This window comes from Salvelinus namaycush, chromosome 27, assembly GCF_016432855.1.
Source record: "Salvelinus namaycush isolate Seneca chromosome 27, SaNama_1.0, whole genome shotgun sequence".
Classification (NCBI taxonomy): domain Eukaryota; kingdom Metazoa; phylum Chordata; class Actinopteri; order Salmoniformes; family Salmonidae; genus Salvelinus; species Salvelinus namaycush.
Window position 1 is genome coordinate 35,897,560 of NC_052333.1, and position 122,293 is coordinate 36,019,852.

General features: G+C 42.7%; 3 protein-coding genes across 3 annotated transcripts; 1 reads left to right on the forward strand and 2 right to left on the reverse strand.

Annotated features, from left to right (window-relative positions):
- The first annotated feature begins 10,212 nt into the window (after positions 1-10,212).
- On the forward strand, positions 10,213-71,235 carry LOC120022776 (nuclear factor of activated T-cells, cytoplasmic 1-like). Its single transcript, XM_038966771.1, has 9 exons — positions 10,213-10,231; positions 11,957-12,998; positions 13,181-13,340; positions 18,686-18,888; positions 20,841-21,013; positions 21,796-21,936; positions 41,802-41,857; positions 68,406-68,538; positions 70,589-71,235. Exons 1-9 carry the CDS (start codon positions 10,213-10,215, stop codon positions 71,233-71,235), a joined length of 2,574 nt encoding a protein of 857 aa, XP_038822699.1.
- Positions 71,236-110,469: 39,234 nt separating this feature from the next.
- On the reverse strand, positions 110,470-113,493 carry LOC120022225 (riboflavin transporter 2-like). The gene is made up of 3 exons (XM_038966107.1): positions 111,949-113,493; positions 111,654-111,777; positions 110,470-110,838 (listed from the first exon to the last, which is right to left on the reverse strand). Exons 1-3 carry the CDS (start codon positions 112,944-112,946, stop codon positions 110,629-110,631), a joined length of 1,332 nt encoding a protein of 443 aa, XP_038822035.1. The 5' UTR covers positions 112,947-113,493; the 3' UTR covers positions 110,470-110,628.
- Positions 113,494-114,116: 623 nt separating this feature from the next.
- slc52a2 (solute carrier family 52 member 2) lies at positions 114,117-121,329 on the reverse strand. The gene is made up of 4 exons (XM_038966108.1): positions 121,044-121,329; positions 119,968-120,823; positions 119,603-119,726; positions 114,117-118,882 (listed from the first exon to the last, which is right to left on the reverse strand). Exons 1-4 carry the CDS (start codon positions 121,171-121,173, stop codon positions 118,673-118,675), a joined length of 1,320 nt encoding a protein of 439 aa, XP_038822036.1. The 5' UTR covers positions 121,174-121,329; the 3' UTR covers positions 114,117-118,672.
- Positions 121,330-122,293: the final 964 nt, after the last annotated feature.

Here is a 122,293-nt window from a genome sequence, read left to right on the forward strand (position 1 = left end):
TCCTAACCCACACCCCCTCCCCATCCAGATGACAAAATAACATGTCGTTTTACGCTATTTTTAGGGTCATTGGGCTGTAGCCATTTGAACTTTCCTACAGTACTTATAAGTGGAAAGATCATTTAAAATGTTTATGATATTGAATCAAGAAACACATCATAAAATCCCAGTCATGATGAATTTATTGCTAGTTATGGAAAGAAAACCTCTCTGCACACAACCACAGAATCAGGGATATTCAATTTCCTACCAAATCATATTTCCAAAGCAAACAGGTGATTCAGCATCATGGCCAACATTTGTGTTGATCATAGCTCTGTTTGGAAATCTGTTCAATGTTGACATTTTCTACCATGTTTTTGTCCATAGACAAATAAAGCCATGCACTGGATTTAGGGCAAGCGTTATGGAAAGAAATGTGAGTCAAGGTCTTTTCCACTATGCGCCGGCCAACCCACGTCATACCAGGGATGTTAACCCACCAAACGGTTGAGGCCAGATATGGAACAGCAGGTAAGGTGATTAGGATTGTGACATCAGATACCTCCCTCAAAGGGCCCTACTCTGTCCAGGCTGAAGGGCTGTCAGGGAGAGAGGGGTGGGTAAGGGGAGGTTTTGGGGTTGTGAACATGGCACTGTTTATCTATAATAATCACTTGTAGGGTTCAGCCAAAATATTCTCCATAAACCATACTGAACTGTAGTGTGTAGTAGTTTTGGGGAAGAAACCTCTCAGATGTGAGGGTCCCAGTCCTTTTGAAGGAAGAAATCTCACAGATGTGAGGGTCCCAGTCCTTTTGAAGGAAGAAATCTCACAGATGTGAGGGTCCCGGTCCTTTTGAAGGAAGAAATCTCACAGATGTGAGGGTCCCAGTCCTTTTGAAGGAAGAAATCTCATAGATGTGAGGGTCCCGGTCCTTTTGAAGGAAGAAATCTCACAGATGTGAGGGTCCCAGTCCTTTTGAAGGAAGAAATCTCACAGATGTGAGGGTCCTGGTCCTTTTGAACTTTTGAGGAATGCACTTGACTTGATCTGCAAAATCCACATGAATTATTGAAATATAAGTAATGAATGTATCAAGCCCATAAGACACAGCTAATGAAAGTGAACTTTGATAATGTAGTGGTGGGTCTGCTGGGGTAGACCTACTACATCAGAATGTTTATAAAGTATTGGGTCTTGTCTTAGTGGCGTAGTCGGCACAAGACACTTGCGTTGTTACCCATTACTGCTGAACAATTAATCAAATGCCCACCCGGACTATTTGCATCCCCCCCATGCGTAGTCACTTTACCCCTACCTACATGTACAAATTACCTCGACTAACTTGTATCCCCGCACATTGACCTGGTACCGGTACCCCTGTTTATAGCTTTGTTATTTTTATTTTATTGTGTTACTTTTTTATTTTTTACTTTAGTTTATTTAGCAAATATTTTCTTAAAACTGCATTGTTGGTTAAGGGCTTGTAAGTAAGAATTTCACAGTAGGGTCTACACCTATTGTATTCGGCACATGTAACAAATAAAATGTGCTTTGATTTTGATGATCTGTTCTTAGTTACAGTATCCTGCTTTCAGGGATGGTCCTGACCAGAGTGCCTGCTAACCAGGAGCAGGCATGGGTGGGAAAATCACAGTGATCCGACGCTGCCCTGACGTAGTTGGAGCTGTGCGTCAATCAGAAACAGTGGTGCTATTTATTATCTGCAGATGGGGAAGTGTTTACTGCAGCACATGTTTCAGTGACACATAGCTTGAGAGCAGGGGGAGCAATGATACCCTCTGCCACAATTAGGCCCCATGCTTTGGGAGAGAGATTTCCATGAGGTCAAAGAAATAAGGGGGGGCTCTTTAAATGAATGGGGAAGTGCACTGAGCCAATGACCCCATGATGAAATAGACAGCTACCATTTCATGGCTGGCTGGGCTGGGCTGGCTGGCTGCAACCTGGTCTCAGAGCATTTTGTATTATTCTGTACATAAATCCATGCCAGTCCATTTAGTGTTACGTTTCATATGGTTTGTATTAATTTGTGTCCATCACCCATTTTGTATGATATGTTACAAATTACAATTTGATTTTTCAAAAAGTAATATATGTTACGAATTTGCAAAACGTAGGATATGTTACGAATTATAGTTATCTGGATAACGTTATCTAGGTTAGAGTTTAGGGTTAGCTTAAAGGGTTAAAGTTAGGGTTAGGGGAAGAGTTAGCTAACATGCTAAGTAGTTGCAAAGTAGCTAAAAAGTAGTAAGTAGTTGGAAAGTTGCTAATTAGCTAAAATGCTTAAATTGTCCATAATGAGATTCAAACTCGCAACCTTTGGGTTGCTAGATGTTCAACTTATACACCCACCCATTAAGTAACCATCTGTCTTATGTAACCATACCAAACATAACATATTATACTCATTTGAGATCCTGGATTTATATTTACTATGTTACGTCTACTCTATGAGACCAGGCTGCAACACAAGGGTTGTCGTTCATAAGGATACTCTAATATACTCAATTGAAATGGGATCCCCTCCCCATGGGTGAGAGGAAATATTACACTCAAAAAAAAAAGACTGGGTTGTTTGGATGACCCATTTTTTACACGAGTAGTTTTACTTTGAATAAACCATTTGCTTGGTTGCAGGCATTGGGTAACGCAGTTGGGTTGCTTTCTTTAAACAAGGTTGGGTGCTTGGGTTCATAGGAGGCTGGTGGGAGGAGCTATAGGAAAACAGGCACATTGTAATGGCTGGAATGGAATAAATGGAATGGTATCAAACATATTAAACATATGGAAACCACATTTGACACCTTCCATTGATTCCCTTCCAGCCATTACAATGAGCCCGTCCTCCGATAGCTCCTACCACCAGCCTCCTCTGGTTGGGTTGTTAATGCTGGGTTATTGATGGTGGGTTATTGAGATACGACCCAGTCAGTGGGTTAATTACATCCTGAAAATGTAATTTATCTGGCAAGCTCCTAAATGAGGATTGGTTGTAGCTGTAGCAAGTCTACCAGATAGTTCAGCAGTTGCTGACTGGGATTTATTTTCGACTGACAAATGGGCAAGGCATTGTGGCTGACCAAAAGGCTAACTATCATTACAAATGATCCATTCAGGTTTAATAAACCTAGTTATTAAATTACGTATTATCTCGGTCATTGACAATTTTAGATAATGTTAGCTAGCAAACGAACCCATGCATGATAGCTCAACATTTTTGCCAACTTTGCTAGCTAGCTATTTTCCTGTGTTGTGTGTGGTAGCAACATGTTTTGTTGAATTTTAGCTAGGTAGCTATTTCAGTGCCTGTAGAAAGCTTGTCTTCTGTTAGCCTAATGTTAACGTTACTGTGTGGTGCATTGTTTCACGTCAGGTAGCTAGCTAGATAATTGTTCATCAAAGTTTAGGCTATCAGTTTTTGACTCCTGCACTTGAACTATGTTAACTTTGTCTGCATAAAAGACCAAAATTGGTTAAAGAAAATTGTGATAAATAAAATATATACCAGTTTCATTTTTGAAAAACAGATGCCTCACAAGTCTTCAACTGGCAGCTTCATTAAATAGTACCCGCAAAACACTAGTCTCAAAGTCAACAGTGAAGCGGGCGACTCTGGGATACTTGCCTTCTAGGCAGAGCTGCAAAGAAAAAGCCATAGAACGCCAGCATCCCGGAGCCGTCTCTTCACTGTTGACGTTGAGACTGGTGTTTTGTGGGTAGTATTTAATGAAGCTGCCAGTTGAAGACCTTGACCTTACACAGCTAGTTAAAGGGCCCACCAGGGTGACTTGTTGCTGTAAAACACAGATTGATTTGGTGTTCAGTAATAAACCAGAGAGAGTGACTAAATCATTCAATATGGTTACTGGGCTATCTGATCATAATCTGACACTTTTAGCCAGAAAGCTGTCTAAGAGCAGGTTTAACCTCTTTACTGTTAGAAAGCCGGATCAACTAAGAATACCTAAGAGTGAAATAAACTATTTTGAAAACGCAATTAAGGGAATTAACTGGAATGATCTCTTGTCCTATACAGACGTGGAAGCTGATAGTCAGGTTTTTCTATCCACAATCCAGACTACAATAAATGGTTTCCTAAAGAAAATCAAATCCAAACCTGGCCAAAAGAGCACTCTTCCTTGGCTAAATGGAGAAATCTGGAAATTGATGAAAGAACGAGATTATGCTCTAAAAAATAGCCCTAAGATCCAAATTAGAGCATGACAGACGTAGGTTTACCATGTTGAGAAATAAGGTGATGAAAGAAATCAGACAGGCCAAGGCAAACTTTTTTATTAACATAATTGTTGACGCAAAGGGAAATTCTAAATTGATCTGGGAGAATCTAAAAAAGGGAAAGACCATAGTAACACTGCAAAAAGACTAGAAATCATGGGGAATAACAATCTAACACAGGATGCAGTCGAAATAGCAATAGCCTTCAATTCCTACTTTATTGACTCTGTCAGGGTACTGACATAGAACCCCTCCACTGGTTTCTTTGGCTCAGTGCTAGTAAATGACACTCAACCTGTCTTCATCATAAGGGAGGTTTCTGAGTCAAAGGTGAACAAGGTGATTAGCTCACTAAAGAACTCTAAAGGCAAAGATGTGTTTGGGCTGGACTCTACCTTCCTTTAAAAATACAAAGAGTCACTCATTGGCTCCATTACTAAGGTCACCAACACATCTATTGGTCTCAGGGGGGTTTCCAAGGGTATGGAAGTCGGCCATAATAACGGCCATCTTTAAATCGGGCAACCGTGCTGACGTGAGTAACTACAGGCCCATTAGTATACTACCTGTGGTGTCAAAGGTTGTTGAAAAGTGTGTAGCAGAACAACTGATTGCCCACCTGAACAACAGCCCCTTCACATTACACTCCATGCAGTTTGGCTTCAGAGCGAAACACTCCACAGAAACGGCCAACTGCTTTCTTCTGGAAAATGTGAAGTCCAAGATGGACAAAGGGGGCGTTGTTGGGGCTGTGTTTCTGGACCTAAGGAAGGCTTTTGATACTGTTAACCATGAGATTCTCATCACAAAATTGTCCAAGTTCAACTTTTCCCCCGATGCCTTGAGATGGATGAAATCATACCTTGAAGGCAGAACTCAGTGTGTCAGAGTGAGCAATGAGCTGTCTTAGCTATGATGTGGGCGTGCCCCAAGAGTCAATACTGGGGCCCCTCCTGTTCAGCCTGTACATTAATGATCTGCCTTCAGTCTGTACTGGGTCTGAAGTTCAAATGTATGCAGATGATACAGTGATATATGTGCATACAAAGAGCAAACAACAAGCTGCACAAGAACTCACTACTGTAATGGTCCAGGTTACAAAGTGGCTCAGTGACTCGTGTTTGCATCTCAATGTGAAAAAAAACTTTTGCATGTTCTTCACAAAGAGGGCAACAGATGCTACTGAGCCAGATGTCTATGTGTCAGGGGAGAAGCTCCAGGTGGTATCTGATTTTAAGTACATTGGCATCATACTTGATTCCAACCTCTCTTTTAAAAAGCATGTGAAAAAGGTAATTCAGATAACCAAATTCAACCTAGCTCATTTCCGATTTATATGAAATTGTTTGACTACAGAGGTAGCAAAACTACTTCAAATCTATGATACTCCCCCACTTAACATACTGCTTGACTAGTTGGGCCCAAGCCTGCTGTACAACATTAAAACCTATTCAGTCTGTCTACAAACAGGCTCTCAAAGTGCTTGATAGGAAGCACAATAGCCATCATCACTGTTACATCCTCAGAAAGCATGAGCTCCTGAGTTGGGAAAATCTTGTGCAATACACCGACGCATGTCTTGTATTCAAGATCCTAAATGGCTTGGCTCCCCCTCCACTCAGTATTTTTGTTAAACAGAAAACCCAAACATATGGCAGGAGTTCCACAAGGTCTGCCATGAGAGGTGACTGTATAGTTCCCTTAAGGAAAAGCACCTTTAGTAAATTCGCTATCTCTGTGAGAGCTTCCCATGTCTGGAATACACTGCCATCAGACACACATAACTGCACCACATATCACACTTTCACAAAATGCATGAAAACATGGCTAAAGGTTCATCAGATTTGTGAACATAATCCCTAGCTGTGTATTGCCGCTTTCCATGTTGTCTGTTGTCTGTAGCTTGTGAGGTGTGGAAACACTTTGTTGCTTTTATGAATTTTGTCTTGCTGCTTTTTGTTCTATGTTGCTCTGTCTGTATGCTATGTCTTGCTTGTCCTATGTTGCTCTGCGTGTGCTCACTGTTTAATTATTGTCTATATTGTAATTGTTTTTAATAACCTGCCCAGGGACTGCGGTTGAAAATTAGCCGGCTGGCTAAAACCGGTACTTTTACTGAAACGTTGATTGTGTGCACAGTGTGCACTGTCCCTGTAAAAATCAAATCAAATAAACTCAACTCAACTCAAGACTTGTGAGGCATCTGTTTCTCAATCTAGACACTCTAATGTACTTGTCCTCTTGCTCAGTTGTGCACCAGGGCCTCACACTCCTCTTTCTATTCTGGTTAGAGCCAGTTTGCACTGTTCTGTGAAGAGAGTAGCACACAGCGTTGTATGAGATCTTCAGTTTCTTGGCAATTTCTCGCATGAAATAGCCTTCATTTCTCAGAACAAGAATAGACTGATGAGCTACAAGAGAAAGTTATTTGTTTCTGGCCATTTTGAGCCTGTAATCGAACCCACAAATGCTGATGCTCCAGATACTCAACTAGTCTAAAGAAAGCCAGTTTTATTGCTTCTTTAATCAAAACAACAGTTTTCAGCTGTGCTAACATAATTGCAAAGGGTTTTCTAATTAATTAAAATGATCCAATTAATTAAAATGATGAACTTGGATTAGCTAACACAACGTGCCGTTGGAACACAGGAGTGATGGTTGCTGATAATGGGCCTCTGTACGCCTATGTAGATATTCCATATAAAATATGCCATTTCCAGCTACAATAGTCATTTACAACATTAACAATGTCTACACTGCATTTAAAATCAAATCAAATTTTATTGGTCACATACACATGGTTAACAGATGTTAATGCGAGTGTAGCAAAATGCTTGTGCTTCTAGTTCCGACTATGCAGTAAAATCTAACAAGTAATCTAACAAATTCACAACAACTACCTTATACACACAAATGCACCAAATGTGAAGGGATGAATAAGAATATGTACATATAAATATATGGATGAGTGATGGCATGCGGCATAGGCAAGATGCAGTAGATGGTGTAGAATACAGTAAGTACATATGAGATGAGTAATGTAGGATATGTAGACATTATTAAATTGCCGTTATTTAAAGTGACTAGTGATACCTTTATTAAGTCAGTTTATTTAAGTGGCCAGAGTCTGTATGTTGGCAGCAGCCTCTCTATGTTAAAGATGGGCTGTTTAACAGTCTAATGGCCTTGAGATAGAAGCAGTTTTTCAGCCTCTCGGCCCCATCTTTGATGCACCTGTACTGACCTCTCCTTCTGGATGATAGCGGGGTGAACAGACAGTGGCTCGGTTGGTTTTTGTCCTTGATGATCTTTTTGGCCTTCCTGTGACATTGGGTGCTGTAGGTGTCCTGGAGGGCAGGTAGTTTGCCCCCAGTGACGCGTTGTGCAGACCGCACTACCCTCTGGAGAGCCTTGCGGTTGAGGGCGGTACAATTGCCATACCAGGCGGTGATACAGCCCGACAGGATGCTCTCGATTGAGCGTCTAAAAGTTTGTGAGTGTTTTAGATGACAAGACAAATTTCTTCAGCCTCCTGAGGTTGAGGAGGCGCTGTTGCACCTTCTCCACCACGCTGTCTGTGTGGGTGGACCATTTCAGTTTGTCCGTGATGTGTATGCCTAGGAACTTAAAACTTTCCACCTTCTCCACTACTGTCCCGTCAATAGGAAGGGGGGGGGGTGGGGGGGCTCCCTCTGCTGTTTCATCTCCTTTGTTTTATTGACGTTGTGTGAGAGGTTGTTTTCCTGACACCACACTCCGAGGGCGCTCACCTCCTCCCTGTAGGCTGTGTCGTCGTTGTTGGTAAGCCTACCACTGTTGTGTCATCTGCAAACTTGATGATTGAGTTGGAAGAGTGCATGGCCACGCAGTCGTGGGTGAACAGGGAGTACAGGAGAGGGCTGAGAAAGCACCCTTGTGGAGCCCCAGTGTTGAGGATCAGCGAGGTGGAGATGTTGTTTCCTACCTTCACCACTTGTGGGCGGCCCGTCAGAGAGTCCAGGACCCAATTGCACAGGGCGGGGTCTCGAGCTTAATGGCAAGTTTGGAGGGTACTATGGTGTTAAATGCTGAGCTGTAGTCGATGAACAGCATTCTTACATAGGTATTCCTCTTGTCCGAAGGCCTACACATTGTACGCAGCAGCTGATTACATTCCACTGTTTTGCAGAGATTCCCACTGACAGAGATGGGCAGACTCTTTGAGAGTCACCATGTGATAGACATGTGACTCATGTTGTGTGTTGTCACAGAAGCAGTTCCCAAAGCCCTGAGATGTCCAGACCTGCCAACGATAGCTGACTGCATTATGAAGTTGCATTATGAGGTTGGATAAGTGTACAGTACACCACCATAGATAGTTCTCTATGGAAATAAGAAAAAAGGTTGAAGATTCCAAATGCCATATTACTGGGTATGGCACTAACTTTATACATCCCTTATACTGTTTGTAACTACAGATAATTATGGGTTTCTTGCCCAGCAGATATGCACTTAGTTGTTCAGTCAAAGGAAGTGGGAAAGTGATGATTTGGTCTTGCAAGTTCAGCAACATCCATAAGAAGATCAGAAGGAAGTCATCTCCTGTATGATGTTTGAAGATACAGCAGCAGCCATATTTATCTAGCTTCAGATCAGAGCCAAGCCAAGCTCATGCATGTTTGGTTCAGCTGGTCCTCACACTGCGCTGTATTCCTTCCTCTGGAGGAGGTAAGCAGACCGGGCTCTTTAATGCAGCTCTTTAACTGAACAGACGAGCATCTGCCTGCTGCCATGTGATGAATGTCTGTATCAGGGTGAACATGGCAATGGTTTAATGTAAAACATTCACCAAGATTAAGCTGCTTGTAAATCTTGATTAAGAACATTCCTTCTGTAGAATGTCACACTCCATCATACCATGAGGCATGAATGACTGCTCAGACGTTGTGTATGATGCCAGAAGGAAGAGATGGAACGCTGCTGGATGAATTATGACTAGGAGCAGGGAGGGTTTCGAATGACCCAGGTATCTGGGGGAGTGAAAATAATACAAGCATTGAAAATATTAGTTAACAAGGGTATCGCCATATTAAAGTTTAATGTTGGTCCTGCCCACTGTTTTTAGAGCACTCCCAAGAGACAAGCTTGTAAATAGGTATATGATATTCTCATGGACACAAAATCAAGTATATGGAAAGGACAGGGTCGATTTATTTGATGTAGATGTGTTTCCTGCAACTGCTTATTCATATATTAGAGAATAGATTAATGTCAACAAGATTTTTAAAGCTGATGCAGCTGTGGCACTGGACAATGGCATATCCATTATCTGATATTCTCATTATCTTTACATCTAAATATTGCATAACATTTTCCACTAGCCTGCATCTCTCTCTGAACTGCAACTGTACACTGCCAGCCCAACTAGTCAACCACGTCTGAAAGCAGCTGGAAACCCCAGAGAGTGGGGAGAATCTCAATTCAACGCGTCTGTTGGTTGGTCAGACGTGGAGATGCGTCACTGTTCGAGGGGCGGTGCGCTCCCGCCGGAGGTGATCCCCAGGTTTATAAGTGCTGAGGAGCTCTTTGCAACGAAGCAGTGCTTCACACAGACCAATACCAGCTAGGATTCCTTTTCACAAAATCAAGTCCGATATTTCAAATCAGGCACTAAAATAATTTTTACTTTCAATCATAAACTGAATTTCCGACTCAGCGTTTTGATTTCTTTGCGCTATTCAATTGTATCCAAAAGTTTTTCACTCTGCAGATACGATTTGTATTTTTCTTCGAGTCACTTTTTAATTAATCTACATGTATTTATTATATTTCATTAAGGACATTTTCTATAGTTTCGAGGTTTGTTAGAATATAGCGAGCGAGCATCGCCATCATCATTGGAGGGGTAAAGCGCCGTTTTATGGATATTGGATTACGCAGACAAAAGTTCGATTTCAGACATTCCGTTACCTTGTCTGAAAGAAAAAATGAAATCTGCTGAAGAGGGTGAGTAGGCTGTTACTGTTACGTCTGAATGTCAGACTGTGTGTAAGAGTAATATAGCATTCGTAAACGGTCATTCAATCGACATTTGAACAGATGCTTCTGCATATTGGATAGCTGCCTGTCTTGTCTAGTGGCGCACTTTCTCCTCAGGTGTCAGTCAATGGGTTTACTCTCTGTTTAGATAGCCTACTATTACACAGGTATGACAATGTAATGCAGCGTACTGAATAATGAGGTGATTCTAGGATAGGCTACGTCATTGTTATCTTATTCATGGTAGCTACTTCCATTTTGAAAGAAATATTTGGTTTCAGCAAAAGGTTTATTTAAAGTACCTACTAACATAGTATGTGTTGAAATAAGAAATATGTTGAGATCGCCATAAGGAACGATGAACCTGAAACACATCATTATGACGTCTACATGACATTATGAGGTGCCTCTCCTGTGAGTAGGGAGTGGCGGGAGTGGCAGTGGTGGCACCAAAACTCACATTCAGGAGGGTTTACTCAAATTGGTAATCCATGCCTCAATGGCTCTTCTTGCATGAGTAAACAGACCCCATTTGAAGATACCTTTGCACCAACTGTGCAGTGTTTCAGTGTGCACGTCTAGATTTACTACACTTGAATCAGAGAACATACACATGACAACCAGTGGTTCTCATCGGTAAAGTGGCATCTTCTGCAATCCATGGAGAAGTTGCATAGAGACATAGCAATGCTGTGACACCACTGTGATGTCAAGGCTATTACATTGTGATTATGTGGTGGGAGTCGTATACGGTGGTGCAGGGATGTCATGTCTTTATGGTGGTGATTATGTTTCTTAATTCACAGCAGACAGGAGCTCTGGCGACTGCGTACTGCCTGAGACTGGACTAGTCTTAAGAGCTGACTGTAGTAAGATTACTCAGGTCCCTGTACCCTTAACCACCCCTTCCCTATTCTCTTCTGTCTGTGCCACATGGGTAGTCAGTCTGTCTCTTATGCCCTAATACCTAGTGAGGGAGCTGGCATCTTGGCTGGCATCATGAGGCTCCCCTGTTGGGTTGAGCTCGCACCTTTAGTCATGCAAACAAATTAGCCATGTGGTACGCACAGGTGATACATTTTCCTATAGCTTTTGAAAATAAACTAGCCGGCAAAAAGTATAGTGTTTGGTTCAATGTTTAGATTGCTGTGGTATATAAAACCAGAGGCAATGTGAAATTGGAAAAAAGATCTAGTCTACATCTGCTTTCCTATTGGCTTATTCATCCCCCCTCTTCTCACCTGTAACTATTCCCCAGGTCACTGCTGTAAATGACAGTGCGTTCTCAGTCAACTTACCTAATAAAATAAGGGTTAAATAAATAAATAAATAAATTACAGCTTTGGTTATTTTTTGTGTAAATATTTTTGCCACTTACTTGTATACTTCTCACCTTAGTTATTTTGTGTAGGTTGTGTCTTTCAGGGATGGTGTGTTGGTGGTAGTTTTATTTCTGTGGTTGGGGAAACCCATTTAGTTTTGAGTTCTCTGGTTTTGCTCTTATTTGAATACAGGAACATGTTTACTTTCTGCGCCAGCGTGTCGATGCAGTTTACTCTCCGTCATGAGCAACACCATCGCAGCAGCTTTCTTTGTAATTAACTGGCAACTACAGTATGTGTTTCAGTGTGTGATCCAATGAGAGTGTGTATGGACCATAATTCTGACTCATTCCATGTATTTGCTTTTCAGATGCATACAGCCACACCCCCAACGTCAGTCTCTCCCAGGGCAACCCCTGCATGCCTTCCCAATACCACAGTCTCCAGTCTGGCCCCACCATCTCAGTGTCCATCAGCCAGCCTCCCAGCTACGGCGCCCACAACAACATGAGGACAGTGGGTTACTACTCCTCCCCTGGCATCCGTCCAAATGGGGCGCCAGCCCTCGAGAGCCCTCGTATTGAGATCACAGCCTACGGGCAGTTTCCTGAGGACAAGGTTGAAGAGAGCAACAACCTTACTGTGGCTAAACGGGTCAACTCCATCGTGACCCTGACGTTGCCCAATGCAGATGGCTACCGTGACCCCAGCTGCCTCAGCCCGGCCAGCAGTGTGTCGTCACGCAGCTGTCACTCCGAGGCCTCGTCCTATGAGTCGGGCTTCTCCTACAACTACGAAAACTCACCCCAGAACTCGCCCTGGCAGTCGCCCTGCGTCTCGCCCAGGGGCTCCTCCTCTCTCGCCCTTCCGGGTGATGCTTGCGCCAATGCGGGCTCCCCCCGGCACTCCCCCTCCACCTCCCCCGGCACCAGTGTCACGGACGACAGCTGGATGGGCCAGCAGGGCTCCAGGCCCAACTCCCCTTGTGGTGGAAAGAGGAAATACAGCTTCAACGGAACCACAACCTCCAAGTACCCCTACTCCCCTAACCACTCCCCCGGGCCGTCCCCTCACACCTCCCCACGCCTCAGCGTCACAGGTGAGTCCTGGATGCCTAACAACACCAACCAGTACACCAACTCAGCCATAGTTGCAGCCATCAACGCTCTGACCACAGACGGTGTGGCAGACCTGGGGGAGGGCATCCCTCTGAAGGCCCGGAAGACCAGCTTGGAGCCTGGGGCAGTCTGCCTGAAGGTAGAGCCTGGAGGAGAGGAGCTCAGCGCTGGGGAGCTCTGTCAGGATGAGTACCCCTTCTCCCGCCTGCCCTTTAAGAAGGAGAACTACTGTGGGGGATTCCTGGGTGTGCCACAGCACCCATACTCATGGTCTAAGCCAAAGCAATATGTCAGGTAAGCTGAAGCAAGACTTTGACTGACTGAAAGAATATTCCTTATAAGTTTGACAGCTCCTGACAACGGAAAGTTTTTGAGGTCAAAGTAAGGTCAACTCCGAAATATACAAGCAAAGCATTGACAATCTGCAGTTGTGTCTTGTTACACTGCAAACTTGACATATACTCTCTCCACCTTAGCCCATCTCTACCAGCCCTTGACTGGCAGCTGCCATCCAGCTCGGGGCCGTACAGCCTGCAGATCGAGGTGCAGCCCAAATCTCACCACCGTGCCCACTATGAGACCGAAGGGAGCAGAGGGGCAGTCAAGGCTCTGGCAGGAGGACACCCTGTGGTGCAGGTCTGCTATCCTCCTTATACTAACATACCGTACTCTAATATAGACTTGTCTGGATGTAATACTATTAGCCGCATCACTTCTCGGCTTACCACTTTCTCCGACCTGAGTGAGCTCCAAAAGTATTGGGAAAGTACATACGGTTTTGTGCATTTGCTGTTTGTTTTGGTTGTGTTTCAGATGATTTTGTGCCCAATAGAAATGAATGGTAAATAATGTATTGTGTCCCTTTGGAGTCACTTTTATTGTAAATAAGAATAGAATATGTTTCTTAACACTTCTACATTAATGTGGATGCTACCATGATTAGGGATAATCCTGAATGAATCGTGAATAATGATGAGTGAGAAAGTTACAGAAGCACAAATATCATACCCCCAAGACATGCTAACCTCTCACCATTACAATAACAGGGGTTAGCATTTTATATCATACCCCCAAGACATTCTAACCTCTCACCATTACAATAACAGGGGTTAGCATTTTATATCATACCCCCAAGACATGCTAACCTCTCACCATTACAATAACAGGGGTTAGCATTTTTTTGGGGGGGGGGTATGATATTTGTGCGTTTGTAACTTTAAAATCCAAAGTGCTGGAGTACAGAGCCAACTTAAATTGTCACTGTCCCAATACTTTTGGAGCTCACTGTATTTCTCCGATCACGTTCTTTCCAATCTATTTATATCACCAGCGCTTAAATAGATTAGTGGTTATGTGTTTTATCATTACACGTCCATGATGTTATTTGAAAGACGTAATAGTTCTGAATGAAATACCATAGGTATGCTATTAGGACAGACCAGTCCGCTCAGTCAGTTCCTGTCCAGACGAGGGTGACTCAAACTTTTCCATTACGTCTGAAGTGCAGACAGACAGTCGCAAAGCGAGGTAGTGTGGCCAGTAAAAGCTTCGTCATGAGCTTAAACCACAGTGGTCAACTCTGGTGGTCAACTCAGAAGAAGTATTGAGTAATTGTAATTCTTGGACTACAAGGCCGGTCTTCCCAATCATTGTACCACATCACTGACTAGACTTCAACCTCTGAATAAACCACAGTGTCTACGTTGAGAAGAGAAAGTGAGCCCTCCGAGGTTTCAACAGGCAACGTTTACATGTGTTGAATAGTACCTGGACGGTTGAACCTCTCACATATCCTCGTGTGGTAACACCACAAAGTTTGCGACCAACCTGGGATTCTAACCAGGAAGGCTACAGTGGGGCTGAATGGTAACCTGAGAACGTAGCTAGCTAAGCGTGTTGTATGGTCCAGTGTGTCTAAACGTCACAATTCACATCCGTACTGGGTAGCATGTTTTTCTCTGTGATTAGGTGCTAATGATTTAATGACATGGGCTCTGGGTTACTCTCATCATGAAATAGTGTGCTCTTTCAAAACCTCCACCTCCCTCCCCTCCTCTTCCTTCCCTCCCTCCACCAGCTTCCGACCAAACACACAGGCTTCCCTTTGTTTAGGAAAGTTCCCGTTTGTAATGCTGACATCATCAACAGTGGCGTCCTGTGGAGGCGTCCAGGCCGGGCTCAAACCACACACGTTTCTGGCAGCCTGATAGAGATGTTAGAGGGAGCCTAAGACCACTCAATCTCTCCCTAGCTTCCTGATTACATGGTACACTGTGGGCTGTGGAGCTGTGGACACTGGCTGACTGGCCCTTCTCTCTTGCTCTTCCTCTGAGTCAAACCTTGCCCAAACTGTACAGAGTTTGTTTTCGAAGTCACTGGTTCCCTCCATGTCGAGCACAGCTAAGCCTGGTGTTTTCTGTTCTTTTCTAATGCCACAGCTGCTGCTGCTGCAGACCACACGCGCCATTATACAGATGGCAGACTGAGTTATGCTCTCCTAAAGGACTGTATGTTCTAGGTTTTAGGCTTAGCTTTCATAGCTGGGTCCGAGGGAATACCCCATACTCAAGTCTGTGGGGTCTTTTAATGGCAAACATCATTAAGTGATGTCAAATAAAGTGAGTGAAAATATCTAAAACTGGCCAGAGATAATACTGTAAACCACTGATAGATTCATTTTTCATTAGCTAAATGTTGATTTTCTTAATCTTAACTATGAACGTCATGTAACCATGTTATTTTAAATTATAAGGATTTTTTTATGTGTTCAAGAAAACGAAATTTGAGGTCATGTGAACCATATTTTCAAAAGCACGATAGGACTGTGAAGTCAGCTGGAGGGGTGGAGAGAAAGAGAGAGAGAGGGTGCCCCTGTTGCCCTCGTCCCTCTCTCCCTTTTTAATCTCTTTCTGGTGCCATGAGCGGCCAGTCTTGACATTCCTCTAGTAGATGATAATACGATCTAGAGAGGGGAGTAGGGCGGCACTGCCTGTGCCGAAACAAGCGTCCTCCAGTGGTGATTGTTACAGGGAGCTCCATAGTTAGGGATGTGGTAGTCGCGGAAGCAAGGGACCACTGCTTCCCTGGAGCCCGTGCTCGTGACAGACATCCCCAGGTCCCCGCTGTGATGGAAAAGCACCCAAATGCTTACACAGTAGTCATTCATGTTGGTACAAACAACATCAATCTTCACAAAGGAATTCAAAGATGACTTTATAGGGCTTACAGATAGGCTAAAGGAGACAGAGAACTGTCTACCAACAATAGGTCACGGAATGGAACACTAGTCGTCTCCTCTGGCTACGGTACTGGCTTACATTCTACAGTTACCAATGGATTTGGAGTACATTGACAATTTTGACTACTTTTGGGAGAGGCTCCAGTTTAACAAGAGGGATGTCTAGCATCCAAATAGGAACGGGGGGAAAGTTATCTTGTCCAACATCGAGGAGGCTCTTATAAAACATTGAGTTAATGACAGCGCAACCCCTGCTCAGGTAATTCTTTCTATTCCCCACTATTTCACAGTGTTGTCATCGTACTGCTACCATATTCCCAGGGGTATTGTCAGTAGTAATCTTGTGTTAGCTCTGTTACTGTTCGCCCAATGGGAAGCCCACTGTGGTAAGCTCATCCAGTGCTAATACTTCAAATACCATAAATATGGATTTCAAATCACGAAGAGGGCTTGGGCTGTTACATATCAAGTTTGATGTCAAAGATGGACCTTCTTGATATTTCTTGGTGCGTGAACACGAGCCCAGATATTTTGGTTCTCACAGAGACTTGGATAATTGACTCGATCCGAAATAAGAACATTGACATTGCTGATTACAACATCTTCAGGTGTGACAGACTGAAAAAAGGGGGAGGGGTGACTATATACAGTTGAAGTCGGAAGTTTACATACACCTTAGCCAAATACATTTAACTCAGTTTTTCACAGTTCCTGACATTTAATCCTAGTAAAAATTCCCTGTCTTAGGTCAGTTAGGATCACCACTTTATTTTAAGAATGTGAAATGTCAGAATAATAGTAGAGAGAATTATTTATTTCAGCTTTTATTTCTTTCATCATGTTCCCAGTGGGTCAGAAGTTTACATATACACTCAATTAGTATTTGGTAGCATTGCCTTTAAATTGTTTAACTTGGGTCAAACATTTTGGGTAGCCTTCCACAAGCTTCCCACAATAAGTTGGGTGAATTTTGGCCCATTCCTCCTGACAGAGCTGGTGTAACTGAGTCAGGTTGGTAGGCCTCCTTGCTTGCACACGCTTGTTCAGTTATGCCCACACATTTTCTATAGGATTGAGGTCAGGGCTTTGTGATGGCCACTCCAATACATTGACTTTGTTGTCCTTAAGCCATTTTGCCACAACTTTGGAAGTATGCTTGGGGTCATTGTCCATTTGGAAGACCCATTTGCGACCAAGCTTTAACTTCCTGACTGATGTCTTGAGATGTTGCTTCAATATATCCACATAATTTTCCATCCTCATGACGCCATCTATTTTGTGAAGTGCACCAGTCCAGCCTGCAGCAAAGCACCCCCACAACATGATGCTGCCACCCCCGTGCTTGGGATGGTGTTCTTTGGCTTGCAAGCGTTTTTGGCTTGCAATCAACTCTTGTGGCATCATGTACTCTAAATATCACTATCCCCCAAACAATTGAGCTTTTGGTTGTAGATGTGGCCATAAGCCAAAATACACATTCATCTGTTGTGGGAATTTACCCCCCCCCCCCCCGCCACCCCCCTGCACTAGCGGAGCGTTGTTGGTCCTATTTCTGAGTGTTTTAAACCTGTTATGTCATCTGAATTAGTCGTTTTGGTTTTTTAAAATTTAGATTGGCCTACCCCTCTTAAATTGCTTGTAAATAGTGTATGCTTTTGTTGCGTTGTATGATTGTGTGCAGAGCGCCCTTGAAAAAGACGAATTGATCTCAATAGGATTCCCTGTTTAAATAAATGTAAATAAAATGTAAAAAATGGTATGGTAAACTCCTTTTTAAGTTAATGCATAAAGTAAACTATCGTAACTCAATGGCTTTGCTGCCTTTGCTTCTTCTTTTTTTTACTACGTCAGTCTGACCCCCCCACCCATGCTAAGTTTTCTCTGCTAATGCCTCCACTGTCATAGCGTACAGATAACATGCATAGCTCCACACTCTGTGTCGGTTGTAGTCTCTATTATCAGGTTTCAGAGTGGGTATCAGGCTCCGTGCCTTTGCTCGGCTTTCTGGGTGGCGGTCAAGCAACACCTCTGGAGGTCTGGGATTCTTTAAGAACCGTTTTGTACCACAGCCGTTCTGAATCCTGTCCAATTAAATAATGATGTGATTGTCTCGCTGATAAAAAAGTTAACTCCTTCCACCGCTACAAAAATCTATCCCTGACCTTGGTCAATGAGAGCATGTGTAAGTGACATGTGTTTCGTCCCAAATGGCCCCCTATTCCCTCTATAGTGCACTATTTTTTTACCAGGGCCCACTGCACTACTTTTGAAAAGAAGTGCACTAAATAGGGAATAGGATGCCATTTTGGAGACAACCCTAACCTTTAGTTCACTGTAACCCGGGCTTAGTTCTGTCAGCAGGGTAAACGACCCTGTGAAATCACAGGGACATTTGTCTCAGATGGGTAACTGGCTCTTGGGCAGCCAGCGGAACGCTGGGGACAGAGCTACTGTAATATCATGCTGTGTCGCAGCCTATCAGTACTGACACGGACTGACATTAATGGAGGAAATACGTGTATGGGTTGTTGGCCTTGGATATGTGTTTGAAAGGTATCCCTGTTTTTTTTAAACAAGTTGTCAAGAGTTGTGTGTGTGTGGGGGGATGCTAGATACCAGACATAAGTTGTTTCTTATCTATTAACATTGTAAAACAAATTCCTATTAACCATTGTTGATTGGCAATAAGTGATTCATTTAATACAATTTAATGGAATTGAATCTCTATGTCTTCTCCCTCCAGCTCCAAGGCTACATGGAGAGTGAGCCGCTGACCCTGCAGCTGTTCATTGGTACGGCAGACGACCGTCTCCTGCGGCCCCATGCCTTCTACCAGGTCCACCGCATCACCGGCAAGACCGTCTCCACTCCCAGCCACGAGGTCCTGCAGTCCAACACCAAGGTGCTGGAGATTCCACTCCTGCCCGAGAACAAAATGCGCGCCATGTGAGTAGTGTGTGAGTGTGCTTGTATTTATTCGCCTCTGTGTCTGTCTTTTTTGTTGTGCCTATCAGTCAGTCAGATGTTTATGCTCCTCCTCGAGCAACTCAAATGATGAGTGAACATCTGTAGAGTTATGTCCATGACGGCTGATCAGCACCAGCTTGAGTGTGTCTGTCTGAGTTTGTGTGGACTGGATCACCCCTCTGTACAGATGGATGGGTTTCCCATTACACGGTATAATAATCCCTGGAGTTCATATTACAGGGGGAACCTCAATGCTGCTAACTGGGGTCTGTCTAGGCAGTAGCAGTTCTACTGCATTTTAATGGATGTAACACTTAAACGTATAGAACCATTTTCACTTCAGTGTTTGGTTTCAGTAGTCTTTCTGGAGAACACACCTTAAAGTGATCTTATTTGATTTATTTAACTAGGCAAGTCAGTTAAGAACAAATTCTTATTTACAATGACGGCCTACCCCGGCCAAACCCTAACCCGGACGACGCTGGGCCAATTGTGCGCCGCCCTATGGGACTCCCAATCACGCCAGTTGTGATACAACCTGGAATCGAACCAGGTCTGTAGTGACGCCTCTAGCACTGAGATGCAGTGCCTTAGACCGCTGCGCCACTCGGGAGCCTGAAATGTGATGTTTGTGTAAGCAAGGGGTTTATACATTTTGAAGTATATTCCCATGTGACTTCCTATATTTTATACAAGTAAAATAATATATCACAAGGATTAATTCATTGTGATCTGGGAAGTTACCAGTAATAGCATGTCATCAATTATGGTAAAGTTTTAATCAACTTGAACACGTGACAAGTCTTTCAGTATTATTTGGGCACCAATGCTGACAACTTCATTTGACTCGATTAGCGATAAATTCAATGCTTTTGTTACCAATGACCGACTACACTCCAAAAGCCAAACACTCTTAACATGGGCTGCATGGGGTTCAATGGAGAAACATTTTTCCTCCTGAGATTGGCATTGAGTTGAACCCTTGGCACAGTTGACTGAGACTGCGTCTGTGTCCGAAATGGCACCCTATTCCCCATAGGCTCTGGTCAAAAGTAGTGCACTATATAGGGAATAGGTGCCATTTGGGATGCAACCCTTCTTTTCAGGCGTTTTATAGAGACTAGAGACACCTCAGTAGCCTCAGCCTGTGCTTTGTTCACTCATCACACCCCAAGCCGTCTGGCTGTAGGCGGAGGGAGAGCTGAACAGCTGGGGTCCTTAGCCTCAACACCTGATTGCCTCACCAGCGGAGCAGCCCCCAGTGATTGACAAAGAACTTTCGGGAGTGTTCAGTTAGTGTAAAAGTTGACATTAACTACATTATAAGGAATGTAGCACCGAGGAGTACTGCCATGGAAAAACGAACATTTGTTTGTAAAAGCTAACGCCAAAAAGTCTGAAATGTTAAAAGTGAGTGCAGGGCATAAACAGGAGAGAGGGGGGTGAGAAATTAGACATTTATAAAGTGTCTGATGAATGCTCGGAGACTGTGTAAAAAGCATAATTACAGCCAATGGGCTGGCTGGGAGAGCCATAGAGGGACCAACATTGGATCAACATCCCATGGGTGTTCTCTTTTGGTCCATTAAAAAGCTATTTATGAAACTATTAACATTCACAGCTGTTTGGGTTGCTGGAGGGGTTTGGAACAACCTGAAAGCAGTGGTCGCTGAGTAAACCGTCCATTGAGTATACGGATGATAATCCTCCGCTGAAATCCCGTTGTCTGATGAATCTATTGATCTACTCTACGGTGAAATCCCTTTGTGCGCTGGAGAGAAACTCTTAAACCATACCTTAATTAGCTGAGTGTTGATATTTACTGTATGTGGTAAGTGTCACAGGGATAATGATGGGATCTATCTGACGTGACGATAGCTACGAGCCTCTCTGAGGTCTAACTCGGTTTCTTCTCTATCTGTTTCATCTAGAATTGACTGCGCCGGCATCCTGAAACTTCGCAACTCGGACATCGAGCTGAGGAAGGGCGAGACGGACGTCGGGCGTAAGAACACACGTGTGAGGATGGTGTTCCGGGTTCACATCAACCAGCCCACAGGAAGGACATTGTCCCTGCAGGCTGCATCCAACCCCATAGAGTGCTGTGAGTACACCTTCACTATCAGGCCTGCTTTAAAATGTATGGATGCCTTTTTTGGGGCTGACATCCATGCTACGAAGAGTCTTTCACGTGAACAATTTTTCCAATTGTGCAATGTCTTATACAGGGAGGAAATGGTTTAACGTGGCAGATCATTTTGACTTTGGTGATAAGCACCATTGACCTTGAAAGAACTCAATATAAATCTGAGCAGATCGGGTAATCTCATGGGTTTATGGCTGAGAATCACACCACGAGTGCTATGATCAAGTGCTATGAGGTAAATGAGAAATGTGGTTAAACCATGATCTCAGCTCTTAAGAATAGACCATTGTCGGTCGCTGATACACTGCCACAAAACTGTTATTGACTGAGACTCTCTTTTTCTATTGTCGAGAATAATTGTCGGAAAGGTTCTTTGCCAGATTTTTTTTTCATTTGCCAACATTAGACTTTTATTAAGGAATATAACACACTTCAAGGCGGTTGAAGTTAACCAGGAGGTGATGGCCAAGTATGATCATGATGCCAAGAAATTATTTGCAAAAACAATAATTTGAGAAAACGATACAATAACAAATACGAAATGGATCCATGCCCTCACCCTCAGGTCAGAGGAACCCTATGTCTCGAGAGCTAATGGCTCATGGCATTGCTAGTTGTGATGATTCTTTTAAGAGTTGTCAAGCTTGTGAAAATGACTTGGTCTGGATGCTCGGGGCTGCATGGGGAATGGGTTTGTATTGACTCTTTCGTGAGGATAGTGTTTGTCCCCCCTCCTACAGCCCAGAGATCAGCCCAGGAGCTGCCCTTGGTGGATAAGCAGACCTTGGAGACGTGCCCTGCTGCTGGAGGAGAGAGGATGCTCCTCAGCGGACACAACTTCCAACACGACTCCAAGGTGGTGTTCATGGAGAAAGCCCAAGGTAGGAGCTGGAGATGGAGCAGGAGCTAACGCAGTGCAGATGTAGCTGTATGTGGGTTAGTGTGCATGGGTATGTGTGCATGTGTCTACACAAGTGTGTGTGTGTGTGTGCGCGCGCGTGTGTGCTTGCACGCTTGTGTGTGTGTCTACTCAAGTGTGTGTGTGTGCGTGCTCCAACTCCCTTCCTCTCTCTCTGGGTTGGAGAAACCTCAGGACTACTCCCTCCCTCCTTCCTCCCTGCTCTTCCCCCGCCGTCAAAATATCCCCCATCCTGCCAGAGTGCCACATGTGGTGCACATTAATGCGCTGTATTTTTAACACAGCAGATTTACATTTGCAGAAGTTTCCATTGCCTGTTCAGCACAGGAATGGATCACAAATGCACTATAGGCTGTGTGTGCTGCTTTGCTGTCCCTCACAGTTCTGTATTTGTTTCCTATCCTCTCTCTAAGCCCTCTCAGTTAGGAAGGAGGGAGCGAGGGACTGCTCCGAGATGTTGACGCTTAGGGTTTACTAACAGCAATGTCCTTGATTTGCTTTAGAAAAGTAACTTGAGGTACGGTTTGGGACAAGGTTGTGCAATGTGAACACATCTAATTGTATCGCTCGGTGAGTCACTCAGAACAGAGGGGAATCCGTTGCCATTGTTCCACCTGTGAGGAGAGGAATTCTAGGTGGGTTGGGTGGGGTCTTAAGCCCCACTGTTATACAATACAGCAGTGTGAGATTTTTTTTCAAAACAAGAAGTGATTGTGTGAGAGCTTTGCTATATCTCTTTCTACATCTCTTGATTTCTCCTAATCTCTTCTAGCTAGGAACTAGGGGATTGCTATTGATTTATGTATGTGAAATTCAAAATATTTACCTTGCCTAGAATTCTACATAACTCCCTTTTTGGTTTATATTTTTTTTGTCATTTTGAAGAAGATCAGTGGCTCCCTCAGATCTGTTGAGGTTGAGCAGACTGTCTTTAGGGCCTAGTGCAGCCTCTGGGCTGGCGTTGATGCTCCCTTGTATTTGATGAGGGTTTCCCTCCATCTGGCACTAGAATTAGGATTCCTGGGCAATCCTACCATGGAAACACCCTTAAGCCAGCCTTCCACCCCTTCTCACTCTCCTCTGCCTCCCTCCCTCCATTGAGTCTCCCTTTCAGCCTCAATATCCCAATTCATTAACACCGTGTGCTCCGGAATACCCTGTGAATCTTCAGTTCTGCTGTTGCCCTGTCTCCAGTGGTGTATAGTACTACTTAAGACGTTTTTGGCGTATCTGTACTTTACTATTTATATTTTTATAATTTTACTTTTACTTAACTACATTCCTAAAGAAAATATTGTACTTTTTACTCCATACATTTTCCGTGACAACCAAAAGATTATAATGGCGCCGGAGGAGATGGCTGCCGTTTTACAGTCTCCTAACCAATTGTGCTATTGTGTGTGTTTTTTCGCGTTATTTGTAACTTATTTTGTACACAATGTTTCTGCCACTGTCTCTTGGGACCGAAAAGAGCTTCTAGATATCAGGACAGTGATTACTCACCTCGTCCTGGACAAAGATTTTTTCTTTAACGAGTCGGACACAAAGGATTTACTTCAGACACCCGACAAGGCCCAAATCACTGTGATTTGCATGAGAAATAGATAGAGATATCGGGGACGTAGGTTGGGGTGCCTTGTAAGGATCCGACGGCGAGTGGGTAATCTGCCTCTGCGATCAGTCCTATTAGCCAACGTACAATCCAGTGGATAATCTCCGGTCTCCGGCGCCGACAGAGATGGCCGCCTCACTTCGCGTTCCTAGGAAACTATGCAGTATTTAGTTTTTTTACGTGTTATTTCTTACATTGTTACCCCAGGTAATCTTTGGTTTTATTACATACAGTCGGGAGGAACTATTGGATATAAGAGCAATGTCAACTCACCATCATTACGACCAGGAATACGACTTTCCCGAAGCGGTTCCTCTGTTTTGCGCACCACCCAGGACAATGGATCGGATCCCAGCCGGCGAACCAAAACAACGACGCGGTCGTTTGGGCAGCCGAGGGGCAGGTGAAGCGGTCTTCTGGTCAGGCTCCAGAGACGGGCACATCGTGCACCGCTCCCGAGCATACTACTCGCCAATGTCCAGTCTCTTGACAACAAGGTAGACGATATCCGAGCAAGGGTAGCATTCCAGAGAGACATAAGAGACTGTAACGTTCTTTGCTTCACGGAAACATGGCTCACTCGAGACACGCTATCGGAGTCGGTACAGCCAGCTGGTTTCTTCACGCATCGCGCCGACAGAAACAAGCATCTTTCTGGTAAGAAGAGGGGCGGGGGGTATGCCTTATGATTAACGAGACGTGGTGTAATCATAACAACATACAGGAACTCAAGTCCTTCTGTTCACCTGACTTAGAATTCCTCACAATCAAATGTCGACCTCATTATCTACCAAGAGAATTCTCCTCGATTATAATCACAGCCGCATATATTCCCCCCCAAGCAGACACATCGATGGCCCTGAACGAACTTCATTTGACTCTATGTAAACTGGAAACCACATATCCTGAGGCTGCATTCATTGTAGCTGGGGATTTTAACAAGGCTAATCTGAAAACAAGACTCCCTAAATTCTATCAGCATATCGATTGTGCTACCAGGGCTGGCAAATTGTGCTACCCTGGATCATTGTTATTCTAACTTCCGCGACACATATAAGGCCCTCCCCCGCCCTCCTTTCGGAAAAGCTGACCACGACTTAATTTTGTTGCTCCCCGCCTACAGACATAAACTAAAACAGGAAGCTCCCGCGCTCAGGTCTGTTCAACGCTGGTCCGACCAATCTGATTGCTTCGATCACGTGGACTGGGATACGTTCCGCATTGCGTCAAACAACAACATTGACGAATACGCTGATTCGGTGAGCGAGTTTATTAGCAAGTGCATCGGCGATGTCGTACCCACTGCGACTATTAAAACGTTCCCAAACCAGAAACCGTGGATTGATGGCAGCATCCGCGCGAAACTGAAAGCGCGAACCACTGCTTTTAATCAGGGCAAGGTGACCGGAAACATGACCGAATACAAACAGTGTAGCTATTCCCTCCGCAAGGCAATCAAACAAGCTAAGCGTCAGTATAGAGACAAAGTAGAGTCGCAATTCAACGGCTCAGACACGAGAGGTATGTGGCAGGGTCTACAGTCAATCACGAATTACAAAAAGAAAATCAGCCCCGTCGCGGACCAGGATGTCTTGCTCCCAGGCAGACTGAACCACTTTTTGCCCGCTTTGAGGACAATACAGTGCCACTGACACGGCCCGCTACCAAAACCTGCGGACTCTCCTTCACTGCAGCCGACGTGAGTAAAACATTTAAACGTGTTAACCCTCGCAAGACTGCAGGCCCAGATGGCATCCCCAGCCGCGTCCTCAGAGCATGCGCAGACCAGCTGGATGGTGTGTTTACGGACATATTCAATCAATCCTTATCCCAGTCTGCTGTTCCCACATGCTTCAAGAGGGCCACCATTGTTCCTGTTCCCAAGAAAGCTAAGGTAACTGAGCTAAATGACTACCGCCCCGTAGCACTCACTTCCGTCATCATGAAGTGCTTGGAGAGACGAGTCAAGGACCATATCACCTCCACCCTACCTGACACCCTAGACCCACTCCAATTTGCTTACCGCCCCAATAGGTCCACAGACGACGCAATCGCAACCACACTGCACACTGCCCTAACCCATCTGGACAAGAGGAATACCTATGTGAGAATACTGTTCATCGACTACAGCTCAGCAATTAACACCATAGTACCCTCCAAACTCGTCATCAAGCTGTGTGCAACTGGGTACTGGACTTCCTGACGGGCCGCCCCCAGGTGGTGAGGGTAGGTAACAATATCTCCGCCCCGCTGATCCTCAACACTGGGGCCCCACAAGGGTGCGTTCTGAGCCCTGTCCTGTACTCCCTGTTCACCCACGACTGGTGGCCATGCACGCCTCCAACTCAATCATCAAGTTTGTAGACGACACAACAGTGTTAGGCTTGATTACCAACAACGATGAGACGGCCTACAGGGAGGAGGTGAGGGCCCTCGGAGTGTGGTGGCAGGAAAATAACCTCACACTCAACGTCAACAAAACAAAGGAGATGATCGTGGACTTCAGGAAACAGCAGAGGGAGGACCCCCCTATCCACATCGACGGGACAGTAGTGGAGAGGGTAGTAAGTTTTAAGTTCCTCGGCGTACACATCATGGTACGCAACTGCTCCGCCCACAACCGTAAGGCTCTCCATAGGGTAGTGAGGTCTGCACAACGCATCACCATGGGCAAACTACCTGCCCTCCAGGACACCTACACCACCCGATGTCACAGGAAGGCCATAAAGATCATCAAGGACAACAACCAACCGAGCCACTGCCTGTTCACCCCGCTATCATCCAGAAGGCGAGGTCAGTACAGGTGCATCAAAGCAGGGACCGAGAGACTGAAAAACAGCTTCTTTCTCAAGGCCACCAGACTGTTAGAAATCTTGCTTGTTTGTAGGTGACCAAATACTTATTTTCCACCATAATTTGCAAATAAATTCATTAAAAATCCTACTATGTGATTTTCTGGATTTTTTTTTCTCATTTTGTCTGTCATAGTTGAAATGTACCTATGATGAAAATTACAGGCCTCTCTCATCTTTTTAAGTGGGAGACCTTGCACAATTGGTGGCTGACTAAATACTTTTTTGCCCCACTGTATGTATATACTGTACTCTATACCATCTACTGCATCTTGCCTATGCCGTTCGGCCATCACTCATTCATATATTTACATGTACATATTCTTCATCCCTTTACACTTTACACTGTATAAGGTAGTTTTACACTGTATAAGGTAGTTGTTGTGAATTGTTAGGTTAGATTACTCGTTGGTCATTACTGCATTGTCGGAACTAGAAGCACAAGCATTTCGCTACACTCGCATTAACATCTGCTAACCATGTGTATGTGACAATAAAATTTGATTTGAATTTAACAAAATAGACGAACTACGATCACGAATATTCCTACCAACTGGACATTCAAAACTGTAATATCTTATGTTTCACCGAGTTGTGGCTGAACGACGACATGAATAACATACAGCTCTCCGGTAAGATGAGAGGTGTCGGTCTGTGTATATTTGTAAACAACAGCTGGTGCACGAAATCTAATAGTAAGGAAGTCTCAAGGTTTTGCTCGCATGAGGTAGAGTATCTGGGCTCCCGAATGGAGCAGCGGTCTAAGGCACTGCATCTCAGTGCTAGAGGCGTCACTACAGACCCTGGTTCGATTCCAGGCTGTATCACAACCAGCCGTGACTGGGAGTCCATAGGGCAGTGCACAATTGGCCCAGAGTCGTCCGGGTTAGGGTTTGGCCGGGGTATGCCGTCATTGTAAATAAGAATTTGTTCTTAACTGACTTGCCTAGTTAAAAATAAAGGTTAAATAAAAAATAAATCTCATGATAAGCTGTAGACCACACTATGTACCAAGAGAGTTTTCATCTATATTCTTCGTAGCTGTCTATTTACCACCACAAACCAATGCTGGCACTAAGACCGCACACAATGAGCTGTATACGGCCATAAGCAAACACGAAAACACTCATCCAGAGGCGGTGCTCCTAGTGGCCGGGACTTTAATGCAGGGAAACTTAAATCCGTTTTACCTCATTTCTACCAGGATGTTAAATGTGCAACCAGAGGGGAAAAAACTCTAGACCACCTTTACTCCACACACAGAGACGCGTACAAAGCTGTCCCTCGCCCTCCATTTGGCAAATCTGACCGTAATTCTATCCTCCTGATTCCTGCTTACAAGCAAAAACTAAAGCAGGAAACACCAGTGACTCGATCAATAAAGAGGTGGTCAGATGATGCAGATGCTAAGCTACAGGACTGTTTTGCTAGCACAGACTGGAATATATTCCGGGATTCTTCCGATGGAATTGAGGAGTACACCACATCAGTCCCTGGCTTCATCAATAAGTGCATCGATGACCACATCCTTACAGTGACTGTACGTGCATACCCCAACCAGAAGCCATGGAACACAGGTAACATCCGCACCGAGCTAAAAGGTAGAGCTACCGCTTTCAAGGAGCGGGACTCTAACCCAGAAGCTTATAAGAGATCCCGCTATGCCCTCCGACGAACCATCAAACAGGCAAAGCATCAATACAGGACTAAGATTGAATCGTACTACACAGGCTCTGACGTTCGTCGGATGTGGCAGGGCTTGCAAACTATTACAGACTACAAAGGGAAGCACAGCCGCGAGTTGCCCAGTGACACAAGCCTACCAGACAAGCTCAATTTGTAAGGACAGACGCTGGAGATGAGAAGCAAGTACAGGGAGTGAACACTTAATGTAACAGACAGGAACAGAATACGGACAGCGTCTGGACAGGGGAAAACAAAACGACAATAATGCTGACACAAGGATCTAACCGAGGAACAGACAGATATAGGAGGGGCAATCAACAAGATAATGGAGTCCAGGTGAGTCCAATGCGCCCTTGAGTGCCAGAGAGGAGGAGCGGGAGTAGGCGTGACAAAATTACTTCTATGCTCGCTTCGAGACAAGCAACACTGAAGCTGAGAGTATCAGCTGTTCCGGACGACTGTGTGATCACGCTCTCCATAGTCGATGTGAGTAAGACCTTTAAATAGGTCAACATTCAAAAGGCTGCAGGGCCAGACGGATTACCAGGACATGTACTCCGAGCATGCGCTGACCAACTGGCAAGTGTCTTCACTGACATTTTCAACTTGTCCCTGACTGAGTCTGTAATACAAACAAGTTTCAAGCAGAGCACCATAGTCCCTGTGCCCGAGAACACTAAGGTAACCTGTCTAAATTACTACGGACCTGTAGCACTCACATTTGTAGCCATGAAGTGATTTGAAAGGCTGGTCATGGCTCACATCAACACCATTATCTCAGAAACCCTAGACCCACTCCAGTTTGCATATTGTCCCAACAGATCTTCAGATGATGGAATCTCTATTGCACTCCACACTGCCCTTTCCCACCTGGACAAAAGGAAAACCTATGTGAGAATGCTATTCATTGACTACAGCTCAGCGGTCAACACCATAGTGCCCTCAAAGCTCATCACTAAGTTAAGGACCCTGGTACTAAACACCTCCCTCTGCAACTGGATCCTGGGCCGCACCCATGTGGTAAGGGTAGGTAACAACACATCTGCCACGCTGATCTGCCAACACTGAGGCCCCTCAGGGGTGCATGCTCAGTCTCCTCCTGTACTCCGTGTTCACTCATGACTGCATGGCCAGGCATGACTCCAACACCATCATTAAGTTTGCAGACAACACAATAGTGGTAGGCCTGATCACCGACAACGATGAGACAGCCTATAGGGAGGTGGTCAGAGACCTGACCGTGTGGTGCCAGGATAACAACCTCTCCCTCAACGTGATCAAGTAAAAGGAGATGATTGTTGACTACAGGAAAAGGAGGACCGAGCACACCCCCATTCTCATTGACGTGGTTGTAGTGGAGCAGGTTGAGAGCTTCAAGTTCCTTGGTGTCCACATCACCAACAAACTATTATGGTCTAAACACACCAAGATCGTCGTGAAGAGGGCACGACAAAATCTATTCCCCCTGATGGGACTGAAAATATTTGGTATGGGTCCTCAGATCCTCAAAAAGTTATACAGCTTCACCATCAAGAGCATCCTGACTGGTTGCATCACTGCCTGGTAGAGCAACTGCTCGGCCTCCGACCGCAAGGCACTACAGAGGGTAGAGCGTACGGCCCAGTACATCACTGGAAGGGGCCAAGCTTCCTGCCATCCAGTTCCTCTATATCAGGCGATGTCAGAGGAAGGCCCTTAAAATTGTCAAAGACTCCAGCCACCCTAGTCACAGACTGTTCCCTCTGCTACCGCACGGCAAGCGGTACCGGAGCGTCAAGTCTAGGTCCAAAAGGCTTCTTAACAGTTTCTACCTCCAAGACATAAGACTCCTGAACAGCTAATCAAATGCCTACCCAGACTATTTGCATTTATTCCCCCCCCCCCCACCTCTTTTACGCTTTTGCTACTCGCTGTTTATTATCTATGCATAATCACTTTAACTCTACCTACATGTACATATTACTGAAATTACTTCGACTAACCTGTGCCCCCGCACATTGACTCTGTACCGGTACCCCGTGTATATAGCCTCGCTACTGTTATTTTACTGCTGCTCTTTAATTATCAGTTGTTTTTTTACTTAACACTTATTATCTATTTTTTACTTAACACTTATTTTTCTAAAAACTGCATTGTTGGTTATGGGCTTGTAAGTAAGCATTTCACTGTAAGGTTGTATTCAGCGCATGTGACAAATTACATTTGATTTGCTTAGATTTTTGGGTTGTGTGCCCCTGGCTATCCATACATTTTAAAAACAAGTAAATGGTGGGGTTTGCTTTGCTTAATATAAGGAATTTTAAATGATTTATACTTTTACTTTCACATTTTCATACTTAAGTATATTTGAGCAATTACATTTACTTTTGATACTTTAAAACCAAATACTTTTAGACTTATACTCAAGTAGTATTTTACTGGCTGACTTTCACTTTTACTTGAGTTTCTTTCTATTAAGGTATCAATACTTTTACTCAAGTATGACAATTGGGTACTTTTTCTACCGCTGCCTGTCTTCATACAATACAAATCAATGAAATTGTAGTGCTTGTTCTTTTATATTGTTTTAATTGTAATGTTTTTATTATTGTTTTGTCCATGCCAAGGCATAGGTCTAAAAACTGTTTAACGATCCTTCTCATAAATCCTGCCACAGAGGGTTTACCCATTTTACCAATATCATATGAATATTCCAATAAACAACACCCAGAATTTTGAGGCTCCTACTGTAGAGAATAACTAGCCAATATTGACTGAAACTCTTTTTTTATATTGTTGAGACTAATTGTCAGGAAAATTATTTGCCAAATTTATTTTTCCTTTGCAAACATTAGAGTTTTATTAAGGAATAATGTCCCTGTAGATAGGCCCACTGACATTTACCTGCTTCTCAGAACCACTCCAGCCCCATAATAAAAACAGCAGCTCATTATGCAGACACAGTCCTGCCTCGGAGCTCCTGCCCACTCTGTCTCAGCACAGTAAGAGGGACCAAAGATAACATCATTTTAACTGTGACCCGTGGTTACAGTGTAGATCAGTAGTATTCAAAGTCGGGGTGGCGATGTTTATTGTATGGTACAATATACAAACATCTTCAAGAAAGATCATTTGAAAAATACACTTTTATTGAGTAAATGTATTTATTGGTTTCTTTTCATTTTAATAAGAGATTAGTTAGTTGAAGGTTATTTGTTGATGTAAAAATGTCAATTTACCGATTTTAACATTGTGTCATTAGATTTGGGGTGGGGTCCCAAGAAATGGGGGTCCCCACTGAAAAAGTTTGAATAGCACTGGCGTAGAGCATGGAGAGCCTTATAGGAAATGACACTACAGCCCTCAGAGCTCCCAGAAGTCAGGCTATAATCTGAAACTGCCTCAATCTGACATTGCTTCTTTCCAACCTCAGCCTGCCCAGAGATGGGCTCTTTGATTAGCTTCAGTACCGCTTGGGGAAATTATTCATCGTTTAGTCACTTTCTGAAGGTTTTGCCCCTGAATTTGTTTTCAAATTGATTTTGGCGGCTGAAGTTTGTTGACTCAAAACACAACATTATGTAAATGTCTAAAAATAGAGATGGATTTTGTTTTGATTTGATTTGCATCTCCAGGCCAAGATTGATAGATTAAGGATAGTCACCAGAATCATTTGCACTTCTGACATTTTATTGAGGACCATAAATAATGCAGAATAATATGACCCTTTTCAAAATCATAAAAACTTTTTTTAAAGCATGTGGAGTTGTGTGTCAAGTTGCGTGCTTGTGTTCACACCACAGAGTATTTACATGGCGTGTGTCTATGTCTGCACAGCATTTCCTAGCAACCGCGAGTTATGGCTGAGAGCAAAGAAGCTGTGAGGGAATCCTCTTAACAGAAAAGTCAGACATGGTGAGAAAGTCACTCATAAAAAAAGAGTGCTTTCTCATCTGGGCCTGGCTGACTGGATGGCTGCCTGGTCCACTGCAGGCAGGCTGGAGCAACCATGGAGAAACACTCACTGTGTCAGTCAGAGACCCACTGGCCTTCAGTTTCACCAGTTTCCCCCTGCCTGAATCGACTGACTACTTTGTGACACGTGACCCAAAATTCACCGTCTCCCTGTGAGTCAGAGCCAATGAGGACAGTCAGTCTAACCAGGTACTTTACAGACCTGCCCTGGAACAGCAACAGACCCATACAGGCATGGTTGTTCTTGGCCAGAGGTGTCGTCTATGTCTACAGTATGATCAAGGACCTCCAAATAGAATTCTGTGAGGATTATCAAACTGCAAGAACCTTACCAGATGGTGTCTGGAATTACCTGAGGAAATTATAGCTAACCTGTAACGTGTACGCTAATAACCAGGAGTCGGAAAGCAAGTACAGGGGGTGCAAATGTAATAATAAATAGAACATAGTACAAAACAAGAAACACACAGACATGAAACAGAGTCAATAACGCCTGAGGAAAGAACCAAGGGGAGTGACAGATATAGGAGAGGTAATCAGGAAGGGGGTGGAGTCTAGGTGAGTGTCATGAGGTGCAGGTGTCTGTAACGATGGTGGCAGGTGTGCGTAATGATGAGACAACTGGAGACGTCGAGCTCTGGGGAGGGGGAGTGGGAGTAAACGTGACAGTACACCCTCCCTGACACGTGGCTCTAGCCGCCGGACGACGCCGACCAGAGGGATGGTCCCGAGGACCAGGAGCGGGCCGGTCGCTTCTGCTGAGGCACGAGAACCTGTAGAGCCAGGTGAAGCGATGAAACCTGACGAGCCTGACGAGCCGGCTGAGGCATGGGGAGCCTGACGAGCCAACCGAGGCTTGAGAACCTGTCGAGCCAGCTGAGGCATCCCTGGTTGCTTCTTCAGCGGCACTTGGACCAGCATCACCAGTAAAAAAATATATCCCGGTTGCTTCCCCTTGGTGGGGCGTTATTCTGTAACGTGTACGCTAATAATCGGGAGTCGGGGAGCAAGTACAGGGAGTGAAAATGTAATAATAAATAGAACATAGTGCAAAACAAGAAACACGAAAAACGTACAGACATGAAACAGAAACTGAGTCAATAACACCTGAGGAAAGAAACCAGGGGAGTGACAGATATAGGCTAGGTAATCAGGAAGGTGATGGAGTCTAGGTGAGTGTCATGAGGCGCAGGTGCACGTAATGATGGTGGCAGATGTGCGTAATGATGAGACAACTGGCGACGTCGAGCGCCGGAGAGGGGGAGCGGGAGTAAACGTGGCATAACCATCCGTCTTCCTCAGAGTAATGATTAGCCTATACTCAGTGGGAGGGGTGCTCTGTGTTACTTATCTGGTCTGTGCTTCTGGATTTAATTAATTGCATTCTCAGAACAATGCCTTCCACTTTGAAACCGTTCAGCGGTTTGGCCGGCCTCGACATTTCAGAGAACAATTGCTGTTTTCATAAACAAATCAATTATATGCACATAAACAGGGAGTTTATGTTTTTATAAATTACAGCGTACAGTTCATATTTGAGGAAAACAAGAGACATATTTTTTTATGAATTGATGGTGGCATAGAGTGTAAAGTGATTATATTGTAATGTAGAAGACAGACAGTGTGCTGTATTGAGTAGTGAACCTCACTACAGCAAATACAGTATCCCCTCCAGCTGCAATTGATTGAAGCAGTTTGAAGAGCTGGCTTGCCTCAATTAACGCCCTTCCCTGCGACAGCATGCTTGCATGCAATACCCACAATCCACGTGTTCTGGGGGTAGCACTGGAAGGAAGAAGTTACAGTCATCAGAACCAGGACAAGGGTTCTCTTTCACCATGCCACATGGGCCTGGGTAGCGCATGTGTTTATATTTACTGTACGTTATGAGGGTTTTGGGTATACGCCACCCTGCTGTTTGGCTTCGGGCACTAGGGTTTACTCCACCCCACTCCAATTAAAGAGCACAAGGAGCTGTTTGATTCCCTTTATAAACTCTGCATGACAAATAGCTGTATTGTATACTACTTCATTCAAATCCACGCTGGCTGCCATAAGAGTGTAGTACACCACCAGTGTTGTGTCTATTGGCTAACCTGTGTTATGTCTGCCTTATGAAAGGTCATTACTCCTGTAGGCCAGGGTTTGTTGAGGTGAGGGAGTGGTCTGGTTGGCACTGTTACCAAGGGTTTTGATGGTGAGAGGCATTGTGCAGATGTTGCTCAGGCCCAATGGAACATTCTGTGGTTATCAGTTCGGTAAAAGGTATTCCACGCATGACATGCCTATAGACACTTTTTCAGGTAGAGGGGCAACAACAAATTGCTCAATTAAAGGTTTTGCTTCTGCATTAAAAAAAGTATTATACAGTAGAGAGAGAGAGAGATAAGAAAAGGGGAGACGAGGGCATCCCGAGTGGTGCAGCGGTCCGGGAGACCCATGAGGTGGCGCACAATTGGCTCAGTGTCGTCCGGGTTAGGGGTGGGTTTGGCCGGCCGGGATTTCCTTGTCCCACCGCGCTCTAGCGACTCCTGTGGCGGGCCGGGCGCCTGCAAGCTGACTCCCAGTCGCCTGTAAGCTGACTTCGGTCGCCAGTTGGACGGTGTTTCCTCCGACACATTGGTGCGGCTGGCTTCCGGGCTAAGCGAGCAGTGTGTCAGAAGCAATGTGGCTTGGCAGGGTTGTGTTTTGGAGGATGCACGACTCTCGACCTTCACCTTGCCCGAGTCCGTAAGGGAGTTACAGCGATGGTACAAGACTAATTACTATTTGGGTATCACAAAATTGAAAAAAAGGGAGATAGGAAATGAGAGGGGAGATCAGAAAAACATGTTTACTTTTTGCGTAGCCATCTAAGGTTTCCCTTTTGGAGTGGTTCCCAGAGTGGGAGAGAGAGGGAGAGAGTGGAGGTGGACGTGGAGAGGGCCCCTCCTGCCTCTAGTCTCCAGACATAATGGGAGGCATTGGGAGCTATCAGTCAGTGCCAGCTTCAGTCTCTGCCACATCACAGCCTAAGCAGACCCAAACCAAGGATGCAATGGGCTGTCTGCTCCATTGCCTGTGTCTGTGTTTACCTCTGTCTCACTTTATAAGACCAGACAGCCTTCAAAATAACATCTGTCATAATATAGACATAATCAAGAGTGTTTCTATCTGTTGCGTTGTAATCCTTAATGGGAAAACCACGTGCGTTTACAACATTACAACAACAAAGTGTTACTGCAAACAACGAACACTGTCTTTCCCCTCTGACATTTTTTTTTAACCTTTATTTGAACAGGTAACGCGTATTGCGACCTACAGTAGGTCTCTTTTTCAAATGTGCACTGTATGATACAACATAAATATACACATTATAAACACAAAAAAATCAATTATATATATATCAATATTTACAGTATATTGGTCATATTGGTCATGGCTCCCGAGTGGCGCACAATGGGATTGCCTTGCAGTTCTCCAGTTGTATCCAGTGAAAGCAATTCAAGAGGTTCAAGGCACGAGGGCACGGGGGCATGGGATGGGACGCAGAGCCGCGCACAGAAGACGGACCTAGCCCATGGGGAAGGGAGGAGGACGAAGGGGGAGGGAGGTAGACCCCCACCCCGCCACACTGGGTAGCAGAGCAACACCTTAAGGGGCATTGCACTAATAATGGCGCTGACTAGGGAAACGTTCCCGCTGTTCTTAGTGCCAGTCTGCACGTTCAAACTAAAAACAATGTAACTAATAATGGCATCGTTATGCTTTCGTTAATAAAATGATGATAAAAATACTTTTTCAAAATGCCAATGTTTATTTAGTTATGGATCCATAGCGAATTAGTATAGGAATAAATATAATTGAATTACAGAAATATTGGAAAAAAGTTGTCTAATGAAGGTAAACAAATTGTTGCTTAACTGGAAAATACTCTTTCAAACACACACGGTCACGTTGTACAGCGCCATTATGGTTATTAGCAGGTAGTTGAACAATAGACTTGCCTAGAAGCAGGGAAGGGGGAGAATTCTATCGTCAAATGTATTTCTTAGTTAGGTTGGCTGTGTCACAACCGGCCGTGATTGGTTGCAGTTTCAGTTTAATCCACCAGAAAAGACAAAACAAATAATACAACAAAAAGTATTATTATTATGTATCACATCTGACCGTGATTGGGAGTCCCATAGGGCGGCGCACAATTGGCCCAGCGTTTCTCTCCCTCTAAAAACAGAAATAAATGTTTTGGACTTTACAAATATTATTTTGGCCTTCATTCAGATTACAATCGCTCACTTTTTTTAACGAAATAACCTCCAAAATATCGTTATATATTATCAAGTTGATGGCACAGTCATGGGACCTACATAAAGCTGAGTGACTCACTCATTCATGGCTTTGGATCAAAATAAATAAGTACCAACATTCTTTCTGATAGTCTTTTTAATAAAGAAATGTTTTGGTTATCCTGACCTGGACACCATGTACAGTATTATAATAGCCCGTTATGGGCTATTAGCAGGACAATATACCTTTACCAACACCTCTCTATATTTTGATACTTTGTGGATGGGGCTCCCACAGTGCAAAATGCCTTGCTACAGATGTAGGTTCGATACCCGTGCTGGCCGCCACCGGGAGACCCATAAAGGGGCTTTTGGTTTCTGAGACAAGCATGGGGACTGATCTTGATAAATCAATGAGATTTTTATTTTCACTGAATCTCCATTTGGGTATTGGTTAGACTACAATTATACAATTAGGGTGTAGAAATGTTATGCTCTTAGTGTAACCTTTATTTAACTAGGCAAGCCAGTTAAGAACAAATTCTTATTTACAAGGACAGCCTACTACTTCCTCCCCATCGGGGGATTGAATCCCGGTCTCCCGTCTGCACGACACAGGGATTCTTTAGCTAAATAGCCCAGTACTGTACTGCCGACCATCACGTTGTACAGCGCCATATTTTCTGTTCCATCCTAACAGAAACCCAGAGGGTTTTTAGTTTTTCATGGAATAGAAACAGCATAATATTATTCTAATTAATTAAGCAAGTACCAGTCAAAAGTTTGGACACACCTGCTCATTCCAGGATTTTTCTTTATTTTACTCTACATTGTAGAATAATAGTGAAGACATCACAACTATGAAATAACACACATGGAATCAGTTAAGAACAAATTATTATTTACAAGGACAGCCTACCCATTCCTCCCCATCGGGGAATTGACCCCCAGTCTTCCGCTTGCCCTCCCCGTCTCTGGTAATAACAATATGGAAGGTTATCAAATGCTTTTCAAATATTCCCTCTGGTGGTCAAACTAGCACTAACTTGCATTAACAGAAAAAATGGCTGACAATTAAATGACCTGCCACAGAATGCTGCTTGCAAGGTGTGCCGCAGTATGACGCAACTTTTAAAGGAGCAACCACTGTAGTTGGTTGTAATTTTGGGTAGAGCAGACATTTCCATATGATTTAGTTAGCTGCATGTGTGACATAACTCCACAAGTCCTGTTTATGATATAATTTGTGAAGATTATACCTTTAAAAAAAATGCAAATGATTGTTTTTTTAATCAATTCATATATTTGAGTTTAACCACTATTTGTTGTTATTTCTTTTTTTTTCTTTTTTCTTTTTTCTTATAAATTTTATCCCATTTTCTCCCCAATTTTCGTGGTATCCAATCGCTAGTAATTACTATCTTGTCTCATCGCTACAACTCCCGTACAGGCTCGGGAGAGACGAAGGTCGAAAGCCATGCGTCCTCCGAAGCACAACCCAACCAAGCCGCACTGCTTCTTAACACAGCGCGCCTCCAACCCGGAAGCCAGCCGCACCAATGTGTCGGAGGAAACACCGTGTACCTGGCCCCCTTGGTTAGCGCGCACTGCGCCCGGCCCGCCACAGGAGTCGCTGGAGCGCGATGAGACAAGGATATCCCTACCGGCCAAACCCTCCCTAACCCGGACGACGCTATGCCAATTGTGCGTCGCCCCACGGACCTCCCGGTCGCGGCCGGCTGCGACAGAGCCTGGGCGCGAACCCAGAGACTCTGGTGGCGCAGTTAGCACTGCGATGCAGTGCCCTAGACCACTGCGCCACCCGGGAGGCCCATTTGTTGTTATTTCTGGTGGATTAAATTGAAATTGCAACCAAATTATTATTGCTTGTTTTAAAATAGCGCTATTTGGGAGATTATTTCCTTTTCAAATAACTGAAAGTGAGAGGTTGTAATCTGAATAAAGGGAAAACTTGAACATTGGGTGAGACATTTTTACTAATTTGCTAGAGAACCAGTTTGGATGTAAGTATAACTTTTGTATGACTGAAGCCTTTAGTAAGAGGTCTAATGATGTAATATTTAACAATTTCTGCCCTCCGAATTCATATTCATTATATAAATAGGCCCGTTTAATTTTGTTTGGCTAGCTGTTCCAAATAAAATGTAACCTTTTTTTCTCATATCATTAAAAAAACGGTTTGCTAGGTGTAGGCAAGACCATAAGCAAATAGGTAAACTGGGATATGACTAAAGAGTTTATCAGTGTCACGCCCTGACCTTAGTATTCTTTGTTTTCTTTATTATTTTGGTTAGGTCAGGGTGTGACGAGGGTGGTATGTGTGTTTTTGTCTTGTCTAGGGTTTTGGTATGTCTAGGTGTGTGTGTGTGTAGTCTAGGCATTATGTAGGTCTATGGTGGCCTAGATTGGTTACCAATCAGAGGCAGCTGTTTATCGTTGTCTCTGATTGGGGATGCTATTTAGGTTGCCATTTTCCAGTTTGGTTTGTGGGTTATTGTCTATGTGAAGTTGCATGTATGCACGCACTCTTTGTTTATAGCAGTCACGTTCGTTTTGTTAGTTTGTTTAGTGTTCTTTGTGTTTAGTCATCTTGTATTAAAAATATGTCTTCACGCTGCGCTTTGGTCTCCTCACTACGACGAGGGAGATTTTTCCACAAATAAGCAGGTGTTTTCCTTTCCATGGTATCAAGATCTTATCTATTTTTGCTAACTTTCTATAAAAATGTATTGGAGTGAGATCATTTCTTTCTTTCTGGATATTTATACAGAGTATATCCACATCACCATCAGACCATTTTATTGGTACACTACACGGTAATGTAAAAGTTGTATTTTTTGTGATTTTATTATTTCACCTTTATTTAACCAGGTAGGCCAGTTGAGAACAAGTTCTCATTTACAACTGCGACCTTGCCAAGATAAAGCAAAGCAGTGCGACACAAACAACACAGGGTTACACATGGAATAAACAAACGTACAGTCAATAACACAATAGAAAAGGTCTATATACAGTGTGTGCAAATGAAGTAAGATTAGGGAGGTTAGGCAATAAATAGTGGCAAAGTAATTACAATTTAGCAATTAAACACTGGAGTGATAGATGTGCAGAAGATAAATGTGCAAGTAGAGATACTGGGGTGCAATGGAGCAAAATAAATAAATAACAATATGGGGATGAGGTAGATTGGGTGGGCTATTTACAGAATGGGCTATATACAGGTGCAATGATCTGTAAGCTGCTCTGACAGCTGATGCTTAAAGTTAGTGAGGGAGATATGAGTCTCCAGCTTCAGTGATTTTTGCAATTCGTTCCAGTCATTGGCAGAAGAGAACTGGAAGGAAAGGCGGCCAAAGGAGTAGTTGGCTTTGGGGGTGACCAGTGAAATATACCTGCTGGAGCGAGTCCTACGTGTGGGTGATCCAATACATTATATTGTACACTTATCATAATTTGCTTGTAATCCAGAGAGGTTAGAAAAATGATCTAGATACTCTATGAGGCTGTGGAGGGATCCAAGTTGTGGATTTAAAGAAACATGAATCATCAGCGTACAATGAAACCTTTGTTTGAAAGCCCTAGATTTCTAATCCCTTGATATTATTGTTGGATCTGATTTTAATAGCTAACATTTCGATGGCCATAATAAATAGATATGCCGATAGTGGACAACCTTGTTTTACGCCTCTTGACCGTTTAAAACTTTCTGAGAAGTAGCCATTCTTTACTATTATACATGATTTTAACCCATTTTATAAGAGATTCTCCAAAATTGAAATGTTCCAGGCATTTATATATAAACTCCAGTCGTATTTTATCAAAAGCCTTTTCAAAGTCAGCTATGAATAGCAGGCCTTGTTTCTCAGATTTTTCATAGTATTCTATTGTTTCCAGTACTTGCCTTATATTATCTCCAATGTATTATCCAAGTAAAAAACAAGTATTTTGTATCACAACACTGAAGTGTAAGGGGCCTCCAATTGTTTTTATGGACTAGATCTTTACATTTCCCACTTGTATCCTGTTTCAGTAATAATGAAATCAGACCTTCTTATTGAGTGTCGGATAATCTACCATTTACATAGGAGTGGTTAAAACATGCTAATAACGGTCCTCTGAGTATATCAAAACAAGTTTGGTATACCTCCACTGGTATGCCATCCAGCCCTGGAGTTTTCCTGGACTTAAAGGCTTTAATTGCATCAAGACGTTTCTCCTCTGTAATTTCACCTTCACATGAGTCTTTCTGTACGGCTGTTAATTTTACATTATTAATAGGAAAAAATCCATACAATTAGCTTCGGTTAGACTGAAGAGACTGAAACGGAAACATATGCTTAAAGTACTTTGCTTCCTCTTTCAAAATATAATTTGGTGAATCATGGGTGACTCCGCTCCGTCATTTGTAACAAGTTTCAGTAAATTATTTTTGGTAGCATTTCTATGTTGAAGATTAGAAAAGAATTTGGTGCGTTTTTCCCCATATTCCATCCAGTTTTCTTTATTTTTTAAAATATAGTACATGACCAGAATTGTTACAAAGGCACTTCTTAGAAAGTTTAAGGACATTTTTTATGTGATTTCATTTCTATTTCAGGCTTTGTTAACGAGTCATTGGCGTAAGAGAAAATAGTGCAGTGGTTACACTGTTTCTTATAAACTGTGTGAAAATGACTTTATGTTGATGTCTCATAGAAGAATAGCAAAATAGGACCTTTTTTAGGACCCATGTTTCCAACAGCTGTGATGCACTATTTTATTGCCTGATGGGAAAGACTATTTGTTTACGACAAGTTGAGTGTTAAAAGAAGTTTCATTAACAGAATATAAAACAAGTAAAACATTTAATAATACTTTAATGACCATGACTAAAGCACCGATATTTGAATATGAGCTATTTAAAACGGTGGGTTGGGGAGAGAAACTTAATGCCAAGGCTTCACTTTCCAGTCATTCACAGCCCATTGGTTATCGGAATCCCCATTTTATAACCTCATTAACAAGCCCACAAGTCACAATTGGTCATGCAGTTTGGGATTCCACAAAGGAATGAATTCAGGGTTTCTCTCATCGACCAAAGACGTCAGAGATCCCTTTGGTATGGACTATGACTCGGGTCTCAGAGGTGCATCAGAACGGCCCCCTTGGCCCAAGTGGTTTAGCCAAGACTGAGACTGAGGATATGAGTTCATCGGCAGACTCAACTGATGTTGGTGATAGCCTTGGTTCTGTTGGAGCTTTTTAATAGACCACTGATGTCAGACAGAGCTAATAATAAAATCATTCACAACATCATGGCTTATGATGTCAACATTTACATGAATTAGTCTAGCTGGTTTTGGTAGTTACAAATTTTTGCAAATCTGAATACTGGTACATTTGTCACATATCATTTTTCCAAATGCTTACCATCTCTGTTCTACTCTCCCTTCTGTAGATGGCCATCACCTATGGGAGACAGAGGCCAAGGTTGACAAGGACTCCTCCAAGTCTGTAAGTCCAATAAACAAGACATTCTGCATTTCTGATAGGTATTTCACAGCAATGTTTGTGTTAGTTGGAAGACACTCTGCTGAGTCTCTGTTACTCTCTCTGAAACACCCAGCATATGACCTGTGTCTGGAAAAGACAGTACAGTAGACACACTTTGAATTATTTTCATTTCTGAATTAAGGATACTCCTGGGGAAACGGTGTTGAGCAAAAATGTTTCAAAAGGTTCTAAGGAGTTCAGCGTTTCCTTGTTGGAGTGTATGTTTGACAGGGGCCGGGGGAGTCACCCAGAGCACTCTTTTCTTCTGGGAGACTGGGACTGAGACTAGGCGATTAGAGTGTGTATATAGTTGAAGTCGGAAGTTTAAATACACTTAGGTTTGAGTCATTAAAACTCGTTTTTCAACCACTCCACAAATGTCTTGTTAACAAACTATAGTTTTGGCAAGTCGGTTAGGACATCTACTTTGTGCATGACACAAGTCATTTTTCCAACAATTGTTTACAGACAGATTATTTCACTTCTAATTCACTGTATCACAATTCCAGTGGGTCAGAAGTTTAAATACACTAAGTTGACTGTGCCTTTAAACAGCTTGGAAAATTCCAGAAAATGATGTCATGGCTTCAGAAGCTTCTGATAGGCTAATTGACATCATTTGAGTCAATTGGGGGTGTACCTGTGGATGTATTTCAAGGCCTACCTTCAAACTCAGTGCCTCTTTGCTGGACATCATGGGAAAATCAAAAGAAATCAGCCAAGACCTCAGAAAAAAGATTGTAGACCTACACAAGTCTGGTTCATCCTTGGGAGCAATTTCCAAACGCCTGAAGGTACCACGTTCATCTGTACAAACAATAGTACGCAAGTATAAACACCATGGGACCACGCAGCCGTCATACCGCTCAGGAAGGAGACGTGTTCTGTCTCCTAGAGATGAACGTACTTTGGTGTGAAAAGTGCAAATCAATCCCAGAACAACAGCAAAGGACCTTGTGAAGATTCTGGAGGAAACAGGTACAAAAGTATCTATATCCACAGTTAAACGAGTCCTATATCGACATAATCTGAAAGGCCGCTCAGCAAGGAAGAAGCCACCTCTCCAAAACCACCATAAAAAAGACAGACTACGGATTGCAACTGCACATGGGGACAAAGATCATACTTTTTGGAGAAATGTCCTATGCTCTGATGAAACAAAAATAGAACTGTTTGGCCATAATGACCATCGTTATGTTTGGTGAAAAAAGGGGGAGGCTTGCAAGCCGAAGAACACCATCCAAACTGTGAAGCACAGGGGTGGCAGCATCATGTTGTGGGGGTGCTTTGCTCCAGGAGGGATTGGTGCATGTCACAAAATAGATGGCATCATGTGGTAGGAAAATTATGTGGATTTATTGAAGCAACATCTCAAGACATCAGTCAGGAAGTTAAAGCTTGGTCGCAAATGGGTCTTCCAAATGGACAATGACCCCAAGCATACTTCCAAAGTTGTGACAATAGCTTAAGGACAACAAAGTCAAGGTATTGGAGTGGCTATCACAAAGCCCTGACCTCAATCCCATAGAAAATGTGTGGGCAGAACTGAAAAAGCGTGTGCGAGCAGGGAGGCCTACAAACCTGACTCAGTTACACCAGCTCTGTCAGGAGGAATGGGCCAAAATTCACCCAACTTATTGTGGGAAGCTTGTGGAAGGCTACCCGAAGCGTTTGACCCAAGTTAAACAATTGAAAGGCAATACTACCAAAATAGTAATTGAGTGTATGTAAACTTCTGATTCACTGGTAATGTGATGAAAGAAATAAAAGCTGAAATAAATCATTCTCTCTACTATTATTCTGACATTTCACATTCTTAAAATAAAGTGGTGAACCTAACTGACCTAAGACAGGGAACTTTTACTAGGATTAAATGTCAGGAATTGTGAAAAACTGAGTTTAAATGTATTTGGCTAAGGTGTATGTAAACTTCCGACTTCAACTGTACGTTCGGAAAGTATTCAGACCCCTTGACTTTTGCCACATTTTGTTATATTACATCCTTATTCTGTAATTGATTTCACAATTTTTTTGCTCATAAATCTACACACAATATCCACTAATGACAATGTATAAAAATGAGAAACAGAAATACCTTATTTATGAAAGTATTTAGACCCTTTGCTATGAGACTCGAAATTGAGCTCAGATGCGTCCTGTTTCCATTGATCGTCCTTGAGATGTTTCTACAACTTGATTGGAGTCCACCTGTGGTAAATTTAATTGATTGAACATGATTTGGAAAGGCACACACTTGTCTATATAAGGTCCCACAGTTGACAGTGCATGTCAGAGCAAAAACCAGGCCATGAGGTCGAAAGAACTGCCCATAGAGCTCCGAGACAGGATTGTGTCGAGGCACAGATCTGGGGAAGGGTATCAAAACATTTCTGCAGCATTGAAGGTCCCCAAGAACACAGGGGCCTCCATTATTCTTAAATGGAAAAAGTTTGGAACCACCAAGACTCTTCCTAGAGCTGACCGCCCGGCCAAACTGAGTAAACGGGGAAGAAGGGCCTTGGTCAGGGGGGTGACCAAGAACCCGATGGTCACTCTGACAGAGCTCCAGAGTTCCTCAGTGGAGATGTGAGAACCTTCCAGAAGGACAACCATCTCTGCAGCACTTCACCAATCAGGCCTTTATTATAGAGTGGCCGGACGGAAGCCACTCTTCAGTAAAAGGCACATTACAGCCCTCTTGGAGTTTACCAAAAGGCACCTAAAGGACTCTCAGACCATGAGAGACAAGATTATCTGGTCTGATGAAACCAAGATTGAACTTTTTCGCCTGAATGCCAAGCGTCACGTCTGTAGGAAGCCTGGCACCATCCCTACGGTGAAGCATGGTGGTGGCAGCATCATGCTGTGGGGATGTTTTTCAGCTTCAGGGACTGGGAGACTAGTCAGGTTCAAGGGAAAGATGAACGGAGCAAAGTACAGAGAGATCTTTGATGAAAACCTGCTACAGAGCGCTCAGGACCTCAGACTGGGGCGAAGGTTCACCTTCCAACAGGACAACGACTCTACGCACACAGCCGAGACAACGCAGAAGTGGCTTCGGGTCAAGTCTTTGAATGTCCTTGAGAGGCCCAGCCATAGCCCGGACTTGAACCCGATCGAACATCTCTGGAGAGACCTGAAAAAAGCTGTGCAGCAACTCTCCCGATCCAACCTGACAGAGCTTGTGAGGATCTGCAGAGAAGAATGGGAGAAACTTCCCAAATACAGGTGTGCCAAGCTTGTAGTGTCATACCCAAGAAGACTCAAGGCTGTAATCGCTGCCAAAGGTGCTTCAGCAAAGTACTGAGTAAAGGGTCTGAATACTTATGTAAATGTGATATTTAAAAATGTTTAAAAAAACGTTTTTGCTTTGTCATTATGGTGTATTGTGTGTAGATTGATTAGGGGGAAAAACGATTTAATCAATTTTATAATAAGCCTGTAACGTAACAAAATGTTAAGGGGTCTGAATGCACTGTATGTGAGGTATTGCACTTGCTCCCTGTGTCCTCCCCTGCACACACACACAGTCATACACACACAATGGTTCTCTGTCTCTCTCACCTTTGGCAGAGATTACAGCCCAGAGTCTTGTTAGGTATGAAGCTACAAGCTTGGCACACCTGTATTTGGGGAGTTTCTCCCATTCTTCTCTGCAAATCCTCACAAGCTCTGTCAGGTTGGATGGGGAGCGTTGCTGCACAGCTATATTCAGGTCTCTCCAGAGATGTTCGATCGGGTTCAAGTCCGGGCTATGGCTGGGCCTCTCAAGGACATTCAAAGACTTGTCCCAAAGCCACTTCTGCGTTGTCTTGGCTGTATGCTTAGGGTCGTTGTCCTGTTGGAAGGTGAACCTTCGCCCCAGTCTGAGGTCCTGAGCGCTCTGAAGCAGGTTTTCATCAAGGATCTCTCTGTACTTTGCTCCGTTCATTTTTCCCTCGATGCTGACTAGTCTCCCAGTCCCTGACAGTGAAAAACATCCCCATAGCATGATGCTGCCACCACCATGCTTCACCGTAAGGATGGTGCCAGGTTTTCTACAGACGTGACGCTTGGCATTCAGGCCAAATAGTTCAATCTTGGTTTCATCAGACCAGAGAATCTTATTTCTTATGTTCTGAGAGTCCTTTAGGTGCCTTTTGGCAAACTCCAAACGGGATGTCATGTGCTTTTTACTTCCTTTTACTCTCTCTCTCTCTCTCTCTCGCTCTCTCTCTCTCTCTCTTTTCGCTCTCTCACACTCATATATACACAACATACTGTACATAATCATTAGTCCAATAATTGCAAACATCCCCGTTTCGTTTGCTTACATTTAAGAAACGTTTTTCAACAGAATTGGCGGAATGAATACACCCCCAATCACGCATAAAACAAGTTCACTTTCATAGCAGCCGCACTGTATTCCTTCTCGCCTCTATGCACTCTCCTCTCACCTTTCCCTTCGTTTGTGGACTTCAATGAACAACACATCAGCTATGTTACTTGCGAAAAAACCTTTCCAAGATAAACCATGTCATAACCGCTACACACAGCCTATATCGTTGTTCCCATATTAGCTAAAGTAACTTCCTTGTCAACATAGCTAATAGAACTAATGCGTTAGTTAACCCGCTACAATCATGCAGTAATGTTGCAGTGTAGAGTCAGTAAGCAGTTACACCGGCAATAAATTCATAAAATCAAAAGCTTACCTTGGACTTGGAAGAGTTCCAGTGTTGTGTTGGATAGTCATAGCCAGCTAACTAACATAGCATGCCTCTGTTTGAGCCGGGTGTTTGAGTAACTAAACTAGCCAGCTGAATTTGCTAGCTAAGTAAGTGAACTGAAAGTGAAAAAAATGACCATCTTTCTCTCTCTCTTTCTTCTCCTTCATTTTTTAAGAAATTAATTTGTTGAAAACTGTTCAACTATTGTCTTTCTCTCTCTTTGAGTCAACTACTCACCACATTTTATGCACTGCAGTGCTATCTAGCTGTAGCTCATGCTTTCAGTACTAGATTCATTCTCTGATCCTTTGATTGGGTAGACAACATGTCAGTTCATGCTGCACGAGCTCTGATAGGTTGGAGGATGTCCTCCAGAAGTTGTCACAATTACTGTGTAAGTCTATGGAAGGGAGTGAGAACCAAGAGCCTCCTACGTTTTGTATTGAAGTCAATTTACCAAGAGGAGGACGGAAGCTAGCTGTCCTCCGGTTACACCATGGTGCTACCCTACCCTGTAGACCTTCATTATGAAATTCACTGAGGAGGATGGTCCTCCCCTTTCTCCTCTGAGGAGCCTCCACTGATACATACACACAGATGCATACACACACACATGCAAGCATGTGAGCACAGACACGGTCATACACACACACACTCTCTCTCTCTCTCTCTCTCTCTCTCTCTGACACACGCTCGTACACCCTGCTGAAAAAAACAGCTTAGACCAGCATACATTTCAAGTGGGCCCATGCTGGTCTATCCTGGTCAATGCTGGTCAGATGCTGGTCAAGCTGGTCTGACCAGCATGGTCTAACTTGTTATGCTGGCAGACCAGCCATCATTGGGTTTTTGCTGGTGACCAGCCTTCATTGTGTTTTCGCTGGTGACCAGCCTTCATTGTGTTTTCGCTGGTGACCAGCATTCGTTGTCTTTTGGATACTGGTGACCATCATAAGCTAATGCAAAATGAGCATCAAATCAAATGATGCTGGCTTGCACAGTGATGTTTAATTCCTGTTGGAATCCAGTCAGAGTGGATTCCCACAATCTGCATTCAGAAAGACTGCCAGGGATAAAAAAAAGACTAATGAATGAGACTACCTAAATCAGGGGTGTCAAACTCATTCCACGGAGGGCCCAGTGTCTGCAGGTTTTTGGTTTTTCCTTTCAATTAAGAGCTAGACAACCAGGTGAGTTCCTTACTAATTAGTGACCTTAATTCATCAATCAAGTACCTAGGGTGGAGCTAAAATCCGCAGACACTCGGCCCTCCGTGGAATGAGTTTGACACGTCACCAAAACCATCTAATCTGGAACAACCATTTCAGTAACAGAATGGATTTGTTTAGAAAAATTCATGTTATTCATCTTCGTGTAGCATAAGATAAATTCATGTTTTAATTAATCAATCAATATACACTACCGTTCAAAAGTTTGGGGTCACTTAGAAATGTCCCTGTTTTTTGAAAGAAAAGCACATTTTCTATCCATTAAAATAACATCAAATTGATCAGAAATACAGTGTAGACATTGTTAATGTTGTAAATGACTATTGTAGCTGGAAATATCTACATAGGCGTACAGAGGCCCATTATCAGCAACCATCACTCCTGTGTGCCAATGGCACGTTGTGTTAGCTAATCCAAGTGTATCCTTTTAAAAGGCTAATTGATCATTAGAAAACCCTTTTACAATTATGTTAGCACAGCTGAAAACTGTTGATCTGATTAAATAAGCAATACAACTGGCCTTCTTTAGACTAGTTGAGTATCTTGGGCATCAGCATTTGTGGGTTCGATTACAGGCTCAAAGTGGCCAGAAACAAAGAACTTTCTCCTGAAACTCGTCAGTCTATTCTTGTTCTGAGAAATGAAGGCTATTCCATGCGAGAAATTGCTAAGAAACTGAAGATCTCGTACAATGATGTGTACTACTTCCTTCACAGAACAGTGCAAACTGGCTCTAACCAGAATAGAAAGAGGAGTGGGAGGCCCCGGTGCACAACTGAGCAAGAGGACAATTACATTAGACAGTCCAGTTTGATTAACAGACGCCTCACAAGTCCTCAACTGGCAGATTCATTAAATATCACCCGCAAAACACCAGTCTCAACATCAACAGTGAAGAGACAACTCCGAGATGCTGGCATTCTAGGCAGAGTTCCTCTGTCCAGTGTCTGTGTTCTTTTGCCCATCTTAATATTTTATTGGCCAGTCTGAGATATGGATTTTTCTTTGCAACTCTGCCTAGAAGGGCAGATGTTGTAGAGCTTGCTGCAAGTAGTTATTGTAAAATTCACAGTAATTTACTGTTGCTGATTTCTGCCACGCTCACTGACCTGATGGTTTGAAAGGAAGGTCAGTTTGCTACCAACCAAGAGGTTGAGGCCAAGTGAGGCTGGGTTCCAAGTTTGCTCACCACAAAGAATACTTAGTAGTTGTCACAAGATTTCATGCTTTCTTGTAATCAGAACAGTTCAGTGAAGGTACAGTGAGCTACTGGCAGCTAGTTGCAAGTAAGTTACAATGCATTTTACAATAGCTTACTGACATATGGTTGCCAGTTAGGTTGAAAGTTAAGCTACCAGTAAGTTACTGCCACCTAGTTGCAAGTGAGTTAGTAGCAGCTACTGGCTATTAAGATACTGTGAATTGTACAATAACTTACTGACAGCTGGTTGCAATTAGGTAACGCAAAATTCACAGCGACTTCCAGGCAATTAACTTCCATTAAGTTACTGTGAAATGCACACCAATCTCTTAACATTGCAGCTCTTTAATGTCACATTCTTTTACAAAGATTACAGAACTGAACCATCAACCACTTAAACTGGTACAACACTTCCACTGACGGTTGGCACAACTACACATATATTAGATCATCCCCCCCAAATATGCTAATAAGACCCACTGGTACATTGCCACCAACTACATTTCAAAGTGCAGTGATGATTGTACCTTATATTCAAAATAGTGGGCAGACAAATGTACCTTTATACTAGATTATCTCCACATGTACCCTAAAAGGAACCGACCAGTACCATGTGAAGGTACCTTATGTGTACCTTTAACCTTTTTGTACCCGTGAACAACACTGTACCTTAATTGTACCCTAATTCTGAGAGTGTGTGGATATATGTTCTTGGTAATAAATATGTACCTGGTGGCACTACTGAAACATTCATGCACTTCCACCCAAAAGCTTGCTAATTCAAATCCTCAAAGCATTTATCCCCACTTTACATCAAGTGTACCGGAGCACTGCTATTTTTTTTACGTTGGTGTTATCTGACAATTATTGACTTGATTCTGGGCAACCTTTAGCAAAGTGCAGAAATGTATTCCAATTCCAATCTCAGGTCATGAGCAACCAAGAGGTTGTGAGTTCAAATCCCAAGTGAGGTATAGTCTCAAGTAACCAGCATTCATCAGCATACTGTCCTTTTACTGCAATGACACCTTAATTCAGCTGTACAAATTCAGTAACTTGTTGATGTTTACCTTACTTTCACTGCAACCAGTAGCCTGTAATGTCTGATAAATTATAGGAACTTTTTAACAGTGTAGCATTTTATGACATAAAAGGAAAACATGGCGGAGAGGGAAAGCACAGGATGGTTCTTCACAACCATCTCAGCAGTAAAGAACCCTTACTAATATATTTTTATTTTTTACACATATATATACAGTGGGGAGAACAAGAATTTGATACACTGCCGATTTTGCAGGTTTTCCTACTTACAAAGCATGTAGAGGTCTGTAATTTTTTATCATAGGTACACTTCAACTGTGAGAGACGGAATCTAAAACAAAAATCCAGAAAATCACATTATATGATTTTTAAGTAATTAATTTGCATTTTATTGCATGACATAAGTATTTGATACATCAGAAAAGCAGAACTTAATATTTGGTACAGAAACTTTTGTTTGCAATTACAGAGATCATATGTTTCCTGTAGTTCTTGACCAGGTTTGCACACACGGCAGCAGGGATTTTGGCCCACTCCTCCATACAGACCTTCTCCAGATCCTTCAGGTTTCGGGGCTGTCGCTGGGCAATACGGACTTTCAGCTCCCTCCAAAGATTTTCTATTGGGTTCAGGTCTGGAGACTGGCTAGGCCACTCCAGGACCTTGAGATGCTTCTTACGGAGCCACTCCTTAGTTGCCCTGGCTGTGTGTTTCGGGTCGTTGTCATGCTGGAAGACCCAGCCACAACCTATCTTCAATGCTCTTACTGAGGGAAGGAGGTTGTTGGCCAAGATCTCGCGATACATGGCCCCATCCATCCTCCCCTCAATACGGTGCAGTCGTCCTGTCCCCTTTGCAGAAAAGCATCCTCAAAGAATGATGTTTCCACCTCCATGCTTCACGGTTGGGATGGTGTTCTTGAGGTTGTACTCATCCTTCTTCTTCCTCCAAACACGGCGAGTGGAGTTTAGACCAAAAAGCTCTATTTTTGTCTCATCAGACCACATGACCTTCTCCCATTCCTCCTCTGGATCATCCAGATGGTCATTGGCAAACTTCAGATGGGCCTTTACATGCGCTGGCTTGAGCAGGGGGACCTTGCGTGCGCTGCAGGATTTTAATCCATGACGGCGTAGTGTGTTACTAATGATTTTCTTTGAGACTGTGGTCCCAGCTCTCTTCAGGTCATTGACCAGGTCCTGCCGTGTAGTTCTGGGCTGATCCCTCACCTTCCTCATGATCATTGATGCCCCACGAGGTGAGATCTTGCATGGAGCCCCAGATCGAGGGTGATTGACCGTCATCTTGAACTTCTTCCATTTTCTAATAATTGCCTTCTCACCAAGCTGCTTGCCTATTGTCCTGTAGCCCATCCCAGCCTTGTGCAGGTCTACAATTTTAGCCCTGATGTCCTTACACAGCTCTCTGGTCTTGGCCATTGTGGAGAGGTTGGAGTCTGTTTGATTGAGTGTGTGGACAGGTGTCTTTTATACAGGTAACGAGTTCAAACAGGTGCAGTTAATACAGGTAATGAGTGGAGAACCGGAGGGCTTCTTAAAGAAAAACTAACAGGTCTGTGAGAGCCGGAATTCTTACTGGTTGGTAGGTGATCAAATACTTATGTCATGCAATAAAATGCAAATTAATTACTTAAAAATCATACAATGTGATTTTCTGGATTTTTTTTAAATTACAGACCTCTACATGCTTTGTAAGTAGGAAAACCTGCAAAATCGGCAGTGTATCAAATACTTGTTCTCCCCACTGTATATATATAAAACAGGTAGGCCAGTTGAGATCAAGTTCTCATTTACAACTGCGACCTGGCCAAGATAAAGCAAAGCAGTGCGACACAAACAACAACACAGAGTTACACATGGAATAAACGAGCGTACAGTCAATAACACAATAGAAAAAAAGAAAGTCTATATATAGTGTGTGCAAATGGCGTGAGGAGGTAATGCAATAAATAGGCCATAGTAGCGAAGTAATTATAATTTAGCAAATTAACACTGGAGTGATAGATGTACAGATGATGATGTGCAAGTAGAAATACTGGTGTGCAAAAGAGCAGAAAAGTAAATAAAAACAATATGGGGATGAGGTAGGTAGATTGGATGGGCTATTTACAGATGGGCTATGTACAGCTGCAGCGATCGGTTAGCTGCTCAGATAGCTCATGTTTAAAGTTAGTGAGGGAAATATAAGTCTCCAGCTTCAGCAATTTTTGCAATTCGCTCCAGTCATTGGCATCAGAGAACTGGAAGGAAAGGCAGCCAAAGGGGGTGTTGGCTTTGGGGATGACCAGTGAGATATACCTGCTGGAGCGCGTGTTACGGGTGGGTGTTGTTATCGTGACCTGAGTGTGCTGAGATAAGGCGGAGCTTTACCTAGCATAAGACTTATAGATAACCCGGAGCCAGTGGGTCTGGCGATGAATATGTAGCGAGGGCCAGCCGACTAGAGCATACAGGTCGCAGTGGTGGGTGGTATATGGGGCTTTGGTGACAAAACGGATGGCACTGTGATAAACTGCATCCAGTTTGCTGAGTAGAGTGTTGGAGGCTATTTTGTAAATGACATCGCCGAAGTCGAGGACCTGTAGGATAGTCAGTTTTACGAGGGTATGTTTGGCTGCGTGAGTGAAGGAGGCCTCACCCCTATTATCACCCTCACCCCTGACAAAGAACCTCTCAATAACTTTTTTCTTGAGTGTATGCTGGTCCAGCATGGTCTGTTGAAGCTGGTCTGCAAAACCATGACTATTATCATATTTCCCAGCATGCTCTATTGCAATTAGATTTTTAGAATTGTTTGTTTTAACATCTATGTTTTGGCATGTACAATGATTGACTAATTAATCAATTAATTTATCTTATGCTACACAAAGATAGATAACATACATTTTTCTAATCTAATCCAGTCTGTTAGTTGGAGCTGTTTGTTGCACCCATTACTGAAATGGTTGTTCCAGTTGAAATGGTTTAGATAGTCTCATCTATTAAAATTCTAAACCCTGGCAGTCATTATGAATGCAGATTGTGGGTGAATAAAAGTTCCAATTGTTGGAACGTCCCACTCAGGCTGGATTCCAATAGAAATTAGACATCACTTAGCCAACCAGTATAATGTGACTTGATGCTAGTTTTGTGGGTGACCACCATATGCCGGTACGCTGATCATCAGCTCATGTTGATCACCAGTGTCCAAAACACAGCAAAGGCTGGTCACCAGCAGCAACAAAACAAAGGCTGGTCACCAGCGAAAACACAATGAAGGCTGGTCACCAGCCTATGCTGGTCCACAGCCCAGATTGCTGCATCAGTCCCATTCTTAACACCGACAGAGCCTTGGCCAGGTTTAACCTTGCTTATTGTGCCACAAAGCTGCGAGACAACACATTCATCACTGAGGAATTTTAAACACCTCAAAAATGTTAAACAGACTCAAAGAGGAGATTAAATCATCATTTAGAGGTGTTACTCGTGAATGATGAGCTGATTAGACCTACTGTAACTTCTCAATGTCTGGTATGTCAGTCTTTGGTCTAGGGTTAGTCATATAGACAATTTTCTGTTGTGACGGGAGGTACTCAAATTAGGTATAAGGTGTGCAATTAAACATGTCATTGATATACCTGCTTTGTGGGTGACTCAAAAGTTAGTTTCTAACTCAAAAGTTAGTTTCTTGAGAAACTGACAAATAGTGGTTGTAGCGCAATTGCCATCTGGTAAGAATGAGGAAAAAATGTATAATGTGTTTTGATCCTCTCAAAAAGCTACCTCTCTGCTCACTTTCTTCTTGTTTTCCACCCTCTCGATAAAATAAATGCTGTCTACAGTCCCTAGCACCCCAGACACTGTTCATGGCTGAAAGTATGATGGATTAAAACAGTAAACTCTATATTGACCCTTTTTCATTAACTAATCCTCTGACGCATTATCAGGGCGGAGAATAGAGCGGAGTGAAGCCGCAATGTGCAACGCAACAGAAGTGCTTCATCTGGCTTCACTTTAGTTTACGGCTGTACTGATTTGATGTAAAGTGTGTCAGGCCTCACTTGCACCTGCCAGGGGCAGCCTTCCTCCAAAGACTAATGCCAAGATGAACGATTTCCAGTCTGGCTACTGCTCAGCACCTCCATAAGTCTGCAATAGATGGTGTTAACCTCAAAACGTCTTAGCCTTTGTGGGGGAGTTCTACTAACGAACATATGGAATTGTTTTAAGATTGTCATACCATGGATCATTTAGCTATTTGATTTGGAATTTTAGGACCCATGTAGGTATCAATTATTGTATTTTATAAATGTAATTGAATTTGGCCTTTTCTATCATAGCCCATAGAAATGCATTGAATAACACATTCATAAATGGCAAAATAGACACTCCAAAAATAAATCATAAGGAATGTGGTTTTGTAGTGTCTTTCCTATATCTAGGAGAAATATTTAGTTTTTGGATACAAATTGAACCAATTTTGTGTCACAGAACTGCCACCATACTTCCATTTAATAAAATTCCAAAAACAGTACTGGTTACCTTCACGAGTCCCGTGACACTTGTGGGGGTCGTAGAGCAAAACAGAGAACACCATCATTAAAGTCTCATCTTTTCATAGAGTGGTCATATTAGTTTGTGTTCCAAACCGTTCAGATGCTACAGCTGTTTTTGTGAGAAGACCTGACAAACACCGCTGTGGCTCGGCCACCTTCCACTGCAAATGCGAAAGGCCGACATAGGCGGACGCGGTTGATTGAGACGCAGCCCATGCAAAAAAAAACATATCTCTAGCTTAAACTGAGAGATTTTGATGGGGGATTTTTTCATTATGTTACTTGGGTTGACACGCACTGTTGCGTCAATAGACACTAAAGGACTAACCTCTAAACACGGGTAGAAATTCTATTCAAATTCATTTCAAATACTTGAGCTGGGCTTGATTAAGCTTGCCTGGTGCAATAAATCCAATAGAATAGTCTCAAAACTGCACCAACACCAGTCCCGCCCACATGGCACTCCAGGCAGACTAAAGCAAACATTAAAAAGTATTAGTATGTTTTCAAATAGTATTTGAACCCAGGTCTGTAAAACTCCATGCAGTGTAGTACTGTGGTATGCTCACAGACTGGGCTGAACCAAGTCGCACACGTTCAGTCCTGGCCTGCGTTCCCCCCACAGACAGCAGGGAGCAGTGCTGGGGGAAATGAAACGTCTGGAGACGCCCTGGATGAATTTAGAGTTAATCACAATGAAAACCACCATGGTTTACTGTATAACCTTACCTAATGTATGGGCTTTCACTGTATTCCCCATCTGGACTGGAGTATCACATACAGTGCAGTGACTTTTTCCACATTTTGTTATGTTACAGCCTTATTCTAAAATGGATTAAATAAAAAATGGCCTCATCAATCTACGCACAATAGCCCATAATGACCAAGCAAAAACAGTTTTTTATACATAAAAAAAAAAAATTGAAACAAAAAAAATACAGTTGAAGTCGGAAGTTTACATACACTTATGTTGGAGTCATTAAAACTTTTTTTTCAACCACTCCACAAGTGTATTGTTAACAAACTATTGTGTTGGCAAGTTGGTTAGTACATCTACTTTGTGCATGACACCAGTAATTTTTCCAACAATTGTTTACAGACAGATTATTTAACTTAAAATTCACTATATCACAATTCCAGTGGGTCAGAAGTTTACATACACTAAGTTGACTGTGCCTTTAAACAGCTTGGAAAATTCCAGAAAATGGTATCATGGCTTTAGAAGCTTCTGATAGGCTAATTGACATAATTTGAGTCAATTGGAGGTGTACCTGTGGATGTATTTCAAGGCCTACCTTCAAACTCAGTGCCTCTTTGCTTGACATCATGGGAAAATCAAAAGAAATCAGCCAAGACCTCAGGATTTCTTTTGTAGACCTACACAAGTCTGGTTCATCCTTGGGAGCAATTTCCAGACACCTGAAGGTACCACGTTCATCTGTACAAACAATAGTATGCAAGTATAAACACCATGGGACCACGCAGCCGTCATACCGCTCAGGAAGGAGACGTGTTCTGTCTCCTAGAGATGAACGTACTTTGGTGCAAAAAGTGCAAATCATTCCCAGAACAACAGCAAAGGACCTTGTGAAGATTCTGGAGGAACAGGTACAAAAGTATCTGTATCCACAGTAAAACGAGTCCTATATCGACATAACCTGAAAGGCCGCTCAGCAAGGAAGAAGCCACTGCTCTAAAACCACCATAAAAAGCCAGACTACGTTTTGCAACTGCACATGGGGACAAAGATCGTACTTTTTGGAGAAATTATGAAACAAAAATAGAACTGTTTGGCCATAATGACCATAGTTATGTTTAGAGGAAAAGGGGGGCGGCTTGCAAGCCGAAGAACACCATCCCAACCGTGAAGCACGGAAGTGGCAGCATCTTCACAAAATAGATGGCATCACGAGGGTGGAAAATTATGTGGATATATTGAAGCAACATCTCAAGACATCAGTCGGGAAGTTAAAGCTTGGTCGCAAATGGGTCTTCCAAATGGACAATGACCCCAAGCATACTTCCAAAGTTGTGACAAAATGGCTTAAGGACAACAAAGTCAAGGTATTGGAGTGCCCATCACAAAGCCCTGACCTCAATCTTATAGAAAATTAGTGGGCTAAACTGAAAAAGTGTGTGCGAGCAAGGAGGCCAACAAACCTGACTCAGTTACACCAGCTCTGTCAGGAAGAATGGGCCAAATTTCACCCAACTTATTGTGGAAAGCTTGTGGAAGGCAAAACGTTTGACCCTAGTTAAGCAATTTAAAGGCAATGCTACCAAATACTAATTGAGTGTATGTAAACTTCTGACCAACTGGGAATGTGATGAAAGATTAAATAAATCATTCTCTCTATTATTCTGACATTTCACATTCTTAAAATAAAGTAGTGATCCTAACTGACCTAAGACAGGGAATTTTTACTAGGATTAAATGTCAGGAATTGTGAAAAACTGAGTTTAAATATATTTTGGCTAAGGTGTATGTAAACTTCCGAATTCAACTGTAAGTGTTCAGACCCTTTGCGATGAGACTCGAAATTTGTATCAGATGCATCCTGTTTCCATTGACCATCCTTGAGATGTTTCTACAACTTGATTGGAGTCCACCTGTGTTCATTTCAATTGATTGGACATTATTTGGAAAGGCACACACCTGTCTTCATAAGGTACCACAGTTGAAAGGGCATGTCAGAGCAAAAACCAAGCTATACGGTCGAAGGAATTGCCCGTAGAGCTCCGCGTCAGGATTGTGATAAGGAACAGATCTGGAGAAGGGTAACAAAAAATCTCTGCAGCATTGAAGGTCCACAAGAAGACAGTGGCCTCCATCATTCTTAAATGGAAGAAGTTTGGAACCACCAAGACTCTTCGTAGAGCTGGCTGCCCGGCCAAACTGAGCAATTGGGGGAGAAGGGCCTTGGTCAGGGAGGTGACAAAGGATCCAATAGTCACTCTGACAGAGCTCCAGAGGTCCACTGTAGAGATGGGAGAACCTTCCAGAAGGTCAACCATCTCTGCAGCACTCCACCAATCAGGCCTTTATTGTAGAGTTGCCAAACGGAAGCCAAACTCCCACTTGGAGTTTGCCAAAAGGCACCTAAAAGAGAATGAGAAACAAGATTTTCTGGTCCTATGAAACCAAGATTGAACTATTTTGCACCATCCCTACGGTGAAGCATGATGGTGGCAGCAATAGTACCCGCAAACACCAGTCTCAACGACAACAGTGAAGAGGCGACTCCGGGATGCTGGCCTTCTAGGCAGAGTTCCTCTGTCTAGTGTCTGTGTTCTTTTGCCCATCTTAATCTTTTCTTTTTATTGGCCAGTCTGATATGGCTTTTACCTTGCAACTCTGCCTAGAAGGCCAGCATCCCGGAGTCACCTCTTCTTTTTTATACAGTATGTACAAGAACAATATCAATAACGATTTTAGTGATAGACGAGGTAGTTATATGCATACAATCAGGGGTAAAGTGGCTGAGCATCAGGATAAAAAAAATTGCAGCAACGTATGGTGTGTGTGTGTTAGGAGAGAGTCATGTGAATAGAGGCACTGCAGATAATGCTGATGACTGGTCCGTCCAAACCACGCATGAACAAGGGAATCTATATTCGGAGAGCCTGTTTCTGTCCTGCCCTTGACTTTGGTGCAGGGCATGTGATGTCCATAGCCTCTTCATCATAAAACTCCCTGATCTTGTCAAAAAGATAGCTAGACAAACTGTGTCCAGTCCAGGTGGTGCTTTTACATGCAGACCATCTATGGGAGGAAGGATGTCAGCGTTGTGCAGCAGCTGAAACCTGGTCCCGACAGCCCGAACGCTTCTTGGCGACAACACCAGGCTCCAGAGCATCGAAGCTGTAGAACAGGGAATAACAAAAAATCTGAAGATATTACAACCCTGCATAACATCAATTCACCTCCCAAGTTTTTTATTTTATTTTTTATTTTTATCCCATTTTCTCCCCAATTTTCGTGGTATCCAATCGCTAGTAATTACTATCTTGTCTCATCGCTACAACTCCCGTACGGGCTCGGGAGAGACGAAGGTCGAAAGCCATGCGTCCTCCGAAGCACAACCCAACCAAGCCGCACTGCTTCTTAACACAGCGCGCCTCCAACCCGGAAGCCAGCCGCACCAATGTGTCGGAGGAAACACCGTGTACCTGGCCCCCTTGGTTAGCGCGCACTGCGCCCGGCCCACCACAGGAGTCGCTGGAGCGCGATGAGAAAAGGATATCCCTACCGGCCAAACCCTCCCTAACCCGGACGACGCTATGCCAATTGTGCGTCTCACCTCCCAAGTTTAGATAAGAATAACCTCATACAAAGAACTTTTTTTTTTACCTGAAGTGCTGGTACTGCTTGATCTGTGGAAGCGGCCTGAAGTACGGAGTCAGGTGTTGTTGCCAGCCATAGCATGGCCCGATCGTCGTCCATCACAACCTTTTCCCACTGACCTTTGTCGAAAGCGCCTGATAAATTCAAGGCAGCAATGTTATTGAGAGCAGTAGCAACATATTTGCAGTTCTCCATGGGTAACATAATATCTTTAAAAAAAACTCATAATTTAACAATTTTATTCGTATCTACAGATGACATACACATTTGATATTAAGGCACATGAAAGTTCACATGTTCGAGAAAGCATTTCTGCCAAAAAACGCATTTTGATAAAAAATGTTGTTTTTTTTTACTTTCAAAAGGCTCTCCTGTGAAGTCGTGACTTGTGACATACACCTAGTTTCCTGAATCGGGTCACATTTTAGAACAAGACTGTAACGTAACAAAATGGGGAGTCTGAATACTTTCCGAATGCCCTGGACACTCCCTGAACTGGATATAAAATGACAGTGCAGGATAAAGTGGCTGATTTAAAGAAACATACCTGATGGCCATCTGTGACATATCTCAGGTGTGTCTTTACTTCGCAAAATAAATGTTTCACGATATTTTGGCCAGTTTTGTGTGTACACTGAGAATACAAAACATTAAGGATTATTTCCATGACATAGACTAACCAGGTGAATCCAAGTGAAGCTATGATCCCTTATTGATGTCACTTGTTAAATCCACTTCAGTCAGTGTAGATGAAGGGGAGGAGACAGGTTAAAGAAGGATTTTAAGGCTCGAGATAATTGAGACATGGATTGTGTATGTGTGCCATTCAGAGGGTGAATTGGCAAGACAAAATATTTAAGTGCGAGGCGCACCAGTTTATGTCAAGAACTGCAACGCTGCTGGGTTTTTCATGCTCAACATGTGTATCAAGAATGGTCCACCACCCAAAGGACATCCAGCCAACTTCACACAATTGTGGGAAGCATTGGAGTCAACATGAGCCAGCATCCCTGTGCAATGCTTTCGACACCTTGTAGAGTCCATGCCCCGACAAATTGAGGCTGTTCTGAGGGCAAAAGGAGGAGTGAAACTCAATATTAGGAAGGTGCCCTTAATGTTCTGTACACTCAGTGTATGTGTAACTATCAGTCTCTGTTTGCATCTGTGTGCATTGTGGCAGACGGCAGGGAGAGCTGAGGGGAGTGGTGATTGAAGGGAGATACCTTGCAGCCCGCTGGCTCCACCCCTGAGCTTTATATGGGCTTCCTGCCCCAACAAGGCGAGCCTGTGGACCATTAAGCCAGGGAGTGCTTGGGGATAAAAGAGGAAGCGGCCTGCACAAAGGGGCAGAGAATGGAGAGGGAAGAGTGTGTTGTGAAGAGTGTGTTGTGAAGAAATGTATGTGGAAACCTCACACCCTTAAACATGCTACATGTGGTGGAGAATGCGGGGACCCCAAACCAAGCTCAATAACGAAACAGACACAGAGCACCATGGAAGCATTGGTGAGACAGCCGGTGGAGGCGAACATAACCCAGCAGACTATGTATTTGGAGATGCTGGAGGAACAGTACCAGCAGACCGCTCCCCTGCGAGCTGAACTCAGCCAGCTGACAGCCGCCCAGGGCGGCAGGGCGGCAGGCGCAGCAGTCTCTCATCCCAAACCCTGTAGGTTTATACTGAAGCTGAGAGGCTGACGACATCGAGGCTTACCTCCAAGCCTTTGACAGGACGGCGGCTAGGGAGAAATGGTTCCATGAGCAATGGGCCAGCCTGTTAGCACCCTTCCTGTCAGGTGCGGCACAGAAGACCTATCAGGATCTGAAGGCTGACAATGCGACGCATTACGAGGGCTGAAAATGTAAATCCACAAAGATTCCATGATTAGGCGTATGATCGTACAGCATCCCCCCGATCGCAAATGCATGATGTAAGTAGGCTGGCCAAGAGCTGGCTAACTGCTGAACCACTGACGCTCACAACCACCGAGAAAGTGGTCATCGATACATTTCTACGCTCTCTCTCCCGCTCGCAGCCAAAAAGTTAGCAAGCAAGCTAACCCGCAGAGCGCAGATCAGCTGGCGGAACTGGTAGTAGGACAACAGGTGGCTTTGGAGGTTCTGAGTAGCGGAAAACCATGAAGTTGGAACCTGCCACTCGCCCGGAGGAGCGGAAAAAGAGCGGAGGACCATGCCGGGACCCCAGCCAAGGATGGGGGGACACCAACAGCCAGCTCCCCAAGACAACGCCCTTTCCTGAATATGGACAGCAGGAAATGCTACGAGTGTGGCGAGTCGGGACACATCGCCTGGAACTGTCCAAACCGCGATGTCCCGATGCCTTCAGCCTCAGCTAGTGAGATAGTCACTGGGCGGCCCTGCGGCTTGATGATGGCATGCTGGGCTAAGGAGAGTGATTCTTCCCCTGTCACCCCGGTAAGAGCCACACCACAGCGCTTGTGGACTCCGGGAGTAGGGTGACCCTGATTTGACCTGACGTCACCCAGTCCAGTTTCAGCAAGCTTGTAGAACTGCTTTCTTTGGTGAAAGAAAATGAGATTCCTATATACTGTATGAGAACATCATGTTCAAATGCAACATTATTTGAGTGACAGAGAGAATAAACATGAGGAGCCATGTTGAGAAGGCATCACTTACTATAGATTATAGCCCAAAGTCGACTGCCTATTTTACCAGGGGCCATCGCCACTCATAGATAGTGTCTTCAAAGTGAAACACAATGTAAAACAAAAAGCTCTAGGTCTTTTAATGAGGTGTTCATTTTGTGTCAGTTCCCAATGTCAACAAATGGTGCTGTTGGTAAAGGATGTCTTCATAGTGCCAGCGTGACCTATTGACATACAGTTGAAGTCTGAAGTTTACATACACCTTAGCCAAATACATTTAAACTCAGTTTTTCACATTTCCTGACATTTAATCCTAGTAAAAATTCCGTCAGTTAGGATCACCACTTTATTTTAATAGCAGAGAGAATAATTTAGTTCAGCTTTTATTTTTTTCATCACATTCCCTGTGGTTCAGAAGTTTACATACACTCAATTACTATTTGGTAGTATTGCCTTTAAATTGTTTAACTTGGGTCAAATGTTTTGGGTAGCCTTCCACAAGCTTCCCACAATAAGTTGGGTGAATTTTGGCGCATTCCTCCTTACAGAGCTGGTGTAACTGAGTCAGGTATGTAGGCCTCCTTGATCGCACACACTTTTTCAGTTCTGCCCACACATTTTCTATAGGATTGAGGTCAGGGCTTTGTGATGGCCACTCCAATACCTTGACTTTGTTGTCCTTAAGCCATTTTGCCACAACTTTGGAAGTATGCTTGGGGTCATTGTCCATTTGGAAGAACCATTTGCGACCAAGTTTTAACTTCCTGACTGATGTCTTGAGATGTTGCTTCAATATATCCACATAATTTCCCTCCCTTATGATGCCATCTATTTTGTGAAGTGCACCAATCCCTCCTGCAGCAAAGCACCCCCACAACATGATGCTGCCACCCCCGTGCTTCACAGTTGGGATGGTGTTCTTCGGCTTGCAAGCCTCCCCCTTTTTCCTCCAAACATGACGATGGGCATTATGGCCATGCAGTTCTATTTTTGTTTCATCAGACCACAGGACATTTCTCCAAAAAGTATGATCTTTGTCCCCATGTGCAGTTGCAAACCGTAGTCTGGCATTTTTATGGCGGTTTTGGAGCAATGGCTTCTTCCTTGCTGAGCGACCTTTCAGGTTATGTTGATATAGGACTCGTTTTACTGTGGATATAGATACTTTTGTACCTGTTTCCTCCAGCATCTTCACAAGGTCCTTTGCTGTTGTTCTGGGATTGATTTGCACCTTTCGCACCAAAGTACGTTCATCTCTAGGAGACAGAACGCGTCTCCTTCCTGAGCGGTATGTCGGCTGCGTGGTCCCAGGAAATTGGAAATTGCTCCCAAGGATGAACCAGAATTGTGGAGGTCTACAATTTTTTTTTCTGAGGTCTTGGTTGATTTCTTTTGATTTTCCCATGATGTCAAGAAAAGAGGCACTGAGTTTGAAGGTAGGCCTTGAAATACATCCACAGGTACACCCCCAATTGACTCAAATGATGTCAATTAGCCTATCAGAAGCTTCTAAAGTCATGACATAATTTTCTGGATTTCTCCAAGCTGTTTAAAGACACAGTCAACTTAGTGTATGTAAACTTCTGACCCACTGGAATTGTGATCCAGTGAATTATAAGTGAAATAATCTGTCTGTAAACAATTGTTGGAAAAATGACTTGTGTCATGCACAAACTAGATGTCCTAACCGACTGTCCAAAACTTTAACAAGAAATTTGTCGAGTGCTTGAAAAATGACTTTTAATGTCTCCAACATAAGTGTATGTAAACTTCCAACTTCAACTGTAGGTAGGGGTGAAGTGACTATGCATAGATAATAAACAGCGAGTAGCAGCAGTGTACAAAACAAATGGGGACGGGGTCAATGTAATAGTCCGGTGGCCATTTGATTAATTGTTCAGCAGTCTTATGGCTTGGGGGTAGAAGCTTTTAAGGAGCCTTTTGGTCCTAGACTTGTCGCTCCGGTACCGTTTGCCGTGCGGTAGCAGAGAAAACAGTCTATGACTTGAGTGACTGGAGTCTCTGACACTTTTATGGGTTTTCCTCTGACACCGCCTGGTATATAGGTCCTAGAATTGCAGGAAGCTTAGCCCCAGTGATTTACTGGGGCGTACGCATTACCCTCTGTAGCGCCTTATGCAGGGTAGTGTGCGTACATCCTAGTACATCACTGGGGCCAAGCTTCCTGCAATCGATGACCTATATAATAGGCGGTGTCAGAGGAAAGCCCATAAAATTGTCAGACTCCAGTCACCCAAGTCATAGACTGTTTTCTCCATCACTCTCCTCTTGGCATTCTCTCAACAAGCCTCACCTGGAATGCTTTGTTGGCTGCTTTTCCTTCACTCTGCGGTCCAACTCATCCCAAATCATCTCAATTGGGTTGAGGTCGGGTGATTGTGGGGGCCAGGTCATCTGATGCAGCACTCCATCACTCTCCTTCTTGGTCAAATAACACTTACACAGCCTGGAGGTGTGTTGGGTCGTTGTCCTGTTGAAAAACAAATGATAGTCCCACTAAGCGGCAGGTAGCCTAGTGGTTAGAGTGTTGGACTAGTATCAAAAGGTTGCAAGATCGAATCCCCGAGCTGACAAGGTAAAAATCTGTCGTTCTGCCCCTGAACAAGGCAGTTAACCCACTGTTCCTAGGCCGTCATTGAAAATAAGAATTTGATCATAACTGACTTGAGTGAAATAAAGGTAAAATTTAAAATTTAAAAATGCTAAATAAGTGCAAACCAGATGGAATGACATATCGCTGCAGAATGCTGTGGTACCTATGCTGGTTAAGTGTGCCTTGAATTCTAAATAAATCACAGACAGTGTCACCAGCAAAGTACCATCACACCTCCTCCACCACACTTGTGGAGATCTTCCGTTCACCTATTCTGCGTCTCACAAAGACACAGTGGTTGGAACCAAAAATCTTAAATTTGGACCAAAGGACAAATGTCCACCGGTCTAATGTCCATTGCTCGTGTTTATTGGCCCAAGCAAGTCTCTTCTTCTTATTGGTTTCCTTTAGTAGTGGTTTCTTTGCAGCAATTTGACATGAAGGCCTGATTCACACAGTCTCCTCTGAACAGTTGATGTTGAGATGTGTCTGTTACTTGAACTCTGTGAAGCATTTATTTGGGCTGCAATCTGAGGTGCAGTTAACTATAATGAACTTATCCTCTGCAGCAGAGGTAACTCTGGGTCTTCCTTCCCTGTGGCGGTCCTCATGAGAGCCAGGTTCATCATAGCACTTGATGGTTTTTGCGACTGCACTTGAAAAAACTTTCAAAGTTCTGGAAATTTTGGCATTGACTGACCTTCATGTCTTAAAGTAATGATAGACTGTCATTTCTCTTTGCTAATTTGAGCTGTTCTTGCCATAATATGGACTTGGTCTTTCTGTATACCACCCCTCCCTTGTCACAACACAACTGATTGGCTTAAAACGCATTAAGAAATAAATAAATTCCATAAATTAACTTTTAACAAGGCACACCTGTTAATTGAAATGCATTCCATGTGACTACCTCATGAAGCTGGTTGAGAGAATGCCAAGTGTGTGCAAAGCTGTCATCAAGGCAAAGGGTGGCTACTTTGAAGAATCTCAAATATAAAATATATTTTGATTTGTTTAACACTTTTTTGGGTTACTACGTGATTCCATGTGTTATTTCATAGTTTTGATGTCTTCACTATTATTCTTCAATGTATAAAATAGCAAAAATAAAGAAAAACCCTTGAATGAGTAGGTGTGTCAACTTTTGAATGGTACTGTAAGTATTCACACCCCTGACGCAATACTTTGTATAAGCACCTTTGGCTGCCATTACAGCTGTGAGTCTTTCTGGTTAAGTCTCTAAGAGCTTTCCATACCTGGATTGTGCAACATTTGCACATTACTATTTTCAAAATTCTTCAAGCTCTGTCAAATTGGATGTTGATCATTGCTAGACAATCATTTACAGATCTTGCTTTAGATTTTCAAGTAGATTTAAGTCAACTGTATCTTGGCCACTCAGGAACATTTACTGTCTTCTTGGTAAGCATCCCCAGTGTAGATTTGTCCTTGTTTTAGGTTATTGTCCTGCTGAACTGTGAATTAATCTCCCAGTGTCTGGTGGAAACCAGACTCAACCAGGTTTTCCTCTAGGATTTTGCTTGTGCTTAGCTCATTCCGTTTCTTTTTTTCTCTCCTGAAAAACTCCCCCGTCCTTAATGACTACAAACATACCCATAATATGATGCAGCCACCACTATGCTTCAAAATATGAAGAGTGGTACTCAGTAATGTGTTGTATTGGATTTGCCCCAAACATAACACTTTGTATTCAGGATAAAAACTTTTTGAAGTATTGTTTTGGAATATTTTTATTCCGTACAGTCTTCCTTCTTTTACTGTCATTTAGGTTAGTGTTGTGGAGTATCTACAATGTTGTTGATCCATCCTCAGTTTTCTCCTATCACAGCCACTCTGTAACTGTTTTAAAGTCACCATTGGCCTCAAATCCCTGAGTGGTTTCCTTCCTCTCCGGCAACTGATTCCAGACGCATGTATCTTTGTAGTGACTCGGTGTATTGATACACCATCCAAAGTGTAATGAATAACTTCACCATGCTCAAAGGGATATTCAATGTCTGATTATTAATTTTTTACCCATCCACAGGGCCTTGCAAAAGTATTCATCCCCCTTGGCGTTTTTCCTATTTTGTTGCATTACAACCTGTAATTTAAATGTATTTTTATTTGGATTTCATGTAATGGACATACACAAAATAGTCCAAATTGGTAAAGTGAAATGAAAAAAATTACTTGTTTCAAATTCTAAAAAATAAAAAAACTGAAAAGTGGTGCGTGCATATGTATTCACCCCCTTTGCTATGAAGCCCCTAAATAAGATCTGGTGCAACCAATTACCTTCAGAAGTGACATAATTAGTTAGATTGCACACAGGTGGAGTTTATTGAAGTGTCACATGATCTGTCACATGATCTCATATATACACCTGTTCTGAAAGGCCCCAGAGTCTGCAACACCACTAAGCAAGGGGCACCACCAAGCAAGCGGCACCATGCAGCCCAAGGAGCTCTCTAAACATGTCAGGGACAAAGTTGTGGAGAAGTACAGATCAGGGTTGGGTTATAAAAAAATATCTGAAACTTTGAACATCCCACAGAGCACCATTAAATCCATTAATACATTTTTTAAAGAATATGGCACCACAACAAATCTGCCAAGAGAGGGCCGCCCACCAAAACTCACAGACCAGGCATGGAGGGCATTCATCAGAGAGGCAACAAAGAGACCAAAGATAACCCTGAAGGAGCTGCAAAGCTCCACAGCGTAGATTGGAGTATCTGGCATAGGACCACTTTAAGCTGTACACTCCACAGAGCAGTGGCCAGAAAAAAAGCCATTGCTTAAAGAAAAAAATAAGGAAACATGTTTGGTGTTCATCAAAAGGCATGTGGGAGACTCCCCAAACATATGGAAGAAGGTACTCTGGTCAGATGAGACTAAAATTGAGCTTTTTGGCCATCAAAGAAAACACTATGTCTGGCGCAAACCCAACACCTCTCATCACCCCGAGAACAGCATCCCCACATTGAAGCATGGTGGTGGCATCATCATGCTGTGGAGATGTTTTTAATCGGCAGGGACTGGGAAATTGGTCAGAATTGAAGGAATGATGGATGGCGCTAAATACAGGGAAATTCTTGAGGGAAACCTGTTTCAGTCTTCCAGAGATTTGAGACTGGGACGGAAGTTCACCTTCCAGCAGGACAATGAAACTAAGCATACTGCTAAAGCCACACTCGAGTGGTTTAAGGGGAGACATTTAAATGTCTTGGAATGGCCTAGTCAAAGCCAAGACCTCAGTCCATTTGAGAATCTGTGGTATGACTTAAAGATTGCTGTACAGCAGTGGAACCCATCCAATTTATAGGAGCTGGAGCAGTTTTGCCTTGAAGAATGGGCAAAGATCCCAGTGGCTAGATGTGCCAAGCTCATAGAGACATACCCCAAGAGACTTGCAGCTGTAATTTCTGCAAAAGGGGGCTCTACAAAGTATTGACTTTGGGGGGGGGTGAATAGTTATGCACACTCAAGTTTAGTTTTTTTGTCTTATTTCTTGTTAATTTCACAATAAAACATATTTTGCATCTTCAAAGTGGTAGGCATGTTGTGTAAATCAAATGATACAAACCCCCCAAAAATATATTTTAATTCCAGGTTGTTTGGCAACAAAATAGGAATAATGCCAAGGGGGGTGAATACTTTCGCAAGCACTGTACCAATAGATGCCCTTCTTTGTGAGGCATTGGAAAACCTCCATAAACTTTGTGGTTGAATATGTATTTGAAATTCACTGCTCGACTGAGGGACCTTACAGATAATTGTATGTGTTGGGTACAGAGATGAGGTAGTCATTCAAAAATCATGTTAAACAATATTATTGCACACAAAGTGAGTCCATGCAACCTATCATATGACTTGTTAAGCACATTTTTACTCCTGGACTTATTTAGGCTTGCCATAACAAAAGGGTTGAATACTTATTGACTCAAGACATTTCAGCTTTTAATTTTTTATTGATTTTTTAAAAACAAATGAGAAATATAATTCCACTTTGACATTATGGGGTATTGTGTGTAGACCAGTGACCAAACAATCTAAATGTAATCCTATTTTAAATTCAGGCTTTAACGCAACAACATTTGGAAAAAGTCAAGGGGTGTGAATACTTTCTGAAGGCACTCGGTTGCGTCTCACTATGGATGGCATTGCCTTTGCCTTTATATTGCAGACATCTCTTCTCATTGAAATCCCTCCTTATCGGAACCAGAGGATATCCAATCCTGTTCAGGTGAACTTCTATGTGTGCAATGGCAAGAGGAAAAGGAGCCAGTACCAGCACTTCACCTACATGTCTGCCAATGGTAAACTCTCTTTCGTTCTGTCTGTCTCCATCTCTCTCTTTCTCTCTCTCTTTTTCTACCCACCACCCTATCCCTTACTCCTCTTTTGTCTATCCTTGTCCTTTCATATCCCAGACCAATAAGAAAACTTTAAGCACAATTTTTACATCTGAAGAAAAGAACACAAACATTCTGTGTTCCGTCTTTGGTGGTTTTCAAGTGAGGAGCAAAGCGATGGTTTGAGTTATTCCCAATGTAAAAATGGATCTCCATAAAATATATTATTTTCCATACCTGCAGCTATAAGAACACTTGGAGTGGACTGTACCAGAGTGGAAAAGGGGAGGGGAACACTGTTTTTTGAATAGCCAAACTGTTGCCAGACTAAATGAAAAACGCCACACCAGATCAAATGTAAAAAAAATAAACACTTCTAATTGCAGCCGGCTTGGAGAAAGCTAGTATCCAGTGGGTGGTTCAAAGCTCTAATTCAACTGCGGTCCCAGTCCTGTATGTGGGCACTGACGTGCCTCAGTTGCTTTCCCCTCTGAAAGTGAAGCATTGTCCTCAGCCTCTGGTGAGAGTCAGAGAGGGGGGAGAGAGGGGACACTGGGCCTGGTCAGTGTCTCTTAAAGGGTTAGACTCAAGTCTCTTCATTAAACAAGCTGTCTGGACAGTGTGGTATGTGAAGTCATGCCACACACTCTAGTAGTCTACACATTAGGTCCAGACAGCTAAACCTACAGTAAAAGAAGATTTGATATCCCTCCAAAAAATGGGTGGATTAAGCCTACACCTAATGAGATGGAAATGATTGTCGCTTAGAATTTTTTTTAAACTTTCATATATCAATAAAATATGCAGAAGTACAAACATTTCTATTACAGTCCACTTACTCAGGCATTTCTAACAGTAAGCTTACAGTATTGTTATTTCAGCAACATCACAGATTTTTATTGCGGAGGTGCTAAGGCACACTCTCAGATTTTGTGGTAACACAAACATTGCACTCATCCTACTCATCTGTGTGTTGTGTCTGCGCATTAGTCTACCCTGTCGCTTGCAGACACACTGCGTCCTACTGGGTCTAAAATAGAAGCGGTTCGCTATTGTAAACCTGCTGTTGGCATGACTCGTCTCATCAGAATTCACCTTGTTCACTTGACAGCGGGCTCAGCAAGGCTGGGTACTGCAGGATGTAGCTTGGTTTCACTCGTTTTAGGTGTGCAAATCGAGTTTCTTTTTTGAGGCACGATAAATCTCAGGTTCAAAACCGCTGCTAACGGTCGGTTGTCAGTGGACTGCGGCGTCAGCCGTTAAACGAGATTGACCGAGAATCATACAGGAGGAGATGTAATGTTCAACACGTGTGGATCTTGTTGAAATGTAATGTTCAACACGATCCACACAGGAATTTCGTATCGGTAGCCAAGGGCTGGGAACTGAGAACAAGACAGTGGAGAAAGGGCCCTTCTGAACTCAACCATGGTCACCACAAGCATAATCATTGCAATCTTCAAAGCATTTTGCAGGCACCATTTTGTTTCAATACTGAGCCACGTCTTGAAATATTGGGGTTTGAAGGAGCAATACATAGCATATTTGGTAAAACTGTTTTTTGTGTGTGGTTTTTTGAGAGAGCAGTAATCTATTTCATGTTTGGGTACAGTATGAAGCTTCTACAGCAGCAACATATTTCATAATGCACGTTTATAGGATATTATTGCCCGGGTCTGATCCAAAGAAAATAGGCATTTTTATTGTAGAACCAGCTGAAGTCTCTTGTGGTGATGATTCATCCCTTTTGTCTCTCCCTTTTTTCATTTTTGAATATTTTCAGCAGGGTGGAAAAGTCTCATTGATGAGAGTGTTTGTTTGGCTGTGGGTATCCTAGCCACAAACCCACCCACTCACTCACTTATTCACTCACTCATTCACTCACTCACTCACTCGCTCACTCACTTATTCACTGACACTTGCTCACTCTCTCACAGGCTTACACTCGACAGGAGATCGAACTGTATGTTTATTCATTTTACTCTTTTTCCTCTCCTTTTTCTCCTTCTTTCAGTTCCAATGATAAAAACGGAGCCGAATGACGACTACGACCCCCCTCAGGTGTGTCCCCAGCGTGGCCCTGGCCTGGCGCTTCAGCCCAAGCCCTACTACACCCCACAGGTCATGACCTCCATTATACCCACAGAACTCCGGCCGTGTGTGGGGGGCACCTACTCCGCCTGCCAACGGAGACTGGGAGGGAAGCCTTCCTCACTGTCCTCCTCATCCTCCCCCAGCACCAGTCCCAAACTGCATGACCTGTCACCCACCACGCCCTTCTCCAAGTGCCTGTCAGCAGGCCCATCCCAGTCTCCGATCGCACATGTCTCCATCATCCAGGAGAGTCCTGGATGCTACCAGCCACAATCTGTCCTCTACCCACCCAGTAGTGCCTCATCCTCACCAGGCTCACAAACCTCCACCCCTGACACCAGCGGCCCGGAAGCCCCGTTCTCCCCCACCCACTGCCTAATGCCGCCCCAGCCCATCAGTGGCAGCTCCAGCCCAGTGACCCAACAGTTCTCCAAAGTGCCAGAGAGAGGCAGCCGCTCCTCGAGCCCCACGTTGGCCATTAACATCAAACAGGAGCCAGAGGAACTGGACCAGATGTACCTAGATGATGGTGAGTTATTAATCATAAACCTCTCCACATTATCCTAATGCACTGTGACAATTAAAGCCACCATTGAAACATATAGTAAATCATATAATTGGCATATTGTAAATCATTTTTTGTATAGCCAGCTGCTTAGAAGCTATGTAAATGCACACTTGATGTAATACAATACTATGCTATGCTACTATCAGTCACTATTTACAGTAATTGCCTTCTCATGAACTTAGTGAGAAAGGCTTTTATGATTAACACCCTCTGGTCCTAATTCCTCCCACTGCTATCAGCCGACTAGAACAGGGATTTACCGTTAGATCATAGAACCCTGGTAGGTACTTTGAAGCCCCTGAATAATGGCCAGGCCTTTTAAAAGTCCACTGATAAAATAAACAACTCTCCTCGACCTCTTTTATTCCTCCCAAGCAGAGTGCAAGCTGGGGGATTTTAGAAACCCAGTTTTATGATCTCACTGGTCTGGGATTCCAGCATTCACCACCACTAAGGGTTCTGGGCTGTGTGCTGATTTGCAATAAATGGGATAAATGATCTTCCCTGGGGTTAGCTAGACAACAGTGCTGCCTGGCCCCATATCAATCACTGGGAGGAAACCATCCTTCAGACCTGGAGCTGGGAGAGTCGCTAACCAGCAGCTATCAGCAGCAGTAAAAGTAGAGCTCTTTGATGTGATCTGCACCAGAACCCAGCTGAACTGAACTGAGCTCAAATGTCTGGCTGGGTTGGTCTGGGCCTTCCTAGCCCTGGTGGATTGGTTGTTATGCTGGAGCTACGCTCCAACCATTCTAATTGCCCCCTTCCTGCTAGCAGTCTGGTTAAATAACACACTGACTGAAGTTCTGTTAGGCTGCTCTGTCTGTCTGGGGACGGTTTTGGCACGGTTACATGTGGATTTGGACCAGGAGAGTTATAATTACAGGAGAGGTATAATTACAGTAATGTGTACAGGAGGTTTGGCACAGTTACATGTGGATTTGGACCAGGAGAGGTATAATTATAGTAATGTGGACAGGAGTTTTGGCAAGGGTACATGTGGATTTGGACCAGGAGAGGTATAATTACAGTAATGTGGACATTAGTTTTGGCACGGTTACATGTGGATTTGGACCAGGAGAGGTATAATTACAGTAATGTGGACCGGCGTTTTTGGCACGGTTACATGTGGATTTGGACCAGGAGAGGTATAATTACAGTAATGTGGACAGGAGGTTTGGCACAGTTACATGTGGATTTGGACCAGGAGAGTTATAATTACAGTAATGTGGACAGGAGTTTTGGCACGGTTACATGTGGATTTGGACCAGGAGAGTTATAATTACAGTAATGTGGACAGGAGTTTTGGCACGGTTACATGTGGATTTGGACCAGGAGAGGTATAATTACAGGAGAGGTATAATTACAGTAATATGGACAGGCGATTTGGCACGGTTACATGTGGATTTAGACCAGGAGAGGTATAATTACAGTAATGTGGACAGGAGTTTTGGCACGGTTACATGTGGATTTGGACCAGGAGACGTATAATTACAGTAATGTGGACAGGAGTTTTGGCACGGTTACATGTGGATTTGGACCAGGAGAGTTATAATTACAGTAATGTGGACAGGAGTTTTGGCACGGTTACATGTGGATTTGGACCAGGAGAGTTATAATTACAGTAATGTGGACAGGAGTTTTGGCACGGTTACATGTGGATTTGGACCAGGAGAGTTATAATTACAGGAGAGGTATAATTACAGTAATGTGGACAGGCGATTTGGCACGGTTACATGTGGATTTAGACCAGGAGAGGTATAATTACAGTAATGTGGACAGGAGTTTTGGCTTGGTTACATGTGGATTTGGACCAGGAGAGGTATAATTACAGGAGAGGTATAATTACAGTAATATGGACAGGCGATTTGGCACGGTTACATGTGGATTTAGACCAGGAGAGGTATAATTACAGTGATGTGGACAGGAGTTTTGGCACGGTTACATGTGGATTTGGACCAGGAGAGGTATATTTACAGTAATGTGGACAGGAGTTTTGGCACGGTTACATGTGGATTTGGACCAGGAGACGTATAATTACAGTAATGTGGACAGGAGTTTTGGCACGGTTACATGTGGATTTGGACCAGGAGAGTTATAATTACAGTAATGTGGACAGGAGTTTTGGCACGGTTACATGTGGATTTGGACCAGGAGAGTTATAATTACAGTAATGTGGACAGGAGTTTTGGCACGGTTACATGTGGATTTGGACCAGGAGAGTTATAATTACAGGAGAGGTATAATTACAGTAATGTGTACAGGAGGTTTGGCACAGTTAGATGTGGATTTGGACCAGGAGAGGTATAATTACAGTAATGTGGACAGGAGTTTTGGCACGGTTATATGTGGATTTGGACCAGGAGAAGTATAATTACAGTAATGTGGACAGGAGTTTTGGCAAGGGTACATGTGGATTTGGACCAGGAGAGGTATAATTACAGTAATGTGGACATTTGTTTTGGCACGGTTACATGTGGATTTGGACCAGGAGAGGTATAATTACAGTAATGTGGACAGGAGTTTTGGCACGGTTACATGTGGATTTGGACCAGGAGAGGTATAATTACAGTAATGTGGACAGGAGTTTTGGCACGGTTATATGTGGATTTGGACCAGGAGAGGTATAATTACAGTAATGTTGGACCGGCGTTTTTGGCACGGTTACATGTGGATTTGGACCAGGAGAGGTATAATTACAGTAATGTGGACCGGCGTTTTTGGCACGGTTACATGTGGTTTTGGACCAGGAGAGGTATAATTACAGTAATGTGGACCGGCGTTTTTGGCACGGTTACATGTGGTTTTGGACCAGGAGAGGTATAATTACAGTAATGTGGACCGGCGTTTTTGGCACGGTTACATGTGGATTTGGACCAGGAGAGGTATAATTACAGTAATGTGGACAGGAGTTTTGGCACGGTTACATGTAGATTTAGACCAGGAGAGGTATAATTACAGTAATGTGGACAGGAGTTTTGGCTTGGTTACATGTGGATTTGGACCAGGAGAGGTATAATTACAGGAGAGGTATAATTACAGTAATATGGACAGGCGATTTGGCATGGTTACATGTGGATTTAGACCAGGAGAGGTATAATTACAGTAATGTGGACAGGAGTTTTGGCACGGTTACATGTGGATTTGGACCAGGAGAGGTATAATTACAGTAATGTGGACAGGAGTTTTGGCACGGTTACATGTGGATTTGGACCAGGAGAGGTATATTTACAGTAATGTGGACAGGAGTTTTGGCACGGTTACATATGGATTTGGACCAGGAGAGTTTTAATTACAGGAGAGGTATAATTACAGTAATGTGGACCGGAGTTTTGGCACGGTTACATGTGGATTTGGACCAGGAGAGTTATAATTACAGGAGAGGTATAATTACAGTAATGTGTACAGGAGGTTTGGCACAGTTAGATGTGGATTTGGACCAGGAGAGGTATAATTACAGTAATGTGGACAGGAGTTTTGGCACGGTTATATGTGGATTTGGACCAGGAGAGGTATAATTACAGTAATGTGGACAGGAGTTTTGGCACGATTACATGTGGATTTGGACCAGGAGAGGTATAATTACAGTAATGTGGACAGGAGTTTTGGCACGGTTACATGTGGATTTGGACCAGGAGAGGTATAATTACAGTAATGTGGACAGGAGTTTTGGCACGGTTATATGTGGATTTGGACCAGGAGAGGTATAATTACAGTAATGTTGGACCGGCGTTTTTGGCACGGTTACATGTGGATTTGGACCAGGAGAGGTATAATTACAGTAATGTGGACCGGCGTTTTTGGCACGGTTACATGTGGTTTTGGACCAGGAGAGGTATAATTACAGTAATGTGGACCGGCGTTTTTGGCACGGTTACATGTGGATTTGGACCAGGAGAGGTATAATTACAGTAATGTGGACAGGAGTTTTGGCACGGTTACATGTAGATTTAGACCAGGAGAGGTATAATTACAGTAATGTGGACAGGAGTTTTGGCACGGTTACATGTGGATTTGGACCAGGAGAGGTATATTTACAGTAATGTGGACAGGAGTTTTGGCACGGTTACATGTGGATTTGGACCAGGAGAGTTTTAATTACAGGAGAGGTATAATTACAGTAATGTGGACCGGAGTTTTGGCACGGTTACATGTGGATTTGGACCAGGAGAGTTATAATTACAGGAGAGGTATAATTACAGTAATGTGTACAGGAGGTTTGGCACAGTTAGATGTGGATTTGGACCAGGAGAGGTATAATTACAGTAATGTGGACAGGAGTTTTGGCACGGTTATATGTGGATTTGGACCAGGAGAGGTATAATTACAGTAATGTGGACAGGAGTTTTGGCACAATTACATGTGGATTTGGACCAGGAGAGGTATAATTACAGTAATGTGGACAGGAGTTTTGGCACGGTTACATGTGGATTTGGACCAGGAGAGGTATAATTACAGTAATGTGAACAGGAGTTTTGGCACGGTTATATGTGGATTTGGACCAGGAGAGGTATAATTACAGTAATGTTGGACCGGCGTTTTTGGCACGGTTACATGTGGATTTGGACCAGGAGAGGTATAATTACAGTAATGTGGACAGGAGTTTTGGCACGGTTACATGTGGATTTGGACCAGGAGACGTATAATTACAGTAATGTGGACAGGAGTTTTGGCACGGTTACATGTGGATTTGGACCAGGAGAGTTATAATTACAGTAATGTGGACAGGAGTTTTGGCACGGTTACATGTGGATTTGGACCAGGAGAGTTATAATTACAGTAATGTGGACAGGAGTTTTGGCACGGTTACATGTGGATTTGGACCAGGAGAGTTATAATTACAGGAGAGGTATAATTACAGTAATGTGTACAGGAGGTTTGGCACAGTTAGATGTGGATTTGGACCAGGAGAGGTATAATTACAGTAATGTGGACAGGAGTTTTGGCACGGTTATATGTGGATTTGGACCAGGAGAAGTATAATTACAGTAATGTGGACAGGAGTTTTGGCAAGGGTACATGTGGATTTGGACCAGGAGAGGTATAATTACAGTAATGTGGACATTAGTTTTGGCACGGTTACATGTGGATTTGGACCAGGAGAGGTATAATTACAGTAATGTGGACAGGAGTTTTGGCACGGTTACATGTGCATTTGGACCAGGAGAGGTATAATTACAGTAATGTGGACAGGAGTTTTGGCACGGTTATATGTGGATTTGGACCAGGAGAGGTATAATTACAGTAATGTTGGACCGGCGTTTTTGGCACGGTTACATGTGGATTTGGACCAGGAGAGGTATAATTACAGTAATGTGGACCGGCGTTTTTGGCACGGTTACATGTGGTTTTGGACCAGGAGAGGTATAATTACAGTAATGTGGACCGGCGTTTTTGGCACGGTTACATGTGGTTTTGGACCAGGAGAGGTATAATTACAGTAATGTGGACCGGCGTTTTTGGCACGGTTACATGTGGATTTGGACCAGGAGAGGTATAATTACAGTAATGTGGACAGGAGTTTTGGCACGGTTACATGTAGATTTAGACCAGGAGAGGTATAATTACAGTAATGTGGACAGGAGTTTTGGCTTGGTTACATGTGGATTTGGACCAGGAGAGGTATAATTACAGGAGAGGTATAATTACAGTAATATGGACAGGCGATTTGGCATGGTTACATGTGGATTTAGACCAGGAGAGGTATAATTACAGTAATGTGGACAGGAGTTTTGGCACGGTTACATGTGGATTTGGACCAGGAGAGGTATAATTACAGTAATGTGGACAGGAGTTTTGGCACGGTTACATGTGGATTTGGACCAGGAGAGGTATATTTACAGTAATGTGGACAGGAGTTTTGGCACGGTTACATGTGGATTTGGACCAGGAGAGTTTTAATTACAGGAGAGGTATAATTACAGTAATGTGGACCGGAGTTTTGGCACGGTTACATGTGGATTTGGATCAGGAGAGTTATAATTACAGGAGAGGTGTAATTACAGTAATGTGTACAGGAGGTTTGGCACAGTTAGATGTGGATTTGGACCAGGAGAGGTATAATTACAGTAATGTGGACAGGAGTTTTGGCACGGTTATATGTGGATTTGGACCAGGAGAGGTATAATTACAGTAATGTGGACAGGAGTTTTGGCACGATTACATGTGGATTTGGACCAGGAGAGGTATAATTACAGTAATGTGGACAGGAGTTTTGGCACGGTTACATGTGGATTTGGACCAGGAGAGGTATAATTACAGTAATGTGGACAGGAGTTTTGGCACGGTTATATGTGGATTTGGACCAGGAGAGGTATAATTACAGTAATGTTGGACCGGCGTTTTTGGCACGGTTACATGTGGATTTGGACCAGGAGAGGTATAATTACAGTAATGTGGACCGGCGTTTTTGGCACGGTTACATGTGGTTTTGGACCAGGAGAGGTATAATTACAGTAATGTGGACCGGCGTTTTTGGCACGGTTACATGTGGATTTGGACCAGGAGAGGTATAATTACAGTAATGTGGACAGGAGTTTTGGCACGGTTACATGTAGATTTAGACCAGGAGAGGTATAATTACAGTAATGTGGACAGGAGTTTTGGCACGGTTACATGTGGATTTGGACCAGGAGAGGTATATTTACAGTAATGTGGACAGGAGTTTTGGCACGGTTACATGTGGATTTGGACCAGGAGAGTTTTAATTACAGGAGAGGTATAATTACAGTAATGTGGACCGGAGTTTTGGCACGGTTACATGTGGATTTGGACCAGGAGAGTTATAATTACAGGAGAGGTATAATTACAGTAATGTGTACAGGAGGTTTGGCACAGTTAGATGTGGATTTGGACCAGGAGAGGTATAATTACAGTAATGTGGACAGGAGTTTTGGCACGGTTATATGTGGATTTGGACCAGGAGAGGTATAATTACAGTAATGTGGACAGGAGTTTTGGCACAATTACATGTGGATTTGGACCAGGAGAGGTATAATTACAGTAATGTGGACAGGAGTTTTGGCACGGTTACATGTGGATTTGGACCAGGAGAGGTATAATTACAGTAATGTGGACAGGAGTTTTGGCACGGTTATATGTGGATTTGGACCAGGAGAGGTATAATTACAGTAATGTTGGACCGGCGTTTTTGGCACGGTTACATGTGGATTTGGACCAGGAGAGGTATAATTACAGTAATGTGGACCGGCGTTTTTGGCACGGTTACATGTGGTTTTGGACCAGGAGAGGTATAATTACAGTAATGTGGACCGGCGTTTTTGGCACGGTTACATGTGGATTTGGACCAGGAGAGGTATAATTACAGTAATGTGGACAGGAGTTTTGGCACGGTTACATGTAGATTTAGACCAGGAGAGGTATAATTACAGTAATGTGGACAGGAGTTTTGGCACGGTTACATGTGGATTTGGACCAGGAGACGTATAATTACAGTAATGTGGACAGGAGTTTTGGCACGGTTACATGTAGATTTAGACCAGGAGAGGTATAATTACAGTAATGTGGACAGGAGTTTTGGCACGGTTACATGTGGATTTGGACCAGGAGACGTATAATTACAGTAATGTGGACAGGAGTTTTGGCACGGTTACATGTGGATTTGGACCAGGAGAGTTATAATTACAGTAATGTGGACAGGAGTTTTGGCACGGTTACATGTGGATTTGGACCAGGAGAGTTATAATTACAGTAATGTGGACAGGAGTTTTGGCACGGTTACATGTGGATTTGGACCAGGAGAGTTATAATTACAGTAATGTGGACAGGAGTTTTGGCACGGTTACATGTGGATTTGGACCAGGAGAGTTATAATTACAGTAATGTGGACAGGAGTTTTGGCACGGTTACATGTGGATTTGGACCAGGAGAGGTATAATTACAGGAGAGGTATAATTACAGTAATATGGACAGGCGATTTGGCACGGTTACATGTGGATTTAGACCAGGAGAGGTATAATTACAGTAATGTGGACAGGAGTTTTGGCACGGTTACATGTGGATTTGGACCAGGAGACGTATAATTACAGTAATGTGGACAGGAGTTTTGGCACGGTTACATGTGGATTTGGACCAGGAGAGTTATAATTACAGTAATGTGGACAGGAGTTTTGGCACGGTTACATGTGGATTTGGACCAGGAGAGTTATAATTACAGTAATGTGGACAGGAGTTTTGGCACGGTTACATGTGGATTTGGACCAGGAGAGTTATAATTACAGGAGAGGTATAATTACAGTAATGTGGACAGGCGATTTGGCACGGTTACATGTGGATTTAGACCAGGAGAGGTATAATTACAGTAATGTGGACAGGAGTTTTGGCTTGGTTACATGTGGATTTGGACCAGGAGAGGTATAATTACAGGAGAGGTATAATTACAGTAATATGGACAGGCGATTTGGCACGGTTACATGTGGATTTAGACCAGGAGAGGTATAATTACAGTAATGTGGACAGGAGTTTTGGCACGGTTACATGTGGATTTGGACCAGGAGACGTATAATTACAGTAATGTGGACAGGAGTTTTGGCACGGTTACATGTGGATTTGGACCAGGAGAGTTATAATTACAGTAATGTGGACAGGAGTTTTGGCACGGTTACATGTGGATTTGGACCAGGAGAGTTATAATTACAGTAATGTGGACAGGAGTTTTGGCACGGTTACATGTGGATTTGGACCAGGAGAGTTATAATTACAGGAGATGTATAATTACAGTAATGTGGACAGGCGATTTGGCACGGTTACATGTGGATTTAGACCAGGAGAGGTATAATTACAGTAATGTGGACAGGAGTTTTGGCTTGGTTACATGTGGATTTGGACCAGGAGAGGTATAATTACAGGAGAGGTATAATTACAGTAATGTGGACAGGCGATTTGGCACGGTTACATGTGGATTTGGACCAGGAGAGGTATAATTACAGTAATGTGGACAGGAGTTTTGGCACGGTTACATGTGGATTTGGACCAGGAGAGGTATATTTACAGTAATGTGGACAGGAGTTTTTGCACGGTTACATGTGCATTTGGACCAGGAGAGTTATAATTACAGGAGAGGTATAATTACAGTAATGTGGACCGGAGTTTTGGCACGGTTACATGTGGATTTGGACCAGGAGAGGTATAATTACAGGAGAGGTATAATTACAGTAATGTCGACAGGCGATTTGGCACGGTTACATGTGGATTTGGACCAGGAGAGGTATAATTACAGTAATGTGGACAGGAGTTTTGGCTTGGTTACATGTGGATTTGGACCAGGAGAGGTATAATTACAGTAATGTGGACAGGAGTTTTGGCACGGTTACATGTGGATTTGGACCAGGAGAGTTATAATTACAGGAGAGGTATAATTACAGTAATGTGGACAGGCGATTTGGCACGGTTACATGTGGATTTAGACCAGGAGAGGTATAATTACAGTAATGTGGACAGGAGTTTTGGCTTGGTTACATGTGGATTTGGACCAGGAGAGGTATAATTACAGGAGAGGTATAATTACAGTAATGTCGACAGGCGATTTGGCACGGTTACATGTGGATTTAGACCAGGAGAGGTATAATTACAGTAATGTGGACAGGAGTTTTGGCACGGTTACATGTGGATTTGGACCAGGAGAGGTATAATTACAGTAATGTGGACAGGAGTTTTGGCACGGTTACATGTGGATTTGGACCAGGAGAGGTATATTTACAGTAATGTGGACAGGAGTTTTGGCACGGTTACATGTGGATTTGGACCAGGAGAGTTATAATTACAGGAGAGGTATAATTACAGTAATGTGGACCGGAGTTTTGGCACGGTTACATGTGGATTTGGACCAGGAGAGGTATAATTACAGGAGAGGTATAATTACAGTAATGTGGACAGGCGATTTGGCACGTTTACATGTGGATTTAGACCAGAAGAGGTATAATTACAGTAATGTGGACAGGAGTTTTGGCACGGTTACATGTGGATTTGGACCAGGAGAGGTATAATTACAGTAATGTGGACAGGAGTTTTGGCACGGTTACATGTGGATTTGGACCAGGAGAGGTATATTTACAGTAATGTGGACAGGAGTTTTAGCACGGTTACATTTGGATTTGGACCAGGAGATGTATAATTACAGGAGAGGTATAATTACAGTAATGTGGACAGGAATTTTGGCACTGTTACATGTGGATTTGGACCAGGAGAGGTATATTTACAGTAATGTGGACAGGAGTTTTGGCACGGTTATATGTGGATTTAGACCAGGATAGGTATAATTACAGTAATGTGGACATGAGTTTTGGCACGGTTACATGTGGATTTAGACCAGGAGAGGTATAATTACAGTGATGTGGACAGGAGTTTTGGCACGGTTACATGTGGATTTGGACCAGGAGAGGTATATTTACAGTAATGTGGACAGGAGTTTTGGCACGGTTACATGTGGATTTGGACCAGGAGACGTATAATTACAGTAATGTGGACAGGAGTTTTGGCACGGTTACATGTGGATTTGGACCAGGAGAGTTGTAATTACAGTAATGTGGACAGGAGTTTTGGCACGGTTACATGTGGATTTGGACCAGGAGAGTTATAATTACAGTAATGTGGACAGGAGTTTTGGCACGGTTACATGTGGATTTGGACCAGGAGAGTTATAATTACAGGAGAGGTATAATTACAGTAATGTGTACAGGAGGTTTGGCACAGTTAGATGTGGATTTGGACCAGGAGAGGTATAATTACAGTAATGTGGACAGGAGTTTTGGCAAGGGTACATGTGGATTTGGACCAGGAGAGGTATAATTACAGTAATGTGGACATTAGTTTTGGCACGGTTACATGTGGATTTGGACCAGGAGAGGTATAATTACAGGAGAGGTATAATTACAGTAATATGGACAGGCGATTTGGCACGGTTACATGTGGATTTAGACCAGGAGAGGTATAATTACAGTAATGTGGACAGGAGTTTTGGCACGGTTACATGTGGTTTTGGACCAGGAGAGGTATAATTACAGTAATGTGGACCGGCGTTTTTGGCACGGTTACATGTGGTTTTGGACCAGGAGAGGTATAATTACAGTAATGTGGACCGGCGTTTTTGGCACGGTTACATGTGGATTTGGACCAGGAGAGGTATAATTACAGTAATGTGGACAGGAGTTTTGGCACGGTTACATGTAGATTTAGACCAGGAGACGTATAATTACAGTAATGTGGACAGGAGTTTTGGCACGGTTACATGTGGATTTGGACCAGGAGAGTTATAATTACAGTAATGTGGACAGGAGTTTTGGCACGGTTACATGTGGATTTGGACCAGGAGAGTTATAATTACAGTAATGTGGACAGGAGTTTTGGCACGGTTACATGTGGATTTGGACCAGGAGAGTTATAATTACAGGAGAGGTATAATTACAGTAATGTGGACAGGCGATTTGGCACGGTTACATGTGGATTTAGACCAGGAGAGGTATAATTACAGTAATGTGGACAGGAGTTTTGGCTTGGTTACATGTGGATTTGGACCAGGAGAGGTATAATTACAGGAGAGGTATAATTACAGTAATATGGACAGGCGATTTGGCACGGTTACATGTGGATTTAGACCAGGAGAGGTATAATTACAGTAATGTGGACAGGAGTTTTGGCACGGTTACATGTGGATTTGGACCAGGAGAGGTATAATTACAGTAATGTGGACAGGAGTTTTGGCACGGTTACATGTGGATTTAGACCAGGAGAGGTATAATTACAGTAATGTGGACAGGAGTTTTGGCACGGTTACATGTGGATTTGGACCAGGAGACGTATAATTACAGTAATGTGGACAGGAGTTTTGGCACGGTTACATGTGGATTTGGACCAGGAGAGTTATAATTACAGTAATGTGGACAGGAGTTTTGGCACGGTTACATGTGGATTTGGACCAGGAGAGTTATAATTACAGTAATGTGGACAGGAGTTTTGGCACGGTTACATGTGGATTTGGACCAGGAGAGTTATAATTACAGGAGAGGTATAATTACAGTAATGTGGACAGGCGATTTGGCACGGTTACATGTGGATTTAGACCAGGAGAGGTATAATTACAGTAATGTGGACAGGAGTTTTGGCTTGGTTACATGTGGATTTGGACCAGGAGAGGTATAATTACAGGAGAGGTATAATTACAGTAATATGGACAGGCGATTTGGCACGGTTACATGTGGATTTAGACCAGGAGAGGTATAATTACAGTAATGTGGACAGGAGTTTTGGCACGGTTACATGTGGATTTGGACCAGGAGACGTATAATTACAGTAATGTGGACAGGAGTTTTGGCACGGTTACATGTGGATTTGGACCAGGAGAGTTATAATTACAGTAATGTGGACAGGAGTTTTGGCACGGTTACATGTGGATTTGGACCAGGAGAGTTATAATTACAGTAATGTGGACAGGAGTTTTGGCACGGTTACATGTGGATTTGGACCAGGAGAGTTATAATTACAGGAGATGTATAATTACAGTAATGTGGACAGGCGATTTGGCACGGTTACATGTGGATTTAGACCAGGAGAGGTATAATTACAGTAATGTGGACAGGAGTTTTGGCTTGGTTACATGTGGATTTGGACCAGGAGAGGTATAATTACAGGAGAGGTATAATTACAGTAATGTGGACAGGCGATTTGGCACGGTTACATGTGGATTTGGACCAGGAGAGGTATAATTACAGTAATGTGGACAGGAGTTTTGGCACGGTTACATGTGGATTTGGACCAGGAGAGGTATATTTACAGTAATGTGGACAGGAGTTTTTGCACGGTTACATGTGCATTTGGACCAGGAGAGTTATAATTACAGGAGAGGTATAATTACAGTAATGTGGACCGGAGTTTTGGCACGGTTACATGTGGATTTGGACCAGGAGAGGTATAATTACAGGAGAGGTATAATTACAGTAATGTCGACAGGCGATTTGGCACGGTTACATGTGGATTTGGACCAGGAGAGGTATAATTACAGTAATGTGGACAGGAGTTTTGGCTTGGTTACATGTGGATTTGGACCAGGAGAGGTATAATTACAGTAATGTGGACAGGAGTTTTGGCACGGTTACATGTGGATTTGGACCAGGAGAGTTATAATTACAGGAGAGGTATAATTACAGTAATGTGGACAGGCGATTTGGCACGGTTACATGTGGATTTAGACCAGGAGAGGTATAATTACAGTAATGTGGACAGGAGTTTTGGCTTGGTTACATGTGGATTTGGACCAGGAGAGGTATAATTACAGGAGAGGTATAATTACAGTAATGTCGACAGGCGATTTGGCACGGTTACATGTGGATTTAGACCAGGAGAGGTATAATTACAGTAATGTGGACAGGAGTTTTGGCACGGTTACATGTGGATTTGGACCAGGAGAGGTATAATTACAGTAATGTGGACAGGAGTTTTGGCACGGTTACATGTGGATTTGGACCAGGAGAGGTATATTTACAGTAATGTGGACAGGAGTTTTGGCACGGTTACATGTGGATTTGGACCAGGAGAGTTATAATTACAGGAGAGGTATAATTACAGTAATGTGGACCGGAGTTTTGGCACGGTTACATGTGGATTTGGACCAGGAGAGGTATAATTACAGGAGAGGTATAATTACAGTAATGTGGACAGGCGATTTGGCACGTTTACATGTGGATTTAGACCAGAAGAGGTATAATTACAGTAATGTGGACAGGAGTTTTGGCACGGTTACATGTGGATTTGGACCAGGAGAGGTATAATTACAGTAATGTGGACAGGAGTTTTGGCACGGTTACATGTGGATTTGGACCAGGAGAGGTATATTTACAGTAATGTGGACAGGAGTTTTAGCACGGTTACATTTGGATTTGGACCAGGAGATGTATAATTACAGGAGAGGTATAATTACAGTAATGTGGACAGGAATTTTGGCACTGTTACATGTGGATTTGGACCAGGAGAGGTATATTTACAGTAATGTGGACAGGAGTTTTGGCACGGTTATATGTGGATTTAGACCAGGATAGGTATAATTACAGTAATGTGGACATGAGTTTTGGCACGGTTACATGTGGATTTAGACCAGGAGAGGTATAATTACAGTGATGTGGACAGGAGTTTTGGCACGGTTACATGTGGATTTGGACCAGGAGAGGTATATTTACAGTAATGTGGACAGGAGTTTTGGCACGGTTACATGTGGATTTGGACCAGGAGACGTATAATTACAGTAATGTGGACAGGAGTTTTGGCACGGTTACATGTGGATTTGGACCAGGAGAGTTGTAATTACAGTAATGTGGACAGGAGTTTTGGCACGGTTACATGTGGATTTGGACCAGGAGAGTTATAATTACAGTAATGTGGACAGGAGTTTTGGCACGGTTACATGTGGATTTGGACCAGGAGAGTTATAATTACAGGAGAGGTATAATTACAGTAATGTGTACAGGAGGTTTGGCACAGTTAGATGTGGATTTGGACCAGGAGAGGTATAATTACAGTAATGTGGACAGGAGTTTTGGCAAGGGTACATGTGGATTTGGACCAGGAGAGGTATAATTACAGTAATGTGGACATTAGTTTTGGCACGGTTACATGTGGATTTGGACCAGGAGAGGTATAATTACAGGAGAGGTATAATTACAGTAATATGGACAGGCGATTTGGCACGGTTACATGTGGATTTAGACCAGGAGAGGTATAATTACAGTAATGTGGACAGGAGTTTTGGCACGGTTACATGTGGTTTTGGACCAGGAGAGGTATAATTACAGTAATGTGGACCGGCGTTTTTGGCACGGTTACATGTGGTTTTGGACCAGGAGAGGTATAATTACAGTAATGTGGACCGGCGTTTTTGGCACGGTTACATGTGGATTTGGACCAGGAGAGGTATAATTACAGTAATGTGGACAGGAGTTTTGGCACGGTTACATGTAGATTTAGACCAGGAGACGTATAATTACAGTAATGTGGACAGGAGTTTTGGCACGGTTACATGTGGATTTGGACCAGGAGAGTTATAATTACAGTAATGTGGACAGGAGTTTTGGCACGGTTACATGTGGATTTGGACCAGGAGAGTTATAATTACAGTAATGTGGACAGGAGTTTTGGCACGGTTACATGTGGATTTGGACCAGGAGAGTTATAATTACAGGAGAGGTATAATTACAGTAATGTGGACAGGCGATTTGGCACGGTTACATGTGGATTTAGACCAGGAGAGGTATAATTACAGTAATGTGGACAGGAGTTTTGGCTTGGTTACATGTGGATTTGGACCAGGAGAGGTATAATTACAGGAGAGGTATAATTACAGTAATATGGACAGGCGATTTGGCACGGTTACATGTGGATTTAGACCAGGAGAGGTATAATTACAGTAATGTGGACAGGAGTTTTGGCACGGTTACATGTGGATTTGGACCAGGAGAGGTATAATTACAGTAATGTGGACAGGAGTTTTGGCACGGTTACATGTGGATTTGGACCAGGAGAGGTATATTTACAGGAATGTGGACAGGAGTTTTGGCACGGTTACATGTGGATTTGGACCAGGAGAGTTTTAATTACAGGAGAGGTATAATTACAGTAATGTGGACCGGAGTTTTGGCACGGTTACATGTGGATTTGGACCAGGAGAGTTATAATTACAGGAGAGGTATAATTACAGTAATGTGTACAGGAGGTTTGGCACAGTTAGATGTGGATTTGGACCAGGAGAGGTATAATTACAGTAATGTGGACAGGAGTTTTGGCACGGTTATATGTGGATTTGGACCAGGAGAGGTATAATTACAGTAATGTGGACAGGAGTTTTGGCACGATTACATGTGGATTTGGACCAGGAGAGTTATAATTACAGTAATGTGGACATTAGTTTTGGCACGGTTACATGTGGATTTGGACCAGGAGAGGTATAATTACAGTAATGTGGACCGGCGTTTTGGCACGGTTATTTGTGGATTTGGACCAGGAGAGGTATAATTACAGTAATGTGGACAGGAGTTTTGGCACGGTTACATGTGGATTTAGACCAGGAGAGGTATAATTACAGTAATGTGGACAGGAGTTTTGGCACGGTTACATTTGGATTTAGACCAGGAGAGGTATAATTACAGTAATGTGGACAGGAGTTTTGGCACGGTTACATGTGGATTTGGACCAGGAGAGGTATAATTACAGGAGAGGTATAATTACAGTAATGTGGACAGGCGATATGGCACGGTTACATGTGGATTTAGACCAGGAGAGGTATAGTTACAGTAATGTGGACAGGATTCTTGGCACGGTTACATGTGGATTTGGACCAGGAGAGGTATAATTACAGTAATGTGGACAGGAGTTTTGGCACGATTACATGTGGATTTGGACCAGGAGAGGTATATTTACAGTATTGTGGACAGGAGTTTTGGCACGGTTACATGTGGATTTGGACCAGGAGAGTTATAATTACAGGAGAGGTATAATTACAGTAATGTGGACAGGAGTTTTGGCACGGTTACATGTGGATTTGGACCAGGAGAGGTATAATTACAGTAATGTGGACAGGAGTTTTGGCACGATTACATGTGGATTTGGACCAGGAGAGGTATATTTACAGTAATGTGGACAGGAGTTTTGGCACGGTTACATGTGGATTTGGACCAGGAGAGTTATAATTACAGGAGAGGTATAATTACAGTAATGTGGACAGGAGTTTTGGCACGGTTACATGTGGATTTGGACCAGGAGAGGTATAATTACAGGAGAGGTATAATTACAGTAATGTGGACAGGCGATTTGGCACGTTTACATGTGGATTTAGACCAGGAGAGGTATAATTACATTAATGTGGACAGGAGTTTTGGCACGGTTACATGTGGATTTGGACCAGGAGAGGTATAATTACATTAATGTGGACAGGAGTTTTGGCACGGTTACATGTGGATTTGGACCAGGAGAGGTATATTTACAGTAATGTGGACAGGAGTTTTGGCACGGTTACATGTGGATTTGGACCAGGAGAGGTATAATTACAGGAGAGGTATAATTACAGTAATGTGGACAGGAGTTTTGGCACGGTTACATGTGGATTTGGACCAGGAGAGGTATATTTACAGTAATGTGGACAGGAGTTTTGGCACGGTTACATGTGGATTTGGACCAGGAGAGGTATATTTACAGTAATGTGGACAGGAGTTTTGGCACGGTTACATGTGGATTTGGACCAGGAGAGGTATATTTACAGTAATGTGGACAGGAGTTTTGGCACGGTTACATGTGGATTTGGACCAGGAGAGGTATATTTACAGTAATGTGGACAGGAGTTTTGGCACGGTTACATGTGGATTTGGACCAGGAGAGGTATTGAATAGAGCCCTGAGTGAAATGATATGTCAGATTTCTCCATTTGTCAACACATATACATATTAAAAAATGTCTAGCAATTCAAATTTTACCTACCGCACGTTCTGTTGATTTATCTTTTTCCATGTCAGGCTGAATGACCTGTTATGAATGAGGATTAAATTACAGTAATATGGACAGGAGTTTTGGCACGGTTATATGTGGATTTGTATTTTATTGACTCACTCAGGTGTGGTGGTACACTAATTCATTGTCGACCATGCTCGTTAAAGTTCACATAGACAAATATAATATTTTTCTTTTGTGCAGAGACATCTACTGTCCATGGACTAGTAACTTATTCTGTTCAATTAGTTTCAGCACTAACAGGAAATTTGATTTGTGAAAATTATCATTAGATTTGGCCGCTGAAGTCATACTTCCTAGCTTTTTATTAGTTTAAAATGGTGAGATACGGTATATATATTTTTTAATTTAACTAGGCAAGTCAGTTATGAACAAATTCGTATTTACAATGACAGCCTAGGAGCAGTTAACTGCCTTGTTCAGGGGCAGAAGGACAGATTTTTATCTTGTCAGCTCGGGGATTCGATCTAGCGACCTTTCGGTTACTGGCCCAACGCTCTAACCACTAGGCTACCTGCCACTCCATGTTAATGTCTTAATGGAATGTCCATACATTCAATTTTAGTGTGAAACAAAGCTGTATACAACAGACCTCTAATATTTTGACCCCCATGCTTAATAACTGTCCTACCACACCACCAAAAGGTATCCCTATCTTCCATCATCCCAGTATCTCCCTCACCGTGCTATCTTTTAACCTACAGTCTAAGGATCCCCCCTGTCTGTCTACCATTTCCCAGATTCTCCTGTAGGACGTTCCAAACCTCTTTCCTCATGGAAACTCTGACTAGGCCACGTGGCTATAAAAGCTACTGACTGGAGCTTGTGCATTCTGGATGCTGCCTGAGCCTGCTGCCACTGTGGCCTGAGGCAGTGGAGGAGTAGAGGACCAGGGCACATAGTGTAATGTTACTGTAAAGTCACAGCTGAGAGCCAGGGGTAGTAGAGGAGAGAGACCCGAGGGAGAGGAGGGGAGGGAGGTTAAGGTTATAGCTTGAGATTGTGATTCCCTCAACATTTTGGTAAATATTCTCAACCTAAGGAAGGAAACAAAACCACTTTTACAGTTTTGGTTAGGAGATATGATGTGGCTTTTGGATTACCATGATCCAATATTGAATACCAACTGGTTTTATACTGTTCACAGAGAAGTCGCCAGTCAATGCTGCATTTCCAGATATTGATATGGAATGTTATCCGCACGGTAACATTTTTGCTCTCTCTCTCTCTCTCTTTCTCTCTCTCTCTCTCACTTGCCCTCCTTTTTCATATATATATTTTTAAGCCTTTTCCCGTATTTCAGTATTTCTCCATTGTTCAGGCAATTTGCATGTATAAAATACCTGGTTGGAAAAGTGTTTTCATTGGCGTAATACAGGGTGACTTGCTGAACTAGCCGACTGCACTCAGGAACTGACTAACAGTAATACAGCAGGAGCCCCAGCCCGCACGGGCCAAGAACATCTTGTGGCTTGTGGCCTGGCCCAGCCATGTGGCCATATTCTGGAGGACGTGCATGTCCACCACCCTTCCTCACTGTTTCAGGGCTTGTCTTTTTCTGTGAATATTAATAGGTTTTAAAGGTGGTAGTTAAGCATCTTAGTGGACCGGTTGTCCTGTAGTACAGATTTATTGTGTTGACAGAAACACTCGTTATTGGCACGGTTGTTGATGCTCTGGAACCCTTTAATGGGGCTAACAGCGCTGTTCTGCTAATTGTTTTGTGAATGGTGTGACTGACTTTGTTTCTCTAGCTGTTCAGAGTCATTGTTTTCGTCCGTTCCTTCATTGGCGGTCCTTGCCATTCACACAAGAAATTCCCATCTGGGTTGTTTGCTTTGAACAACACAGAGTTTTTCAGTATGTCTCTATCGCAAGACTCTGTATTGAACATCGTCATAGTAACCAGTTCCACATGCTACTGTCACTTTCATATGGGAGGCTATTTTTAGTGTTGTGTTGAGGGCGGGGAGCCTGAATCATCCGTAAACATACACAGATCAACGGTTAGATTTTTTCAATTAGATCCCTCACATGAAATGTGGCAACAGAATGAAATGTAGTCCATGGCAACAGACGTAAACAGACAACGGTGTGGGCTTGGTGGGGGTAAGCCATCGTGTTTTCTGCTTGTAGTCAGTGGGTCAGCTTGCTTTTGCAGTGTCAAAATGAGCAGCACTGATTCAGAAAGGGGGACATTGTTCTTGTTACAGCGCTGTAGGATCTACCACCAACATAGTTGGTGTTAAACTCAACACTTACATTTAATAATCAATCCCAGATTTAGATTCATGTAAACTGCTGTCAATCTTTTTAAAATACAATGTTTTTACAGATGTATATTTTCTTTATTCAGCAGATCTCTAGAACCTATTGAACCATTTGTGGCATATTTCTGCAAATCTATTCAACCTCCGTAATCCATCCACCATGTTGGTCATTAAATGGGCAGGTGATGATATGGTATGGATGTTTCTGTTGTATTAATGTCTCAGATTTATGTCTGACATCATGACTTGATGTATGTACTGTATGTATCGAGACGTTGGAGCACAACTCGTCCCTGGTTGTTTGAGTTTGGAAAAGGATATCCCATAACCTCCAGATGCAGAGAAGGTTAATGCCAGATCAAATAGACGACTGACGGCCGGGCCAGTGGACTGAGTTCTGGGAAGGACACATGTGGCAGGGGTTGGGGAGAATAAAGTGAAGGGGTTGGGGAGAATAAAGTGAAGGGGTTGGGGAGAATAAAGTGAAGGGGTTGGGGAGAATAAAGTGAAGGGGTTGGGGAGAATAAAGTGAAGGGGTTGGGGAGAATAAAGTGAAGGGGTTGGGGAGAATAAAGTGAAGGGGTTGGGGAGAATAAAGTGAAGGGGTTGGGGAGAATAAAGTGAAGGGATTGGGGAGAATAAAGTGAAGGGGTTGGGGAGAATAAAGTGAAGGGGTTGGGGAGAATAAAGTGAAGGGGTTGGGGAGAATAAGGTTAAGGGGTTGGGGAGAATAAAGTGGAGAGGTTGGGGAGAATAAAGTGAAGCGGTTGGGGAGAATAAAGTGAAGGGGTTGGGGAGAATAAAGTGAAGGGGTTGGGGAGAATAAAGTGAAGGGGTTGGGGAGAATAAAGTGAAGGGGTTGGGGAGAATAAAGTGAAGGGATTGGGGAGAATAAAGTGAAGGGGTTGGGGAGAATAAAGTGAAGGGATTGGGGAGAATAAAGTGAAGGGGTTGGGGAGAATAAAGTGAAGGGGTTGGGGAGAATAAAGTGAAGTGGTTGGGAAGAATAAAGTGAAGGGGTTGGGGAGAATAAAGTGAAGGGGTTGGGGAGAATAAAGTGAAGGGGTTGGGGAGAATAATGTGAAGGGGTTGGGGAGAATAAAGTGAAGGGGTTGGGGAGAATAAAGTGAAGGGGTTGGGGAGAATAAAGTGAAGGGATTGGGGAGAATAAAGTGAAGTGGTTGGGAAGAATAAAGTGAAGGGGTTGGGGAGAATAAAGTGAAGGGGTTGGGGAGAATAAAGTGAAGGGGTTGGGGAGAATAAAGTGAAGCGGTTGGGGAGAATAAAGTGAAGGGGTTGGGGAGAATAAAGTGAAGGGGTTGGGAAGAATAAAGTGAAGGGGTGGGGGAGAATAAAGTGAAGGGGTTGGGGAGAATAAAGTGAAGCGGTTGGGGAGAATAAAGTGAAGGGGTTGGGGAGAATAAAGTGAAGTGGTTGGGAAGAATAAAGTGAAGGGGTTGGGGAGAATAAAGTGAAGGGGTTGGGGAGAATAAAGTGAAGGGGTTGGGGAGAATAAAGTGAAGGGGTTGGGGAGAATAAAGTGAAGGGGTTGGGGAGAATAAAGTGAAGGGGTTGGGGAGAATAAAGTGAAGGGGTGGGGAGAATAAAGTGAAGGGGTGGGGGAGAATAAAGTGAAGGGGTGGGGGAGAATAAAGTGAAGCGGTTGGGGAGAATAAAGTGAAGGGGTTGGGGAGAATAAAGTGAAGTGGTTGGGAAGAATAAAGTGAAGGGGTTGGGGAGAATAAAGTGAAGGGGTTGGGGAGAATAAAGTGAAGGGGTTGGGGAGAATAAAGTGAAGGGGTTGGGGAGAATAAAGTGAAGGGGTTGGGGAGAATAAAGTGAAGGGGTTGGGGAGAATAAAGTGAAGGGGTGGGGAGAATAAAGTGAAGGGGTGGGGGAGAATAAAGTGAAGGGGTGGGGGAGAATAAAGGGAAGGGGTTGGGGAGAATAAAGTGAAGGGGTTGGGGAGAATAAAGTGAAGGGGTGGGGGTCCATTTCAGGATGTGGTTATTTCTTCACTTTGTGGTTAATGGCTATTCTTTTTGAAAGGCCAAGCTATACACCTTGCTGCTGACAAAGACTAAGAAGTAGTGTGGGGCTCTGAAGATCATGTTGAATGAAGCAATGCACCTTGTGTATGCATTAGAAAATGTAATGATGTAAATATGACTTGCACTGAACCTAAATAGAGTTGTTAAAGATTTCAATCAAATTCAAGCTGAGGCCTAGTATGGTACATTATCCCCACAGAAGCACAGATCTTCCATATTACTGAATGGGAATACTCCAAGGTCTCCCTTGAAAGATGGCTAGCCTGCTCTCCTAGCACATGCTTTGCTAATATCTGAAAGATGGGCTTGGAAATCATCTGCTGGTGATGTAGTACAAAGATAAAACTTTAGCACAGAAGTGAACCGTTGGAAACTGAATAGCCATTTTTTTCTAGATCCACTATTATGGCAGATCAAGAGGTGATTTAATGTACCTGAATAAAAAATGCCATAATTCCACTAACAAGTATCTGCTCTTGCCAAGTTCCTCATGAAGTCATATCACATTGAAATACACCCCTGTCCTCAAAGACACATAATAGTGTGTGTCTGTGTGTTTCTATGACACACACGTATGAGAGCTCTACTCCGTCATTTAGCCAACACAGATCGTTTTCCTATTTCTTTATTAATAGCAGTCAATCAGCTGGCCAAACATATTAACTTTATGTCTAGACAACTTGACGGCCCAGATTCAGGGAAGTTTGTACTGTACTCTGTAGCCATAATAAAAGAGCTTCCCTATTATCAAAATTCAAGTGATTTGTCTTCGAAATCCCTGAACATGTTATGGAATGCCTCTTTAGTTTAATTTATTGGTTGCTTATGTGGGTCTCGGTTTCTCACATTCAGCTCTGTCCCTTGTACATTTATACCACCGGTTGTGATCATGTCAAATTAGTTTGACCTGCACATTGTTTGGACCCCAAAGACTTCTCTCTACCATGTAAACACCTCCGGGACCAGCCAAACACTGCTAGGCACACCCTGTCACTCTTATTGTGCAGGGAAGTAAGGGAGAAGGCTGAGAGGAAGTGGCTGTGTCAGGGCTGGGCCACACAGGGAAGAGCTGCACCGCACCACAATAGATGAAAAAGCACCACCCCATTTTGGGGGGGAGGGAATCTTACAATTCCAGACTGCTTTTCCAGGCCCCAGCTCCTGGCTGTAATGGGAGCGAGCTAATGGTGCAGGGCCAGTGTCCGGTCAAAGGGAATTCCTCTGTATGCTCGTGGGCTTGGCTTCCACCACCAGGCTCCAGGGGTGTTCCCCTCACTCATTTCCTATCTGGCTGCTACCAGGTGGAGCTGTGAGACACATCCTTGGCCTGTGGCTAGATCTGAGTCCAGGAGGAGCTGCTGCCGAGGTGGTTAGAGACTCAGTCCCAAATACCACCTTATTCTCTATAAGGTGCACTACTTTTGACCAGGGCCCATAGCGCTCTGGTCAAAAATAGTGCACTATTTAGGGATTATGGTGCCATTTGGGATTCAGACAGAGGCTGTTAAATGATCGTGGTGCTGGTTCATTCAGTACTATTAAATGATATATCCTCTGAATTAAAAAACAAAACTATCAAGTAAGGAATTTTCCTCCAAGCTCCTCAATCAGGTGTCTGTGATGAAATGAAAAGAAGTGCCTTGTACTATTGACCCTTTATCCTCTCATCGTCATAGGAAAATAATGTTTATTTATATACAGATACTGAAGCAACTATAACACAGATGGTGATTCAGTCTCACAAGTAATGAAGGGGCATAGCTTGTTCTAATATGAAGGAGACCGTTTCTTGCTAAAAGCTTTAGGTTATGCAGATGTTACCAGATTGTGAAATATTTCCAGACTCCAGATCTGATAAGGCTTGCCAGAAAAAGCACTGTAAAGGGAGTCAGGTCCTCTTGGTGAGTCTGACAGGGCTGGTTCATGGTGGACTCCTCATTCAAGATGGCTGCCTTTTCCATCCTCTTTTTCAGAAGGTTTGTTTAGTTCCAATTGGTCCCTTCGGTGTTTGGTCACTTCCCTCCCATCAGCCAAAGAACACAGCTGATAAAAGGGGACAGGCTCTCCGACTGTGGGAACACTGAAAGAGTGGCAGTAGGCAGGAAAGGGGGAGAGACAAGTGCATGACAAGTGCATTTGGATCCTTTGTAGAGGGCAAGAAGCTGCATCCTCTCCAAACCAAACAGTCTGAGACTTCTATTCATCGGTGTTAACAAGACTCCATTTATTTTCCTGTTTCAACAAATGACTATATTTTGCACACTGAACGCATCATGACATATTACCTGCTAAAACACCTAGCTATATCTCTCAAATACTATGAACTATACACTTAAAAAAAGAAGTGCTATCTAGAACCTGAAAGGGTTATTTGGCTGTCCCCATAGGAGAACCCTTTGAAGAACCCTTTTTGGTTCCAGGTAGAACATTTTTGGGATCCATGTAGAACCCTTTCCACAGAGGGTTTAACATGGAACCCAAAAGGGTACTCCTATGGGCACAGCCGAATATCCCTTTTGGAACCCTTTTTTCTAAGAATGTACCGGAGATGCTTTGATGTAGATTGGGAGATATTGACATCTTTCTCCTTTCTTCACAGTTAATGAGATCATCAGGAATGACCTCTCAAGCATCTCTGTCCACAGTCATGCGTAGCACCACTTTCATCATGGACACAGGAGGACTGAAGCGGAAGAAAGGGAAATACCATACTGTACCAATAATTTGTTACAACGTCTGCATGCTTGGACTACAGTATGCAGGAAGCCAAAAAACAACCAAGGGGAACAGAGATTGAGCATCTTGAAGATTAGAATCTAATGTGTGCCTTTCAGAAGATGCCGTTTCAGAAGATTCGCCATTGTATAAAGATTGAAGATGAGAAGAAATGGCTGATCTCTCAGAAAATAAAAACAGGCGTACTATGCAGCACCGCACCTTCCAGCCTCAACCCAAATAAGTATACTTTTTAGTGGACCAAGAATTTTGTTTTTTTACTTCTGTCTGCAGATAATTGTAAATGATTCAGTGCCTAAGTGTACGTTTTGTGTACAGTGCTTCAGATTGTTTTGTGTATCTGGCATTTCAATGAGATGATTTCATCCAAAATAAGTGCCTTCGACTGGAAATAGGAAATGATGAGAATTAAAGGGCGACTGCACTTCCTGATTTGGCCTTGTTTTTCATCAATGCTCATAAAGAAATGCTAGCGGAATCACAACAAACAAGCTAGCTTTGCTATGGAGCGAACAAACGTTTGAAGTTGAGGACTTCTCCCCTCCTGGCTGACTCGCCTTCTCAAGATGGTCAGCTAATTCACTTCTACAGTTTGTGTGAGCTTGTGTTTAGTCAAGCTGACAGCAGGTAGCTAGCGTAGCTTGGTGATAGGATAGCCGGCTGCAGCTATCTAGCTAATACTTCTCTGTCAAATCAGTTATGGCAAGATAGCAAGTGCCAGTGTCTGGAATGTGTTTCATAAGACACTTGTTCTACAACACCTTGCTATGAAAGTAGCTTGCAACTTAGTTTCAGTGTTTCGTCAAGTCATGTAATGCATGTTACCGTGGAAATGGTTTAACCTGAGAGTTGAACGCCTGGTCTTAAGTCAGCTCAGCTGTCCACCAACACAATATTCTATAACTGGCTAGTTTTGTCTCATCTCTCCTTATGTCCACTGTTACATCTTTCCCAGGGGGACAAATCCCAAAACTACTAATATCCCTACAACAGGTGTCACCTAGCCTACATCTTGACATTGCACAGACATAGACCAGCTTGACATTTACCCCCCCCCCCCCCCCAAAAGGGATGAGTTTGTGTTACAGAGACAAAGTATTGTATAATGTAAATATCATATTGATGTGGCTACACTTAGCTAGCAGTTAAAAACAAGTTGTGTAGAGTACAACTTCAGCTGTCTAACCAGAACGGCATTCTATTTGGCCAAATCTAAGGATTTGGCTGTCTAACCACACACTGACATGCAAATCTCTGGGTGAGGAGGTCCCTTTAATCTATGTAATGTATTACAGGTTATGGACAAGTGCAGTCAGGGGGCAGGAGGGGTGGAGTGCATGACAGCCCATCCTCGATATGACAGAGTTTGCCTCAACCCATGGGTCCTGCAGGCAGAGTTCAATAACTACAGGCAGATGTGAGATGCAGGAGAATGGCACTCTTCTCATACCACTTTGTAGGCTAACTGACCAATTCAAAGCTCCATCCAGGAGCCTACAGAGTAATATGAGAAGAGTGCAATTGTTAAACGTATGTAGATATTCGAAACAAAGTGTTTTGATAACTTTCAAGTGTAACAGTTCTATGTATAATAAACCATACTTCACATAATACTATAGAAGTGTTCTGATAATGTGCAAATATTTTACCTTCCTGTATGGTGTCCCGTATAAGACAAGAGTTCCCTGACATGTTTCAAGAATACACAGTGTCCCTCCCCCCTATTGATAGTACCATTCAATTCAATAGTAACAAAAGATGACACAAAATAATAGATGTGTCTTGTATAATTTTAATGCTGAGTGCAACGTCTCTCCCAATTCAGACATCAGTATCAACTTGTCTTTCAGTCAGAGGACTCCATTTCAAAAGCGTCTCTTCTGCCCAGCTGTAGAAAAATGAGGAAGAGTTAGAGTGACATGTATCGAAAGGGTGATATTACTAAACACTTGCGATGTACTGTCTTATTAGTAATCACCTTTTGTCCCTTCTGAGGTGTTTGCCGATGCCTGATGGGCATGGCAGTGTAGATCAGCTCCAGGCCCCTCTCGTCACAGATACTGGTCATGAAGGAGCCCGACTTCGGCTCCGATATGGGACCCAGCTTCTATATCACAAAGGGAGGGAGAAAGACTGTCACTATATAGTCATGGAAGCCAACAGTTATTTCACGGTTGAACATAGCCATAGCCAATCCTGATTCACAGCTAATTCCCAAGGGACACGTGCCAGCATGGCACTGACTGGTTGGCATTACTCACTGGGGCCCAGGAGTAGTCCATTGGCACAGTGGAAGGGGCCACCTCCTTACAACATACAATACATGCATATATACACGGCACTCAATATATTATGAATGGTGATTAGGTGAATTTCAGGACAGATAGTAATTTTGACCATTGACCAGACCAAATGTGACCTCCATTACTCTGAAGCAGGACTGGTGCCTCACCACTGCCTCAGCCTTCTGTAACAGCTCCTAATATGGTATGGGGTTACTCACGAAGCTGCTGAACAACAAATCCACCAGGTTTTGTGTGTAGCCTGTGAATGGAATAACATATCATCACTGAATAATATAGCGAGAAGAATAATTTTCTCTAGTTTGTAAGTAATTTATATGCTAATAGAGGGACTGTAACTACGGAATAGATTCAGGCCGGTGACGCTGATGCCGTTGCTATGCAACCAGCTGTCTACATTGCTGAATGTTTACTGATATGTTTTGCTATTTGCTGCCAGAGCCAAAGCTATATTTACAGTAGACAAGTGCCATCCTACATTTATTTTTGCTCTAGAGAATACATGATAAACTTTTATGATAACAGGCATGTTGTTTTGGGTTAGCAGACAAAGCCCCCGAATGCTAGCTAGAGACCTAACTTGCAAATCCGGGTTAGTTATCATATCTTTGTACGAGTTGCAATGAATTGGCTAGCTAGCTAACGTAACATTAGCTATCCAGTGCGAGTTAAAACATTATTGAAAACAAGCTGGCTACATCCTATGGTTAACTAACAAGCCAGTATCCAAGTGCTTGCCCTGTTATTGACCCTAATGCCAATGGGCTACAGTTATCTGTTTTTACCAAGGTAGCTAGCTAACGTGAGCTATGCACATCTTCCTCTGATATGCTACATTACATTACACGTTAGAGTAATGTATTTATCTAGTTACAGTATCATTCCCCTTTCATCTGTGGTATCACAGCTAGCCTGGCTCGCTAGCATTATCAAATAATGTTTTATAATAAGGTGTCCTGCCCAGAGTGGGTGAAAACGTGCTTTGGTGATGAAATTTCACTTCCTTATGTTATAAAATAAATTTTACCAAGACAAATGTGATTACTTATGTTCTGAATCGTTCCGTTGGGTCTTTCTCTAACATGAGTAACCTAATACATCCAATAATAAGCACCGAGCTCTGTTGACATAGCGGTGAATTAAATATAAAAGGCTTTGAAAATAAAACGCTTGGTATATGCTCAGTGACATTTCAAAGAGATAAGTTTGTTTTTGTCAGAAATGTTATTTTAAAATAGGAATTTAGAATTAATATGAAAAGCGTACACTAAAATATGAAAATACTACATGCCATGTCTCAAAATCAATATCCATCTTACCTCTATATTGTTTTATGTCCTGCGGATTCGAGAAAAGATATGATTTCAACAGGAAAGTGAGGTAGCCAGTAGCCTTAATTCTTGCACAGAATCCAGCCTAGATGACAATGCAATTTTCCAAATTTTTGACCAATTTTTTTCTCTGGGCTCCATTGATTTAGTCATCCTAATTTTGGCCATCCTACAAGGGTAAAAACACCAATAACTTTTGAACAGATTATGATAGAGACATGCGGTTTGGACCATTGGTTTTCTTAAAAGGATTAGCTACACAAATACAACATTAGTCAAAATATGGCATTTTTCACACCCTATGTATAACCAAAAGTAGATACTAGATAGCTAGTACCTCTTATCTAATGTAACAGTATAACTTTAAGGCGTCCCCTCGCCCCGACACGGGCGCGAACCAGGGACCCTCTGCACACATCAACAACAGTCACCCACGAAGCGTCGTTACCCATCGCTCCACAAAAGCCGCGGCCCTTGCAGAGGAAGGGGCAACACTACTAATAGGTTTCAGAGCAAGTGACGTAACTGATTGAAACGCTACTAGCGCGTACCCGCTAACTAGCTAGCCATTTCACATTCGTTACACTAACATACTCACCAACACCAGTCGTTTGACGGTTGACAGGCGGCAGAATTGACTGTCGGGTACAATCTATTCCTGGCCATCTGGCAATATTGTTGAAATGCATTGGGAGTTTGCGGCAACTTTATGGAAGCCTATTTTCACTCCTGTTTGCTGAGCGAAACGTGCGTGTGTTGTATCCATATGTAACGGATGTGAAATGGCTAGCTAGTTAGCGGGTACGCGCTAGTAGCGTTTCAATCAGTTACGTCACTTACTCTGAAACCTATTAGTAGTGTTGCCCCTTGCTCTGCAAGGGCCGCCGTGGCCTTTGTGGAGCGATGGGCAACGATGCTTCGTGGGCGACCGTTGTTGATGTGTGCAGAAGGTCCCTGGTTCGCGCCCGGGTCGGGGCGAGGGGACGGACGTAAAGTTATACTGTTACATTGATGCTGTTGACCCGGATCACTGGTTGCTGCGGAAAAGGAGGAGGTTGAAAGGGGGGTGAGTGTAACGGATGTGAAATGGCTAGCTAGTTAGCGGGTACGCGCTAGTAGCGTTTCAATCAGTTACGTCACTTACTCTGAAACCTATTAGTAGTGTTGCCCCTTGCTCTGCAAGGGCCGCGGCTTTTGTGGAGCGATGGGTAACGACGCTTCGTGGGTGTCAGTTGTTGATGTGTGCAGAGGGTCCCTGGTTCGCGCCCGGGTCGGGGCGGGGGAACGGTTTAAAGTTATACTGTTACACATATGCAGACTTGACATCAAAATGTCCACATGGTACGACAACGTGTTGTCTCTAGGCAATTGGGCATCATCTGCAAAAGTGGCCATGTAATCCATACCCAACCCCCTAGTAAGTCGTGACGAACGCACTTACAAAACTCTGTTTTGGACGAGACTGACTTTATAATAAAAATTATTCTATTTACACTTTGCAGTCAATTTTGACACTAGAATGAATTTGACTCATATCGATGCCACATAGGCCGTTTAAAACCAGTGAAGTTGGTTCCAAGGGGCAGTTGACCTTTAAGCACTTGTTCACACTCACCAATGATAGCATTACCTGCATGTTCAATTTTACTTTTGATCTATTGTTTAGTACAGCTTTGTATGTTTGTGACTTGAGCCATCTCTTCAAGTCACCCAAGGACTGAGAAATGGCATCAACATTGAGTCCTTGAGTACAGGGAGTTAATAAAAGCACATGCCTTATAAAAGACAAAGACCTCAATCTGTTCAGGTGTATATTTATTTTAAGGAAATACAACTAGGGCAATGTATTGGCTATGTTGTCAAGAGGATTTTGAAGATATTCAAGGCTAGTGCCTTTTGGAAAGCCAAAATGTCATCTCAAGTACCAGTGCTGCCTCTGTCCTGTTGGGACAATGCAATGTTTGCATTTCATATGCTTGATTAGCCAATAGGCAGCTTGTGATAATAACTCTGTTGCTTACTGGCCAATGCTTGATTTGCTTTTGCTTCATATGGTTGCCATATGCTAACAAAAATGAATTTCCTTTACATAGTTATTACATAGTTGTGTAGTTCTTATCTACAAGATACTGAGGGAAAGAATGATGCCTGAAAAAATATGTGAATGGGATAGAGCATATATAGCAGGTTTTCGCCACACTAATCATGCCATCCCTGAAATTCAGTTTTTTGTTTGTTTCGCTTGTACAAACAGTGGGGAAATCTGGTAAAACGTACATTAGCAATCATTCTTTCATTCATATGAAAAGAAGAAATCATCTCACTTTGGTTAAATTGTCAATTAGAAAATAATTCCTGGATACCTATGCAATATGCTGGTATAGCGTTTGTTTCTCAAATAATGTATGCATTTTAAGACTGTAATAGAAAAAGGTGTCTCTTATGTACATTTATTATTTCCTTTAATCCAAAGAATTGGTAACAATGGTGAAAAGCAATATTCTCACGTAGGAGATCAAAAACTTTTACATTTTTCTACAAGTATGTATTTATTTTTACAGCATGTACTTTGTTTATTCCAGTGTTTCATGTAGCTCCTCATATTACTAAATGGTTAACTATATAATACACTATAATATATAGTATTCTAAGATTCAGTTTGTAGAATGCACAATAGCTAGACTGAATACACGCTAAATAATCCGATTTTTGCTTCATTGTATCATTAGCTCGCACAAGTTCCCTTATTACAACTGCATTTTTTCCTGCTCTTTTATATTAAGTCTTAATCCATGAATTTAAAGGAAATTAACGAAGCCATGTTTACTGAAAAGTTGACTATTATATTGTTCAGATATGCAGATTAATTGTTCAAAGTTTTTTTTTGTGGGCTCCAATTCTGCTTCATGTACTGTATGTATTGTCAATTATAAAACACCTTCTTTTGAATGCTACAGTTGTCTCAATTATTTATATTGAATATTACATTCATGTAGTTTAGATTTTAGAGAGTTATATTCAGTTAATTAATAATACACTCAGTTAAATTTAATAATACATTATATAGATATACACACAGACAGACATATACACCACCATTCAAAAGTTTGGGGTCACTTAGAAATGTTCTTGTTTTTGAAAGAAAAGCAAATTTTTTGGCCCATAAAAATAACATAAAATGTATCAGAAATACAGTGTAGACATTGTTCATGTTATGAATGACTATTGTAGCTGGAAACGGCAGATTTGTTTATGGAATATCAACATAGGCATAAAGAGGACCATTATCAGCAACCATCACTCTTGTGTTCCATTATCAGCAACCATCACTCCTGTGTTCCAATGGCACGTTGTGTTAGCTAATCCAAGTTTATAATTTTAAAAGGCTAATTGATCATCAGAAAACCCTTTTGCAATTATGTTATCACAGCTGAAAACTGTTGTCCTGATTAAAAAAGCAATAAAACTGGCCTTCTTTAGACTAGTTGAGTATCTGGAGCATCAGCATTTGTGGGTTCGATTACAGGCTCAAAATGGCCAGAAACAAAGACCTTTCTACTGAAACGTGTCAGTCTGTTCTTGTTCTGAGAAATGAAGGCTATTCCAGTCGAGAGATTGCCAAGAAACTGAAGATCTCGTACAACGCTGTGTACTACTCCCTTCACAGAACAGCGTAAACAGGCTCTAACCAGAATAGAAAGAGTGGGAGGCCCGGTGCACAACTGAGCAAGAGAACAAGTACATTACAGTGTCCAGTTTGAGAAACAGACGCCTCACAAGTCCTCAACTGGCAGCTATTGTATTATCTCCGGCTACTGTAAGATGTTAGGAAATAAACAGAAGAATAAACAGATGTTGAATGAGACTGAAAGTCCAATGTCTCCTATGTGAAAAGGTGTTAGTATGGTGTATACTGACATCCAGTGGCCAGCTTCTCTCAGGCATGACTCGTTACTGGTGCAGACCTGGGTTCAAATACCTCAATTACTTTCAAATACATTCAAAGTAAGTATTCAGAATTATTTCATTTGAAAAGACAAGTAGTTGAATATTTGTATGTATTTTGAAATACAATCAGGAAGTATTTGAAAAACTCAGGTACACCGACTCAAATACACCCCAATGCATTTTGACACCGGTATTTGAACATACTGTCAAATATAATTTGTCAGTCTACTTAGTTTTTACAAATAGCCATTCAAATAAAAGTAGTTGTTTTGGGCTGTGTGTTTGAAAATACTCAAAGTATTTTAAGTATGAGATACTCAAATACACAGATATTTGAACCCAGGCCTTGTCTGGTGTATTAGGGAACGTTGACTTTACATTTCAATCGAGCTATACTGCTGATCTTCTAAGACTGCCTTTCCTCTCAGTATTTGGTATTCAGACTTATCTTTTTCAGACATGTAAGGCACTCTGCAGGTGTAGCTATCATGCGTGCTCTGAATAAACTGAATGCAACCGCTGACAACCCTCCCACTTGCTGGCCAGCAGATGTAGAATTTTGATTGAATAGCGTTTGTAATTTCAAATTAAGCCATCCCTTTAAATATGCTGTACCTTTTAGTTATAATTTTATCAACAGACTCACTAGATATAGAGAGAACGGGTCCAATATAGGCTATGCACAGCCTACTCGTCTCTGTTTCAGCACCAATTGGTAGATTTAAAAATACTCTGATCTTGTAGATTTAGGTTTAGGAAAGTATTGATGAATCATAAAAAACAGGTTTGGAGGGCCTTTATGCACGAAAGAAAGAAAACAGTGGTTTGATTCATTCAGAAAATTGACACGTTTTTCAACCCATGGCAATGAAGGAAGATTAGTGTACATAGAATTCAGTGGTGGTCAGTGCTGTTTTAGATCAAATCAAATCAAATGTTATTAGTCACATGCGCCGAATACAACAGGTGTAGACCTTACAATGAAATGCTTACTTACGAGACCCTAACCAACAATGCAGTTAAAAAAAATAAAAAATACAGATAAGAATAAGAAATAAAATTAACAAGTAATTAAAGAGCAGCAGTAAAATAACAATAGTCAATGTACTGGGGCACCGGTTAGTTGAGGTAATATGTACATGTGGGTAGAGTTATTAAAGTGACTATGCATAGATAACAGAGTAGCAGCGGTGTAAAAGAGGGGGAGGGGCAATGCAAATAGTCTGGGTAGCCATTTGATTAGATGTTAAGGAGTCTTATGGCTTGGGGGTAGAAGCTGTTTAGAAGCGTCTTGGACCTAGACTTGGCGCTCCGGTACAGTCTATGATTTTTAGGGCCTTCCTCTGACACCGCCTGGTATAGAGATCCTAGATGGCATGGAGCTTGGCCCCAGTGATGTACTGATGTAGTGCCTTGCAGTCGGAGGCCGAGCAGTTGCCATACCAGGCAGTGATGCAACCAGTCAGGATGCTCTCGATGGTGCCGCTGTAGAACCTTTTGAGGATCTGGGGACCCATGACAAATCTTTTCAGTCTCCTGAGGAGGAATAGGTTTTGTTGTGCCCTCTTCACGACTGTCTTGGTGTGATTGGACCATGTTAATTTGTTGGTCATTTAACTTGAAATTCACGACCTGCTCCACCACAGCCCCGTCGATGAGAATAGGGGGGTGCTCGGTCCTCTTTTTCCTGAAGTCCACAATGATCTCCTTTGTCTTGATCACGTTGAGGGAGAGGTTGTTGTCCTGGCACCACATGGTCAGGTCTCTGACCTCCTCCCTATAGGCTGTCTCATCGTTGTCAGTGATCAGGCCTACCACTGTGTCATCGGCAAACTTAATGATGGTGTTGGAGTCATGCCTGGCCGTGCAGTCATGAGTGAACAGGGAGTACAGGAGGGGACTGAGCACGCACCCCTAAGGGGCCCCTGTGTTGAGGATCAGCGTGGCGGATGTTTTGTTACCTACCCTTACCACCTGGGGGCGGCCAGTCAAGAAATCCAGGATCCAGTTGCAGAGAGGTGTTTAGTCCCAGAGTCCTTAGCTTAGTGATGAGCTTCGTGGGCACTATGGTGTTGAATGATGAGCTGTAGTCAATGAATAGCATTCTCACATAGGTGTTCCTTTTGTCCAGGTGGGAAAGGGCAGTGTGGAGTGCAATCGAGATTGCATCATCTGTGGATCTGTTGGGGCGGTATGCATATTGGAGTGGGTCTAGGGTTTCTGGGATAATGGTGTAGATGTGAGCCATGACCAGCCTTTCAAAGCACTTCATGTCTGACTACGGGTCGGTAATCATTTAGGCAGGTTACCTTAATGTTCTTGGGCACAGGCACTATGGTGGTCTGCTTAACACATGTAGGTATTACAGACTCGGACAGGGAGAGGCTGAAAATGCCAGTGAAGACACTTGTCAGTTGGTCAGCGCATGCTCGCAGTACACATCCTAGTAATCCGTCTGGCCCTGCAGCCTTGTGAATGTTGACATGTTTAAAGGTTTTACATCGGCTGCGGAGAGCGTGATCACACAGTCTTCCAGAACAGCTGGTGCTCTCATGCATGTTTCAGTGCCAATTGCCTCAAAGTGGGCATATAAGTAGTTTAGCTCATTTGGTAGGCTTGTGTCACTTGGCAGCTCTCGGCTGTGCTTCCCTTTGTAGTCTGTAATGGTTTGCAAGCCCTGCCACATCCGACGAGCGTCAGAGGCGGTGTAGTACGATTCAATCTTAGTTCTGTATTGACGCTTTGCCTGTTTGATGGTTCGTCGGAGGGCATAGCGGGATTTCTTATAAGTTTCCGGGTTAGAGTCCCGCTCCTTGAAAGCGGCAGCTCTAGCCTTTAGCTCAGTGAGGATCTTGCCTGTAATCCATGGCCTCTGGTTGGGGTACGTACGTATGCTCACTGTGGGGACGACATCATCGATGCACTTATTGATGAAGCCAGTGACTGATGTGGTGTACTCCTCAATGCCATCGGAGGAATCCCGGAACATATTCCAGTCTGTGCTAGCAAAACAGTCCTATAGCTTAGCATCTGCTTCATCTGACCACTTTTTCACTGGTGCTTCCTGCTTTAATTTTTGCTTGTAAGCAGGAATCAGGAGGGTGAGGGAGAGCTTTGTTTGCGTCTCTGTGTGTTGTAAAGGTGGTCCAGAGTTTTCTGGCCGCCTCCGGGTGGGCGTTTTCTTGTTTGCTTATGGCGGAATACAGCTCATTCAATGCTGTCTTAGTGCCAGCCTGACTGTGGTTGAACGTAAACAGCTACAAAGAATACAGATGAAAACTCTCCAGGTAGATAGTGTGGTCTGCAGCTTATCATGAGAAACTCTACCTCAGGTGAGCAATAGCTTGAGACTTCCTTAGATATTGTGCACCAGCTGTTATTTACAAAAATACATAACCCGCCGCCCCTTGTCTTACCAGACGCTGCTGTTCTATCCTGCCGGTACAGCGTATAACCAGCGACGTTGTTGCCGGTGATATCTGGCGAGGACCCGCCTTACAACAGGCCTACAAGCCCTCAGTCCAGCCTCTCTCAGCCTATTGCGGACACTCTGAGCACTGATGGAGGGATTGTGCATTCCTGGTGTAACTCGGGCAGTTGTTGTTGCCATCCTTTACCTGTTCTGCAAGTGGGATGTTCGGATGTACCGATCCTGTGCAGGTGTTGTTACATGTGGTCTACCACTCACATATTGTACTGTAAATTGTGTGTACAAGGAAAATCCACAGCAACAATGTGATGCATAAATCATTATACATTTATAATTGGAATGAAATGTTGGGATTAACACAACTTTATTAATTTGTGTAGACCAGCAGTTACCAACCTTCTCTGTTCCGAGGACCACCAAATCACAGTCAAAAGCTTGAGGACCACATCTTCGTAGTCAAATTTAGTCCATTTTAGCAGTGAATGTAACAAATTAAAAAACTAGTATTTTTATTATACAAAGTAATGTACAATTGCTTATAATACCTTTATTTTTGGAAGCTAAAACTTTTTTTCTTAAACACACTGGTGTGTAAATCACATTTTCTGATATTTTAAGAAATGAGCGTATGCAGAAAAATCCGTGATTGGTACATACATTTTTGGACTTTAAAATATGTTATATACCCATTGATTCTTAAAGAATATAACTCAAACTCTCGTTCCCTATCAGAACCCAAAATATAAGCTTAATTATCCCTGTAGCTCTGACTATACATTTGAGAGTGGTTACATTTCTCCAACTCCATCCCTCAGCTATTTACCAAAACAGTGGTGGGTTGAACCTCTCAGTTGAACTGCAGATTGCCCCTTTAATGTTATCGGGGTATTTTATTCATCTGAACAGAAAGTCTGTTAAGCTACAGAATGAAAGTGACAGATGACTGACCTATTCTGTCAAGACTTCTAACATAACCTGAAGACATGGAGTTCGTAGCCCAGCAATTTGATAATCTGACAAATGACAATAATTTGACAATTATCAGCACAGGAAAAAGCCACACCCAGGTTGCCTATGGAGCCCTTTTCCAACCGTTGATATTGTTGGAGTTCCAGTGATCACAAAACGTCTGTGGATCTCCAATACAGCAAAGAGAACATTGGACATCCTCAATTTAAATCTCGCCATCTTCCTCGCGATGCAACACTGTCTTTCATAGACTTCCTCTTCCACTCATTTAGAACTAGGGCATTTATGTTTTTACCTATTTGCTTATAGGGGGACCAATGAATTTGTGTTTTATCTGCATGGAGCGCTGTGGCAGTGACATGCCCCACAACCTACCCATCGCTGAAAATGTACAGGTTTACAGAGGTGTGCAATGTGGCAGTGTGGGTTATAGTATAGCCAACTGCTCTGGCAAAGAGTTTCTTAGAAATTGATGAGAATGGATGGACTGTATGTGGGATTGTGAATTTCCTTGTTATAGTGATGTGGTAGTGCAACATGAGTATTATATTTGCTGTAAAGAAATCAGGGCCAGGGAAAGATGAGATGCTCCCAACCAAAAAGTGTGCCCATAGAACTGTCCACATAACTAATATGGTTGTACATGTGTTACAACCCTACAACTATTTTACTGGCCTTAAAGTAAAATTATACAGAAAACCTTTTAAAACAGTTTAGTTGTTCCTACGCGTGTGCTCATGCTATCTGCTGCCAGGCTAGTACATCCAATACGGTACCTGTGTACTCAAGGAATACGGTATGCCTGTTTCAAAGTAAAACGTTTAATAGTATAGGTGGCAATAGCCTTTTGATGTTAACTAGAAAATGTCAAGAACCGAGATGGTTTTTCTTTTAGAATATTGGACTTCGTGACATTTTATGGCACCGTAACAGTTTAGTTGACTACACTTGAATATGTTTAGTATCTTGCTATAACGTGTAAAATTCATTGTATTGCATATAATATTTGACCTGTTTACTCAAGCAAAACTGTTTGCCTGTTCAAAACAAGTTGAATAGAGAAAAGGCGGTATTCGGGGTACTTTTGATTGCGATCTAGAATATAGCTAGAATGTTGTTCTCTTTCTGAATAATGAACTTTGTGGCCTTTTATGGTTCTGCATAGCCTACACATTTTAGTTGACTGTTCTTGAATATGTACAGCTTGTTGCTACCACCTGTCAAAGCCGTTCTGAACACTGCAATATATGAATTAACTGTAATAGGTTTACAGTATACTACAATACAGGGCGGTAGGTGGTTAGAGCATTGCGCCAATAACCAAAAGGTCGCTGGTTCGAATACTCAAGCTAACAATGTGAGAAATCTGTTGATGTGCCCTTGGCTAAGGCACTTAACTCTAATTTGCTCAATGGTTGCCGACCCTGTAAAACACCACATTACACTGCACCTATCAGGTGTATGTGACAATACATTTTTTTTGTTTTTGTTTTGTCAATATACTTAAATGACTTGTACAGTATAAGAATAAACATGTGATTTCTAAATGAATCAGGTTGAAAATCATTATCTGAATCATACAACCAGGCCTGATGTTTAGTCAGAAAAACTAAACTAACACCCGTGTCTTTCTAACTAGCACTGATGGCTGCTTTATTTAGGAAAGTTTTTCTTACAACGACTGTGATGTGTCTTACCGAACTACCTTAAAGTTAAATGCACTGACTAAGTCGCTCTGGATAAGAGCGTCTGCTAAATCAGCAGTTCGGGTGCCCCCCCCCAAACATTTTTTTGTCAGCTAACTTTTATTTTTTCAGTGTTTTTTTTAGCCAATGGATAGTAATTTTTGAGTCACTCAAATATCACATGAATACACTTTAGACATGGCAAAATGTAAAGAATTGCAAGAAAATTTGCTAAAATGTGTGGAATAGCAGGAATAAGCTGCGCCAGGGGGGGACGTGGGATATTCCCCGATGCGGGGGGCCCAGAGTGAAAACGTTTGTGCAAATTTTTTTGGTTTAACTTTTTACAAATGTAACATTTATTTAACTAGGCAAGTCAGTTAAGAACAAATGATGGCCTACCCCGGACGAAGCTGGGCTAATTGTGCGCTGCCCTATGGGACTCCCAATCACGGCCGGATGTGATACAGCCTGGATTCGAACCAGGGGCTGTAGTGATGCCTCTTGCACTGAGATGCAGTGCCTTAGACCGCTGTGCCACTCGGGAGCCGAGTAAACAAATGACCAAATGAGTAAATAAATGACCAAATGTTAAGATTGCTACATAAATCACTGAATTCCTGTGAAAGATTATCCACTGTGAGAATGGCCCATTCAAGACTGTCAGACATTGATTTGTCAACATTAGATTAGGGCAACCATAATAGTTGACATAGCTAATCACAAGTCCATTTATTCAATGGCGTCTGCTGCAAAAACACTAGGCTTTTATCTTCCGGAGAGCTGAATGTTCTTTCTATCTACCTGGTATGTGCTACTCTCTAAAGGTGCTTATTTGCTGCCTGGTATTATTTGCATGCACTGACAAAAGTCCCTAATTTTACTATCCACAAGCTGCTAGTGTAAAGTGAAAAGAGGCTCTGACGGTAGCTTATCAATAGCACCAATGTCACATGACAAGATACTTGGAGGGTGTTGTCCAAATAGTAAATCACCCTGAACCTTATATAGGGTATACCTTACTTTACTATGACAAGTTGGTTGAATTCTGTTCACCTCACTAGTTAGTTGTTCAATTGCATTTTACTAATGAAGTACACATGCTTCGGAATAATTAATCAAATATGTTTCTCAGAATATGCCTGGATCATCGTTGTTTAGCATAATTTAAGGGCACTTTGTATTACATGGGTCTCCTGATAAAAATAAACTATACACACTGACCAAGGGAAACATGGTGACTGCACCCATGAAGGACCCCAACTGCACCATTGCTCCACACCACACGAGGGCACTGTGGCCCTCATCACGGAGGATAACTCCAATGATCACCTTAACATAGGACAAAGTGAGGATGAAGAAGATCCAGGAGCCCACCTGAGATAAGGGACAAGTATAACATTTAATTCCTCAATCCATTGTAATGTTTACCATATACTGTATGTGTAATAATTATTTCTATGAGATGTAGTCCTCTAGGTTATGCTTTCATCTGTAGCATAGAACTACAGTGGGGTCTGAAATGATTGACACCCTTGATAAAGATGAGCAATAATGACTATATAAAATAAATAATCCACATACTGAGCTATAGGTTTTTTTTAAAAGGGGAAATTATATTCTTATACTAATACAATTGCTCAGAGAAAGAGATTGTTTAACTAGTAATATATATTTTTCTCAAAAAGGTAGTTGTCAAAACTATTGACATCCCTGAAGATTCTTTAAAATAAAGTAGTCAAAAGTTCCGTATTTGGTCCCATGTTCGTAGCGCGCAATGACTACATCAAGTTTGCGACTATACAAACTTGTTGGATCTATTTGCAGTTAGCTTTGCTTGTGTTTCAGATTAATTTGTATAATATAAATGCATGGTAAATAATGTACTGCGTCATTTTGGAGTCACTAATTGTAAATAAGAATAAAATATGTTTCTAAACACTTCTACATTAATGTGGATGCTACCATGGTTACGGATAAGCCTGAATGAATCGTGAATAAACAATGAGAACGTTACAGAGGGCGAGGTTAGCATCTCTTGGTGGTACGATCTTTTACCCTTTTTTTGTCTACAATATACAGTAGCTAAGTATTTTAATTATTTATTTTATAGTCTATTGCGCATCTTTATCAAGGGTGTCAATAATTTCCAACCACACTGTACATTGTGAATTTGTGTAGTGGAAACGTACAATGAGGAAGGTTCCTGAGGTTTCATTGACCAGCAGAGGACATGGACTCAGCACTGCCATGCCTATAATGTAGGCTCCAACCCCACTGCCAAACAATGTGAGAGCCCCCAACAGCAATAAGGACCTGTGACAGGATGACAGTAACATTATCAGTATTAGTGGGTTAGGAGGTGCAGTTTAATAAAAGTCCCATTTTGTTGGCCATAAAATAAGCCTACATATATTAAGTTGATAATGAGTAAATTAAATAACGATTCATTCATATTTATTGGAAATACATTTGAACAAAACTGACCTGGTTGGGAAAAACATGGCAATAAAGCAGGCTAGAGGGTTGGACACCGCAGCCATGGTGGCCGATAAGTGGTAGGCACTGTTTCCATAGGGCAGACAAGCGTAGGACTGCACTGAGGGAAGCACAACGTTAGTCAGTCCATTGACCCAGGCCAGGATGAAGAACATGTACAGCACCTGTATCCGGCTGTACGTCCCGGTCCCAAAGCAGCTTTTGGGCTTGATACCAGACTGTTTGATCATGGCCTTCTGCTCTGTCGGGTTCATCTGAGCTGCCTCGCCTTTCTCCAGCACCCCGTTAGGGTAGCGGGCATTTGGGTGTTCTCGGGCCACGGCAGGGTGGTAGTTCAGAAGGATGAAGGCTCCCAGGCACACCAACATCATGGCACCGAGGAAGAAGAAGAACACCCCAGCTGAGAAGTTGGCCGGCTGGTAGTGAGCCTGAAGTTCGTAGATAAGACTGACTGAGCCAGTGTCATTTATCATCCGAGTGCAGTTGTTACAGTGGACCACCCCCACCCCCTGGATCAGGGCTACCAGGGCGGGTAGCAGGCCACTGACACCCTCCCCCACAAAGTAGGTGGTGAGGTACTGGGGCTTCAGACGCATCATAAAGGGCAGGAAGGTGACAGAGGAGGTGCAGTCCACAGTGGAGAGGAAGAAGGTAAGGAGGAGGAGGGCCACGCTGCGAGGGACGCCCGCCACCACCAGCGTCTCCTTCCAGAAGAAGGCCAGGAGAAAGCTGGCCACCATGCCCAGGGAGATGATCACATAGATGACCACTGTCTCGTTGAGCACCCCGGGGCGGAAGCGGTGCATGAGGGTGATGAACAGGGGCCCCACGTTGGCCATCTGGATGAGGACGGATAGGTAGGATGGCAGGTACCAACCCTCGGGGATCTGGGGCACGATGAGAGGCAGCTCTACCCATAGTCCGTTGATAGACACCCAGGAGCCCATGCCAAACAGGCAGGCCAATATATGGATGAAAAGTGACATTGTGAATCTGGGAACTGAACACTGGTGTGCTCGGAAGTGGATTCTAGAATGAGATAGAAATAAGTGTTAGGGCAGCATAAAATACAATGAAATGAACACAGGTTATATTTATACTTTGCCTGTTATTCACAGAAATGTACTTTACGTAAAGAAAAAAAGCAATGTGTTCCAATGTTGAATTGATGCAAATCCAGAACAACGGCCGACAAACACACGTCTCAACCACATCTATTTGAAAAGGAAACTCACTCACCCCGTGCAGCTGGTAAGGAACACTCCTTCCAGCTTAGTGACTTATTCCTGTGTTTACTCAACGATTGCTCTGGTATGTGACATTTAGTACCCCCAAAATCTAAAAAGTCTACTTGCCTCGAATCTAAGTGTTTTTACTTTCTCCACTGAAATGCAGGTAAACCAACTAACGTCTTGTAACAGAACCACGATGTTATTAGTTAAAATGCAGGCATGCATTAACCATAAAAGTTATACAATTGTGTTAGTCATCCGATACACATGTCACCTTAGTTTAATCCCTTTTCAGCTAAGAAAATACCAAACACTCTTTCCTGATAGTTATTAATTAGTCAGCTGAATATATTTAGGAGCTAAGTGGCTCAACTCATTGACAAGAGTCTACTTCTGGTTATGTAAAAAAAAATACATGCCAAATGATTTCACAGATTTCACAGGATTCAATCCAAGGTGTTACAGAGCGGTGTAGTGCGCTGCTCTAGAAAATGCTGTGGATTGAATCTCGGCCTTACATACACACTTTTAAAACATTGGGTTTTGTCACTAAGGGTTCAGACAACGTCTTGTCTGAAGGTGTGTTGTAAAAACGTTATTTTACTGTTGACAGATATTGGCCACTTAAACCTGTAGTGTCATCTGGGAGAAGAGTCTTATCAGTTGAAGCTCTCTGCTCAAATTCATTACAGATTCTTACAAGGCTACAGATGTGAAATAACAAATGATTATGTAAAAAAATGCTTTAGTGGAAATCACTTTATGATGCTTCCAATACCGAAAGACCTGCCCAGTATACTTTATGACAAAGTTAATTGGACACTGTCACATTTCCTTAATTTACTTCAAATATCACCATGAAGCAGCCAAAAGGAATCATTGGTTACTTATACTGTAAAAGTATTGCATAACTACTACGAAAACATCTGAGCAGGATATTGTTTATTGACAAGGAAACCGTTAACAAGGAAACCAGCTTGCAGCAGTGTCTTTGATCTGGTACAAAAACAACTCAAAAAGGAATGGAAAACAATTATAGGAAATTATTTTGTTACAGCTTGTCCTCTTAAGTTAAAAGTAAGAGGAGATAAAAGCAAGACATTGAAACAGATGTCTCAGACTTTCATGTCAGCAGAAATAACATTTTCAGGTAAAAAAAAAAAAAAAAAATCCTAAAAAGTAGACTACACATACATGAAAAAGCATGCATCGCAATCATAAAATATATTCCATCCATTTAAATGATATGTCACACCTTTGCAAGTGCACAAAGTAAAACAAAAAGATAAGAGTACAGATTGTTCACTTCATTTTTAAATAAGTTAACAGTAAGAAGAGGACAGCATGCATCCGTGCACATATACTCACGTTGGGTAGACAGCAGAGAGTTCAGTCAGAGGTTCTGCAGAGCAGAGAAGCCAAAGTCCTATGCACTGAAGGATTCCTCTGAGTGAACCTGGGGATTATGGCCCCATTCCTTGGTGGGTGTGCTGTTGTCAACCAGCCAAGACACATGGTTTGTTCAACACCTGAGTTGATATTTCATCCACAGTTCCCTCAATAGGCACATTTCAGGACATTTTTTCCATTGAGACATCCCATGTAATGGTTTACAAGAATTACACCAACACCATGATTTTCATTGTTTCTTTTCAACTTATGGCTGAGTCAACACATTCTTGTATCTAAGCATTTCTCTAATTCTCCCTAAGGAGATCAAGGGAACTAAGCTAAGCTGGAAGATGGAAATACAGTAGAACTAGCTAAGGCTTAGAATGTTTTGTTTTTCCCGATATACACAAATTCCATTCATTTCTCCAGAGCACATTTTAAAATGAGTTTTAAAATGGTTTGATCTTGAACTTTTGTTGAGGTTATACTTGATTACTTTCTCATTTCACTTTGGTTCACAAACTGCTTTACAGAGAAAGTTAAATTGGCGACGATCTTGAAATGCAATCCATAACCACAGTAACAGGTGAAAAATTAACCAAAGCAATAAAGCAAGCCAAACAGTGATTTAACTTTATCTACATACCGACATCTACTGGAATGTCGACCAAATTACACTAAGGACGAGGCAAAACTGTCCTGAATGTAACAAAACAGATCGGAATAAAATTCCAGAGGAAAACATTATACGTACTGAATGACCCAAACAAGTATCATCAATGATAATGTAGGCCAAAATACCATCCTGGTTAAAAAGCACGTCAAATGCATTCATATATTTCGATAACTCTTCTGTAACATTTCCTGAGAATGCATAGCAACAGGATGAGACCTGCGCTTTGCATTAGGGCTTTGTTCACCCATAACAATGCAACTTTAGTCCATAGAAGGCAATTCCTGTGAGGAGTAATAATGAGTCTCAAGAGGCAACAGAAAACCTGCTACCTCCACCCATCCTGTCATTTGAGCCAAGTAGTAACTAAATTTGCCATATTGTCAAAGCTTACAAAACAAGTAGCTATTGGTTGGAAGTCTCTCATTGGTTGCAAATCTCTCATTGAGATTGAATCATTTTCCTGAGTAGGTGACTTGCACTATGTGGCGATTCAACATCGCATTCCGAGGAACAAAATGTAAGATTCTTCAACACTCCTATTTTTTTATTATTCCAAACATCCCAAACTTCTAATGTCAATTGATTTTGAGTGACCATATCTGAAAGGCAGTCAAAAGGATTGTTCACACAGCGATCTAAAGATAATTAGCTGATTGTCAACAAAATATGACTTAGACTTAAGACAGGAAAGATTACAAACGGACACATATTTTTTTTTTTTACGGAAATGTAAAATCAGTGCCTGAAAAACTAGTTCACCTTTCATTTCACATTAAAAAACATATACAAAAATGGTTATATAGTAAATGTATAGTAAAATATTGTCGCCATCTGACAAAAACCTTTAACTCCGTTTTTGACTATTTGAATTTTTATTATACAAATTATTGAAAGCAGTAACTTCCCTCAATGTATATTTCAAGACTAAGGCCAAGAAAGTGTATTCAAAATAGCTTGATGTCTCATAATTGTACTCTCGTTAATGGGAAAATAAGGTATTTTTTTCCTGAACAGGTTTTCATCAGATAGTGACGATATAAACATGACTAAAGAGTCAAGACTAAAGAGTCAAGGCATGTTGGACCGATACTATTTCTATATTGTCAACAAAGTCTATAAATTCCATTGAGCAGCAAGTTTTCCAATATTAGTCACTGTAGGAGGTACTAAGGCGTAGCAGATTTTTTTTAATTTTCTTTATTCCTTCCAAAGCTGAAATCACAAAACCCCTTGTGTCTCAGTCATGATGTGTTTAGTAGGCTAACTTAGGTCGCATTTACATTATCAGACTTAGCACTGGTGTTTGGAGGCTTCAACATTACCGAAATGTTTTAGATAGCAAGATAACATTTAATTTATCTGAAGGAAGGCTAACATTTGGCATTGCATTTGGAATAGTTAATCATTTTTAAAAAATGGTCACCAAAAAGGATTCAACACCAAATTACATGGATGATAATACGCAACAGGAGACGAAGGCATTAGTAGAAAGAAACAATCACATTGTGTATGGAGAAATAATCTGGAGGGAAATAAACAAGTAATTGTTCATAATTATCCGGACAACACAAAATAAGCTTCAACTAGAATCTCTCTGGAATGATGATTCTGACATGGCAGACAATGACATGCCAAGTGACAGACATGAGGGAAATGTAAGTATCTCCTAGAGCAGGCAAATTATGAGATTATGAGGTAGAACAGAAAAACAGCAGTACTCTGGACCTCCAGGCTTGGATTAAAACTCCGCTGTACTAGAACCATAATGATTGGCTACACAACAGTGCATGGTAACAACCCCACTCAGCAGCAAAACCAACTCATATTTTTACTACAGCACTCAGAACAAAATTGTGTATAATCAATTACAAGTTATATTCAACTGCTCCAATAGTAAATCAAAACTTGAATGTCAATATACTAAATGGCTGCCCTTGATTTTAGCAATGTGGGAAAAAGTGGATTTGGGCAGCATTTGTATTAAAAATAACAAGTAGAGGACTAAAATTAAACATTTCAGTCAATGGCTGAAAGTGAATAGCTTCCAGTTACATTTTAAATATTTTAATGGCATGGATAAAATGATTTACTTGTATCCGATGGTTAGCTTTGGATAGGTATTTGTACTTGAGAAACTAGTATTTAAAACATGTCTATAGCTAGGTTTCCATCCAATTGGTGACAGATTTTCATGCGAATATTAAAAAAAAAATGCATTAAAAAAAAATACAAAAAAATTCCACCAGTGGTATGTTCCACCAAACAGACTTATTACGGATAAAAAGAGGTGCGCACACAAAATGTACGTTTTCATGCAAAAAATTAAAATCTAAAGTACAATGGATTTCCATCGCATTTTCAAATACTCTAAACTCTCAGATAGTTGTCACAAAAACTTGCGTTAAATAGCAAATGTGCCTATTCTGGTCTTTGCACGTGCCAACATTCGGCAGATACGGTGCGGACAGGCTGTCCACATGAGATGATTATGGATAAGAGCGAGAATCTGTTAAATTTGTCAAACAACATTCAAGCATCGACCATCATGTCACCTGAATAAGTAAAAGCATCAAGATCACCATGCACTTTCACCACCCTGTGAAGTTAATAATTTATTCAATCTGTAGCTTAATAAACTGCACGGTTTCTCCAAGGCGTAGTGGGAGGACCACACACCATATCATCACAAGTTTACTTCGATATGATGTTTGTCAATATTTGCCATTTCTCGCGTTATTAATTTTAGACACAAAGATCCCACCTTGTCGAACTAGGAAATTATCTGTTAGCATTTATAAAATTGTACCGACCTGTCCTGTTTCCATCACAGCTGTCGTGATTTAAAAAAAATATGATATGACTTTAAATCACATGAAAGCGGTGGATGGAAACGTGCTTTTTGAGTTTCATAGGGCCACTTTCCAAGTCAAAGATTAAGCCCTGTCCAGGACTCTCTGCATTCTCTGGAGATTCTCCATTGAGCACGCTTTTTAGTCGAAGACTGGGCTTATTCTGTCTCTCTGAATCTGGCCATTAATGCGTTTGTTTCTTACTCCTAAGGCCTGGGGACAGCCAAACTGGATGAATGGGTGTTATTGATTCAGTCCCTGATTAAACAAGACTTGTCACATGATTTAGTGGAAAAACATACCAGTAATAGCAGCTCCTTCAGCAAACCAAGAAACTAGATCAATAATTTTAAAAATCCCTTGCGGCACTGCATCACAGGCACTTACATACCCTTAGCCAGGACACAGCAACTCAATGCTCCCATTACCCCTGGAATGCCTTTCCTCAGCCCTTACAGAACGGGGGGTTCTGGGGGGGCATCAACCCTTCTGGGCCTGGAAAGGGTGTTCCATCTTCCATCCCTGACGTGATCACCCAGCTAGCTGTGGTTCCTGGTGCCTAACTAACTGCAGTTGTCCACACAGTCCTGAGACCTTGCAAATATGTGGTAAATGCTGACCAGGGGGAACATGGAGAGGGCTCCTATCAGTGAGCCAGCCTGGATGAAGACGCCGCACCACAGCAAAGCAGCATGGCCAGCCTCGTGGAGCAGCGTCCCTATAACTACCTTCAGGTAAGAGAACAGACCAGTGAAGATGATCCAGGACACCACCTGTGTAGAAACAGAGAACTGTCAGTGTGTAAATCGTTCGGGTTAGATACTCTAAATATGCTACACATTGTGTTGATCACACCAGACCTGGGTTCAAGTGCTATTTTAATTACTTCCATATACATTTTAAAGTAAAGCATTTGGATTTTTTTTCTTTGAAAATAGAAATAGTTAAATATTGGAATGTATTTTGGTATGCATTTACAAATACACTTGGAAAGTACTGGCATTTATTTTCAAATGCAAATATTAAAATACTCCCATACATTTGATATCAAGTCTGTTTGATCCTAGGGTTATTGGAAATAATGTATTTGGAAACAATTATTTGAAAATAGTTTTAAATAGCAGGTTATTTATAGAGAATTATATAAAAAGATACTTTAAAATAGTTCAAATAGAAGTAGTTGATTTGGCAACACATTATTTGAAAGCACTCAAATACACAGAACACAAGTATTTAAATGACAAATACTTAATACACATGTATTTGAACTCGGGTCTGGATCACACCTAATTTAAAGCGATCTTAAAATTTCCTCATTACAGGTACACACACACACACTACACAAAACACTGGCAACCCAGGAAGTGAATGCACTTCAAGACAAAAAGTTGTCATTATTAATAGTAGCCTCAATCAATGTTGTAGTGAACAAGGTCCACAATGTTAGCACTGACAGGCCTAGTAGTTAATAGATGATGGTTGCAATAACTTACCACCAAGGATACACCAGCAGGGCTCCCCAAGAGAGGAGGGCAGGGGCTGAGCACTGCAAGAGCCATGAGGTAGGCTGCAAAGACCCCACCTGCTACAGACATGAAACCAAGACCCACAGATGACCTGCAACACAGAGAGGAAAAACGCACCCACAAGTAAGATCTCCTGATTCAACATGAATAAACCATGTACAATTATTCCAAACCATATCTAGGCCTAGTGTCCGTCCATATTTACATTATAATATTCATACATCAATATGAATATTTCTATCAATCAATTACTGTACATGAGGGTGCAACACACAACTGTGGTATTGGCCTACACTCTAATCATGCAGTCTAACTCCGTCATATCCACTCACCTGCAGAGGACAAACATGGCCACAAAGCAGGCCAGTGGGTTTGCAATGTTGCCAAGGACCACAGAGAGGTGATAGGTCATGGTGCCATAGGGCAGACAGGAGAAGCTCTGGACAGAGGGAAGGACTCCGTTGGTCAGGGCGTTGGACACACCTAGTAGCACCAGCAGGTAGATATTGCGTGGCGTCCAGAAGGTTTGGACCGGGGATGCTTTCTCCAACTCCACCTGGTCCTCAGACAACAGTGTTCCTCCATTCTGGAGCGGGTGGGTCTCCTCCCCATTGTCCTTTGTCATCACCATCTCAGGCTCTGGGGTCTCCTGTAATGCTGGCTCTGTTATTTCTCTACACGTCAAAGCCATGAAGCAGAGGGCTGAGATTGTCAGCATTACAAACAGGAACCAAAAGAAGTCCTGTGCAGGGAAGTTCTCTTCCAGATAGTCTGCTCTTACCGTGCCATTCTCCAATTTGCACTCCAATTTCCCCACACCCTGCCCCAAAGCCACAACACATGGGAACAGGGCACTGAGCCCCTGGCCAACAAAGAATGTGCGGATGTATTGAGGGGGGTAGCGGAACATGAAGGGCAAGAAGGTGACATTGGACGTACAGCAAACCAGAGCCAAAACGAACGTGAGCAGCAGATATGGGACGGATCTCACTTCCCCTGCCACAGTGGCCACATGTGACCAAAAGATGGCTAGGAAGATTGATGCCACCACTGCTAGAACCTGGTTACTGTGGATGACCAGGCGCTCGTTTAACTGTCCTGGGGCACAGTGATGCGTTATGGTCACAGCAATCGGACCTATATTCCCAAAGGCTATCAGTACTGACAGATAGACCGGCAGGTTCCACTCTACATATAGAAAACAATGGTCAGTGTCAATCAGAATACACTGCCGGATTAAGTTACTGTCTTTTAGCCTAGATTTCATGCAACAGTGTCTGTACTCAATAATAATACTGTAAAAGGACAAAACAGTATTTCTTATAGAACGGTATAAACGAAGAGGGCACCATGCATTGACAATGAAAGAACACGAAAAAAGAAAACATGTTTGGAATCAGATACTGACCTTCAGGCAGAATTCTGACAACCACGGGTAGCTCAACCCAGAGACAGTTGACGGAAATCCAGGAACCCATACCGAAAAGAGCCACAAGGACGTGAGTAAAAGCGGCACTGTTCCACCAAGTACCCGCCATTTAGCCGCTCTGACGAAGAAGACAGACAAAATGTACGTTATGTATCGTTTGAAAAGTGGGGCCGATGTCTTATGGGCACGTGCCCTTCCTTATTAAAATGTCAGCCAGCAGGATCTTCGAGTTGAGTAAATGCGTCCGCAGAAAAAACATCTATGATTTGTGGCGTGTTATGTGAAGAGTAGATTCTCCTCCCCTTATCATGTAGCCATTCAGAGAGCTTCTAGGGACTGTGGAGGCGGGCATTCCTGCATCATAGGCTAAATACAGTGCATGCCATTTAGTTCGACGAGCATGGCACCGGAAAAATGCGGCACATTTCCCTAGGCAGAGTGAACACAGATCCACCCGCTCGGTGCTTCGATTTAGTGTGCTGGTGTGAATATCGAATGCACTGATACGTATCAGAGTTACTCAACAAGATGTGATCGATCATTTATAAATGCAATTGTATTGTAGTACGGTCTACATAAATGCACTGACATAATTGACTACAACTGCATTATAGTCAGTATGTCTAATACACCTTCCCTTCCCAATACACCGTCTAACAAATAAATAATTTCATAATAATGAACTAATTGACCTACTGGGCTATATAAGCACATAAACAAACCCTTCAGAATATCCAGTGATCCCTATTGTAATATTCAGAACTGAGAGTTGATTCAGTAAAAGTGGCAATCTGCATTTGGTGCATCGATTTGAGTTAAATGAATGATACCCATTGATTCTTGAATAATTTAACATATTAATGCCTCATTACCTTAGTTCAACTGTCCTACCCAATCAGAAGCCACAATAAGCTTGTTTTACTCCATTGTTTGTAAACAATATAATTTTAAACAAACACTAAAGCCTCAACATGACTAAAACTATCCTTTTGATCTCATGCGTGGTCAGTCTGTATCCATAGCACACTATGAACTTGAGTGTGGTTACATTACTCCAGCCCCATCCCTCAGCATTTTTCCAAAACAGTGGCAGGTTGTGCTTTGTTAATATCTAAACAGCAGATTACCCAGTGTGACATAAAGGGGAAAACAAATTGAATACAGACACCCACTGTGCACCCTCAAAAGAATGTTTAAATGTTCATTCAATACATTTAAATAGTCTAATA

Bases quoted from the DNA above. Each gene is read 5' to 3' on its own strand.
- LOC120022776 (XM_038966771.1), top strand. The intron at 12,999-13,180 runs GTAAGCTGAAGC...TCTCCACCTTAG, and splicing joins AAGCCAAAGCAATATGTCAG to CCCATCTCTACCAGCCCTTG. The intron at 41,858-68,405 runs GTAAGTCCAATA...TTTATATTGCAG, and splicing joins ACAAGGACTCCTCCAAGTCT to ACATCTCTTCTCATTGAAAT.
- LOC120022225 (XM_038966107.1), bottom strand. From the start codon at position 112,946: ATGTCACTTTTCATCCATATATTGGCCTGCCTGTTTGGCATGGGCTCC. The intron at 111,778-111,948 runs GTCAGTTTTGTT...ATCCTGTCACAG, and splicing joins GCCATGTTTTTCCCAACCAG to GTCCTTATTGCTGTTGGGGG. The intron at 110,839-111,653 runs GTACGTTTCCAC...CCCTTATCTCAG, and splicing joins CCTCAGGAACCTTCCTCATT to GTGGGCTCCTGGATCTTCTT.
- slc52a2 (XM_038966108.1), bottom strand. From the start codon at position 121,173: ATGGCGGGTACTTGGTGGAACAGTGCCGCTTTTACTCACGTCCTTGTG. The intron at 120,824-121,043 runs GTCAGTATCTGA...TTCTATATGTAG, and splicing joins TGTCAGAATTCTGCCTGAAG to AGTGGAACCTGCCGGTCTAT. The intron at 119,727-119,967 runs GTGAGTGGATAT...TCTGTGTTGCAG, and splicing joins GCCATGTTTGTCCTCTGCAG to GTCATCTGTGGGTCTTGGTT.